This window comes from Lichenostomus cassidix, chromosome 5, assembly GCF_008360975.1.
Source record: "Lichenostomus cassidix isolate B80296 chromosome 5, HeHo_3.0, whole genome shotgun sequence".
In the NCBI taxonomy this organism is placed as follows: domain Eukaryota; kingdom Metazoa; phylum Chordata; class Aves; order Passeriformes; family Meliphagidae; genus Lichenostomus; species Lichenostomus cassidix.
Genome location: NC_139486.1, coordinates 19,726,316 through 19,853,320, shown reverse-complemented (window position 1 = coordinate 19,853,320; position 127,005 = coordinate 19,726,316). Strand labels below are relative to the sequence as shown.

At 40.5% G+C, this 127,005-nt stretch overlaps 1 protein-coding gene and 1 pseudogene across 1 annotated transcript; one reads left to right on the top strand and one right to left on the bottom strand.

Moving 5' to 3' along the window:
* Positions 1-6,453: 6,453 nt before the first annotated feature.
* Positions 6,454-43,835, bottom strand: SEL1L (SEL1L adaptor subunit of SYVN1 ubiquitin ligase). Its single transcript, XM_085061614.1, has 21 exons — positions 43,630-43,835; positions 36,426-36,463; positions 35,852-36,074; positions 32,176-32,343; positions 31,474-31,579; positions 29,495-29,657; positions 27,312-27,365; positions 27,172-27,231; positions 26,491-26,572; positions 26,029-26,183; positions 25,229-25,285; positions 24,167-24,235; positions 21,744-21,821; positions 20,526-20,588; positions 19,660-19,747; positions 19,277-19,425; positions 18,516-18,681; positions 16,983-17,057; positions 15,203-15,375; positions 11,667-11,795; positions 6,454-10,419 (listed from the first exon to the last, which is right to left on the bottom strand). The coding sequence occupies exons 1-21, from the start codon at positions 43,721-43,723 to the stop codon at positions 10,216-10,218; spliced, it is 2,394 nt and encodes a 797-aa protein (XP_084917740.1). The 5' UTR covers positions 43,724-43,835; the 3' UTR covers positions 6,454-10,215.
* Positions 43,836-103,749: 59,914 nt separating this feature from the next.
* On the top strand, positions 103,750-104,760 carry LOC146436080 (gap junction gamma-1 protein-like; annotated as a pseudogene).
* Positions 104,761-127,005: the final 22,245 nt, after the last annotated feature.

The following is a 127,005-nucleotide window of genomic DNA, read 5'->3' as shown; positions in this document are numbered from 1 at the left end:
TAAGCTCTTAAAATGTAACACTATTACAAACATAATAATATAAATGGTATAGTAATCTTATTTCTGCCTTTAAAGATTTCAGAGAGCAATTTGCATATGGAAATGTCTGTATGGAGGAATTAACTTCTAACCCCAGTACAATTCTGAGGCTCCAGCTGAAAGGAAGATTATGCAAAATGAACATGTGCATCATTAGCCCAAGCGTGAGCACAGATGTGTACATTTACATCCATTAGCAGATTCAGAGAATGACTCTGCAGAGCTGAGGGAGAACTAAGTCACCAAAGAGCTTCCTAGAAAATTGAACCTTGCAAACTGAGAGATGTTAATGACCTTAACATTTGCAATAAACACTGTAATAACAGCCTTAATTAGTAATGGGGACTGACCGTAAAAAACCAACCAAACAAAAACAACACAAGAAAAACAAAACAAACAACTTTGCAATTTAGTCCTTCTCTGGGTTAACTAGCAGTTTTTAAAAGTGTAAAACACTGGGAAAATCTCAAATGCAAAGTGCAAGATAACTATGCAATTACAACTAATGTCATGCTCAGCAGCTTAGCATGTCTGGTTCACCTGATTGTATCAAAGGAGCTATCAAAGAGGGTTGCAGGTTTGCTCCTGGTGCAGAGCAATGTGGGGACACGCATTACAAAGCACACTCGAACCACAGCCCGTGTGGCACAAGCGGGGGACATCGCGTGTCCCAAAGCACCGACACGAGTGCCAGCTAGAGGCTGGGAGAAAACAGCGCTGGCAGAAAATAGCGCACAACTCGCACATTCCCAAACGGGACTTGCAGATCCTGTCTTATCCAGCAGTAGATGTTGATTGCCCAGACAAAGCCAGTCACAGGGAAGACATTTACTTGCAGACGCTGCCCGTGGGCCCCAACAGGTTTAGGCTGGGAGTCAGACTCATTTACATGTGTACAGGGTAACTACAACAAGGACATGGATAGTTCTACTCAGGCACAACTGGCATCTTTGTTTCTTCTCAGCATTGTTTTATGAGCCAAAAAAATGACAGATTAGTTTTCCAATTTCCCTTTATCTTCCCCATCTTTAATAAATCCAGGAACCAGAACAACATTATTGACCTCTGATGTACTGTACTATGAAAGATCCTGCCCAGAAAAACACTTGAAGGCCATCAATCATTCCCTGGTTTTGATTAAGTCCTGAACCCTATTTCTTCTTTGGTTTTTCTCCTTCTTTGTTTTCTGAATAAAAGTAGAAGCCATTAGAGAGTAACTTTTCACAACAGTACATGAACTGGTAGTCACAAAGGCAGCTACAAATGCTATTGCAAAGTCCAACAGTGGCAGTGGTTGCTGTATCTTGCATTGCTAAAGCACACACCATGAAATGTCATCAGTCAGCTTGCAATTAAAACTCAGCGTCAGAAATATACTATCTATCTTTGCTTTCTTTTCACTCCAAAGCGTTTTTCCTGATAGCATTTAGATGCTTTAAAGGCTGAGGAAAGGGATGTTTCCTCATTTAAGAAATCATTAAAGGAAAAGGGCTTGCATATAATACATTATCTTTTCTTAGCACTTTTTCCTCTTTGATGCAGATTACCATTCTTCAATTTGCTCCAGCACCAAATACTTTTTCTGGTATTAGGTAAATTGAAGTCCCTGTATTAAACATCCTTTTAAAAAGGGCGAGGGGAAGAGAGGTGTTGGGAGAGCAAAAAACATGTTTTACAACATTTGATTCTCTTACATTATTTATTCCAACCAAGTTACTACATCATTACCACAATATCAGACAACTCTGTTTAGTACTATTATTCTGTTTGGACTTGCAAGAAATTTTTTCTTTATATTTCTGAAATTCTTTTACTAGTAAGATCTGGAATGGAAGGACTAGCAGGTAACATACCTGATACAGGTTCTTATATTTTTTTGATCAACACCCCAGAAAACACTTTTGGTCAGCCCTGCAGTGCTCAGGCACTGGAACTTAATGGTCATTATAGGTCCTTTCCACTGAAATATTCTATTACATCACAGAATCAAAACCAAAATTATACTATTTAAATAAGTATATTCAATTTCTGGTTGAACATTGCTGTTCCTACAATAGAAAGAGAAGTTAGAATATACTTGAATGTTTATTCCCCCACAAAGTATGGACATAGGGGGAAGAAAAAAAAAAAAGAAAAAAACACCAAACTCAAACATAGTCCAGGAGAGTTTGATTTGCCTGCTTCAAATAGTTTATGAAGAACAAAGATTATATTCTTCCATTTTCAAGAATATAAGATAATGTTACATATTAACCATAAAAATGCAGCATTCTGTTGTTGGTATTCTGACTGATGTTGAAAATGTATTTTTGATATGACTCTACAGGGTTAGAGCATGTGAAATCATAACTATAAACACGTGAACTGAATAACTAAAGGCTAGAATGATCCAAATTCTAATTTATTTTGAATATACACATCACCTGGCTTTTTGTTCTTTCAACTTGACAGCTAACTAGGGGTTTTAATGTTAATATTTCATTGTAAAGATATTAATAATTTATTATATCTTGGGAAATTATGCTCTTTTATTCCAATACAAAACAACAATTCTCATGCAAGCTTTACTGCAGATTTAATTAAATTTGTCAGTTAACAGAATTCAATATATTTCATCATATTAAATGAAATGAGGTGGTGTGACTTAACCCTTAGTGGTGTGCCAACAGAGGCTCAATTCAGAAGTGTACACAAGCACTTTGAGATTTTCTTTGCCTATCTGGACCTGCTTCCACAATTAAGTCTGTACTTCACGTATTTCTTTATACTGCATCACAAAGTACAGTCTCACAGGAATGAGACTCCTCAGCCAGTGAGCTGATATTGACTCGACACACAGAGCAGTAAGAAAAAATAAATGTGTAGTGCCAAGATTGTTTGCTTAGCTCCCTTACCTCGGACCATGTGCACACACCTGAGTGGTCTTTGCTCCAGCTGCCACTGCCCAGCCTGGAAGATCACATACTTCAGGAGAGATTTGTTTAGCTGCATGAAATCAGTAATGGCAAGTTTAGTTTAAAACTAATATTGCTGAGGAAAAGGCACTATTTCCAGCATGGCAGGGCATCACCTTCACTTCCTTGTCATTGACTGCGCATTTTCCCCAAGGAAAGACATTTCTCAGTGACTAGACACCCTTGTTTTGCCATGTAACTAAATTAACCAGTATCTGCAGAGCTTGTTCTTTTGAGCAAGTGAAGGGTTTATAGACAGCAGTGCCAGAAGTGTAATGGCTAGTGGAGAAATTTGGAAGCACCAAATGCTTAATATAAGCAGCACAGAGACAGCTAAAGACTTATCTCAAACATTAATTTTATGTAATTTAAAAGCTTCCTTTTCTGTAACTGCAAGGAGGTCTTTATGATTTTACATTTAGAAATTCGAAGGGGACAGTGGAAATGAGTATTTTATTTGTTGTGTTTAAATAAGGAACAGTACTTTAAACTGACACGGTCTATCATCTGTTCTAGCACCAAATGGGATTAATGAGACACTAGATCTGAAATCTTAAGAAGGGGATTTATTTTTACTTTTCTATTAATTTTCAGTATTTACCATAGTTTTTCACTTTTCAGCCAAAGGATTACTTGCAAACTATTTACTCTAAATATGAGAGCTGTGTCTTATGATACTGAACTAGTATCACCAGAAACATTTACATTAAGTATTTCATATCAATCTATCTTTTGGAACTGAACTAAGAATGACAAATGTAGTGAAGAGTAAACATTTGGGGCTTGTAAACCCAAACATAATAATTAGGCCAATTTTTTGCAATTACATGTGCAAAAAAACTTCAGTATTTTTTGTGTCCCTATGGAGCTATTCATTGAATAGGCAGAGTAGGCAAACAGTTAATATACAGTTTGTTAGAGAGATTACATCAATGAAGAAATCCTTCTTTCCTGCTCTGTTTTGAGAAGTTCCTACCTACTTGCACCCTTTGCCTCCCAAAAAGATCAGACTCCTAGTAGGGAACTCAGTAAGGCTGTTTGTTTGGCAAAGAGGCAGGAAAAGCCAACACAGCTGCGTGCAGTGAGATCACCACATTTATCTCACTGGGTCTGAATTCTCTTACTAAAGTCACCTCCCTTCTGTGCAATGTTTCCCAGATTTCAACAGCCAAGTCCAACACAAAATTATTTGTAAAAAATGTGAAATCCTTTAGTTTTTCAATTACAGCTGAACATCAACATAACACTGGATTCCACAATAAAATGTATACATAGTTTGGTTTGGCTATTCTTCCTTATGGACTGTCCAGTCCTATAATCAATGTGATGAAAGCCAGAGATTAAACTAAATACAACCTGAAAACAATTAACTCAAGTCCTCCTGATCTCACAGCCACAGTAATGAAGATAACAAAATCACTTTGGAAAACTCACCAACATATAGATTGTCAGACCTTCAGCCTTTGAATTCAAAACTGGATCATTGTTTGAGAAGTGTATTTTTTATAATGTGAAGTTACAATCCTTAAACTGGAACATTCCACATATTTCTTCAGTAATTTTAACATCAGCTATAATGACTTTAAGGTCTATGGACTGTATTTGACTTTTTATCACATATCCCTTTTTAATACTAGCAATGAAAATTGGCTTTTCCTTTAAAATTGCTGTTGACTAGATCTGGGAAGCTTTTCAAATAGCAGCAGTAATAATAATAATAAATTATTTAGAAGCACCTAAATTGCCATTAATCAGTGGAATTTCAGTATATAGCAAAGTCTAGAGTCTAACAAACATTAAAGTAAGATTGGACAGAAACAAATAATGTAAAATATTGTAAATTACCGTTTTCAAGCTATTTGGATAACTCAAATATTGCACCAGATGGTCTCAGTGAAAAAGTGATTAAAAACAATTATCTGTCACCTGTTGCTAAACATTTTCACTTACATTAGTGGGAAAGATTTTGTACTCTAAGGAAAAAAGGATTTAACTTTGCAAAAGAGGACATTGTCCTGGAAGCTGTGCCCAACTAGTTCACATTCTATCTGTGCATACAATACTCCAAAAGATGTTGGAAGACAGACTGACACAAGAGGTTAATGGATTTACATATTAAAAAAGCTTTAATAGCCTAGGGAAGGTAATTCTTTACCAGGTCTTTCCAGAAGCCACAGTGATTTTTAATTTTGAACTTTTGTTCTGCAAATATGAGAGAAATATGAGTACTGAATTATTTAATTTTCTTTAAGTAAGTTTCTGAAGCAATCAAAGACTTCGTAGATCTCTGTGTATGTGTGTATACACACACACACACTCTCATACATACACACACATTCTCCCCAGATATGACAGTGACTCAAAGTGTGGAAGTTACTCCTTTCCCAATCTTCGAGACCTCAAGTATTTAACAAATCCAGCTCACCATTATTGTCTAATATCCCACTGTGGCTGCAAACACACACCCAGGTAAAACGTTTTTTCCCCCCAGCAAAAGCAGTTAGAAGCAATAAAAAAAGTTGGTATGAATTTTGTACAGAAATAGTCACATTCATTAGAACAGATGGGAACAGGAACAACTAATTTTATAGAACAGTCTGTGTTTAGGAGGAAGGATGAAGAAAAACAAGCTTATGAAAAATAAGAAAATACAGAGAATTACTGACATTAGAAGTGAAGAGCTATAATTCCAGTATTTTGCAACAAAAAATTTATATTCTTCAAACCTATTTTCAAAAATCTGGAATCGCAACCCATGTTATATGGAAAGCTCAAAACACTGGATACCAAATAAATGAAATGTGAGCTATGGGCAGCAGCAGACAACATGGGATACCTCCAAATACTTCGGAAAACTACGTAATTTGGGCTGATCCCAGGATCATTTACCTATTGATGATTTTCCTAGCCATTATCGTTGTTCCCCCACTGCCCTTACTTTCCCTCTCCCCAGTGAACAAGCACACTGCAAAGCCAATCAACGTAATGTATTTACTCTGTCTCAACAGGTGGAGCCCAAAGGGATGAATAGGTCAAAAACAGCCTGAAAAGCAAACAAACTTGTCAGCCTGGAGTAGCCCCTCCCCCAGTATCTATTCCAACTCACTGAATTATTCCTCTATCATTATGGAAAATGCAGTAGTAAACCTAAAGTTACTTGTCACTACTCCTGAATCACACAGCAGTTGTGTCTACCAGACATGGTACAAATGCTATATACACGGTCTCACACACACACACAGACACAAACACACACACACATACAGGACAAGTTTCTAGCACAGCTGAAGATAAAATGTATAATGACCCATTCTCCCTTTCTATGCCCCTCCTAAGGAATGGAAGTGAAAGAACTATGAGAATCCTTAGAGGAAGGGATGCATTTAACAGTGGCATATACCAGTGCATATGACTAGTAATTCACATCCTCTGTTATCATAACCACTGTGAACACTGAGGGTAACCACACAGGTGGTATCTTTATTTCACAAGATTAAAGATACAGTACAAAATGAATCTGTACATCTTTCTATTAACAGAATTTGTTTACACAATTATATTACATTTGACCAGCCTTTATACTGATTTTAAATACAAAATAAATTTACAAAACTCCTACAAGACCCTTTAAAGAACTGTAGCTGATAAAAACAAAGGGTTCCCCCCAATAGTCCCTATTTGCCATATGCATTTGCAGTAGTTCAAATCAAACTAAATCTTTTCAGTTTAATATTCTCTGAAACAAAAATAGAATTTCAGTTCATTGTTGCCTATCTAAAAGGAAAGCAACTTGCAAAGGTGAGTGTAATCCCCTTTTATAGGCCAAAACTAGCATATAATAGGTGGAAATTAGATAATGCATAGTCTTAAAAAGTCCTTTTACAAGCCTTGTCTTAATGTTCTTCCCCCAAATTAACAACATTTGATAGTTTTTTTCTTTAGTTAGAGCAGCTGACTTATGGAAGATGAGTAAAAAGTGAGTAAAACTGTCTCGTAAGAGTCTCATGGGGATGTTTGTATCAAAGGCCTTACCTTCTATTACACTGTCCCAAGATGGACAGTATAAAGCAAGAAAATTATTTCAACAGATAGCTCTGGGATAAGTTTCACCAGTGATGAACTAGAATCCTGTTTTCTCAACAGTTCAGCATTTCTTTGAACTAGCAAGAACAGCTAATGTCTTTGATTAATAATCTGAGATGTGGAACAATGCTTCTCTCCATATTTTCTCACAGTTTTCCTACACATAGAAATCCAACTAGTAACACTGCTCTGTAGTTCGATTTTCTGTGCAGGGAAAGAAGAGCATGTGTCTGGGAAGGTCAAATAGGCAGGCTCTGGCCTATGTTACTACACACAAAGATTTCAACTTTTCCATTTAAACCATGTTGAACACACCCAGAAAGTTTTCTCTTAAATCAAGATTCCCTTCTAGAATACTCCTGCATAAAAACTATAAGATAACCTGTGTGCTACCAAAAGGGAAAAGTACTTCACTGCAGTAAACTGAGCCACTCAGCTTCTTTAGGAAAAAGATGCTTGATTAACTGAGTGCACAACAAGACATATATTGCTCGTAAGAGTTAAATATACTTTCCTCAAAATGCAAGTTTCAGAACAGAGTAGCAAGGGATTGTCACAAAAACTTAAGTCATGGTGTAGATAACTGATTTTTAGAAAACTTACTCATTTCTTTAATCCCTGAGTTAACTTGCCATTATTTATGGTAAGTACCTTTATTCTTCTACCACCACATTCAAATGAATGTCATCTGAAAAAGTTAGTGGTAGTAATTTGGTGGAAGGGAAAAAAGCAGGAGAAAGACTTTCTTATTGCTCCTTCAAAAAGCATTTTTTGAAATGAAATAACTTGCTGATCTTCAATTGTTTTCTTCTGCTGATTTCTTGGATGTAAAAATGCATCAGATTTACTGAAAGTCATCTATAAGACTGTCACACAGCAGCAATGATGAGAGATTCTTATGCAAGTAGCACAGAGCTTTTAGAATTTAGTTCTAATAGATCAAACAACCAAAACATTTTAATAATGCGGTAACAAAATTGTTAAACAGCCTAAGAGATCAATACCAATGAACCAATGGTATTTAACTGAAAAACATTTTCCATATAATCTTTAATTAATTTACGTCAAGCTAAAAAGAGTTATTAAGTGACAGCGGCAAAAATATTTCAGAGGAGTGTTCAGAAGTCACAGATATCTTAGAAATGCAGCTGGGAAATTCTGTACATATAAGACACTACATTTAAGTTCAATACTGTTTCATCTGCTAATGATGATTAAGACTGAACAAGACATTCCTCCACCACATGCTGCAACCCTCCACACTAAAGTTAAAGATTTGTCTTCACATGACCAGCATAAGCATTGTGAAGTACTGAGAAGTTCTACCTATAATACTAGTACATTTAATACTAGTCATCCATGACATTTCCATTTACAAAAGAATGGATTGCTTATCTTCTATCCCAAACTAGAGATCCATGGCGCAATGACCTCCTTGCAAACGTACCAAGTATGAAACCATACCAAAATCTCAATTCTAAATAAAGTGTATTGATATGTTGTTACCGATACACTGGAAAGACATTTGCATGAAAAGAAGCCCTTTACCCTTTAAACACAACAGCTTTCGTCAGAAAGAGGCTAAAGCCTCCTCATTTGTATTTCATTCAGACTTAAGACAGTATATCCAGAGGGTTTAACACTAGTACAGAAGCAAACATTTAACTACCATTGGTAAGTAAGAACACATGCTTCTGCGTTTCGTGCTTCTAAACTATTTCCCCCACTGCTTCCCACCCCCAGCCCTGGAAACTGTAGTTCAATGAAAATCATCACCAAGTGAAGATTCCTCTTGCAGTCTTAAATCATCAGTCCACAGGTCACCAGTCTTTACACTCATTAAAAGGCCTTTACACTGACCTGGTGGCATCATGAAGCCATAAACCACTAGTCTTCTTTCTCTTTGGATTTTTTTGTTACAAGGGGTCCTTGAGATGGCACAGCCAGAGACATTACTGTGACTTTCATCTGTGCCACGTACAAGAGAGGTTGGTGACACCCAGAGCACCCCTGTAGCTTTGGAGTAGCATCACTGGCATAAGCACATGCCCTTTTGTAGAGAGTATGCATTTTTGTGGCTCATTTTGTAGATGCATTAAGCAGATGCATGCATGAGATACACACATTTCTTTCTTGCAGTGCAAATCACCAGCAAGATTGTTGAAAATTAAGTACAGAACTTCCAACTATAAAAACAAGTCAGCTAACTCAGTGAGGTTTTTGGCTCTTTCTTCAGTGTGCGCAGTAATACTGGTGCTTTCTGCAGTCTAGCCTCAGCCTCTTTGTAAAGACACATTTTAATTTAGGAACATTATCAATATGGTTTTATCTCATGAAGTATTGCAAAGTACACAGGCTCCTGAAAAATTTTAGAAGTATGTGAGATCTGGGTGCTGTGCGGACAATTTTCAACTGATTAATTTTACAGATGCAATCTGTCCCACTCCACTGCATGGGCTACATACTGACTGCTGAGAACTGTCCAAGGGGAATGCAGGAAAATACCCAAAACAAAAAAGCACAAATGGAAAGTGGCATGTTTGCTGGCTTAGTTTTACAGGGTTTATCAATAATCTATGTTAAACCACCCAAGACAGCATAAAAGACCAAAGGGTAAGAAATACTAAAAAATAATGAAATAAGGACTACAGAAATACTGGGGATGCAGATCAGAATTTAAGTTCCTAACAGGTCTAATGTTTTCAGAGTTGGAATATAGTTCAGCTCCTTGGACTTAAATTGGCCATAAAATTATTTATTGTAATTACTTTTATAAAGGGCAACTGCTATCAAGCAGGCAAAAACCTTCCACTGCTAGCCTTCTGTCTCTCTAGGAGATGAAAAGGACTCTGAATAAAGAGGAACTAGATACAGCAGGCAACATTTTTGTAGTAGCACTCTTGTGTTTCCATGAAAAAAGCCATAGTGTTATTCCATTGGCACTGAAATAACATTCAAATCAGTTTCAAAATAATTTTCTTATCCCTGAAAAAAGGCATCATTCTAAGCAGCTTTCAAACATTTTTTTTAAACTTCTTTGCGCCTCTTTTGGGGGAGGGACTGTTGATCCAAAGTCCTAATTCACAATGAAAATTGTTCCTTTTGGAAAAATCCAGTTCTTTCACTGAGGCTCTTGTTGCTATTGTGGTGCTTGATGCTCTGGGGGTGGTTCTTGTTGAGGCACAGCTGGCCGCAGTCCTGCTGGTCTGGGAATTGCTTGGTGTTGCCTTTGTCTGTAAGCTATAATTGTTCCCAGGAGCAAGGCGATGATAGTCATAAGGTAGAGGTCCCACTCAGGCCCCAGCAGCTGGTCCATATCAATATGTGAGAATACCTCCCTTATCTAAGAAAGAAGAAGTCCACATCATCATGTCACAGAACACAAATGGGAAGTTATTTTAAGTTTGACTTGTAACACCTTTCATGTACAAGTTCCAGTTTTAAAACTTAGTGGCTCTTTTCCTCTCTGAAAAAATAGTGTCACATCAGTGACATTCTAAGTTTCCAGGAACTAAAATACCATTAAGACTAAGAGCCATGCTACATAGGATGAGCTATTCATTTTCTATTTTAGAGATGAAAGTTCTCAATATGGAGTTTTGTGGTTTTCCCATGAACGATAGAGCATTAAGCCCCAGGACACTCGTGTGGTACAGTGCTGAGATTTGTGCAGGTAATGGACAAGGAAATTAAAGTGTTAATTTTGATTTAAGTGCCTTTTTATAAGACTCTATTTGCATAAGCATTAGCTAAGACGCACTTCTATGCTTCACTACTGGATCTGATGGTACACAGTCACTGGCAAATTAAATCTGCACCAGGAGATTTAAAACTTGGAAAGGCTGTGTTCTACGTACTAGCTTCTGTGAGTGCTACATGGGTATTTGCCCAATTGACTTAGATAATTTTGACTGTCCACCCCTGAAAATCCTCAGTCTCAAGACTACTACATTTTGTCAAACTTTGCTGAATTGTCTGAAAGTGCATTTGCTCTAAGAGGAAGAAACTTCCACACCATTTAAATTTATGAAATAATCCAAAAAGGCAGTAAGATGCTAGAACACAGAGAAATATTGGAAAGACTTCACCTTAATTCCAGACAAATTTTTTTTTCCAGGGCCATCACCCAGTAGAAACTCTACAAAATACCTAAACTATTTGATACATTTTCCCCCCATAGGGATCAAACACAACTCTAATGGGGTTGTTACAGCTGAATTGAAAATAGCATGACAATTAGGGGTTCAATTTTTCTTTTCCCCTGAGCAATTATGCCAGTTAAATCTGCTTCATTTTGATAGCAGATGGTCATGGATAATAACAGTCAAACAGTTTTGAGAAACTCTCTTCAAGGGAAGAATAGCACAGAAGAGCACTGGCTGTACACATTTCAGTTTCACAGAGTTGCACAAAGAGAAAACAGGAATCAAAGCTTCAGTGACTTTCTGAATATGCAACAACAGAAAACAAATCTATCCTAAGTTCACAGAAGGCTCAAGCAATATTTCTGCTTAAGGAAGATTATAAATTTAGCTTCTTTTAAAAATGGAAAACACATTTGCTGTTTTCTTTTAATTCTGCATTACTTACATTGATTTCTCGTATATACTGCAAGGAATAAATCACTCCAAGCTTGCAAAGTGCTAGGAAGACTGGAACCTGAGCATCAGGGCTTGCTTCAGCTGCCATGTCATAGAATCGTTTTGCAAGATGAATATCCTAAAGTTAAGAAAATTCAAAACTCAGTTTTGAAAAACTTGAAAAATTAACCACAATGGTTTTTCCTGAGATAGGTTTGCCTTTGAATATACAAGTAAATGGAAGCTTCAATTTGAGGATGAAGCTATTTCAACTGAGGCTAGAATTGAAGTTCACAAAGAGGTTAGTAATAACATATTCAACCTATTCACTGTAAATCAAGATAAGTATTTAGGTAACTTTAGTATACCCTAACATCTCCAACACCACACTAAACATGAAAGACTAAGAAAGCCCAAGTTCCAGAGGAATATGCAGCAGCATTTCCTCTCAGTTACAGAACAGCATGCCTGCTGTATTTGTGTAGCTTCTAACTATCTCTGCACATATGCACGAATCAGATTTTACTCCTTGTCCAAAATGCACATAACTTGCATCATTGAGGGCAGCCTGGCAAAAGCATGAACACAAACAGAGAACAACTTTAGGAAGAGCTTAAATTAGTGCTCTCTTTGGTGGCAGTTGAAACAAGGTGGTGACTGTAGGAACAGAGAATACATGTACTGAATAGTTTAACTTTCCTTGTTTGTTCAGTGTTTTTTTGGCTCTGCCTCAGATACATACTGTGCAATGTTAGGCTATTTGGATACAAACTGGCTATGTTCACCCAATAATGTGAAGAACAGGCCCATGTAAGACTTGCCTCTGAAAGTGTTCCAAATTGGACACTTAAAATAAGAGAAATCTCCAGGACTTCATGCCACATACTCATTTTATAATTTCCTGATGGTGAAATACCATAAAGATTTTCTGCTGATATACAGCAAAGCTTAGTTCCATAAAGCTTTGGAAATAAAGCTTTGGAAATAATGGTATGAAAATCAGCAAATTAAATGAATGAGATGTAATAGCTCACATTTTAGTATTTTAATTCAATAGAACAACTATGAATACTCATTGAGGCTGGAAAGTCTATCTTTTGTATAACTATTTAAATGAGCTTCCTTACCTCCTTTGCACTGTGCTAGTATTGGTGTAAAAGGAGATTCTAAATAATGGCTTACTTTCATTTCTAATTAGCAAGCACTTCATTCTGCTTATGCATATTTCACTCTTACTTGACAGAAAAGTGTACGCCACAGGAGTCTGAGCTAAAACCCACAAATAGCACCAAAATATCACATCAAAACTTAAGATAAGACTGTAATAAAACAAATTCATTCTTAATTTTGAACAATATATGAAAACAGTCTTCATTCTGACATGTAGTCTTGGGGATTGGAAAACATTAAGTCTATGAAGGGTGTCTAAGTATACATGTGTGAGATTTCTGAAAGGGTTAAATATTTGTCATTGACCTGGTCTGAGTTTGTAAACCATCTTTGTCCAGGAATTGTAGTATCAAATTCTATATGTAAGAAAAAGACTATTCAATAAGTAAAGTAAGAATAAGGCAAAAGCTGTTTGGTGGGGAAAAAATTGCCTCATTAAGAAATGCCATGCTTATCCAGAACGAACAGTGACCTGAAGTTGTGCAGACCACCTTACTGGAACATTCGTCCTAACTCTGGACTGTTTGCAATCTTAATGACATGGATCTAGGCAAGGAGAGATTTAAAGTACACATCCCTTTCTTCAAAACACTGAACCCCCAGTTTTACTATGTACTACAGTGCTACTATGGTTTTTATGTCCCATCCAGAGGCCTCTAGTGGAAGAACAGATTTCAGTGGTAGATATTCTGCTACATCAGGAAATATGGTTTCAACTGTCAGTCATTTTTAGAGGTGCTCAAAATTCAATTTCCATTCTGTGAAAGGAAAGCCAAATATTCTTCTTCTTCATGCAAAACTGTCTTAGCCTTTTTCAGAATATACTGGCCCAGAGCTCCTAGCCTTACCTAGTTCATCCTAAATCTCCATCCTCTCATCTTACAATTGTAAAGTTTTAGAACACAGCAAGCAAAGACATTACATATCCAGAATTACTAAGACTGGAAACAGGTAGTTTCCTTGCTTAGACATTCTCAGTGCTCTCTTCTTACATCTATATTAACTATCTTTATTTCCCTTGCAGTTCAACTCCTCATTCCATAGTGGATCTGGAGGAGAGAAAGTATTATTCCTCTGCATAAAGCAAGGCTCATCATGAGCCTCTGTGCACTCATTTTGGCTTTCTGTGTGTAGCCATCTCTTTTTCAGGTTGGAGAATACTCTGTGTGAATGACAGCATTAGGAATAATTTTTCTTATAATGTTGAACACAATTCAGGAACATTTTCAGACTTTTTATTATTTGATCTAAATTATGCTATATTCAAGGTAGAAGCAAAAGTCCACGTCAGAAAGAATTTTTTTTAAGAAAACCTCCAACTTTAGCACTGTTGCTTTTAACTGCAGGCTTATTTTCAGAAGTTAGCTGCTTTTAAGGGCTCAGTTAAAAAAAGAAAAAAGCCCTAAGATAACATTTGAAAATAAACTTTAGAAAGAATGCACTTTGTGTATTGTATTGTCACAACTACATCTTGGTCATTAAGCAGTTTTCAAATGTTGACTGCCTGCTGCTGCCAAAGTAACAATACTGACCTAAGACTTGCTCTTCATTGTTCTGATATTTTGTTGAGAGTTTAGGGGAAAAGAAGCAAAAATTGGTCTTTTAATAGACCGAGAGAAAAATTAAAAGGTGCATATGTAGACCAAAAAAAAAAAGTTGAAGCTCACTGAAAATAGAGAAAATGAAGCAATTTCTTACAGTTTCAGGTCAAGTTATTACTCAATTCATACATTAATTGCATTAATTAATCATACATTATGGTAAGGTAGGCTGCTCAAAAGTAGTATGCAATTGCCAATTACATTATTTTGACACAGACAGAAGCATGCTGCTCTATATTCTGTAAGTTTTAATTAACTCATGGACATCAATACACCACAGGCTTTTTAGGAGAAGCAGATTCACTGTCTTTTTCAGGTAATACAGTTTGCCTAACTTGAAAATCCATAGCTAATAAATTGTTGGTCTGTTTCTCATTTGTTACCTTGTTTTCAAAATGTCCTAATACAGGAAACAATTTAACCACTGTTTCAGAGGACAAGAATAATCCTGTACTAAAATATCATAAGCCTGGACTTGATTTGCATTCATTACACTACACTTCAAAGTCTTGAAAACCTTACTGAAGCATACGCACTCCTTTTGCCAATATTCAGAGTTTTGGACAAATGTTTCTTCCCTGTCTGTGCATAATTTCTTCACATTGTTCAGTGTGACTTGGATATACTTGTCCATTTCCTACTGATGAATGTATTGGGAGACATGCTAATTCCCATTAAGTGGCTCCATAGTACCCAAAGCGCAGTGGTAGTTACCTAATCTAATACTAGCAAATGTACTTTAATGAAGCAAACTCTCAGTCTACAGCTTACTTACCTGCTTGATGCCCAATCCCTTCTCATGCATGTAGCCCAGATTAAACATTGCTTGAGCACTGTGCTGCTGTTCTGATGCCAGTCGGTAGTGAATAAATGCAGTTTCATAATCAACATCAGTACCAAACCCATAAAAATGGTAATCTCCAAGTTTAATTCTTGCAACAGTATAACCTATAAATCAAGAAACAACAAAAAAGGATAAAATAGCTAGGACAAGAAACTCTTTTGGATTCCTATGATGATGCAGTAGGAGCTTTAGTGTTACTTTACACAGTTTGCACAAACTGTTTATCTTTCCCCACCCCACCCCAAACAGCTTTTATTTTTTAGGTTTGGTTAAGCTAACCAAAACAATCAATTTCTATTAGCAGATAAGACCTTTTCCTAGTAATTCTACCAAAATTTTTATTGCTGTGAAGTGGAATCAGCTGAAAACCCTTAACATATTCATAATTAGTCACTTACTACAGAACAACTTTTCATTTGCTATATGGCCATTAAAGGATTCAACTTAGTTTTAAAAACAGTGACACTGGAAACTTGTAAAATAGTGTCTCATCATCTGTGCCACCATCTCAATTTCTTAACTTTCAACAAAAAGCCTCGAAAGTCTGAATTAGGCTCTATTTGCATCATACTCTTGCTCTAAAGAACTAGCAGACAGACACTGGTGTAGATGCACCCATTTTGAAGTTAAGACACCTCAAGATATTTAATCATTGTGTTCACTTTTACTTATTTTAGGATAGTATCACAAGCACCAGAGTTTAAATTTGTGTTTGGACCCAAGGCTACATTCTTCATGTTTGGACATCAAGGCTACATTCTTCATCACTGCACTCTGCTTACTTTGAATAGGAAACTGCATTTTTTATAAGTGATGACAACTAACAAATTACTTTTTAGGATTTTGGGTATATTTTTCCAAGCAGATATGTTTTCTAAAAAGTCAGTGTATACACTGCTTATGTTGTTTAACACTGCCCTGTAATTTGATACAGAACAGCAAAAGAAACACACAGTACATTTGTGTTTTAGTCCTTTTAGTCTTCAGAATCATAGGCTCAGACCTGCATGCATATTGCAATAACACTGTAGCTAACAATGGAACAAAGAACACCAACTACTCTACATGGGATACAACTTTTATTGGACAGAAAGAGGTAAACTTTCCCTCTGTATAGGTTTCATAACAAACCTGTTAAATGGGACACCAATGGCTCTACTAAATGTTAAGGAAACCTTCCTGTCTGACCATTTGAGAGGCACTCTAACCACCACACTCCCACAGCTAAAGATTGTGACTGCGGGGACTGAAGCACCTTCGCAGTGGGTGGCTCCAAGGGCTGATGGCACTTGACTCCCTCCTCTCACACAGACAAGCTTTCCTTACTAGCTCTACCCTGAGTTTCCAAGAGCAGAGTCTCATATGCCTGAATCTTTTAAACAATTCAGTAACACAAAAACCAGCTTGAGCTCATGCTTGTGAGGAGGAACCCTGAACAAAGGAATCCCTGGGCTTTTACACCCTCACAGTCTGTTCATACTTAAGTCTGGGGCTTTTGGCTCCTGCTGTGCCTCTGAGTGTCCGATCACCTGGCTGGGCCACAGGTCCCTGTGTCCTTTGCTATGCAAAAGGTCGGTGGTTCATGGCCCCTTGCCTCGGGCTCCTCCCATCCAGAGCTCAACCTGCAGTTCACACTGCAGCTGCAAACCTTCACTGAATGTATTCCTCAACATAAAAATAAACTGATTGGAATTGTGAGGTACAGACATACCTTGAGAAGCTGCTCTGTTCCAGTGAAGCAAAGCTCGAGGATAGGTTTCATTTTCTCCTACTATGCTAGCTTCTTCTAAAGAAGAAAATAATCCAGTTAAAGAGAACCATGATATATGCACATCCAACCACAACCCACCCCCTGCTTTATTCAGTCTGCTGAAATAAATTAAAAACCTGAAGCAATCTGTGTTATAGAACAAACAAGATTCAACCCACCTGAAACTTATAAAACCCCCTTTCATTTATATGCCCACACAAGATCTAGGAACAAACGATATAATTTCACCCTGAACTATGGCTTACCAAGCATCTCTCCCATTCCAGCTGTAGGAGATTCTGATGCATACTTGAGGAATGACAGAAGTTGCAATTCTTAAGAACACATAATTTGGACTTTGACAAATACAAGGTTGAAGTATAACCTGTTATAGTTTGGCCATCTGCAACCAAAGACCAGTCAAATAAAACAAAGGCTTAAACTCCTTAACCAGCCAGAGACCGCATGTTTTAAACAGCAGTGCTTCAGCTACTTCAGAAGTTGTCCATATCCATTGAGGGTTCCTGAACTGCCAGTGTTCAGACAATTCAAAGGGTTTATAACTTGAACTTCTAGAGTAATTATGGTTTCAGCTGTACTATCTCACAGTTGACACAAAGATTTTCTGTATAAAGTGTATAAAATAATTTTAAATCAATCTCCAGTTGAGATGCAGATATATCTGAGTAAAGACAATCAGAGTTTTAACCCAGGAAAAAACGCTATTTCTTTGCAAGCATGCACTTCCAGCCAAGACTGTCATTACTGTACCTCATCTAAAGATGATGCACTCAGACACCTTTGAAAAACATTAACTGGAGATTAAGATGTTAGATTAGCCCATCAGCCACTAATAGGTGTTTTCATCACTAAGATATAAAGCTGGCAATGAGACCCAGATTTGGAATAAAGTTTAAAATACTGGGTTTTGCAGCTTCTAGAAAGATTTGTCATTGTACTTCCATTGTCTCCCTATGACTTCAAAATCTAATAAATCCAAGTTCTAAGTTCTAGCCATCTAGTTTAAATAAGACACATGGGACAAGTTTTGGTTTTTTTTCAAATCTAACTGAATCACCTGCCCAGTTCCTTATCCCTGCTTTAAGAGTAGCATCAGTAAAGTCACACAAAGAAGGTGTTGAGAAAACGCATTACGAGAGAAAGAACAAAGGACGCTGAGACTTTTATGCATAGGACAGGCCAAAGGTAAATCTTATCAATTCGCACTTTTACAACTGTGCTTAGGAAATCCACAGAAGAGAACTTTTAGCACTGTGCAACTTCCTAAAGACTCTCTGCCTACACTGTTTTAAAATCCATAAGCCAGAAATTAAATGTGTTTTAACTTTTTGTCCAGAAAGTCATCCTTAGAAGTGAAAATGAAAATGGATTGCTTTCCAATGTGAAGAGCAGGAAAGAGGACAAGAGTTTAATTGAAGTTCTAACATGCCAACTCCAGAAAAACCCCTTTTCAGCACATATTCAGGTTCTTACTCTGATCAAGTATGAAAGCAGCATTGCTTTGTGCAACTTCATAGCCTTGTTCTGCCAGAAGAAGATACTGAACCACAGCAGAATTTGAATCACCATCTTTATAGCTGTTGTAGGCAGTCATCAATCTTTCAGACCAACGCCCCCGTTCACATACATTCTTAAACAACTGCAGAGGAAAAAGGAAGGGGGAGGATACTGGTTGTCAGGAACTTCAAAAATTTAGGCTTTGCAAGAAGTAAACCTTTAACATTCTGATGCTTGCTCAAAATATTTGTATTTCACATGAAAAACATGACAGGCAAACTCCACTGTTTAAGACAAGTTTACTTTAAGATACAAGTTGCTAAGCAGATAGATGCTTAGTAACTTGTAAGATTCTTAGTAAGTAAAGATAGCAACTTGTAAGATTCAGATGCTTACTCAGAATTATTCTTCAGTATGTTAGCTTACCACTAAATACCATCTATATGCCACTTAAATTGAGGTATAGATGAAGAATTTGGTACTTATACTGATGCTTGCTTTGTATTACATTCCTTTGATTTTCTTCAACATTAATAAAGCAAACACAAACCTGACGTATCAACATAAAAGCCAAAAACTTTTCCCATTAAATACAAACGAGATTGCTAATATATCACTTTCCCTTTAGATAGCCTTTACTCTGCAGTTGCTGCTGTAAATGTCTTAGATAGAGTGATGTGGTTATAGCAAATCTATTCAAGTCAGTATTACTGAATGTTATAAACAGATGACCTTACCTCAACAGCAGTATGACAGGATCGCATCACTCCAGTGCCAGTAGCATGCATCTGAGCCAGATTATAAAAAGCCAGAATGTGGCCACCTTGGGAGGCCAAGTTAAAATATTTCAAAGCCTGTTTATAGTCTTTCTTGACTCCAATGCCATCTAAAAGAAAGGTTAAATCATTGCTGTTCATTCCTCTTGAAAAGTAGTGCTGTATAAAATACAGTACTCTCAAGAAAAGCATTGTGAAAGTGTTGGGAAAAACCAGAATGCAATACAAGTTCAATGCAGTAAGCCCATTCTACGTGCAGTGTATGCACACTGCTAATGCCACCTAGTGAACAGTGACTGATAGGGCAGCTGCTTAGACCTGCAAATCGCTTTGATGCCACTTACTGTAATACATGGAACCTAGTTGAAGTTGTCCATCAACCCATCCCTGCTCTGCAGCCTTCTGGAAATACTTCAGTGCTAGCTCATAGTTCTGCAGGAAGATTTGGTCCAGTCATTAGAGCCTTGCAATACACCAGAGTTTAAGAGAGAAAATATGCATGTGCATATGTGTAAGGACAGATCTGTATTATAGAAAAAATACAGCACGATTTTCCAGTGAAAATATTCACCTGTTCAAAATTTGGAAGCGAAAAATGAAATAGACTACAATGCTATTATCCTGTTGTAAATCTGCAGCTACCTCTAAGCTTGCATCCAGATACAGCATTGCTATGAACAGTTTTGCTTAATAGAATGGCAGCTCTGTTCTGTTTCTAGAACATTTATTTATTTCCTCAATTTGGGGCTAATGCAACTTTTGAATATCTGTTTGCATAGCTAAATATAAAGCATTTGACAAGAAACCTTCCTGTGGGAAAAGCAATAAAGCAAATGAAATAATTAAAAGTTTCAAAATGTTCCTCCACTCCCACAAGAGACACAAAATGAGGATAGTTAGGATTTGTTTTATTTCACAAGAAAATTAAGACAAGCACAAATCTCCTGCTAAAATACACACTACTATGCATTTCTAATAGCTTAAGCAACATTTTCAAACTCATGAGAGGAAAATCAGGATGTTTCTTTCATAGCTGCTAACTTCATAGTGCTTGTTTTTTCACATTACAGATTTCCTCATGGAATTGTCAGTGTAACAGAAATGCTCACAATTAAGCCTTCTACAGTACTTCCCTCCAGAGAAAAAATCTGTTGACAACAAAAAGTCACACAATCACCTATGATTAGAAAGACGACTGTCAAAAGCTTACCACTGGAACACCTCTTCCGTAGAGGTAAGCCATTCCTAATCCACTCTGTCCAACTGGATTACCCTGAAAACACAGAAAAACACTTCTGCAAAGAAAGGCAAAACCTACACCTACATCTTTCAAATCTTGTATGTCTTTAACATCACTAAAACATACACTACTCAAGATAAATTCATTTTTTGCTCCTAGTAATAGTTATTTAGGGGGGGAAACAGCATCAGTGGTAACTTTTATTCGGTAACTATACAGATGATGAACAGGGAAAAAAACTTTCAATACTAGTTATGAAGGTCTACTGTGCACTTTTTACAGTGCCATACAAGTTGTAGAACCCATAACTCTAGAAAGATGGGGCATTAACAGCTTATTTATTTTTAGTTTTTCCAAGTTTGAAATGTTTTGGATGCTACAGAAGCTCCCAAAACAACTCCAGGGACTCTAAGAACCTTTTCCAAGGGCAGAATGGTGGCTGTCCTGTGGGCTAAATTACTAACCACTGCCCCTGCAAAAGTATGCACTATGCTTCAGCGCCAGGATGGGGCACATCAGAAACCTTCAGTGAATGTAGGGAATGAGCACATTGAGAGATCCTCACTTTAGCAGAGATGTGGAACAGCATTCTGAATGTGGAATGCAAGAACTGTGAAGGCAGTTACCTTACAACAGTCCTTTCAGAACTTAATTTACTGTGTTTCACATGCTAAAAATCCTTCCTGGAGGACTACTGTACAAATACCACCATAAGTGGTATGTCAAAGACAGATATGAGGGATTAATGTGATCAAAAAACATCATCCCAAAAACCAAACAGTCCAATGAGATGAGAGGTATGAAACTATTATATATTCATAAAACAGAAGCAAAAGACCATAGTATCAGGGCACTGTAAATTTCTGTAAGACAACTCCAGGTTAACAAAAACTAGCACTTCACAGAACTGCAGACTATTTACGTGGGCAATATTTCATACTTGTTAAACAGAGTTAGACTCTATTCATGAGAGTTAGATTCCTTATGCTGAACACAGCTTCATGAAGCACCATGGCCAGAGCAGTTTTTGACATCTTAGACATGCAAGGTTTAATTATGGGCTAGTCTGGGACAGAAGCTGGGAGCAGGCGTGTGCACATGGAAGGGCACATGAAGCATTCGCAGCATTTCAAAGCTAATTGACTTCTTAGGGCACATGCTGTATTTCCAGCTTACAGATAATCATACCATATCAGCAGCTTTCTTAAAATACTGGAGGGCTGTTTCATTGCTCTGAGGCACAACATCACTTCCTTCTGAGTACATCTGAAAGACAAAGCCATTACTGAAGAACAGCCAAAGAAGTCAGTTTAGCTTAAAGACCATGAAGCATCTTCACTTTACATACGAGAGTGAGCCTATTGTACTTAGACTGACTATTGCATTACTAAATAATCCTTAGAACTTGCCCAGAAGAAGAAAATACATCTCTCCGCTGTAAAATTCAGACAGTTTAACTTTCTAATGGAAAATGAAATGCCCATAAAATTAAAAAGTTTTTATGACAATAACCTTCATTTTTAATCTCTACCAATGTACAGTGAAGAACATGTAATCAGGCAAAAATCTTAAAACAAGTGGAAGTCAAACTGTATTGGCAGTCAAAACACTTTGAGAAAACAAACCAAAAATTGGTTACTAAACACAGTTAACTTCAGCATTTATCAGACACAAAACACTCAAGCAATAGATATAGCAGGAACTGCAATTTCTTCTGTCAGGTACCCTTAAGGACCTGAATTTTGCTTCCTCTACTGCAATGACAGCCTGAAAAAGATGAGATAGAGCTGGTGCTTACTGTAGCCTAACCTCAAGGGTACTCCAATCATCACCACCAGCAGCTTGCCAATCATGTTTTAGATTGAAAATCAGAACAGATGGGGTTAAAGATCATCTAGTTCCAACTACCATGCCATCAGAATAGTGTAAGAACCAGGGATGCTAGCCACTAGATCAGGTTGCTCAGGGCCCAATCCAGCCTGGCCTTGAACACTTCCAGGGATGGGACACCCACAACTTCTCTGGGCTACCTGTGCCAGTGCCTCACTACCCCCTGAAAAAAGAACTTCTGCCTAACATTTAACCTCTCTCCTCATCTAGTTTAAAAACATCCCCCCTTGTCCCATCACTATCTGTTGCGCAAAATGTTGCTCTCCCCCATTTTTGTAAGCCCCAGTTAGGTACTGGAAGGCTGCAATGAGGTCTCCCTGGAGCGTTCTCTTCTCCAGGCTGAAGAACTCAGTTGTCTCAGCCTGTCTGCATTGGAGAGGTGCTCCAATCCTCTGATCGTTTTGATGGCCCTCTTCTGACCTCATTCCAACAGGTCCATGTCTTTCCTGTGCTGAGAACTGCAGACCTGGACACAGCACTCCAGATGGGATCTCATGAGGGCAGAGCAGAGAGGCAGAATCACCTCCCTCAACCTGTTGGCCACTCCTCTTTCGAGGCAGGATGGTGTTTGCCTTTTGGGCTGCAAGTGCACATTGCTGGGTCATGTTCAGCTTTTCACCCGTGAGATCCCCTAAGTCCTTCTTTGCAGGGCTGCTCTCAATGAGTTCACCTCCCAGCCTGTACTCATATTCGTACAGACGCAGCCCTCCTACTTGCACCTGTTGAACTTCATTATGTTCTTGTGGGCCCATTTCTCAGGTTTGTCCAGGTCCCTTTGGATGGCATCCCATCCTTCTGTTGTGTCAACTGTGTGATCTGCAAACTTGCTGACGCTGTGCTCAATCTTACTGTCTGTGCCACTGGTAAAGATATTAAAGAGAACTGGTCCCAAGACAGAGCCCCAAGGGACCCCACTTATTACCAGCCTGGACATAGAGTCATTGATCACAACTCTCTGGCTATATCCATCCAGCTAATCCCTTATCCACCAAATATTCCACACATTGAATCCATGTCTCTCCAATCTGAAAATAAGGGCATTGTATGGGACCATGCCAAAGGCCTTACAGAAGTCTAGTAGCTGACATCAGTAACTTTTCTCTTGTTGACCACTGCTGCCACTCCATCATAGAAGGCAACCAGACTGCTCAGGTAAGATTTGCTCTCAAACTAAAAGGCTTTAAGTCTGAGAAAACTGAAACAATGGCTCACCCTGCAGATAGATTCAGTTTTAGTTCAGAGTAAGTGCAGACCTATTGGCAATTCTGACTCAGATGTCTCAGTTCTCTACACAGTGTAAGAATGTCCTTCCCATTTCCTTTCTCAGCTTATCATTTACTACTGGAAAAAAGTTTTGAGAAGCCTAACTTTTCCCCACACACTGTGTGGAAAAGAACAGTTGCCTATTTATAGTTTTGAATTCCACCATGGAAAAAGGACATTTGGGTATTTTATGTTTTAAAAAAACCCAACCCTCTAGTTCAAGCACTATTTAGAAAAAACCCCAAAATTCCTAAAGTTTTAGGAATTCCAAAAATTCCCCTAATGACAGACTAGAACAGTCAAATCTTGCACAAAAATTCAAAACAGTAGCAAAATAGAAATATTTAGATTCTAGCATTCAAGTTTTAGACTGCCTGATATCCGAGAGTAAGAAACATTTGCTATCTTTCATTGCAAGACAGTCAGTTTTCTTACTTCTGAGAGTACTCATATCTTACCTTTCCTAGAAAAGCCATAGCATGTGAATTGCCAGCATTAGCTGCTTGATTGAAGTATTCAAATGCTCGCTGTAGAGAAGAAAACAAGTGTTTTAACCACCATGGCTATGAATTGAGTAATTTTTCTTGCAAATGGAACAGAGGTGGTTTGCCAAGTTACCAGGTTCTTCTGGGAATAAAAGTTATCAGTCCCATCTAATTGAATATATGTAACAGGTTTCTTCACTTTAATAATTGCAGTATTAAGCAGCCATCCTTCTAATCAATGTATTCCAAAAAGCAAAAGAAAAAAACCCAACAAACTACAACTGCTACCATGCACAAACCACACAGGTATATCTAACTTTTTATGGTACCTTAAAACCCTGTTCAGAATAGGAGAGATTTGCCAGTTCTGTTCTACTTTTACACAGAATTTGGTTCTACTCCTTCTGACCATTCTCTATCATCTCTGAACTCTTCTGAAGCAGTTATTTTGAGGTATTTTAAATATGATGACCAGTAAATAATTTCTGTTAAATAATTACTGTATTGGACGAAACAATCCTCAGGACTGCATATCCTTAGCTCTCCATTTTTTTAATACATACTTCAAAATGAGGTCAGTTGTTTAAGCTCCATAAGAAGTAGCTAGGTTGGCTTATGTCAGCAGAAGCTCTATTTTCTATGCACACTTACTATCTTTAGTATTTCAAGTTGCAGTGTTTTGTCTACAGAAGCAAAATACTCTTGCAAGCCACACAGACTAGACTATCATCACTAATGTATGCCCACTGCATCATGAAGATGGTACCACATAAAAAAGCTCAGCCAGCTCAAGTACTACTTGATGAAAACAGTTTTTGTTCTTTACATTCTCCTACAATAGTCAGTCTTTAATTATGTAAAAAAATCAGTTCCATCTTCTAGTCACTTAAGGATTAAGTTTTATTTAACAAGGCTATTGAAATCATTACATACCATACAGTGGTACCTACACACTTTTGCAGCACTGTTGCCTCAGTTATGCTTTCTCCCCCTCAGCCAAATGTAATATGCATCACAGATATAGACGAAAGGTACCTGATGGTTTTGCTCTACTCCTCTTCCTCCATGCAAGTGCAACTGTCCAAGGCCAACCTAAAAATAAATTTTACATTGCAAGTAAGTCACTTTTCCCTAGGGACTTCCTTTTCCTAGCAATACAGATACTGGTGAGCTTATTACATGCACAAAGACAGACAATATTGGAGTTAAAGATGCCACGAAGTTCAAAGGCACAGATTTGCTTCAGTGACTGCAGTACAGTCCTATTTTTTCACACTAGCCTAAACAGAAATTTATCCTAGTGCCATACAGTCCTAGATGAAAAGCAACAACTGTTCCTTTGAAGCCTGCCTACCTAAGTCATACATGACCAAGTTGGATTGTGACAATTTGCCTCTATTAGCATCCTCCCCTCCTGCACCATGTGTAGAAGAGATCCAGCCTGCAGCACACAGAAGTCACACAAGAGCACGAGCAGTGAGAAATTGAAATCCCCTGTCAAGGCCAGTTTTGTTTAACAAGCCTTCCTCCACAACATCTAAAGCCATCCTTGAAACAGTCTGGCTGGTTTCCAATGAAAGCCAAGACCTCATTCCTAAGCTGCTGAAGTTATGTTTTGGACTTATTTTCAAAAAAAAAATTGCATTTTCCATCCAAGTTCTACCTTAAACATACTAAAATAGAAGTCTCTTCATATAAAAACTAATGGGGAAATAGCAATCAGGTTGATTCAGGATGAAGAGAACACTAAAGCTCCAGTGTCTTTCCATATTTCATTCAGCTGTTCCTGTAATTCTTGAAAATGTCTGCATGTCATCAGGTGAACTGAATCTTACCTGTGCTTGTACATCTCCTTTCTCTGCTAAAAACTGATAATACTGGATCAAGTCTTCTTCTAGCATCCCACTTGCCATTCCTGGATTTTCTACTTCATCTGCTAAGCGAATTCGCTGAACCACTGTGCCACCAGTCAAGGAAATGTCACTAGCAACTGGAAAACAAATGAGACATTTTCAGACAGGTTTTTTCAATACAGAAGTTACACTATAACTTAGTAAAACCAGATGTATACAGAGCTTCAAGCTGTTACTCTGAATTAATTACTTTGATTACCCTCTAAGACATTTCAATAGAGATAAAAATAATATATCATGATTCAGAGCTAAATGGATGACTTGTTTAATAGCAGGAATTCTCTGTTTCTACTACTAGTGTTGAGAGTACTTTAGTATCTTCTAGTTGAATGATATAAAAGTACATAGAAAGTTAACAACGTTACTCTAGTAAAAGGTTTTTACCGTGATTAGCTACAAGTCGGTAGTGAGTGAGAGCAGATTCACAACTCTGAAGGACGCCTATCCCAGCCCAGTACCGGTAACCCTGGAAAGGAAAATATATAAATATGGGACTACCAGTTACTTTAAAACACACTTTTTGCCATGTCACAGACCTTTTCCACATTACTTGAGCAAGATTTGACAAGACAATAGGCAGGACAAAGGCCACAAGTCCATTGTAGCTGAATTAAAAGCAAATGACTGACACTATTAAAAGTTAAACATGGCCAGTATAGTTTGGATATAATCCAAGAAAAAGCAAATAAGCACAATGATACTTAAGGATGAACATGTAAAGCCTTTTACTTACACTTTGCACTTTGTCTTAAATCTCACAATGCTGATTAAAACAGCATCTTCTGTCAAGATCCTTCATAGTTTTCATTAGATTTTAAGTCTGACAGTTCTGATTTCAGTCATGAGATGCAAATTCTAAATTCATAGTGGTATGAAGCGTAAAATGAGCAGACTCATCCTTATATTAAAAGCAAATAATGGGGAAGATACTATTGCCCACCCAATGCATGCAAAATCATCTAATATTTGGACAGCGTATTCACATGAAAGGTAATCTTAACACTGAAAGTGAAGGAGTAAAAAAACACTCTTGGCATGTTTAAAGTTATTAACCATCGTACTTACCAAGATCATATGAGCGATCAGATTTCCTCCTAAAGCTCCAAAAGTGTAATACACCAGGGCCTTAAAACAAAATCATTGGTTATTTAACATCTGCCCCCAAGAGAAAATACAAGACCACACACTGAAAATTTCTGTATTACCTTAGCTTGACTAGAATTGACTCCTAGGCCAGATGCATAGAGAAATCCAAGAGCCTAGAAATAAAATAAACTTTGTCAGCACACCCTTTGAAAAGATCAAGGATTGGTTTTCCTGGAATACAGAAGAATAAAGATTCAAAGCTGCAAAGAGTACGCCAAGCTCTGCCTTCAGTTTGGTACTTCCTACATCTATGCTCTTCCCTGCTCCTTTCAAAGTACGAAGTTTCTAAATTATTCAGTTGCTTAGGATGCTAACATAAATTAGTGTTTCACCAGAATTCAGATGAGTGAATCAAATGCAAGGAACAAACTTGACTTCCCTGAAACTCAAGTGTAGATCCAAAGGTTCTAAACAGTGAGTGTCTCAGTTTAAAGACCCTCGAGTGAAGCTAAGCAGTACCAGTCAGGCTATGCATGGTTTGTCTCACACACCAGTGCAAACATATATGAACCATGGCCTTCTCTAGAAGACTTGTACTATTTGATTCACTGTCTAACAGATCCTATGCATTTACAGTTTTGCATCTGTTCTGCCATGGGTTAGTTGCAACTGTGACTATAAATATAAATGGTTAGAATGCACAGAGCTGTTTGGCTGAGGCTCTTTCAGAAGTTATTTTTGTTCTTAAGATTTACACAGTTACTGCTCTACCTAGAACACCTGTTACAGCTGGTGGCTCAGAATAGAAACTAGTAGCACAGAAGATTGTGAAATACAGACATCTTTATATATACACCATGTTCTTACACCATTCTAGGCAATCTGAAAGCACACACAAAAATTGTCATGCAGACAGTATTGAATTCTAGACCAATAAAAGTCAAGGTCTTCATTGACAGATAAAGTCTCAAGAGAAAATGTGTTTCTGCTTTCTACGGTAAATCAGTACTCCACCATTAAACAGGGAACAGCTGGAGATTTGGTAGCCAAAGAGACAAGAGAAAATTAATAGCTGCTTAAGAAGCTGACACTTCCAAAACAAGAGAGAACAAAACAATAAGTATATGCAGATATACAGACATTAAAATCAATAACATCCATATTTTATGACATTTTGTAACAGTCAGTATGAACAAATCTGTTGCGGTGGCCCTTGCAGAGCTATCTGCCTCAGGTCTGCCAGTGAGCACTTGGGCACCAGAAGAGTCCTGGGAGTAGGAGAATGTCTAACTTACGGTTACTCTGCAAATCACTCCCAAGGGGCTCTGAGCCCCAGCTCATGAATATGCACCCTTCTAGCAGTTGGTTGGCCGCCCACGTCTCCCCCTCCCCATCTCCATAGAAGGATTTTTTCTAGAAAGTTCATCTTTGTTCTAAGGTTAAGTAAATAGTGATTGGTTCAGTGTAATGTCTCTCCCTCCCCTGTGTGAAGTTCATTGGTTGTTCCCCTTGTCAATCTTCCCTGTATACTACGAGCCTGGCTCCTCCCCTTCAACAGTCCCTTAAAGCCTCATGTACAACCACCTTCTCGGCTCTTCTGCGGACGCCTCCAACCCTTCTCTATCCTCCCGTTATCCTCCCTGATCCTTCAAATAAACCTCCTGGAGTTCTCCCACAAGAGCCTACATCTTGATTCGCCACACTCGTGCCTCTAGTTGCTGCGTCTTCTCCCGAGAAGCTCTGCGCTTCCAGCGGACTTCCCTGCAAGGTGCAGCGGGGCAGTGCTAGGCCTGATCTCCCTCGAACTGGGTTGCGGCCTTGCTCCCCGGGGCTGCAGCTACTGGAACTGTTACACAAATCTATGTTCAAAGGCGCAGGGACAAAGCAAGTCCCAATCCACTAAACAGCTGTCAAGATTCCTAGGAGTTTTTATTTCCCAGACTATAAACTGGTATGTATATCTACCTATCTCAGATAAAATTGCAAAAGAAAAGCCACAACATCCCACAAAACCTACAAAAAAAATACACAGTTTCACAAGGTTTGTTGGGTGGAGTCACGTGTATCTACCTGTTTTTCCCACTTACATATCCAATGTAGTCAGTCATGCAACAGGAAAAGAATTAAATTAAAAGACCACCATGATCCCATATGACCATTTTTTTAAAACTTAAAGAGAAGATCTGTTTGTGTTGACTCTGAGGCTATAGGTGCCACCTATAAAAGTACCTTAGAATAAGTACAATCTCTAAACAATTCATAAACCTATAGAAACATCTGTAGATTCTAAGGACATACATACCATTTGTCCTTTAGGAGAACCTTCTTCCGTTAGTTTTTCAAATAGCTCTTTTGATGACTGGATGTTCTGCTTCAGGTAATCCCCAAACAACAAAGCATAAGACACTTTCTCCATGGCCTTGGTATGATTCATGTCAGCTGCTTTCAGAAGATACTGATATGCTCTTAAGAGAAAACAATTTGTCAACTTGACAAAAAGAAGCAGATTCCTTTTATAAACCCAAAGATTCTGGAGAAGTGCTTTGTTTCTCTGTTTTAGCCACTATTTTCTACAAACACATCTACCTACAGTCATTTGTTCTAGCTACAAATCATCAATATAAACAACTACTCATTATTTAGCTAATGGAAAAACTGAATTTTAATGTTTGCTCTACCCCATAAGCAAAGCGTTATGCATTTCCTCCCCTCTAAGATATACAAGAAATTTAGGGTCAAATTATCACATTTTTGTAAGTTTTAATTTAAATAATATTAAGTTCTGTACTAGGTAGCCAGTAGAATCACTCCTGTCACCATCTCCTAGATCACAATAGAAAGAAGCAGCCTGAAAAAGACTATGGGGTCTCTTCCATTTGAGTACAAAACCATCCCAGTGAAAACACCAAGCCTTGGGCCTAAGACAACTGCATATGTGATCAGTTTTGTGATGAAACAGTTATGCTAACAATGAGAAGGATCTCTGGAAACTCCTCTTTCTATTTCAGTCTCAGAGCTTATGGTAGTCCTTCAACATAATTTCACTGCAGCTGGTTACACAGCAATCAAAAACACTGTAACCTTAAACATGGTAACACAATATTGTCAAGCCTGCTTCAGCTGGGTCTCAGAGACCTTTCACAGCACTCCAGTATTTTTATTTACCTCTCCTCCTTCTATTCTCAGACTTGTTCTCGTTCTTTAGGACAGACTGAGGCACACCTAGCTCCTCACAGAACCTCATCTTCTAAGGAAGTGTAAGGTGTACAAGAGAACTAACATCTAATATTGTTTTACAATTCTTACATTATTTTATGCAAGAATACTACTCAGATGTAGTAAAAATACCAATGTATGTATTTATATTTACATACTAATGTATGTAATTTATGTAAAAATACTACTCAGAATCCAACAGATATTGCTTCCCTTTGTCAAGGTGCAGACAACCTCTAGATGTGCCTCAGTTTCCCTGGATACCAAGTAGAAAAACACTTCCTTATTTCCACAAACAAATTTAAAATAGTAATAGTCCTCACATATTAATTAGCAGAAGTCACCACTTACTGAAGAATTTGTCAACATGAATAGGACAAAGATCTAAATTAGCATAGCCATTTTAAATTATAGGGGTAAGTCCACAGCTATTCAATCAATAATTGGATGTATACAGAAGAGAAAATAGAGACCAGAATGAACAGAACACTAATTTCTTCCATATTTTTTGTTCTGTCTACAAGCATTACCCTCTTCTTTCTAATAACATCCATTATTAGAATTTTAATGGTTTATTGAGCTTAAGTTTAATACTATTTTTACAGTGACCAAAACCATCAGAAAGCAGAAGAAAAAAATAGAGCAGGACAAGAAATGCCAATTTTTCCCACTTAGTCTTTGAAGTAGAATGAGAACCAGACTGTAAGAAACATCTGGAAAAGGACAATTGTCTCGTATCACGTTCTCAGTTTTTTTCCTGGGCAGTTACCACATATAAACTGGGGCCAGAGAACTGCAGGATCATCTTGCATTAAGTCAACGTTTTGGTGACACCTACCCTCCAGAAATTAATCTTACACAATTTTTACTGCATTCAAAGGAATACAGGCATAAATTTGTTTTTATACATACCGTTAATATACTATTTATTTTCTATCATTGCCTAGTTTGATGTTGAATCCTATAAAGCTCAAAATCTCAGGGCAACTCATTTCAAGCTCAAGTTAAGCAAGAGTGACCAGCTATGTCATCCTTCTCCTGTGGGGGTGGATGAAGTATACTTACACTTTCTTCTGAGCCTTTTTACTGCTTTCATTAAGGATCTTCATTCCAATCTGATAAACATCCTCAGCTTCTTGCATCTGCCTCCTCTTATTAGACTGCTCTTCAGCTTAAAAACAAAACAAAAAACATTAAGAGCTCCAATTATACTGCTCAAAACTATTCCCTCAACATTCCTATTGATTCTAAAGGGAAAATACAGCTAGAAACATGTTTTTGAAGACCAATAAACAAGCTAAGTGATAACAAAAAGCTGTTTAATGGAGGTGGTGGATATATTGATATATAATTTCTTCTTGTGTGATGTCTCTCATGTACAAGTTTGCTCATAAAATGTTCTATTCGTTCAATATTCAAAAGCAAGCTGTGCAGGTTCCTCCTTCAGAAGGATGTTTCCTAGAGAGGGTTGCCTTTATGCAACAAATCAGTAAGTATATAATGGGCAACACTGTCAAACCCCTGTCATCCTACAGCCTCAGAAACAGTTTTATAGATGCCTTCACTGCAAGATTTCCTAATAAACTCTGGGAAGTGGCACTTGCATTAAAACTTCTTCCATCATGAAAACTTTGCCTTTATAACTACTTGTTTATCACAGTATAGAGTGACCAGGGACTTCTACATCCCGAAATAAAGAGTGATAAGAGGACTGGAAACACTAGCTAAAAAAGCATTCATTGAACAAGAAGACATAAAGTTGCTTACATTCACAGAAGCCCCACTTTTGATCTTTCTTGTAATCATAGGTTGTTGCACACCAAAGCCTGCCATCTTCCCTCCCATCTGCAGTGCACTCTGCATATTCCTTCTCCATAAACAAAAAGGGGAAGTGGCAAGGTTCACCATCTGCAGTGCCTCCAATAGCTGTCAAAACTGAAAATACACACCAAGGAATTAGACTACTCTCCTTTATTCCCAAATTAAAACAATATATTACATACACAAAAGTGCTCCTATGTTGGTTTTAATTTCTATGTACTACAACTAATCAAGTTTTCAGTAAAATGTCTAATTTACAAAAGCTTGAAATACCATTTTTTTTCTAAATAGCACTTGAACAATATAATTCTTAGCTTTAATTATGAAATGAAGCAGTAGGTATGTGGTTTCCTATATTCTTAGTTCTAAGCAAAGAAAATATTGTTTAGATTGGAGAAGGCAAATGTAAGTTAAATTTTTATTGCCTACCAAAATAGCCTTTCCTTGCACTTTCTTGTCTCTGCAAAAGGCCTTGTAATGCACCCTTGAAGTGCATTCCAGAGCACATTCATTTTAGCCCCAGGGTTAGACACAATCCTGACAGAACACCACACATCACTAAATGCTATACTGAAAGTACTCAAGTATCAGCTGGGAGTACACTTGAACATTCAACTACATGAAAAGACTTTCGTGAAATCATTATGATGTGGATGGAATGATTCTCATCATACAGGTCCAGTAATTTCTATATACTCTTGAATATAGATTAAAAACATTATTTCATTTTGCCCATATATTTAATTGCATTCAAAATTACTTTGAACAGCACAATTCATCATTTCTCATGCACTAGAACTTGAAAGTTACTGATTCCAATATCACAATATTGTAAAATAGTATCAACCTTCTATGAAGACTGAGATTTCTCTGGTTTTTGAAGGTGGAATTATTTCATTTAGACTTTTATAAAAGTTCTCCTCTTTCACTAAGCTAAATCTAACAGTTGGGTTCAGCTTCATTTGAAAACATTTGTAAAATCATGCAATTGACAATGTCAATTATACCGTTTTTTATATTAACTTTGTAATTTTTGTTGTTATAGAGTAAGCTACTTCTTTTTTAAAGGGTCTATAATTGAAACACCTGAAGACTATACTAATTTAATTATTTCATGATGATTTTTTTAAATCAAAAGCAAGTCTTCAGGTATGGTTAGCCCTGTTCAAACTGTTCTTCATAATTGGATTCCTTGGCAGAGGTTCCACCACACCACTCCAAGTTAACTATATCACACATGGAAAAGTGTTATTTTTGGTAACTGCACTCAAAAATAATGTGTTAAGATGCAAGTAGCCTGGAATAATTTCAGACATCTGTTAACTACTAAGTAATGTACAAATTCCTGCTAAGGGTACCATGTAACTACAACTTCTGGGACCTCTTATCACTGTCATTTGAACAAGCTCCAGGTCCAGGATATTAACACCACTCGAGAACTCATGATTTTACTTGTATTGCTTCATACCTTGTCTCCTGTATTGAAAACAGTTTTACACAATGCCTCTGCATGCGGTTTAGCTGCACACTAAAGTTATGAAATTACTCTGCCCTAATGCTCCCATTTGCATTTTTTTAATTCTAAATTCAACCATAATGCTGGTTTTGCTCCCAGATAGTAACAAGTACTAACCCCAAGAGCAACACAGAAATGCAATCACAGGTTAAAATGCTCACCACAGTTATTTTATTATGTACTTAGAGAATGTTAAGTACAAAGCACAGCAAAAAATTTACCCAGAGCATGACTTAGCTTCTGTCAAACCAAGTGTTCAAGAAGCAATTTACCTCTACTATATCAGAATAAAATAGATGGTATTTAATTATATTTTATCTTCATTTACTTATATCTCATTTCATACTTTATGCTGCACGAAACCCAAATATAAATTACTTATAAATATTGGCAACATTACTGTCAGACTCTTCCAAATAGGAAAATAAATGCAACAGGAATTGCCAGCTCTGTATAAATATGTGAGCGGTTTTCTGCAAAAATTGTTAGCATAGAACTTTAGGGTTCCAAAACCCTGGAACACAAAATAGCAAGAACTAAAAAAGTATAATTTTCTTTGCACACAATCTCCTCACTCATCAGAAGAGAGCAGGACAACTTTCTTGGAAGGTTAAAAGCTTCACTAGCACTAGTTCTAAATTACTAATTTTTAATACTCCACCTCCTACAAAATATATGTGGAAATTTGCAGGTGTAATTTTTTCCATGTAATCTCATAACCATACTCAGTAGCTGAACTGTTTTTAGAAAAGCTTTAATGTCCCTTAATGCAGTCCTGTCACCAGTAGCTCATCTGGGGGTGTAAAATCTGTACCTCAAACAGATGCTCAGGTAAAGAGTTTGTCAAAAAAGCTGTCCTTTAGCAGTCATTTCTCCTGACAAAAAACAAGTACTTTTCTTTCAGAACTGCTTTTTTCAATGAAAAGTCCCTCCACTCAAATTGCTTGTTTAATTTGTAAGATGTTCCAAAAACTGCGCAAGACTCTAAAGTCACTTGCAGTACCTTGATGGGTATAGTCAAAAATCTTAGCTCCCAAGGGGCCAGTCAGCTGGATACATTTTTGTATGAGATTAAAAGTAGCTTAAAGTTTACTTTTGAAATAAGATTTCACTGACTAAATAAGGTACTTGGATCACAGTTTTGTGGCAGAAAGATATTTACTGGATTTTACACATCTTTTTTCTGTACAACACAGCATCAAAAGCAATGGTTATGCCTATTACTGAGTTTTCACAAACTGATACTAGTTCTGCCCTGACAAGGAGAGACCTTATTAGAAAACAGAATTATTACATTATGGAGCTCATTTACTCCTGCTTTCTTTTGACATTTCAATCTGAGTTGAGAAGACAGATTTGTATCATGTAACTATTTTTTCAGTAATATTGAAGATTTACTTTTTATGGCCAAGTGAAAAGGAAGAGTCTGCTGCATAGGTTAAGGTACTCAACCAAACCATCTAGTTATCATCTACTACTAACTGCAAATCAAAAAATCGTAACAAAATTATGTTGAAAAAAAACATATTAGAACTTCCTGGGGATTGTGGTCCAAGACATAATATTTTTCCTATATTTAAAAACTTCATGACGTTTATATGCAATTTAGATGCTGCCCTGAGGTTCTCAATATTCTAGGCTCAGGCTCTTCTAGGAAGCTTGTCTTTACCTTACTATTTGTTCCTTTCCTGTCAACTGACTTGCCAGGCAAACAGCCAGAGGGTTGAAAAATACTGATGCAATTTCCCTTTGTATTGCTGGTGTACACACACAGAGCACAGGATTTGCACTTGAGCCCTATTTGAAGAAATCAGGGCCTTCTCTACTTCATAGCTAAAGCTTTCCAGTGAGATGGAAACAACAAGAAAAATGGCAAATTCTTTCAAACACTTTCTGAAAATAACCACTGAGATTTCAATTACAATACATTTAAAAACATTTTAATGCTACTTTCTAATGAAAAAGGCAGCAATTACCGTTCCACTACAGAAATGCTAAGACACTAGTTATTTCATATGTTCAAAATTACTGTTGTGTTCACCCACATGCTGGAGTTACTCAGATGCATCTTTGTTGCCACTTGTTCAAAAGTCTGTGAGCAGTTACCTGGACTCTGTATTTCTGCTTCTTCCAAATCCTTATTTAATAGATTTGACATTTCTAGAGAGTTCAACTCTTCCAGTGAATTTTCTTTTTCCTCTTCTTGACTGTGAAAGTTCTCTTCATTCTCTGATTGAGAGTCCGATTTCCCAGATTCAAGGAAGATCTGACCTGCTACCACTCGAGTTCCTGTGGAATGATCCTTTACCTGGTCCTCTGCAGATAAAGTCTGAAGGAAAGCAGGCACATAATTTAGATGATTACAAACTGAGAAGCAGCAGCTGGCTAAAAACCCATTTAAAAAACTTCTTAAAAGACATAATTGACTTAAACAATAGCATCAAAAGTAAGTTGAGCTACTGCTATCAGCTCTCATTGGCTCTATCCCTTTCAGGTCTTTGAAAAAAGATGTTTCAAACTTGTAACACAATATTAATTCCTCTGATGCACAGTAGAAATTACTGAGACAGCAAGAGCTACAGAAAAGCTTAAAACCTAAAATAAAATTATTGTTCTGAATTTCAGACCTTTGCTGTCACTCCACAGGTAAAACAGAATGACTAGAAACTTATCTCCTCACCTTTGACTCCAGTGATTCATCTTGATTTCCCTCTTCATCTAGAAGAGACATTATAAATCAGTAAAATGTTTTTACATTAGTAACTATTTCAAAAATAAAACATTTAGTTATAATATTGTACCATGGTTCTGAAATGTTCTAGTGTACTAAGTTGACTAATGCACTTCAGAAAGACCTTATTAGTGTGGTGAGAAGGAATCAAATGTTTCACAGGTGATCCTTTTCCTTAAATTATGGCAACACAACTGTGTCTTTCACAGTAAAAAAAACTGTGACTTTTCTAAACCCAAATCACAGTCTGAATGGTTCCAATCCAATTAAACTACCTAAAAAAGTGTAAATCAAGTGAAAAAGGTCTATGGAACATAAGTTTTTAGTCACCAGATCAGCTTTAGTATGAACAGCTTCAGCAGCAACCAGAAAGTTATATTAATACTCCCATGCTTATAATTAAATGTTGTCCTTTATAGAATGCCAAATCATTTTGCCTGACCAGCATACTCAAACCTTTATATAAAGGTCTCTCTTCAAAACTGTGAGAAATCAATTTGTCTTTAAGATACTCTTCAAGAGATGCAAGTTTTATTTAACAGTCATCTTTCTTGTCTAAAAGCTGTGATATGATATTTGATTAGGAAGACTGGAAAGAGAAGAAATGGTAAAGAAGAAAGGGTATTAGGCAGATAGCTAAAGGAATACAGGTGAAAAGGTGAAGATAATCACAAAAAGCTTATTTATGACAGCTTTACCATTGTTTTTCAGAATTGTTTCTGCAACAATTGTTTTGTTCCTTTAACCAAAATGGGCTACCCACCATGCTTCAAACAACTTGGTCTGTGCTATCATTTTGATGGAAGCCTCTAAAATTAACATCACTGAGATGTGACTGTTCCCAGTCATCAGTATCTGATACCACCTCATTTAAGCAACCAAACCCCACTACATTTGAAAGAAGATGTTACAGGCCTCCCTCTCTCCAGTACACAATTCCCTTAAACTGAAATAAAAGCTCAAAACTTAAACAGACCACTTAGCAAAGCTGCCACTAACTCTTCCTTATATTTAGAAATTCCCCTTTCTGAGGCCCTGGGGTGCATAATGCCCTGTAGCAGTGGCAAGCAATGACAGGCTGGAGACATGCACTGTGACTAGAAAAGCTGTCTAAACTGATAGAAGTTAATGCCCCTTACAAGAGATACAACATGTAGTATGTTACCGCTGGCTATGAAAGGCTACCTCACAGATACTTCAACAATTTATGCAACTCTGCTGATGCCTGTAAGCATTTAGCAGCAAACAAAACTTGCACAATTTTCATTCTAATGCAAATAAAGTGATTTATCAGAGATAAACCATCCCTGAAGCAACAAATTACAAACATGACACTTGACTGCTTCATATTTTGAAGCCTTCTACCATAACCCTTGCAAAATGAAAGGGTTAATCTTGGAAATCACCTTCTGGGATCTAGATTCCATATTTTTATTTGAAGCATAACTTTTGACTGGAGCAAGTAAAAAGGTGAGGGAGAATTCAACTTTAAGCTGTAACAGCATAATAAAAATTAAGAAAAAATGCTAAGACTTTTATGTGAAGCTGCAAAACTACAGTGACGAGATGATTGAGAGCACAACTGAGACATATGAATGACAGCCTGTTGAAGATGGTGAAGAGGGTGTAAAGCTCAAAAAGTCTGACTGCCAACAGACATGGAATTTAGAAGGATCTAGAAGAGTTGATGTGGGTAAGCAGCTGTAATCTACAGGTCTGAAAATGAAAGTGTGTAGAGTACTTCAGAAAAACTTGTGGAGACAGCAAAGGGCACTCCAGATGAAACAGACCCTGCAAGGAGCAACCAAGACAGCATGAGAATGAACACCAATTTGGAAAAAAAACATTATGAGGCATAAGGAACAAACAAGGCTAGCTGCATATTTGGCAGAGACCACAGGGCTTAGTAGCTTGAAGAGTCCAACAGATAAGGGTGAGGGTGATTGTGGTAAGTTGTAAGAAGCTCTAGTACTGAACTTTGACACTCCAGATCATGATATGACCATTGATCTTTAAATTCAGTAAAAGTACACATACATTTAGGATACTTACTGGTGTTTCTATTGCAAAACTATGAAACAATTTTGAATTTACCATGTTTCCCACATATGATATTCTATTATCTTAAATAATTTTGACCAAGACCAAATGCCACCTTCAAACTGGAGCTTGTCAAGACATCCAGACATACTTCTGGAGAGTGAGGAAACTAAGAGAGGGTAACCTCCCCAGTAGCTTGTATGTTCCTTCTAATATATGCTAAACCTGTTATTGCAGTAGGAAACACCATGTTTGTTTTTTTGAGCAGCTACACTAGCTAGAGGGACTGTTTTTGTCTGCACAAACCCAGCCCATATTCCTGACAGCACGAGAGCTTTCTAACATTTCAGTAAAGGCTTCACTAACTGATTTCCATACGTGGTAGGTTGACTTTACATCAAAAGACCACAAAAGATCAAATATAAATAGGTTATACTGTCTGTGCACACACATTTTATTGTGACTTCATATACAAAGCAAAAGGTTTACTAAATTGAAAGGCAAGAGACACCTGAGCAACATAAGGTAGAGAAGAGCGTTTGCTCTCCTTCCTTGAAAGTAAATAAACCTACTTCCTTTCTATTGTATCATTTAAATTCTCTGTGAAGGAACCAGCTTTGTTACCGAGAAGTTGTACTTGAACAATTGTTTTCAAACAGTGGCTCCAAAATGCACTAAAGCAAAACCAAAATATTAATTTAATTTTTCTTAGCTCTAAGGCTTCTTTCTAAGGTAGGCAGATGAGGTTGCACTGAAAATGAACAGTGTGTCTAGAGGAGGAGTCACAGCCTTCTTGTTTCATTGTACTGCTGACTAATATGCACCTACTACTTATAGAAGTGTGTTTACTCCTATGAAACTGTAAAGAAAACTATTCTGAAAGTGTTAATGAAAGGTCTTTGGAAGGTCAAAGCTGGATCTAAGAACAGTTTATTAGTCAAGGCTCAGCTAGTGAACAGTCACAGATGTTATGTTTGTGCACCTGCTTCAGAGATTAAAGCTGATAGTTTAGCTTGTTTTTCCACACTTCAATTAAAAAAAGTAACTGACTTTTTATTTGGATCTGTTACCGAGGCTGTCTAATTCTATAAACCTCTTCTAAAAAGGCCAAGTGGAAATTAATCTCACCATTTGTTAAACAAGTTAGGGAGATGCAATCATCTATTTAAAGGAAAAGGTAGGCAAAAATACTTTTTGGCTCAACAGAGCAGTTGACAACCTTGTACAAAATGCTTCACTTACAGACAGTGCTGAGCTGTAGACATTGCTGGGTGCTCTCATGCCCTGCTAGGACTCTAAAGCACTTCACAGAGCTAAAATCTTGTTCCAACCATCCACCACTTCATGTATAATTAAAATCAGCTTTAAAAAGTATTAATTTTTCCTCAATTAGGAAGGCCAGTGTTCAAGCATGCTATATGAATATAGCAAAAGTACTCTGGCAGCCCATGCTAGAGAAAAAGATCCTACCATATGCTGAATAAAGATCCTACCATTTTGTGAAAATTACTGTTTTCAAGAGAGCACTAAGGAGAGAAGGGTAGATACCAGATGAGCTATGCAGTGTGAATCAGCAATAACAGCATTAGCTCGAGGGAGCTCAACATTTTCAAAGATTTGCTGTATTAGAAGAACAAATCAACTGACATCCCATAAAGCTGAAGGACTGCTACTACCAGACAAGAAATAACTACTAGTTTCAATGTTAAAATGGTCACTCACATTCAGGAAGTAGCCAAAATTCAGTAAGCAAAGCAGTTTCCCACAGCTCTGATGAATCCCTAACTGATTACTGTAGTCAGTTTCTTTCTAGTTTTTGCCAATCTCTTTAAGCTTTAAACACTATGACAACAAAGCAACTAGAGGGATTCTGCTGAGAGCAGGGATCTCGAAGTGGAGTGTGCACACCTCAGGCAGTATACCAGCCAACCCACCAGGGCTGCAGGAAGAAAATACCTTTCATAGTGTTAATACATAAAACTTTTCTTAATACACTGGTCATTCCACCTTCATTTCATTCTTTTTTCATTTGTGTTTTTGCCCATGTTTTATGATGTACATAATATGTTAGAACAAGTGTACATCAGTATTTAACTTACAAAAAACCCCATGTATAATGCATGCTCAAAAATCCTTCTGTGGAGAGGGGTGCATGAACAGAAGTGTTTTGGCAGTGACTGATTTAGAGCATCCATGAGAGATTTTCTGTGGTATTTTTAGCAATTTCTTTCAATGTTGTTTTTGTACAAGTGACTAGATAGACATTGAAAGGGAATGCAAACTTTGTTTATCCAATTCTTGCAGGGAAAAAGGAAATTTTAAGAAAAAAAAATTACCTCAGACTGCTTCTCATCAATTTTTTGACTGTTATATTCAGCACAGAAACAGACTTGATAGCATAGATTCTATTCCCATTACATGAAGCTTTGAAACATGCAGTGAGTTAAGTAAAATCCGTAAGTGGCACCTATTCAGCAAGAATAGTTCCAAAGTATCCTTGGCAGCAAGTAAATTGTTCCCAGCTACAATCTGTGCAGCATATTCATTTTAGTGCAACTAGAAGATTGAGATATAGGTCAACCCTCCCCCTGAATAAAAATCATTTTTCCAGTGTCCTTGCAATTGCTGGCTAACTAGTTACAGAACTTACTCTCCAGCAGTTCCTTGGAACTGAGATCCCAAATCACAAAAGGCAAAAAGTTTAGGGAATATTTTCCAGTTAGGTATGTAGAAACAGAAAGGTCAGGGAAAACAACTGAGCTCTGTCTTATGGACGAACAGGTACTGAAGTTCCCAACAGGTATGTGACTGTGGTCATTTGTCCCACCAATCAGTGGGACACTATGAAAACATCTGCCTGTTGTTGAAGCTAGCCATGGAATGTGTAAGAGAGTCAGAGGAAACATCGCTTCCTCTCTTCAGGCAGAATGAGAACATTTCTACCTCTTAGTCTGTGAACAAGAAGAAACAATCAAATAACACTGGCAATAACAAAAAAACATTGTTTTTTTCAATGTTCTTAATGAGTGATCAACAGGGGAAGGCCATCGCTGCTGCGATGAGCAGAAGACAGCCAGTTTTGTCTAGAGAACACATGCATGCTTAGCATTTTCTAGCTGCTTTTGCCAATTCCCCATGGACTTCTTAATATTCTTTCCCCAGTCCCAGTTTTAAATTCCTCCATAATCTGTAGTAACATCATGTTTAAAAAAATATAGTGATATTTTCTTTCGGCCTGAATTTTCTTGCATTCACCTCAAATTTTTTAATAAATTGATTTAAACAAAGTGTATGACTACAGAGTTAGGGTTTAAAGTTATAATTAAAATACTCACTACTTAAAAAAAATCCTCATTAAAAACTCTTCCTGAAGTCGGGAAATGTAATACTTGAACCATTGTTACTCATTCTTCTTAAAACCCCTCCCACTGTACTCACATCACGCATGAGTCTTTCCAGAACAGAGTCATTAGAAATAAATAATCATTCAAGGAAGCATTTAATATAGAGTCCCAAGGCTTATACCAGACTCTGCTACAGAAAGTCATACTGTTACTGTGGGAGATCAAAGCATGAAGTGAGGACAACTCTCTTTCAGAATGATTCTTGTAAAAAAAAAAAAAAAAAAAAGCAAAAAAAGTATTTCTCTCATCGTCTCTGCCAAAGGATGGACTTCAAACAGACTCTCTTAATTAATTGTGGATATTAGCTAACAGTTTGACATCACAGTAGCAATTTAAGTTCGTAAACTGCTCCTAAGCCTACATTCATGTAATGTGCTTTCTTCGTATCAGCCTATGCATCTTTTAATTGCATTAGTTCAACTGACTCTAAACATATTGTTTATATAGGCTGAATTAAACTACCAGTACTTCATACTCACAAACAACTTTGTGATAATGGACAAACAGTCAAGACAAAAGAGATGCATGGTAGTACAGCTGCTGATGCACACTTGATCAGCCCTTGTCACCTAACTTCCCTGCACACAACACATGGCTCATCTGACATTCACAACCTCATCACACCTTAGCTTTTTTTCCTTTATACACAGTATAAATGAGAATACCTAGTTCAAAAGTTTGAGCTACGTCTCTCTGGCTTCACAGAACTCATGCGTATCCTACCTATAACTTGGAAAGTGGCCTGCTAGCTTATAAAGTGACCTACAAAGCTCATATAAACTGAAGTCTAGTAATAGTACTTTAAATTTCAACTTCCTCCTGCGTACAGAAAAATGAACCCCACACTACTGAACTTACCTCTAGAGAATATGTTAAGCTACTTGCCTGAAATAGTATAAAAGCAAATTCCCAGTGGCACTGCATATGACTGTCAGTTAAGGTAGTGGCTTCTAACTTTATAAATAAATACATTGCACATCCCCCCTTCAACCCATACTGAAAAGAAGGGTGTAGGAGGTAGAAACCCCAGAAAAGGAAGTAGATGACAACATATGAGAAGCACACAAAACCCAAGCTGCATAACAACAAAATAGGGACGGGAAAAAAGTATTATGGGGACATAAAGCAGGATGCATGAATGCTCTCAATGTATCGAGGTGACAAAACTGTTCTGATAAGGCTGAAATCAGCATTATCAGCGTCTCGAGGAGAAAATACGTTCTATGGTGGAAAAAACGCCTCACTTCGGTTTTGAGCAGTGTAAGCACTACAAAGTGGGCTCCTAAGGAGCAGTTTAAAGGCAAGCACCGCACTGAGCAACGCATCCACCCTAGCAGGCCTGCGGAGCAGCCCCGGTGAGGCAAAGCTGAAGCTCAAGCCAGCCCGGGCCCGCCACCCGCGGCCACGCAGCTGACAGGAGCCCCGCTCCCCGCCTCCCCTCCCCTCCGCTCCGCAGCCTCAGCGCCCCGGCGAGCTCGGCGCTGCCCCCACGCACCCCAAAGCCCCGGCGAGAGCACCGGGGCGCGGGGGCGGTGACAGCGGAGGAGGCGCCCCGGTGCAGGCGCCGGGACCCGCACTGACACCTCGGCACCCGCCCCCAACTGCGGCAGCGGCCGGCGCCCCCCTCCCCCGCCGCAGGCCCCGGGGGGCGACGCCGCCGCAGCGCTCGGGCCCAAGGGAACGCAGGGAGGCGGAGCCGCGCAACTCACCGGCCGCGGGAAGCGCTCCCACCGCTGGCAGCGCTCCGGCCCAGAGCGCGGCCAGGCACAGCACCAGGGCCAGGCAGAACGCCCGCCGCCCCATCCCGCTGGGCTCTGAGGGGCTGCGCCGAGCGCCCCCGACTCCGGCTCTCGCGCCCCGCCCACCGCGCCGCCGCCACCAATCGGCTGCCGCGCTGACGGCCGACTACGGGCCGCTGGCAGCCGCACACGCAACCCCGGGGAACGGCTGGCTCTACATGGCCCGCTCCCATTGGCTCGGCCGAGGCTTCGATCTCTCGTCACGCCCTCCCGCTAGCAAATAGCGCCGCACGTCTCTCAGCGAGGGCCGCTGCCCTAGCGCTCCCTTCCGAAACGGCACCTCCCACTGGCTCCTGCGCCGTTCCTACAGCACCCACAGTGCCTTGCGAGGGCCGCGGCGCCGCCCGGGACCGGGTGCCCTCCGGGGCCCGCGGCGAGGCTGGGACTACGTCACCCACAACTCCCCGCGCCGAACGGCGCCGTGAAGGGGCGCGGCGTCGCCGCCCGCAGCTCCGGCTGTTCCGGACCGCAGAAGTGCTGGGAGCGGGGTACGCTTCGTTGGTTACGAGTATGGGAAGCAGCAGTAAATTAAGTGTATGTCTAAACCAGCACAGATGGAGTGTGTGAAACATAAAGAGTTTATTTAGTGGAACTTTTGTCTTCAGAAAGGCATCAATTCTGGAAAGGGGTTGAGCGCTGTGGGACGCAACTCTTCGGTTCTCATAGGAATTGCATCTTTCTGTAGGTCAATTAAAAAGCAAATGAGGAAGAGAACTAGCAACCCAGCCTTTAGCGGACTGAAACATGGCTGGGTGGTAAATGTCACTGCCTCACAGGACTGCGTTAGCGCTGTGCTGAATTATAAAGTGGGGTTTTCCCATACTGTCTCCATACTGTCGAGTCACTTCAGCCTTACAGCACTACCCTTAGGGTCTCTGCAGGGCGAGAGTGGCCAGCAGTGGCTGTGTTTGTCCCACGGGACACGGCGGCAGAAGCTGTGGGAAGTGCAGTCCCACGCAGGGCTGGGTGAGGATGTGCTGCCCGCGAGGCCAGGGTCTGCAGGCAGGGAATGCCTGCGCTGCTCCAGCCAGGAGGTGTCTAAAGAGCGTGTAAGCGCCTTGGGTAGAACTAATGAGCAGTTCTGCTTTAAGTAGGGGACTACTGAAGCACCAGCCAATCTTTTCTAGCTACAGTACAGCTAAAGAGTTTTACAGAACGAAGCTGCACGGGTGTGGGGGTGCCATTCCAGAACAGGTCTGAAGGGGTTTCTCCAGGGCGATTCTCTGCGCTGGGATCAGCCTTAAGCTCAACCTGTGTTTCGCAAAATGGAAAAGCACAAATCCTCCTGCCTGGGAATGTCACCCCCTGGAGCGGAGGAGGGGAGCCCGCCCCGTTTGGGGAGTGGCATGAGCCCTCTGCCTTGGGGCAGTGACGGTGCTCCGGGGAGCGGGACGGGCGAGCCCTGAGGGGCCGTGAGGTGACCTGGAACCTCGGCCATGCGGCAGGGGATGGCTCCGGCCTGCCCAGCAGAGCGTGAGGGCAGCGGAACGGGGGCTGGTTGGGGTAGTGATGCGGGGCTACAGGGGTGGCTTCTGTGAGAAGCTGCCAGAAGCTTCCCCCGTGTCGGACAGAGCCAGTGCCGGACAGCTCCAAGACAGAACCGGCGCTGGCCGAGGCCGAGCCCGCCATTGACCCTGGCGGCACCTCTGGGGGAGATGGAAAAGGTGCTGCACAGTGGCCATGGCTGCGGTACAGAATATATGAGAGAAACAGCTCTGCAGACGCCAAGGTCAGCAGAAGAGGGGAAGAGGTACTCCGGGTGCCGGAGCTGAGATTCCTCTGCAACCCATGCAGGGTGGTGAAGACTATGGTGATAGGAAAGATATGTGCTAATGTCTTTACAAACAATTCCATGGGCGAGGGTATGGGTGTTAACGTCTTTGAAATGGGTCTTAATGTCTCTACTAACTGCAAGCAGCAGGTTTGTTACAGAGCCCAGACACTGACTCCTGAAACAAATGGGTCTGGACAAGCCTGAGTTTCTGAACTTTGGGGTAAAATGACGAATTCAAGGGGGAATATGTGGTAGGAGGTTCGGGAAGGCTGTATCTTCCTAGTACCTCAGGCAACGGGGAAAGGAAGAGGGCAACATGCGGCCGGAAGTTCAGGATAAAAGGAGGCTGCGGCCTCAGAAACCTCGAGAGAAGAAGCTTCGCGGGCGTGTGCCCCAGTGGGCTCTCTCCCTTTATTCCAATAAAGTTGCAGGACTCCTCTGTCTCCTTTGTGTACACTGGCTTTTCATAGCGTGATTTTCCATACGATGATGAGGCAGTTGTGCCCCTGCAGCCCGTGGCGGTGCAGAGATCCACCTGCAGCCTGTGGAGGAGCCCCATGCCAGAGCAGGCAAATGCCTGAAGGAGTCTGTGACCCCATGGGAAGCCCATGCTGGAGCAGGCTACTGGCAGGACCTGTGGCCCCGTGGAGAAAGGAGCCCACATTGGAGCAGGTTTGCTGGCAGGACTCGTGACTCCGTGGAAGGGACTCACACCGGGGCAGTTTGTGAGGAGGTGGAGTTATGCAAAGGAGTCATGTTGGAGAAGTTTGCAGAGGACTGTCTCCCATGTGATGGAGTCCTTGCTGAGCAGTGGAAGAGTGCGAGGAGTCTTTCCTGTGAGGAGGAGGGAACAGTAGAAACAGCTAGTGAAGAACTCACTGCAATCCCCTTTCCCTGTCGCTGCTGCACCACTAGGAGAGAGAGGCACAGAATTTGTGAGTAAAGTCCAGGAAGAAGGGTGGGGTGGGGGAGGAAGGTGCCTTTAAGATTTGGTTTTATTTCTCATTACCCTAATTTGATTTGATTCATAATTAATTCTCCTGAATCAAATCTGTTTTGCCGTGACAGTCTGACAGCAATTAGTGAGTGATCTCTCTGTGTCCTCAACTTGACCCTCAGCCCTTTCCTGATATTTTCTCTCCTCTGCCCAGCTGAGGCGGGGAGTGATACAGTGGCTTTGGTAGTCGCCTGGTGATGAGCCAGGGTTAACCTATCACAGCTGCTTGGAGCCCTTATGGTACTCCCACCCCATGACTTGTTCAAGACTTCATTGAGCAAATCTCTCCTCAACTTGACTCAATCAGCCTTACTGTAAGCAGGGGTTGAGCTAGATGACCTCTGGAGGTCACTTCTAGCCAAACTTATTCTACATCTAAAGCTTTGTATATGGAGTTAAGTGAACTGGAGAATCGAGGAAAGATATAATGGGGAAACAGATTTTTTTTTCTGAATTTATTAATAACCTTCCAAACAAAATAATTAGATAATATTGCAGACGGAGTTAGTTCTGATTAATTTAGTATATGCTGTACTCTAAGAATGTGATAAATTTATTGCTGCCTTTCCATTTATATGTCCAGCAGCCATAAAATTCACATTACTTTTCTTAATCAGTTTTGCATTTTTGTCTCTGAAACCTTGAATGGAAGCTTAGATATTTTTGCTGTGTTTTTCCTCTTTATTCTATGCCAAAATGTTGTGTTTTTTTATGCAGCAGTCCAAGTGAACAGACAAATGGTAAGGGCACAAATTGCATCTCAAGTACTCTTAGGTATGTTTTCTCAGAGTATTATCTGATCTAAATTTTTGAGAGATTTTTTAATTTGACCTGTTTAAATACACTTAGCTTGTCTGGAATGATGGAATACTAGATGTTTCTAGCTAGGAGATTGGAAGCGGGGGAGTTAAGTTTTGGGTAGTTTAGTGGTATGCATTCTTTATTATTCTCGTACTTTCTTTCTTGTCTTCTGTCTCTGTAGTTTGATCGTACTACTATCTATTCTACCAACATTACTTTTGACTTTGATTGTAGAAACTTTCTTGTATTTTTTTTAAATTAAAAACTGCACAAGTGGGAGAGATATGAAGCTTGGTAGATTTTGAAGAGCAATTTCCAGAGACTCATCTTTGCAGAATGTTCTCATATAATTTTTTCAGCTTGCTTTAGAAAAATTAAAAGGAGAAGGCTTCAGATATCTCTCAGGGAAGATTGCTGTCCTAAAATACATTGGCTTTGTGACAGATCTTTCTGGATAAAAGGATGCATCATTCCTTAATTTTTTTAAAATTAGTGTAAAAATAAATAGTTTTAGGCAGACTAATTTTCATAGCTTTTAATGATTTTTTAAACTTAATTTTACCATGTGTTTTTTAAGCTTTTGGACACTTCTGAGAAGACAATTGCAAGGAGAATAATACTCCTATATCTCTAGTGTTCATGGCTGCTGGAGGGCTATGATTCTAGCAAGGCCTATATGCCGAATAAGAGACACAGTTCAGATGTTATTTAAGTAACCTAAAACCTAAGGGAGAAAAGGTGAAAATTACCATGGTTAATAGCACCTGGTCTGTAAAATAAGTTCCCAGTCACAGGACATGAAGGGGAGAGAGAAGCAGTGATGGAGAGAGGAAAGAATACTCTTCCAGTTTGTATTAGGAAGTTGTTGGCAAGGCTTTTGTGAAGACTCCCAGTCAAGAAGAGCAAGGATATACCTTGAAGAGCTGTCAGCCAGTCTAGACCTGTAAGAAATTGTAGAGGTTAGGCAACACTGTGAATTACCAGCATTTGCATAAACAGAAATACAGATAGCCAAGGCCTGTTTCTGCTCTCCAGCTGGTAAGGGTTGAAGCTCCTTAGTGAAAACATGAGCCCTTGCTTTCTAGCTTCCCAAATCAGCATTCACAGATCTCTGTAATATCAATGTGGGCTCTAATATCCATGCCTAGACTCATGTCCCTCACCCATTATGTGGGCCTCCCCTACTTATCAGGGAGTCTGGCTTGATCTTCGGTAGCTGAACAGATGCACATGCTCATGCACTGATCTCACAAACATGCTTGTGCATCCCTCGGATCCCATACCTACCACCGAGTGGTGATCCAATGTCCATGCACTCACACTGTGACCCTTACTTGGCTGCTGACTCCGAACTGGAGTTTTTCCAGGTACAGATCTTCTACTTCGTGGCTAGTCCAGCTTAAGGTTGGCTAGCGAAGTATGTGTATATGTACACATGAATGTGCATACACACATGTGTGTACACAGTTAAATTCCTGTCATATATGGAAATATAAACAGTCTGGTGTCTCCAGCTGCTGGCACTTAAACATATGAGCCCTGTGAGCCACAGTCCCTGCTCCAGCTGCTGGCATTTAGACCCGAGCAACACACCCCCTGTTCCTAATGGTGTGTTGTGTGGGGTTTGTTTGGGGGTTGGGGGTTTGTGGTTTTGTGGGTTTTTGTGAAATAGAGTGGGGGTGAGAGGCCTGCTGAGTGCAAGACGCGACTCCAAGCAGGCCAGCAGAGAGAGGAGAGAGAGAGAGAGAGCAGGAAGAGAAGAGCTAAAAGAGAGCGATTTGCCGTTTACAATACAATAAATTGTCTTCTCTGTTGAATATTCAACTCTTCTTTAACCAATCTAAGACAAACTACAAGTCCTACAGCATTTACATACAGCCTATAAGAGTCATCACATTAGCATATAGGGTCTTGTTTCAAACCTTAGAAAAACTGCCTTTTTTGGATTTCTATCAGGCAGGTAAGGTCAGCCCTGGCCCTTGGACTTGCCTGGGCAGAGGGCATTGTTCAATCAGGAAGGAGGATTACCTGCCTTGGCCATACCATTGTTCTCTAGTTACTCTACAACTCGAATCTTGTTTTCATTTTAATCTCGCTCATATTTCCCATATTCTCATCATCTTTTGCAAGGCTATCATATCTGTAAGGCCTTCCTATTTCATCTCCCCCAACACAATGGGGCATGATCCCCAGTTGCTGGCACTCAGATCTCAATTGTATTCTGGTTTCTCCATGAAGTCTTGATTTCTTCTTTGTTCCTCCTTCACCCCCTGCCTCCCCCTTGCCCCTGCCTATGTCTATGTAGCTCCTTCTAACAGCCCATCAATCAGTGACTGAAAAGTTCTGGTCTTTGTCTACCTTATTATCTGTTCGTGAATGTATGTGTGTCTGTTTGCTTTGTTGCTTTTCTTGTTACTTCTATTACACTGAATAGTCTTTAACTGGATAGGTTAATGAACCAGATGTTCTTACAGTCTGTGTACTCCTACAGTGGCATAGAGAAAATACTCTTGTTTGTTTAAGTTCCTAGAATCGTGCTGCTTTTTGTATTGGTTTTGGTTTTACTTCTGTTATTGAATTACTGCTATCCCTTGCGTTTTTTCTGTTCATTTTCTCAAGGGAAAAGCTCCAGTTATCTTCAATGAGATTTCCTATAGGATTTAATGAAACCTGAGTATTACATGCTTACCACAATTGTAATATTAGAGTCCCAGAGGCATGAGTGAGTTTCTTGTATAAATTTCCTATGTCTATGAATTGTGCTGAGAGCTTCAGCTCACTGCCTAGTGTGGGATCCTTCCAGCAAGTACAGTTGGTGTGCTTGCACTAAAAAGAATGTAATCCAGTTGTTCATGTGCTCAAGGTCCTGTCTTTAGATGACAATGAATAGCAAACACAAATGAGTTTGCAGGTTACAGCATAACAAATGCTAGCCCACTCTGGAGAGTGGAGATAAAGTATAGGGACATCAGGCTGACCTGTGTACCAGTCTGGTGAAAACATAGTATTTATAATTTTAAAAACATTTAAATTATTGTTTAATGCTGTGTAAAATCAGGAGAATTGTATTCTAGCCTCTAATTTTCAGAAACTGGACAAAATGAAGAAAAGAAGAAACAGTTTAACTGTTAAGTGTTTATAATTGGAAACCACAAATGATGGTCTGTTCCTTTTCTGTACTGCTACACAGAATCACAGAATTGTTAGGGTTGGAAGGAACCTCTGGAGATCATCTATCCCAACTCACCTGCCAAGGGAGGGTCACCTGGAGCAGGTAACACAGGAACTTGTCCAGGTGGATTTTGAATGTCTCCAGAGAGGGACTTGACAACGTCCCTGGGAAGCCTGTGCCAGTGCTCTGTCACATTCATTGTAAAGATGTAGTAAATATGTAAACATCTTCCTGATGTTGAGGTGAAACTTCCTGTGTTTTAGTTTATGGCCAGTGTTCCTTGTCTTGCCACTGGTCACCACTGAGAAGTCTACCACCATCCTTTTTTCACCCATGTTTGAGATACTTATGTGCATTAATGAGATCCCCCCTCAGTCTTCTCCTCTCCAGACTAAGCAGGCCCAGCTCCCACAGTCTCTCCTCATAAGAGAGATGCTCCAGACCCCTCATCATCTTTGTGGCCCCTGCTGGACCCTCTCCAGTAGCTCCTTGTCTTGTACTGAGGAGCTCAGAAGTGGACATGGCACTCCAGATGGGGCCTCACCAGGGCTGAGTAGATGGGCAGGATCACCATCCTTGACCTGCTGACCACACTGCTCCTAGTGCACTCCCAGGATATCATTGGCCCTCCTGGCCGCAAGGGCACTGCCAGCTCACGGTCAGCTTGTCATCCACCAGACTCCCAGGTTCTTCCTGGCAGAGCTGCTTTCTAGTAGGACTGCCCCCAGATAGTGTTGGTGCTTGGGGTTATTCCTCCTCAGGTGCAGAACCCTGCACTTGCCCTCACTGAACCTCACTAGGTTTCTTTTCTCCCCAAATCTCCAGCCTGTCAGGGTCCCACTGAATGGCAGCACAGCCTTCAGGTGGATCAGCCACTCCCCCCAGACCTGAATCATCAGCTGATGATGAAAGAGCATTCTATTGCTTTGTCCAGGCTATTGATAAACAAGTTGAACACACATACATGTGAATTTAGGTGTATTAGAATGTTTTCACACGATTTCCAGGGATGTGTCTAATGGGTTGCAATGCAGATGGAAATTAAAACTAATGCTGCCTGCAAGCTAAAATTTCCATATACGTTGCACTTCAGTTGCAGTTATGGATTTAGCAGTGTCAGTTATTTTAGTGGCAATTTCTAGAGTAGCCTGAATCACTTAAAAGTAAGAAAACCTCAGTGGGGCTGAAAGCTTTCAAGGGAAAATAGGACAAGATACCAAATACAGCATGGAAATGGGTTCAAGGGTAAGTGGGACCTGGTTTTGATGTTTTTCTTTCCAGCTTGTGAACCCTTTTCTTGAAACTTTTTGTGCTGACTGCAGGCTCAGGACCAAAGCCAGAGCTCTGCTCGGTGATGAGGCAAGGAGCAGGATATTTATTATGGGAATAGGGCTGGGTATTAACTGGGAAACATCTCCAGAGCTGTAATTCTGGGAGGTACACCATGCCAGATGAAGAAAAGTGCATCTCTGGAAACATAATGTTCCGTTATATTGTCTGTCCCCTAGCTTTCTATGAACTCTCAGGTATCTAATTTGTGTTTACATTGTGCCAACACTGTTATTTCTTGGGCGTTTTCAGTTAGCTCTTAAATATGGGTAGTTACTATTTGTAATGGTTTGCTTAGAAAATTTGAGTCATTCAGGTGGAAAAACAGAAAACAATCATGAGGTTTAAACTACCAATTGTAAACATTCTTGGCTTTCACGCAGACTGTAATTTATTCAGAAAAATGGTTCAACAAACACTTGCAAATAACGAACATCCTTGGGGGAATAATTTTTTTTTGGGTAATTTTGGGAGTAGAGAATGATAAAACTTATTAACTGCACATATTTAGAAACATGAATGTAGAAATAATTTACAGGTAAAAGAGCCTAAGATTTGATATTAGAATATTCAGAATAGATGTTAGCCCACACAAAATTATTTGAAGCACATCAGCAGAGAACTAACTTGGATTATAAAAAATGGGACTAGTAGAAAGCCAGGACTGAAGTGTGTGAGTTGGGCTCTGCTTCTCAGGAATGGAACAGCACCTTGCCACCAAATGATGTTGTCACATTGACTCTCACGAAGTTTCCACTGCTATCAGTTTCCTTGTGTTTCTCATGTCAGGCCCCTGATGCACTAACAATGCATCCAGTGATCAGATGTCTAGAGAGAGAATAATGGAAGAGTATCAAACATATTTTACTTTGAAAATACTTGCTTTGGTGAAAAAGGTGTTTCCTCTAATGGTTTAGCTGCTTCTGTTTATGGTTTAACTAGTTAAAAGTGAAGGTGCAAAGTGAGATGGTCTTGCGTTCAGTGTGTGAATGAATGGTAGTTGAGTTTATACTGAATTTGACATTCATGAACTCATAATCTAGTACAGGTTGAAGCAGCTTCATTTTCACTGTGTGCTGTTCATATGCTTGAGAGTCAATTTTACGCACTTCTTAACCAAAAAAGTCTCATGGGATAGAAATAGAAGGCTCAAGGACAAAAAAAGGAATCAGTAATTGAACAAGGAGACAAGTAAAGGAAGCAGCAAGGAAAATGGGAACAACAGTAACATTTTTTTTGAAGAAAATGTGCTTGAGGAATTACTGCAAGAGTTGGAACAACGTGGAAGGAGATCACTGTGAAAAGCTTTTAGGGGAGAGACTGCCCAGATGTTCCCATGTGCAGATTTGTGGTCTCGGCGGGGAAGATAGAATCCCCTCCCTTGCCCTGCTGACCATGCTGCTTTTGATGCAACCCAGGATACAACTGGATTTCTGTTGCTGGGAGTGCACATGGCCAGATCATTTCCAGCTTCTCACCAGGCATCCCCCAGTCCTTCTTGCAGGGCTGCTCTCAATCTGTTCATCCCCAGTCTGTGTTGATAATAGGGGTTGTCCTGACCCAAGCGCAACACTTTGCACTTGGTCTTGCTAAACTTCATGAGATTCCCATTTCTCAAGCTTGTCCAGGTCCCTCTGGATGCCACCCCATCCTTCAGGTGTGTTGCCATACCACTCAACTCAGTATCCTATTGTTTGCATGTATTGGACTTGCACTGGTGTCCGAATAGGGTAAATAATACACAGATGCTTTTTCCTGTTGAAGAGTCACAGCTGCATCACCTGCTAAGCAAATGGTTGACAACATTAATGACTATGTGTTTCTAGTCCATTTTAAGGGGCTGTAATTTCTGTAAAAATCATTGCTTTGGACCAAGACACACAATCAGACTCATTTTGTGTATTCAGTGTGTTCTGAGGAGACAAACTCAAGCCAACTGACATCTAGATGACATATAACTGTACCATTAAAACACTGTGTTCAGCTACTAACCATGGCCTTTAGTAAAGTCATTCTACTGTGGTAACATAGCTCTTTGCTCCTAAGTAGCTCATATTCTGTTCTTCAGAAAACAGAGTTAGATGCTATTTCTGTAAGAATGGCTGGGAAATAAACTGGAGTTCATTTTACTTGTTGCTATGTGTCTCATAAATTTTGTACCTTGTTAAAGGACACGTAGGTGTCACAGCTTCGGAGTTATGGCGCTCGGGTTAAGGCATTGCCAGTCAGACATAAGGCAGGGTATTCATCTACTGCTCCAGGAGTCTGAGCTTTCCATTGGATTGATCAGGGCAGGCCATGGAAGTCAGTTCATGCCATGGAAGGGCAGATGTTTCTCATATTGGGAAGGAGTACAAACTGTGCTTCCGATTTTTCTCTCTGGTGTGATTGTGAGTTTTAAATATTTGGTGTATTTTGTCTCTGTAACATTCCCTCAGGACAGTTGCATTGGTGACCAACTTACTTCCATTGTGATCTTGGGTTTTGTCTGCTTAGCTGATCTGTAAGCCACAGCACACAATCAGTTTTGATGCAGCTCAGTGTTCATGTTACAAATTTCAGTACCTTCAGCTATAAACTGACTAGAGATCCAACTATCCATTTGTTGTGCAGGAGGAGTTTAAGAATAATTTTGACTTCAGCAGAAAGCTGTCTGTACTACTGCTGCTGCCATACATGTCGCATTCAGATTAGCAATTGGGTGTCGTTCCTCAGCAGTGCCTGTTCTAAACACTCAAGTAAAATCTTAACAATTTAAAGAAACGCACTTGCGACGTAAATTGGATTTGTCCTGAATTGTATGGGGGTCCTACTCTCTGCTGTAGTTTCTTGCTGGGTACTAACTCAGATAACTCAAAGCTTCTGAGAGCTCTGACAGTTGGAGGCTGCGAACAGGATTTTAAGGTTGTTGTTACATTATACAGGTGTAGTAGATGTGTAGATACCTGTATGTTACATGGATACGCGAGCCTATAATGTGTGTTTGACCTTTAGCTGTGGCGCAGGCTCCCCGCTCCCGCCGCCCGTGGTGCCTGCGGGAGCCGCCAGGTGTCGCTGCGGCGCCAGCGCGGGGCTGGCTGAGGCTGCCCGGGGCGCGGCGCGGAGTGCGCGGCACGGGGGGTGCTGGGCAGAGGGAAACAAAGGCTCCTGCAGTTAATCTGAGGGGTCTCCGCTGCCGCTTACTCTTATCAAGCGGGTCTCCTTTTGAGTGTCTGGAAACACCCGGAACGCCTCTGCTGCTGCTGCTGCAAGTGGCGGAGCGCTGTGCGCTGCAGCCGGGGCACTGCCCCAAGGAACGTGGTGCCCAGCGACAGGGCGGGGGCAGCAAGCACCAGCTAAACACAGGGAGCTCTCCTAACAGGAGGAGAAGGTCCTTTGCCGTGAGGGTGACTGAGCATTGAAACAGGCTACCCGGTGAGGCCGGGTAGCCTGTTTCAAAGACCAGGGATCTCCTATTTACAAGCCGCCTGGATGTGATCCTGGCAGCCTACTCTGGGTGAATTTGCTTTAGCAAGGGGCTTGGAGGACATGGTCTCCAAAGATCCCTTTCAACCCCATTCTGTCATTCTGTAAAAATAACAGACAAAGCTTTTCTGGTTCAGAGTCCACTTTTTGAGAAGTCTTGCCTTAATCTCTCAAGACTTACATAGCTCAACTGTGAAATGGCATTAGTAATGCATCCCTTCTCTACTGAGCAAGAATTTGCTTATGGAATGATATTCTGGTATTTTAATAATAGAGCTATTTAAATCTCTAGGTAAACACCACAGAGAAAGCAAATGCAAGGCATAATTGAATTCAGTACAGTAAATAGCACGTAGCATCATTGCGCATAATCTGCCTCACCAAGTTGCAGAATAATAGCTAATTTCTTCATTATGAAAACTAGTGTCATTTAGAGACTTAGACATTTTAATCTCTAATCATGTTTGAAGTATCTATATCCAAAAACATGAGGAACAGTTTTGTGGGTTTTTTATTGGTTGTTTTTGTCGTTTTTCTTTGATTTTTTAAAGTTTTTAGGTTTTTAGGTTTTTTGTTTGTTTTATCTAAATGGGTCTGACGTCTTCAGGTAACTTTGTTTTCACTTTTGAATTCTGAGCAGTTTGTAACTCACAACAGTTTTGTTTGAAAAAGCACAGTTTCTGATTTGAGACTGAAAGATGAATGGTGTAATTTTTATTTAACACATTCCAGATTAACTAAGCCTTGCTCTCTAGTCTAAAACTAGTCTTTCAGTATTGCTGGAGATATAACTGAAGCTTGATGTTACAAGTACATCCAATTCCAGTTTTGTAATGATTAGTGTTTGTTTTTATTTTATGTCTTTGTTTCTTTTTGTTTATAGACTGCTGAAGTGAACCAGCATATTGTGAGGGCAGAAATAGATCAGCATTTAACATATCTTGTACTTGCTGATGAAAACTTGCTAGTAGAGAGGACTGGCAAAAGATATCAAGACTTTAGAGATAATAAATAAAATTATTATCAAGACAGCACTGTTATTTTATATGTATTTTCTAGGATATTTTATTCTGTGGAACAATAGGGTAGAGATACTTAATGACTCAGGAGGCAGAGCAGTTCAAAGATCAGAGTTTCTTTGTGCATGAGTATTACAGTCATATATTTCAAATAAAGCAAAATGGGATTGGAGATAGCCCTAGATATTAAAGGATGTATTGTTAAATGGCTGCAACTGCTGTTCTGCAAGCATGTCCCACATCTTTGTGGATGTAATGGACTAGAGCCACTTGAGTTTGTTTCCTCTACCATGATGAAAGTTTGTGACTGAAAAGTAGTGTAGTCTGCTGATGCCTTGCTTTAAACTCAAATTTCCCCAAAGGTCACGGAGAAACAATTAGGCTCCAGGATTTGTTAATGAACTGAGCCTTGAGTTCATGCTTGAATTGAGAGTGGCTTTTCCTCTGTGGTGTGACTGCCTCCCTCTATGCACAACAACTATGCTCCAGGGCTCGGTATTACGAGCTAATGGGTAACTTCTTTAGATCAGAAGCCTCTAGCCCTCCTTTCAGTCTGACCTGCAGACCGCAAGGCTATTAGCTTTATAATCAGACACTAGTCAAACTACTGAACAGATACCCATTTCTTCCTAGTGATATCCATGGTCTCATCACATAGACCACAATTCCCAAAAATGAACTCCAGTAATTTGTGGCTTAGCCAATGCATAGGTTCCTAAAAAAATTATCTTGACATTCAAAGATCCTGCATTCCTTCAGTTCTCAATGTGAATTTAGTAATTTGAATATAGGATACCTAATTCAAAAATGTCAGTTATGTCAATTACCCCATCTGTAAAATTAGAAATATTAATTAGGTTAAGATTAACTCATTTGAAAGAGACTTGTAATCCTTGAGTAATCTCTTGGAAATATAATTGTTCTAAGACCTCTCATGCATTAAAAATCTCTTTATAGCTTTAGAACAGTAGGTGTTGCTGTCAAACAATTTTCTGCCTTCTTGCTAATGTGCTTATTTGTACTTTTGACTAAGAAAGAAATAACATTTGACATTTTTACTCTGTTTGTGTGAATTACAAGTAATTGTCTAATTTCTATGAGGACTGCTAAAATCTTAGTTTAAGATGAAATTAGTGAGACAGGTTTTCCAGGACAGAAAGCATGATGTTAGAAAGCACTGTGATGATTAGCATTGTGCCAATGAAATCATATGCCTTAGAGGTTTAGTAATGGGTTTAATCCTACAAGAACTTAATTATTTTGATTTTCTGAAGCAGACTTTGAACTCTGTGAATTCTTATGTCATGTGAATAGTCTCCTAGAAATTCATGGCATCACTTGTACCTAAAAACAAAGTTTGGTGAATGCTTTACTGGGTCAGATTTTATGAAAAGAAGCCCATTCTGAGGAAAAGTTTTATTAGATCATAAGGCAGTACAGAGTACAGCGCTCTCTGATTTTTTTCCTAGGTCAGGGGATACAGGGTGTCTGTCTGATGACTGATAACCTTCTAATTCTGAGATAGCACAATCCTTCTTGAACTCTTCCATATCTTGTTTTAATCCTCTACTACTTGATGTACCTTTCATTTAATCTATTCTCAGTGCCAAATTACAGGAAATGTTTTTTTCTGTGTTAGCGCCCAGGATTTGAACAGTGTTTAAACCTTGTTTTTTATTTCGTACCTTTAGTTTTACCTGTCTTACAGAAAGTAGAGAAGTATCACAATATGAAGCAGTCTGAGTTGAACAAAAGACCCAGTTTTATAAAGGAACATCAGTGTTTAGCACTGATTTTTAATATATGCAGAATTGTATTATCCCAAAGAATCACAGTCTTCATGGAAAATGGATGTATTACCATTGAGATTCATTCTGGGGAAAAAAACCATTTCTTTTCCATGAGTTTCGTAAAATCCCAGATCTTAACCCCAAATTGTTTTATTTTATGAAACATATGTACTTCAACAGTTGCAGCTTAATATGAATTAAGAGAGTTTGCGAGTGAACTACAGTGAATGTATATAAAATTACCTGCCTGATACATGATATCACTATGCTGTATTCTGGGAGCTGTATGAAGTCTGTAGTCAAGTTATATTTAGAAAAGTAGCTGTATGATTCTCTTGCACTTACACCTGCCTTCTGAAAAGATAAATCTCAGATTTACAGAAGAAATGTTTTATGTGCATTCTGGTTAAACTTTTATGAGATGCTATATCAGCAAACAAGAAATTGAATTTCAAAGGATAGAGGAAAGGGACACAGCAGATATAACAAAAAGGACTAATTCTACCTGTCTTGTCTCTCAGACTGTCTACTAAATTCTCTTTTTCTCTGTGTGCTTTAAAGCAGAGCTGCAGAAATAAGTAAAAAAATGGCTATCCTTGCAATAAAATCCTATGGTGACATGTTCTTCATATCCATTGTGAAGTGTACAGAAGGAGCAGGGGTTTTTGTGCTAAGTTTTGGGACAAATAAGCCATGACATGTAGATGCTGAGATGGAACTTTCAGAAGTTTTAGTTCTGTATAAAGGAATTTAGTATATATAGCTAAGTTGGAGCAATAGAAATGCCAGCTGACTTGCCTGAGTAGTCACAGTGCTCTCATTTTGAGTGCTGAATCCTTAAGCCAGCGTTTGCACTGGTGTGGGCTAGAAGGAAATACTTGTCTGGATGAGTACAAACAGGAAATATCTATAAAAATGGCTTGGACTTTGTGGACAGTTTGAATAGTAAAAGAGCTACATTTGGCGACTAAGTTGTTTATTGTGAGTTGCTCTCCCAGCTTCTCTAGTAAATGATCTCATACATCAGTGAATCAGTTCAGGGCTTTCTCAAATAAAACAAACCAGTCTGGCACTGTGCCCCTGCCTCACTTCCATTCACATGCTATTATGTTTACCACCAGCATGCGTCTTTCTCTCCACAGAAAATAGACAAATGGGCAATGCTTGACATTCTTTCACTTTCCTTTTCTTTCTCTTAGTTTGAGTCTAGCTACCCATGCATCACAGAGATCATACTTTTTTTTTTAAAGTATAATTTAAAATGTTTTTTGCAGCCTTTCTTGGAAGAGTTGCATCAAGAAAATCACTTTTTCTATCCTCTTTTTTTTTTTTTTCCTTTTTAGTAATCCCAGTCGTGGCAGTAGTTTATTTTGTTCTTGCTTTTTATCCAGAAAAGCAATTTAACAGGCTAATCGTGTGACTGTGGGTAGAAATGTTTGAAGTAGCTTCTAATTTCCGAAAATGTAAGTGTGGCTTTGCTGAGGTCACCTGAAACAATCACTCTGCACTACCAGTGTAGTACCCACTCAAACCATGGAGTTACTACAGTTTTGCAGAGATGAACAGCTGAACAGTCAGAAGACAAAACTGTTCACAGATTGAGATCATCTGATAGATCTAATATCCAAGCAAAGACTGTGCTGGTGTCATAGATCAAATAGACCCGTAGTGCTCATGGGCTGCAGGGGAGTAAGGGTTTATGTAGATAGCAAAGACTACATCGAGACTTGCACTCCTCAATTTGAACAGGTGATTACAAACATGTAAAATCTGTATCAATTCATGTAATCTGCTCCGTCTAGTCATCAGCAGATGCTTGAGTGGTTTGGGCAGGTAGGTTGGGCTCACACTAGATTGAAATAGTTCAGTTATCTGTGATATCTCCTGTCTATGTTTTGACAAGAATGGAAGACATGAAGCATGCTTTATTTCACTGGGACTTTGGGACATATAGTTGGAGAAGAATGTGCTTGTAAGTGCTTTGCTAGGTAGGGGCCAATGAAAAATGTTTCTAAGGATTAAGCAGTGATTGACAATAAAAATAGCTCTATTAATTTAAATATTTTCATATATACTTCTTATGCTGTGTTGCAAAATGGTAAGACACTAGTGAAAATCTCAAGTTAAGTGGTTAACTTCTCAGAGAAGGATACAGGAAAATTCATTAAGGTTACATGGACTATAATTTGTCAGGAGAATTACACACTTTTCCCTTAATCTGTTCAAAATTTGTGATCTGTGGAGTACTGAATCCCAAGTGGCTGCTGAAATGTATTAGACTAGGGAATAACCTCCCAAAGAAGGGAGGAGAAGCTTTGTCCATTGGGGTATTTACAACTGTGTAGCGAAAACACTGGGGAGCTAAGCTTATTATTGTTCTTAAAGGATGGTTTATTCCGTGATTCAGACACAAGGAATCTGGCCCAAGGGGGTCACAGAAGGGGGTGGAGGAGAAATAATACAGATTTTGTTTAATTTGATTGAAAAGATAGTATTTATTTTGTTGAGTCATTTAAAAAAGCCTTCTCGTTCTTCTTTTAAAGGCAGACCCTTGCTCACTGAATACTGGACTTCTTTGAGGCAATCTAATTTCATTTTTAGTCAGGGTGTTTGACCACCTGGGTGATAAGGAAATCAGTAAAGAGATCTCTTGTGTGAGTTGTTTGCATGATTATCAGAAGCATTACCTGGGAGAAGCCTGGCACGTTCATAACGACAGCTAGGGAACAGGAATGCTCTACCACTGGCTGGGAGGAAGAAAATGCTCACTGTGGAACACTGTTGGAAAACACAGTTTTCCAGCAAAAATTGTGTTAGTTGAGCAGGCCTGAACAAAACCTCAGCATACGCAGGCCTCAGTAAAAATCCTAACAAGCTGTCATGAGAAACTAACACCTGAGAACCACAGCTGTGCTTCTGAGCTGTGAGAAGAATGTCATGGGAAAGAATTGGGAGTCAAAAGTATTATGAGAAAGAATAAGGGAGTCACCAGGAGGATCCCTAAATATGTGAGAACAAACTGCAGATACGTGTGTAACTATAATTAGTAACATCTGTAACAGTATATAAGTTTCTCGTTTGGTGAAATAAAATGGAGCTTACTCTATATCTCACATTGAGACTGCCATGAGTTCCCTCTTGCCGTTCGTCAGAACACCAGTTTCCAAGTTTGAGACACTTGAAGGGCAGTTCTCCTGGGTCCTCTTGGGTCCCATTCTGTAAAGTGTTTTCATGAGGGATCACGAAGTATGCTACTCCTTCCCTTCTAATTTGTAAGTGAGGATAGAGAAGCTTTAGGGTGGTACAGATGCTGATCTCAACTAAACCAGATCATGATACTTTGTGAAAATGTCCAGCCTTTATAACAAGAAAGAAACAAAAATAGAAATTAAGTCAGTTTTGGGTGTTCTTCTGCCGTTGAGCTCACTGACTAGGAGCTAATTGCCTTTGATGCTTTGATTTTCCGGTTTTGTCATGTAATTTGGTATAGGGCATTGATATTGTGCAACAGCATTTTCTTCTCCTATTCAACCATTACTCCACTGTCTAGTGTGTCCTCTACAAAGGCAAAAAGGAGTTATGTCTATCAGGATTATTTTGTCCATCATCTTGATGGATGTGCCCGAACACTGGAAGCCCTGTGGGGAAGGGATTGTCAAATGTACTAACTCAAAGTAGGAATTAACTGTCCATAAAACAATTCAGGCAGAGTTTGTAAACAGCCCACAGGATTAAGTATTGTTCATCATTTAAATAACTTGGTAAATCCTCACAATGCCAACATACAAGATTAATTTACACTGGATTTCCAAATAGCTACTTGCTCTCTTCTTTTTTTTGTAAGCTGTGTGAGTATTCCTTTTTGCCTGCTGGCATGCCAGGCTTGCACAAATTACCTGGTGTATTCATCCTTGGCTGCTTTGGAATAATGCCACAAGGGGAAGAGTGCTTGCCTTTAAGATTGATTCCTGTCTCTGACTCCTTGGTTCAAAAAACCAAACCAGCATAACTACTTGAGGAAGATTTATGTCTTTCTGTGGCACCTAGTAGTCAGTTTGCAGTCAATCTATCTGCTAGGTGCAGACTTAATTTGAGAAAGTAGTGAAGTCTTATTTTCTAGTTGGATATGAAAAGCTGCACGATTTCTTTTAAAGTGCTTAGTGGGATTTCTGTTAAGGTGAATAACTCTCTATCAACCAGAGAGAGAGAACTGTCTGATAAAAAGCAGTTAACCAGTCCCCCAAAAGATTTTTTATGGCAGAATGTATTGAAGACATCTGCTAAACGGGACAGTGCCAGCCCCCGGGCCATATGCTTCATGTCCCTGGCATATGCACAGCTAAGCACAACAGCACTGAACATATTGGGAGAGGTATGGATGCCTCTCCGCCATTTCCTCCCACTCCTCAGAGAAACAGAATGGAATCCACTTTTGCTGCATAAAAAGCTGTATTCGAATTCACCAACCTTTAGGTAATGATCTAATCAAGAGAAGGAGTCAGAGCACCTCTATGTCTGTGCAGCTCTGATGGTCACTTTTTAACAAACTACAGCTCAGAATCTACCTTTGTTTTCTGTTTGTGTTGGGAAAGGTTAGGGTTGCAGAGTTTTCTGTCTCTCAACTCCCTGTACAACTTCCCTGGCTTCAAAACCAGGAAATGGAGAGTGTGTATCAGGGGTGTTGGTATCTAAGATGAAGTATTTTCTGGTTCTCTTAAAAGTGATTTCTTTCAGCTGTGTTTCTCGCAGGCAACAGTTCTATTTTTACATTGTACAACAATTAAGAGTCTTCTAGGTTTATGTATTTCCCCATATCTTGTAAAAATAATAAAAAGTAACTGCCAACATTCAAAGTCAAGTGAAAAACATTGAAGTAGCAGTTCTCTAAATTTTGCTTGCTGTTTCATTTGATTTTTTCAATGAAGTGTGTTTTCTTCCATGCACATTGTTATTTTTAGACCATTTTATTGTACTGTTTTTTTTTCCCAGTTCTTTCAGCATAAAACAGATACGACGATATTTTTGTCTAACTTGATTTATATGTTGTCCCTATGTTAAAGCAAGCCACGGGGAGTAAAGTGAATGCCAAAATCTATTAAAATTAACTTGTAGTTAAGTAATAAGATGGCATTTTAAAGGTATATTATGAACAATACCCCTCTGTTTGATTGATGTAAATTGGGTCGAGTTATCTGTTGCTAAACTGAAAGTAAAATTATAAATAGTGATGCAGAATAGCTAGAAATATTCAGCAGTTGTTTCTGCTCTGTTTTTTAACCCTCCTATGATATTATAGAGTATACATATATTCATTATAGTCAAAGTGGAATATGGGGAGCACTGGATAAAAGTAAGTATGTTATGACCAGCAGTTCTGAAATATTAAAAGATAAATAAATCTAGCATTTGAATTCTGAGCCATTAATTAAATATTAAAGAGTGTTGGAGAGTGGAGAAGCTCTGTAACAATGCAGGAGTGCCATCGTAATACAAATGCTTAGGAGAATTATAAGGGACTATCCACCACTCAACAGAATAGCAACTTTTGCAGAAGTCTTGGCAACACAACAGAGCAGTTTGGATGCCATCAATGAAAGGTTAGAGACGAAGAGCGTATTATTGCCAGTCAAGATGGTTTTATGGAAATGTGTTCTGTCAAACAAAACTGTCATCACTTGACAAGATCATAGATCTGGCTGATAAAGAGAGCAGAATGAATATAGTGTACTTGAATTTCTCAAAGGCATTTGTCTTATCACTCTAACATCTTGATGGGGGGAACCAAAGAAACTTGGCTCTAAGAGGCTATATATTAGATGGATTAAAATCTGGCTTCATGGCAGATTTAAAAAGTTGCTGTTGGGAAAAAAACAAGGTGTCTGTTTCCTGACAAGGTACCTCAGGAATCTGTTTGCTTTATGTTTATTCAGCATTTTAGCAGTGTTCTGAAATGTTATTTCAATCATTTATTAGCAAATAATATTGTAATTATACTGCATTAGTACAGTGTAATCTAAATTAAACTAATCACATTTTTTACAGATAAATAAAACATAGTATGTGCAGGAGCAGAGAATACTGGCTATACCTATTCCAAGAAATTCCTAGAAAGGAATAACTTAGAGCAGTAATTATGAAAGTGAGTACCTATCATGAGACAGGTTTTTATTAGAGTGATGTGCAAAAAGTTTCTGCTATGAACACTGGGACTCTGCTGAAAATTGGAAGAGCAGGTAAACAAACAGATATAGTTTTACCTCTGCATGAAATACTGGTAAGAGTGCTGCGTTCCTATGTCCTGTTTAGGACTTTTTATCCAAAACCAACATGGCAATGTTGGCTGGCAGAACTTCAGAGAAGGGCATAAAAATGATCCTTAGCGGAGATGGATTTGAATACATAGGTATATTTCACTGCTTTCTCTAGAGTCTCAAAGTTGACTTCACATATACAAATAACTCCAGATGAGAACACAATGCCGTAGTAGGGGAAATTTTCAGTCTTTGCAATACTACAATGAAATAGATGAGTTTACTCTAAAAGAGGTGCAGTATTTAAGTGAAGATTGTTTCAAGCAGTTCACTAGAAAATGTGGTGGACTTGCCCTCACTTCTGATGTTTTAACATTTTAAGATTACCTTGCTAAAAAGCATGCTTAAGTATAATTCCTAGACATCTGTGTTAAAATTGAAAGAAATCATGCCGGATGAAGCCTGCAGGCATTAAAACGTGTGAATACATGTGGTTTTCTGGGGCATGCTGGTTTGGCTGAGTTTGTCAAGACTGTCTAATGAACATCCTAAATATCTCTAAGGAAGTGTGAGGCTAAATGTAAAACCATTTGGGAGGAGAAAGATGAAACTGAAGTAACAAGAAGAGAAGTTAGGTAGAGAAGTGAGGTAGGAGAAAAAAAACCAAAAAAAAATCTTCAAACTGGAGAAGAGACTAAGAAAAGAGGTGTTAGAGAATGAACCACTCCAAACAGATGCCCCAGTCTTAGCATGTAAATATTTAATGCCTGTTAGTTATACCTTACTTATTAGTTTCATCTAGCACTTTTCTGTATGGAAAAGGCAAAATGCTTCATTTGGGAGCAAGACCTCACTTTGATTGCCACATATGATCTATTCGTCATTTCAATAACTTCCCTTTTAATTTGGTTCACGTGGGCTAAAGGGAGTTCTTTTCATTTTTGCAGCAGATCATAAGAATTCAGGACTCACATTTTTAACCCTCTCCCTTTCTGGACTAGAATGCATCTTCTGGAGATTTATGAATTTCTGAGTGCTATTTTTACAGTATTTGACAGCTAGGTTGATGCAAACGTTTCCCACTGTAGTCACAGCAAGAGTTGTATTTATTATCAGTTCTTTCTTCTACTACTGAAATGAGAAGAATGTCTGGTGTTAAAAATCGAGCAAAAATTTTGCAGTCAGAGGCAACCCCATGGGTACCACCTTCAGCTTTTTTTTTCCTTTTTCTTTTCCTTTTTATTTTTCCCGCAAGATTCTGTGTAAGGTCCTGTGGCCACAACTTAAAAAAAAAAACTAAAAAAACACTGTCTTGGGAACTGCACCAGCTAATTAAAAGTATGCTTATCCTGCAGAGCAAATCATACCGGTGACTGCATGAAAGCTTGAGATGCAAGTGTGTTTAATGGCATATGCAGAAGTGTCCATGCACACAATTTTCAAGTTATGTGAAAAATGATGTCTTGTATCAGTGAGGGTGAAGGGTGCAACCAGACACAAGAAAGGTTTGTCAGTTTGTATATTTCATTTACCCTCGAGTCCTTCCACTTACTATTTTTTCCTAACAAGTCTTTGTAACAGTGAAGTTGAGAGACAAGCTGAAAATCACATTCATATGCATGAAAGGCTTTTGAAGCAGAGAATTTTTTTCAAAGTTAAACCATGAAGACTGTAACGGAAAAAGAAGATAACATTTTTTGTCTACTGAGCTCCCCTTTCTATGCTAAGGTTCTTTGTGCATTTGTAGCCGGCTACATGCCAACACCAGCTGTTCTGGAGGGAAGTGGTGTGCCAGACTTTCCCTCTAACTTGAACATGTGGAACATCTTCGTGTTTCAGCATAGGCATGTTTGATAGGCAAAACAGTGTGTCTCTGAGAAAAGACTAAAGGAGGATGTGGCTGGTGTGCTTCAGTCATTCACCTAAAATATTTTCTGATAGGTGGAAGGCTATAATCAGCCTCTTGAAAAAAACCCCAGTTGCAGTTGAAAGCAACTGCACAAGATCTGTGAGCCTTTACCTGAGGGTTATCCAGGTGTATGGCCTTACTGCAATACTCGGGGCTCTTGCAAACATTTCCTGCTGCAATTAGTTTTTTGCTTTGTTTGCATCTGCCCACAAGACCACAGAATCCTGGAGAAGTTGGTTGGAAGGGGTCTCTAAGGATATTCTCACCCAACATCCCTCTGAGAGCAGGACTGTTGGTATTGATAGACCAGGTCAGCTGTGGTTTTGTCTAGGTGCAGCTTGGAGATTCCACCATCTTTCTGGATTATGTCTTCCAGTGGTACATTACCCTCCTGGTGAAGAGACTTTTCTTCATGTTCAGTGTGATCTTCTCAACCTGCTAAAAGCTGTGGGTTTTGTTCCTTGCTAAGTTTCTAAAGTGAGTAAAATGTGCTAATTCCTGTCTTTTCTGCAGCAAAATTTCCTTCCAGTGCAATGTCAAGGCTTCACCTTCTAAGATGACTCTTTATGAGCATTAATGGGCAGTTTAAGTCTCTGTGGTCCATTCCTTATGCTGGCAAGGCTTTTGAGAATGCAGCAGTGCGGCCACTTTTCATTGTTAAACAATTCTGTAATATGTATGAGCATCAATTTGACAGGAGAAAATGACTGAGAGAAACCACTGTAATACTCTTGCCATAATCAGAGCCCTTGCACTTCCACTGTAAATTTAGCTCACTTTGCATTAGATATTCACTGAACTGGTTAAGGTAACTTTAGACACTTAATCACTGTAGTGTTATTAAATAGTTGCATACTAATGTGTTCAGATGACTTGTAACCTTCATGTAATCAGTGGGCAGTTGAGCCATCACAGCAGGTTAAAAGGAAAAGACAATTCTGTCTTGCTGGCTTTAGCTATTTTATATTAGAGTAAATGAAGCATGTTTTAATCATGGTGGGGTATTACTAGATTATCAGCTCTGGGACTGAAGCCCTTTGTTTTGGCCACAATACAGAATGTGTGGCCCAATATAGAGCCCAAGTATGATCTGGTTTGTTTTTTTGGGTTTTTTTTTTGTGTGTGTCTATTTTTTTTTAAATCTATTTTTGGTGGGGGTTGTTTAGCCCTAAAATCTAGTTACATCCAAGATGACAGGAGTTTCAGTGAGACAGCTTATGTAGGATTTCCAAACTAGTGTTTCTGATCTGGTTGAGAACATAAGGATAATTTTAGAAGAAAAACAGGACTAAATTTCTGTTTTAATTCTGTTTACCTCCAGTTATAATTTTTTATTTACTTTACGATACTTTCTGAGTGTAGCACTTGATCTGTACTTGAGAAATACCACACGCTTGGTGGCTTTCAGTGACAAGAATGAATGACGGGTGATGGAAAAGCTGAGCAGAAGGAATTAGAAGTGTTTGTATGTGGTACATCACAGGAGATCCATGTGTTACTTTGGGATAGGGCTAACAGTTTTCCATCTTGGTTTGTACAAAGGAAGCTTTGACTTACTGTGCATATTAATAAAAAGGGAAGAAAGTTAAATGCTGAGTCTCCTTCTTCACTGCTGCTAAGTAATAAGTAGGATTCCTGTAGGACAGATATTTATTTTTGGGTTGCACACTCTTCTCAAATCAGACTAATTTCCTTCAGAAATCTGTTTTATTGCTACAGTTTTGTTCATCATACTGCACCTTTGTCTTTAATACTGTGCTAAGACAAATCAGACTAATATGACATTATCAGTCAGATGTATGGTCCATATGTCAGCCTGTGCTTGCATACAGGCAATGTGGAACAGAACTTGCAGGCTGCTTCATGCTCCCAATAAATTTATTTCCAGGGCAAGTAGTGCTTGTGCATTTTTCCAGCCTTCTTAAGAGCTACTCTTAAGAGCACTTCCATACCGTGCTTCTCCCTTTCAATCACTGAACTGCCTCCCCAGCTTGTTTCAGTGCAGTACTGGCAGAGGTAAGGGGATGAAGTGTGGTCTAATTTTTCCTTTTGATGTGCAAGAAATCTTGACCATTTCAGTTTGTTAAATATTCAATGGCACTTTTCCCGCGAGTGGTTTGTAGCCCTGGTTTTTTTCCCCAAATGTCTTGTGAAACTTCTCTTGTGATTTCAAATTAATATAGCTTTTTTTTTTTTAATTGACATAATAAAATGTAATTTAATGTTGTCTTTTGCAGTTCTGTTCAGAGATGGCTGGATTTCAATATTAAGTGAACTGCACACTGTTGTTTATATAAATTATAAAATGCGCTGAGATCTCTAGGGCAAGAGAATCATTAAAAATAGGGCCTAACACTGCTATTACTGTTGTTATTAGAAGTAATTATTACTTTTTTCCCTGGAAATTCTATACAGCATTTTTTCTGTAGGAGCTCTCCTTGTCTTGAGGCTTTTCTTATGGTCTTTAAGCTTTAATCTGCAGTCTTAGGAAACCTTTTGCATACAGGCTGAGACAGATTTTTGTTACCAAAGAAAGCCCTCCTGCTGATGGAGCTCAGTGTTTAATTCTTGGCAGAGCTGGGGAAGCACTTGGCTTGGTTTGCCTCCTGTTGATCTTTTGCATGTAGCCTTATGTGGGATCTTAGTAATTCTGAATTGCAGCTCAAAGGAAAGAGGACCACAGTGTATTTCAAGAATACTGCAAAGAAATTACTCTTTTTAATTTGAAAACTTGGTTTGATAAGCTTCTTAGACAATAAATGACACATTTCCTTTTAGCAGCAGGACTAAAATGGTGATCATGTGGTTGGGAATTCAGTGAGGTCGGTGAGGTGCACATGTACACTGTTAAAGATGCATTTTGAAAGAAGTTAAGGAAACATTATACCAACAAATGTAGCGCCGATTTATCTTTGGGTTTTTTTCCTTCATGTTAAAGTTTTTAATTACTTACTGAATATACCCTTACTGTGGTAGTGCCTTTCTGTTTGTAACAGGGAGTGAATGCAACAGCAAACTCGTTTTGCCGTGGTTCTTTGACAGTTTGAATAGTGAAGCCCTATTGATATAATTGGATTCATATTAACTTTTAAGGGTTTGCTCAGTACTTCTGTTTCTTTGAGTTGTGTGTGTCCTCCTGTGCCATGTGCATTATAATCTTGCAAATGATTATTTAAATCAAGCCAGTCTGTGTTGAACACTGGACATCTAAATGTGGATATTTATCTTAGACTAGTTTCCCCATGGTTCCCTAGTGGTAGCAATGGGTTCTTTCAGGAGGCAGCTAAGGACAATATCATTTAAGCTTTAGCTATAAATTGTATTTTGAATGCTTGTATTTCTGTCTCTGGATGGTATGAGATTATTAACCTTCTGATTTAGGCACCCAAAATCAGATGATATGAAACCTGCTTGCTTTTGGCATCTCTCTCCATACTCTGCAGAATCTGGATACATCCTCAATGTTAATAATCCCATGTGCTGCACCCCAGAGACAATTTGCCTGTATGACAGAAATGTGCTGTTATCAGGCAATGATGACTCAGGAATGTCCCTTTAAGATGTCACAGTGTTGCGTGGCATCGGTTGTAGTCTTCTGGCACAGTCTCCAAGCAGGTTCTTGTGACATGATACAACCACACTATCAGATGCTCTTTTATAACAGTCTCATGATAGGAAAATGGAGCTGTGCAGCCACTGGCCAATAACAATATAGTTTGACACTAATGGGTGAGGCTTTTTATATTGTGGGGCTTGCTCATAATGTTCCACTGCTTTGAATCCTTATTTATTCATCTTGTTTGCCTTGTGCAACAAGGCCGTGATCCCAAATTAAATCTGTGTTACAAGGAGTAAGAATGAAATACAGTACCCGTTATTTATACCTTCCTTTCATTTGAAGTAATTTCTGCAGAGAAGCATTTAATAGACTGCTAAAATAGCTCTGAATTTGTGAGATGACAACACAAGATTAAAATATAACTATAGCAAGCTCCCTGGAAATTAATTTGGTTCTGTTTCAAAAGCATTGCTGATGCCCAGGTGGGTGAGGGAGAAACCTGGTATGTACAAACATGATGGATTTGTGATAGGGAACAGCTTGTAATGTCCAAAAGATGCATCCTGTATCAACTGGTGGGAAGAGAAGTGCTTTCTGCTATGTATGTATTATTAAGGATAATAACCATCTGGTGGGTGGAAAACTGGAAGAAACTTTACTTAGCGACTCTTTGCCTTTAATACCTTCTCTTTATAACAAATCTTAAAGTTGAAATATTTGAAGTTAAATGAGTAGCATAAAATAGCTGGAAATTGTTTCAACTTGGTTGTAAGTGCCCAGTTAATTTCACAGTAGAATTACAGATGGGTTTTCAGTGCTTTTTATCACTAGCGTACATTTGTATATTACAAGCGAGGAACAGAAGACTTTACCTTTGCTATTACCTTTGGTCCCTGACTGAAGGATCTCAGAGAATGATTGTCTGTCTAGAGGGCTAAGGGGGATGCCCTGCTCAAAGAATCACAGACACCAAAGACTGCACTTAGGGACAGGGACACTGAAATCCGGAGAACCTGAAAGTTCATCCATGTCTTAGTTCATCAATTTTGCTGCAGAAACAGAAGCAGCTTTCATTGTACTTGTACAGGCTGGGGCTGCGCTGCAGGAAAGAAGCTCTGCAGAGAGGGATTGGGTGGGCAACAAGCTGTCCATGAGCCAGCAGTGTGCCCTGGTGGCCAGGAAGGTCAGTGGTATCCTGGGGGTCATTAGGAAGAGCATTGCCACCAGGTCAAGGGAGATGATCCTTCCTCTCTACTCAGCCCTGGTGAGGCACATCTGAGTGCTGTGTCCAGTCCTGGGCTCCTCAGTACAAGAGAGACTTGGAGCTGTTGGAGCAGGTCCAGCAGAGGGCAACAAAGATAATCCAGGGACTGGAGCATCTCTCTTGTGAGGGAAGACTGAGGGACCTGGGCCTATTCAGTGTTGAGAACAGATGACTGAGAGGGGGCCTTACCAACGTCTATTAGTATCTGACAGGAGTGTGCCAAGAGGAAGGATCAAGGCTCTTCTCAGTGGTGCCCACCAATAGGACAAGAGGCAGTGGGCAGAAATGGATGCATATAAAGTTTCACCTGAACATAAGGAAGAATTTTTTTACTGTGCGGGTGACTGAGCACTGGAACAGATTTGGCTGTGGAGTCTCCCTCACTGGAGATGCTCAAGAACTGTCTGGATGCAATCCTGTCCCATGTGCACTAGGATGACCCTGCTTGAGCAGGGAGGTTGGACCAGATGAAGGGACCCCACTGTGGTCCCTTCCAACCTAACCTATTCTGTGATTCTGTGATTCTATGATTCTGTGATTCTGTGAATTCTATTCAGTTGGAAATTCTTGGAAGAAGGGGTAATATTTCCAAGATTATTTCTCCATTCTTTAGATCCAGATCTGGATTTTGGATTTTTCTCTGCTCTCTGAACACAAAGTTTAAGATTACTTGGATTTAAGTTAAACATAGAACCTCGGTGAGCAATTCAGAAGCGGGCTAATTTGGTACAAGTCTGAATAGTAATACAAGGTCTGGATCTTGGTTAACACCTGGCATTTTTAATCTGGCCATTTTCTGTTTCCAAAGCTATGAAGTTCCCAAGCAATGGACTTTCTGTTTTGAGAGGGTTTATTCCATTGCCATCATTTCATTCCCATTGAGTAATGGTGTCTACCCTTTCCAAACTTCCCAAACATTTGCACTTAAGAGGCAAGACTCTTCCTCTCTTTTTTTCTGGCATTGTGACTGGAAATACTTAAACATCTATCACACCCCCGTGGAACTGCAGGGTAAAGTTATCTGTTGATTCATCTGCCTACCCTCCTGTCTATGGGGGACTTTTTTATATAAGCTGTTATGGAGAAAATATGATTACCAAGAAATGTAGATTTGCTGATTTTCTTTTTCTTTTGGGACCAGCAATCTCCCACAGTAGGAGATATGACATGTTTGACTTCAGTAAACTCATTCTTTCTGTCTCCCGCTAGTTTCTGAAGTACAGTTTCATCATACTTTGGTATTTTCTGTCCCAGTGGTGCACTTGCTTCCATTTTTCCTTCAAATGTTTTTATGATTCTTCCTGAAGTGCCAGTTCATGTGACATTTGCTCAGTAAGTTTTTTCACTGTCCTAGATGTAGGCATTTTAGCTGTTTCTAATTAAAGACATAGGCAAGCAGCAAAAGATACTAACAATAACAGCTCTGCTATCTCCTCATTGCTGGTCTGTCCTTACACCTCCCTCTTACTCAGGTAGTTCTTACTGGCCTTTTCCTTGGCTTATGCATTGTTAACTGGTTCAAGCAGATAGACTGTATGGTGTTCCTGAGGGGTTAATTGCCATTTTCTGAAAATTCCCCATTTCCCTTACCTACTGTAGTGTTAGTTTTTGCCTGTCAGCCACCTCTCCTGGTAAATGAAAAGATGCTCTTCTGGGAGAGTCTATGGATTTCAGTGACCACAGAATCACATTCTTGGGGAAAAAAAAAAAAAATTAGTCTCTGAGGTACCTAGGACCAAACTCACACAGAATTAACCTGGACTGTAAACTGGCATAATTTATGGAAAAAATAATGATAGGGACATATCCTGACTATGCATATCAGTTCACTGACTAATTTAATAGAAATTAGCCAAGTTGTGTTGGGTCCTACTATTTTAAGTACTTGATACTCTGTCAAAGCAAGGATGTTACTCAAGATCTGTGGCATATCCTTGGTTTTCTGTGTAGTTTTCTTTGTATTATCTTAAGTACTGAGCCAGAGAAGGTCACAACTTTGTCCTCCAAATAGCAAAAGAGACATACACACTCTGGTGTGTCACATGTTAGTTTCCTAGAATCATAAAAAATGTTTCAGGGTAAGATCTGACAGTAACTCAGTGTATTCTTGTACTCAAAGCAGGGTCATGGAGAGTGAATCAGTCCCTTCCTCTTTCAAGTCTGTGGTCAAGCACTGCCCATAACGTACCCAGAGAACTATGTATGTCTGGGTATTACCATGGAGGTAGATCCTGAGATACCTGTATCTATACTTTGACATGGCCCAGAGAGGAAAAATGCTTTGATTCCTACTGGCAGCTCCCTATGTGTAAACTGGATCATGCCATTTTACAATAATAGATTTGTATTTATGAAAGCACTGACCTTGTAAACTCTACTGTGCTACCCTAGGATGTAGGCAGGGATTTGCTATCCAGTTAGTACCTGTTGCTGAGAATGGCAGCCCTCAGCTGCACTTCTCCCAGTCTCTGGTTTCACACACTGTCTACAACCTGCTGCCAAATGCAAATGTTCCTTTGGGCCTGAGAGTTAATGGAAGCACACTCAGCAACATACAGAACACATTTAGACTCATAAAACATAAATGATACCATTTGATGGTGACATGCTGTATTAATGGATAGATCAGTCATATTTCCATGCCATTATCTAAAGTCTCTGCCTGAAACTCATTGGGTAAAGGCAACTGATAGAATAGATTTTATCTTAAAACACCCTCAAAACCTCAAAAGGCTTTATTATCATCTTTGAAAGCTGGCTCTCAGTGAAGTAGGAGGACATCTTTGTCTACCCAAGAATATGCCTTCTCCTACCTCTTCAGAGCCAGATACGGAGAACTGTTTGCACCATCCATATTAGGGTTGGACATTGCAGAGAAAAGAACTCAGCAACTTCCAGCTGACCCTGTGATCCTTTTAAAGAGAGACAGATGGTCCTTTCTAGACCCTACTGGAGCAACCCTACATAGGGGATATAGGGTAAATAGGACCCTTTTACAGGGTCTACGTTAGAATGGGCACTGCAGTCCCAAGGTAATTAAAGCCAGTGGCACAAGGTAAGGCACTAATTTGCTTAGTTGACTAAAACAGGTCAGAGTTTGCCTTTTATTTAAGTACCTTTGACTGTAAAACTAGACCAACCCAAAGAAGGGATATATCCATAAAGTTACACATGCCTTTTGAGCATTGTGCACTTCTGAGCAATTTTAATAATAGTTGCCAGTTAGTGACTTATTTGCTGAATGTCAATTTCTCTTTCCCCTAGAAAATTTTTCTGTTCATGGGGACCTTCAGGTAATTCAGATTACAATGTCAGTATCTATTCATGTGGCTTAATTTGTGGTCTGGTCACAGTCTTTGGTGCCTGTGGCTTCTTGTCTTAGTGATACTCAGCCCAAGTCTCCTGGTCTTGTTTCTTTATTATGTAGAAACTATCTGGCAGTTATCTGTGTATCTCCTTGTTACTTTGAAATTGGGTCCTAAAATATGACTATTGGAATTGGGAATTCAGAATTCTGTTACTCTTGCTCGCTGCAGTGCCTCTGTTCATATATCTTCATGGCTATCTTTCTTCTATGAGTCTTCCCCACTTGATGGCAGTACAACAACACTTATAGAGAGTGCAGAAAACCTTGGAGACGTACCTCAGCAGTGGTGAAAATGCATCATTTATGGTAACTGCTTACTTAAACTACCATGTGCCTTGTTTAAACTGGCTACATCTGTGTAGGTTCTCCATACAAGGGCCCAGCTGTGAGGTTTTGGTAATGTGTATGTCCTGCTTAACTTGGTCTTCCAGAAACTAACATTTTAGCTGCTTGTTTACAGTAATATTGCCTTTATACAACAGGCAAGAATTTTTAACAATTAAGATGATGTCCCAGTGTTCTCTAATTTGTGAAAGCAGCGCATGTAAAACAACGCTCATAGTTCAGGAAAAGCTGGATTCTAATCTCCAAGAGTCAGAGAAAATGTAGTGATTAAGAGACTAGAGCCATATCAAGGAACACAGTGGTTCACTTCTGGCTCTGTCTGGCAAACCTCCCTGGTACATACCCAGTTGTCAACTCAGTACAGTGGGATCTGAGACACCTTGAAAACAATCTTGTTCTGCTTCTGATGCTTTGATCTTTTGTGCTTAATTGATGCTGACAAGTGGTGGAGAATATCTGAGTGCAGTGACCTCTTTTTTACATTTAATTTTCTCATTTTAGGTCGAAACTGGCCCTATATAGGATATAAATAGAGAGGTTGTTTACATACTGTGTTCTGCTCCAGAGGATCACCAGGCAATTTTCAACTTCATACACTTGGCATTACTAAAATAAAACTACTTCTGGCATAGATGTTAGGGCTGCTTTGGCTGTGGTTATAAACAGAAATCTGGACTCTGTGAAAAAGTGCCAGGGGGATTTTTAATGTTTCAAGAAAAAAGACAAAACCTTTATTCTAAAGCTTTTTTTTCAGAAATGGCTGTTGCTGCAAACCATATTGTATATTACTGCCTACAGCTGCCTTAGAAGGACGAAAGGTTGGGGCAGCCCTGTGAGCATTTGACACTGGGTCTGGGAGTCTAATTATGCCAAGCGTGATGATGAGACTCTTAAATCATCCCTCCTAGCATTTTAATTAAAGCAATCAGGCGTAAGACTGGCAGTAGAACCACTTATGGAGATCATTTCTGTCTAAGGATGAAAATCAAAGGAAAAAAATGGTGCTGAGCATAGGTGAAAGAACCTTATCTTGGTTGAGCTCTTGTGATTGTAAGGAGGTGGATTGAGTGAGAAGTGCTATTAAAGTGAGGATTCCTAAGAATTGTTAAATTCTAAGAGTAATCTGCAATAATAAGAGAGGTTGCCCTGCTTTTACTTCTTTTATTTAATGAAATCATGCAAACCATATTTTGTAGTACCTATTCTGTGGATAACTGCTCAAAGTTCTGTCCTTCTGTATTTTTTTTTTTTTAGTTATCCTACTGCCATGGAAAGGTGGAGTTAAATGCATGAGGTGCACTCATAAAAACAAGAAAAGCTGATTCATTCTAGGGTGTAGTACCTTAGACTGGGTTTATACCCTGCCATGGTATGTATATTTGTACTGGTCCTGGCTGGGATGAACTTGTGAAGTTGACTTTGTATCAACTCACAAGGTGCTTTTGCTTTGTGTTTGTGGCAAACAGTGTTGGTAACACTGGTGTTTTGACTACTGCTGCATGTTGCTTGCACAGAGTAATGGCTTCCCCTTATGACTAGTGTAGCAGTGGGCAAGAGATTGGGTGGGGATGTGGTTGGGACAGTGACCTGAATTAACTAAAGGGATATTCCATGCTGTATGATGTGCTCAACAATAAAAGCTCAGGGAAAAATGGCATTTTTCTTTCCAAGCAACTGTTACATGTGGGGAGGGGATGTTTCCCAGAAAGTGGCTCAACATCTGCCTGAAGTAGCTGAGCCTTGCTCAGCTGCATACTTGAACATTCCGAGGTTATTAGGGGCATTGTCACAGGGAAATTTCTTCTGGGGAATTGTGTTTGAATTTCTAGTTTTACTAATTTCACATGATGTTTCATCCCACTAGATAGAAGAAACTGTCCAACCACAAATAATGAATACATTTCTTCTTTATTATTAGTTTTCTTCTCACTGTAGTGAGATTAATAATACACTTGCATGTGGTTTATGCATCATTTTGGCTACTAAAAAAAGAAACATCATGCCTTGCAATTTTCATTTCCCCTGCTCTTCCCTTTGTTCTCTAACAGGGACTGTTTTGAATGTCTTCAGTTCATTAATAGCTGAGTATCTTAGCATCACACTAATGAGACAAGAGGTTTTTCCCTCCTTGATATTCACAGAATCACTTGCTTACCTCCTTATTCCCAGTATGGGGGTCATCACTGGTCTGGGAAGGTCATGCAGAAAGTGCTCTCGAGGCTCAAAAGAGCAAGCAGCACAAAGTTTTCATAGTGTGGATTAGGTTGGAAGTGACCTTACAGATCATTTAGTTCCAAGCACCTTCCTCAAGCAGAGTACCTTCCTCTAGACCAGGTTACCCAGAGCCTCATCCAGCTTGTTCCTGAATACCTCCCTATAGTAGCCCTTTTGGTATCAATATAAGTAAGCCCTCCTGGTGGTATCTGGTTCCTTTCTGTTGGCACACAGGCTTCTGCCGGCTCAAAATATTACTGAGCTCAATGAGAACAGAATAAGGGTGGTAGAAGAACTGTGTATTTCTTAGTCCTTATAACTGTATCCTGTACATAGAAGAGGTTCTTTTAAGTTATAAGGAATTTGCCTTGATAGCAGGATTTGTGAAGCTTAGTTTCTCTTCAAAACTCAGGCAAGTATCTGTTGGTTGCTGTGAATTTTGTAGTTTCAGGATTAAGTGGTCTCAGATTACCCAAGCAAAAGATGTTCCAAATCAAAATTGTTTTGTTCTCTCAGAAAAGGAGAGTGAAGTCACTACCTTTGCATCATAAACAAGCTGCAGTTCTCTGGAAACTAGTTCCAGGCTTGTGGCCCTCTTGATAAATGTGATCAGTCTTGAGTTTGAATAAAAAAACTCAAGACATCAGTAAATTCTATGTAATTTAGTGTTTCGGAATATATTACACATGGCATCCATGAAGCACAAGATAATTACTTCCAAGGAGCTATCTGAAGCAGATCTGCCAGTGCCTGTAAATTATAACAGGTATTTCCCAGTCAACTGTGAATAGAGCTTTAGGCAAAATCTATCTTGGCTGTTAGACCTGAAAGCTGATTAATCCACAAAGCTAATCAGGATTTGGTAATGTTAAAACTTTGGGATCAGGGAAAATGGCAGCTCATCTGGTTGAAGTTCATTGGCTGTAAAACATCACAAAAATTGTCCACCTCAGGCAATACTGAATTCTTAAAACGTGGTATGAGTAGTGTGGGATGCCAGGATAATGAGAGGTTTATACAGGTGTTTTCCCACTTGCCTGGTTAATTTTAATTGCCATATATAGAAGCCAACTTGTATTAAAAGGAAAAAGCACCATGAGCCAAATTCAGAGGTGACATAAATGGTGTGTAATTTGCACACAGCTACAGCAGTGTATGTACACAGCTCTCTTATGTGAGCCATGTGCTGGGGGGCACAATGGCCAGTCTGTAGGCTGGGGATTGTGGTGATAGCTTCTGCAGCCCAGTCCTGCCTTGTTCAGAGTTTGAAATAATCCAGTGTGCAGCAATACACCTGACTAATGCATTTTCACTGACAGTTTGTCTTTAGCACTGAGTTCTCTCTTTCTACTTCCTCCTTTCAGCTAAATTTTTGCCACCTGTACAGTGTAGTCCAAGAGCTGAAGGACAGTGCTGGAATCCCTTCCTGATGGCTGTGGTATAGCTGCATCTAGCGATCTGTTTCATGGAAGGGACCTCTTTTTTTTCCTCTCTGCTGACTATCCTTTGTGATGGAGTAGGCAGAGTATTCTTTCTCCCTTTGAAAAACAGCCTCCAATTTTTAGCTTTCACTTCAAAGCTTAATTTTTCAAAATAGTGAAAGTACTGCAAGAGAAAGGGAAATTGCCCCTTGTGAGATAACTGGCAAACACATCAACATGAAAAAGAGCTTGTTTATGTTGAGGGTGGCAGAGCACTGGAACAGGCTACCCAGGGAGGTTGTGGAGTCTCCCTGTCTGGAGACATTCAAAACCCACCTGGACAAGTTCCTCTGTCACCTGTTCTAGGTGACCCTGCTATGGGCAGGTTGGACTAAGTGATCTCCAGGTGTTCCTTCCAATCCCTTCTGTGATTCTGAATTCTTCTGTGTTGTTTAACAGAGGGTCCTATATTCCCAGCTTGGTGGGAGTTTTGATCTTTCCCAGTGTCTTTCTAAAAGACACTGGGAAGTCTCACTTCTTTATAAGGTGATTGGTAAACCATTTTGCCCCTGGATAATTTCAAGGAGGCCCAGAAAAACCTTAACACTAGCAAATGAATGCTTTCTGCCAAAACAGAAATAACTCCTGCAGGCTTGAAAGCCACAAGGAAAAGGCCACACTTCTTTTGTTGACACTTTCTGACAAGTTTAAATATAGGCAAACCTGCAGTTAGTGATGTAATGTCAATACAGTATTTGTGAGCAGTTACTAGTTAATAACCACATAAAACAATCCTGCATGGAAACATACAGCATGCCAAATGTTGCCAAGTATCAAAGCTGTAATAGATAACTTCCTATCTTTAACTGTGTCTCCTGTTGAAAACACATCATTAAATTTGCACATTTTTATTCAACAGGCAGTGAGATTGTTTATACCCTACTGTCCAGTTTTGTACTATCACTTACAAATGTTGAAAGTCATGGTAGTACAACATCAGAACAAAATGTTTCGCTGATACTTTTCATAGATTTTGCTGTTTTTATTTTCCCCAGTTTAAATCTTGACTTAAGTAGAGTTAGGTCTCAACAGCAGCTCCCTAAGATCTTAGTACATCATCTTTCTTGTAGTAAAACAGTGAAATAATAGTTCAGTGATTCCCCTGCTAGCCCTGTAGAGTTAATACAACCACATGACAGTGAGGTAGATGATTTTATATCATGTATACAAAAGCTGATCTTAGCTGACCATTTTGTTGGAAACCTCTTTATTACTAGTGAGAAGATATGAAAACAGCAGCTTGAATGGTCAAAATTGAGTCAGTAGAAGTTGAGTGACTTTTAATATTGAAATATTTGGTCTTGAAATATTTAGAAGCCCCAAAGTATCTTGACTGTTGCTTTGCTGAGATGGGCCATATTGAGTGCTGGCCTTGAATATATTCTAAGTGCTGGCAGCAGAGACCTGAGGGGGAAAAATGGAAGGAGGATTCACTGAGGATCCGTTTCCTGTATTAATTAATTTTTAATTAATTTAACCACTTTTTTAACCATAAGGGGGAAAGGGCACTGAGTGTATGCATATATAATGTGCCCTAAAATTTAAGGCTGGGAATCTTTCTGTAACTGATGCTGGCATCTATTGGTGACCCCTTTGTTTTATACTTCCTCATCTAAAGCTATCTAAGCAGAAAATTGCCGGAAAAGCAGCAGCTCGCTCCTTGCTCCAGGCACAAGAGGAAATGGAGAAGGAGACAAGTTGATACTGGGTCAAAACTGATAGCTGGCAAGTCACTGTAAAAGTCACCTTTCCTATGTTCTCTCTCTGTGCTTGTTTTAGATTACTGACTCTTGGGTTCTCACAATGTCTGTTAATATCTGGTTATAAGAAATGCCAAGGAAGAATTAGCAAATGTGTTGCTGAGGAAAAATGAGATGAAGAATTCACTGTGTATCAGCAAGAGAAGTGGTAGTACAGCCAGTTTTTGTGAGATCTACTGAGATTTGAGGGTGGACAGGAGAAGGAGGATGAAATTTTAGGAATAGGAGAACACATTCCACAAGCTCTAAGCAGGTGTTAGTGCCAGAAATATGAGCAGAATGCCAAGAAGCTTAACAAATATGTGGTGGCAACTTGTGCCAAAGATTAAAAAACTTATCATAAAGAAAATTATCCCACTTCCTGAGCAACAAAAGGAGATTTTATCCTCCTTCCCTGACGACTTACAGAATGGCAGGTATGGGCGCCGTTTCACAAAATAACAGAGAAGCCCTTTATGCTCACATAATTTGAAAAGCTGAATTATTTGTAGTAGGAAAACCTCATTTGGGTCGTCCTCAGCAAGTACTGCTACATGGGGTTATTCCTTCCTGCGTGCATGACGCTGTACTTGCCCTTGCTGAGCTTCATGGGTTGTCAGTCCATCCTTGATTAACCCACCAGCCTGTCAGTCTGCCTTCTGTCCCAGCAAGTGCTGATCACCTACAGCACTGTAGGAAGCAGTGCCCACATCTTACTTTCTAAAGTTTTATTGCTAAACTTACCTAATTTCCTCCTGCCTGTATTAAAATAGCAGTAAGCCCTATCCACAGTGAGAAAATCTTGTGATCAGGATGATGGTTAAACAGTAGAGAATATAAACTTTTTCTGGCTGGGGAGGGGAATGTGATTGGGAATTCTGGGATATGGTGTTACCAGAGGTATTTTTTAAGTGCTGGAGCAATAAACAAGTCCATATTTTCATTATCCAAAAAAGCACTTAGAAGTTTGTCTCCTGACTTTGCCTTTAGTTTCAAGGACAGGCTGCCTGGATTCAATTGTGCACCTGAGCAGGCACCAGAGATACACCAGATACCTGCAGGCGTCCCTGGCACAGGAGTGCTGCCAGAGCTGCTGTCCCTGCTGCCAGCAGCACTTCACATCAGTACAGGGCACTGTGGCTTCTCTGGCTGTCACGGCTGCAGTGCCAGTTTAGATTTCTTTGCATTTCAGCAGGAATTTTGATGAGCACTTCTTTCTAACTTCCATTTAGCCTGATTCTACTCTGCTCACATGAGTGAGTTAATTTACTCATATTTGCAGTGGGAAAGGAATGCAATTTGAAACTGGAACATTTTGAGTTGTGAGTATTTGTATATGGTACAAGCAGTACTACACTTCCCTAATAGGACAAGGCAATGAAATTGGGCCAAGGTGATCCAATTTTGTCAGAAAAATGGTAGATGGTGGAAATATGCACTTGTCTCATAACAACAATTCCAGAGTTCTTCCAGAAATCTGAGTAGGAGTAAAGCTTATCTTTGTATGCAGAATTTTCTGAGCTTCTTAGACAGTAATGCCTGGTCAGTCCTGAATAATTTCTTTGGTTTTAGGGATTGATTCTTGTTCTTCGTGCTGTTGTGTGTATCATAGGCTTGTGAATGTCTTGGGAAATGAAAAAGCAAATGAAAAGCAAATGAAAAGCAAATGAAAAAGCATAAAGCTTTGGAAAACATACTGTTTGGTCCCACATTAAAGAAACATCTTTCTGCATCATTTGCGGTATCAGGACAAGAAACTTGTTTTCATGCATGTGGAATTGATCAGGAGAGGTGACTGAACCTATTTGCATTGATAAGTATCTACAGTATGAAAAAAAATTACACATTTGACTAGTGTAGGCTTTTTTAAACTCACATTTTAAATAATTAGAGATTTACTAAAGCAAGTAGAGAATATTTTATTTTAACCTTCAGAGTAATAATTGCTCCTAAAAGAAAATGGGAATACTTTTCTGTATATAAATACTTTTCTCTTTCAATCACCTTCTAAATCAATCAATTCTAAGGAGCAGATGCGTTAAATTGTGTGGTTTTGCCTGAATTTCACAGTGCTTTCCTGTTTTCCAGACATATCCTCCTCTGCAAGTTGTCAGCTTCATTATTAGGTTTTTGAAGACCTTGTAACCTTGAGGCAAAGCCATCCTATGCCTAACAAGTAGATCTGCCTTGTTTTGAAAAATATAAATACAGAAGAAACAAAAACCACCTAAAACGTGCTGGAACCCCATTTCCCTCCCCCTTTTCCTCTCATGGGTCTCGATGGCTGCAGATACTTCTGGTTACAATTCACACAGTCATTTATCATAAAACAAGATGTAGGGATCTCTCCTATCTTTACTAGGAGTATGAAATATTTGCTGATAAATGCATGGGATTTTCTATGATAAAGTCTACCTACAGCGGGTTTTTCCTCTGATAATTTCCTTTATGTGTTTGCATCATGTTCTTCTATCTGTCTCTACATGTCAGTACAAGCTGAAAGGATGAAGTAAAATTAATGGTTGCTGGGATTATATTTTCCTCATTGTCAGTACTGGTGTTCTGTGGAGATGAGCAACCCATTTTTTATCCTTAGTGTGGTGTTTCTTACCTGTCAAGAACACAGCTAGATCTGATGTTGCCTTGAAGGATTTGATCTATGGCCTTTCCCTAGTGGTGAGAGGAGATCAAATAATATATGTCTGCCAGTTAGGAGGGAAAGGTACTCACATGCATTGTTCTTTCTCACTTTGCTTGAGAGGTTTCTGGCTTTACCTCTGCTGTTACAAAGGTGTAAGGAAGGATTAAAAATCAAAGAAATTACTCCTGGTGAACTTAAGGTAGAATTGTTTCTATGTTGACTTTCTGTGATTGAGCTGCCACATCAGAAATACTGGGAGATCTACATATGTAAGAGATACTGTCCTGGCGGCTTCTTCCAGTTAGGAGACATGTTACATAATGTGGTTGTGTTTATGACAACAGCTAACTGCTGTGCTTTCCTTGTCTTTTAAATTGAAAACTTATGCTTCCAACAATATCTGTAAAAATAAGAATGCATGAGAGATCATACAAAAGCCTCCTTGTTTGTTGGAGACCCATTGTAATTCCTTGCTCTTGTTCCCTTGACTTGGAGTGAATGCATGGAGAGACACCAACTTTACAGTCAAACCGGGGGGAATGTGTTGAACCACTCAATCCCAAAAGCCAGCAGTGCCATGCTGGCATGAAGTGGGTATCTACACAAAAGCTCCATATGATCTGTAAACTAGTCATGCCTCTTCTCTGCTCAATTCCATATTTTCCATGATAGTCCTTGGTTCCCAAGTGGTTTTTCAGCGCCTACTCAGATTTGTGATTTTGTTCCAAACCTCACCCTGGCTTTCCTGTGTTCCGTCTGGTTTGCAGTCTGGTTTCTGTGTCCTTGCTTTGTCCTTTTGGACTGATCCATGCAGATTAGCTGGAATCCAGATTGTATTTTTGTAGTGTTTTCAAATGGTGTCTTCCTGTCTTTGTCTGTTTCCAGTCCATGGCTCTGTAGTCCTGTCCTCCAGACAACTTGCTTTTCCTAGAGCTGGTAACAGACCTCAAGTTTCCTAATAATGAATAACCATACCAGTCTATAAAAGTTTTCAGGCCTTGCCTGGGTTTATTTGGGTTTTGTAGCTTAACTTTAATTTTACATATAAAATTACTTAAACTGTAGGTAGTTCTGGAATGACATGACTACTGACTGGCCTGTCCCAACTCTAATAGCATCATTTTTCAGTGGTAAGGTAGCTTTTGCCTGTTCTGTTGTTTTGAGCTTGTTTTTTAGCTATATTATTACCTGATTTACTTCAGCTTTTACACCACTTTTATGTCACTAATTTACTTGTTTGGTTCTTTCTCAAAAATACATGCCACATTTTATTGTATCCTACCTTGTATAGAGAAGGAATTGTAGCCAGACTAATGCTGAGAACCATTAATAGAGGAAAAAATGTAACCTGTTTAAAAAGTGGAGTGTAAACACACAAAAGTACTTACAGAATGCATACAAAACCTGGGAAGAAAGAAGTCAGCATCAACATCATTCTTTTGGCTGACACTGCACTGAAAGGATGAGATCTTGATATTGGAATACATAGTTTTAGTAATTTCTTACATTAGTGATGATCCACAGTAGGAACGGGATCATTTGAATTGGTGTTTCTTTTATTTACATTAGTTTGTTAGAGCATTAATGAAACTAATAATAAGATTTTTTTTCTTTGATTTTCACACAAATTATGTCCTTTGGGTTGACCATAAAGAAATTTTGTATGTAAAAGCTGTCACTTGTCTGTTGGAGTCTTATCTGATTTACCTGGAATCCAACTTGATCTTACTGGTGTAAGTGGACTATAAATATCCTTGAGTAGAGCCAGCATTAAGTGTGAATAACCTGGTGGTTGTCTGGGGCAACAGTGGGAATGGTGGTAAAAGCATGCAGATAACCAAGCAAGGAAACTCAGTCTCCTAATACTGGCCATGTCTGTATTTGGCCTTCACTGGCTTGGGGATGTTAACTAAACAGATGGAGGAACTTAGGAACCACTCTGTGAGTGGTCCTAAACGATGGGAAGGGGTATGTGCTGCCTAGTCCCTGAAATAAATGACAGCAGCTGTGCTGCCTGCGTCTTGGTTTGGTTGAGCGTCTGACCCCATCACTGCTGGGAAGAGAGACCCTGCAAGAGCCCAGTGTGAAGAGAGGTGATGCCGGGAGAGGGAAGCATGAAGACTTTCCGTGTTCCCTGATTTCGACTTCTTCCTTTCGACTTGGCAGCTCTGTATTTTCTGTGTGTCACAAAGCAGGTGTTTTGAGGGTTAGCAGGAACACTTTGGGGGCAGAAGCAGATGGCATCCTGCTAGGAGTGGAGAACTTGACATTTGTCTTTGGGAAAGAAGCTGTAATTTTGCTGCATAGCATCCTTATTGCTGTGTGTATAGAATACAGCGAGGCATTGCCTTGGAATGGAGTAGAGACCTTGAAGCAGAATATAGCTGACATTATCCTATCCAGCAAATTTCCATGAAGAATAAGAGAACCCTATTAAAAATGAAAGAAACTCTTAGTTTCTAATATTCTGTCTCAGTTTTTAGACAGAATTGGAATGCAACCAAAACATCTGAAAAAGGCTTACTGCCTGCATCAGTGGCCTCAGTAGTGTTGCATGTGAGAGCAGGAATAGAGAGTCCCTAGAGGGAAACGGTTACTGGAATCCCTACTAGAGTTTAGAGTCTCTAATTCAACACTTCAGAAGTCTAAAGCTGGTACATGGAATCTTTTGACTTATATCGAGTCTTCTGTCTCTTAAACTAAAAAAGCTCTTCTATGCTTAAAGAGATGGAGCAGTTTCCTTCACCTCCTCCTTTGGCTGCTACGTGCTGTTGCTGTATCTTCTTAGCAGCTAATGCATCCTTTAAAAACAGTGGGTGCACTGAAGTTCTCAGAGAAGAAAATTTCTGTTGTGGAAGAATATAGTAAGATTAATGAAACTATATGTGAAAAATTTCAACACAATCATGATAGTCACTGCAAGTATGATTATTTTAGCCCTTTGAATTTTGGGCCAAAAACACATTTCTTGTTGTTTTCTTTTGTTGTTGTTGTTGTTTTGTTTGGTTTTTATTTCTGTTTGTGTTTCTGCTTGGGTTTTGGGATTTCATTTTTTGGGTTTTTTCCAATGGTGTTCTATTTGGCATGTGGCTGCAAGAAGTCTGTATTAAAGGAAGAATATCATAGCACAGCCCTTGAGCTTGTATGCTGTCTCCTTTCTGTGTATATTCTCTTAAAGTCACAAAAAGGAACTAGAGCTATATTTGGTAGGATCATATTTCTGATGGGATATTTTTAACAAGCCTGTTTCGCCACCCGCATCACAAAACAGCTGGGAGCCTAAGATGCGGTTCAGTGTCTTTTCATTAATGCTTTCTTTCTCTGCAAGATCTTGGAACTAAATAACTATGACTAAAATGAATCTGCCCTCCAGCAAGGAATGCTGGACACAGAGCCATTCATTCTCACGTAATTCCTTGTGGGAAGGTTGAGACTTAAATAACTTGCTGCTACAAAAGGATAAATTTGCTGAGACTGTGAAACAGTAATTGGTTGACCCCGAACTGTGCCGAGTGGCTGGGTCATGGGCCAGGTTCCAGGTGCAGTTCAGCCCCATGACACTGTGGTTGAGTTAGCAGTAATAAAAGGGCTATAGAGAAACAAATTTCTGCTCTGGTTGTCATGGTGGAATGCAGGGTGAGGTAACACAGCACACAGTGACGTCATATCTGAAATGTATTTGCTATGTGGGTGAGTAGCATTTTCTATTCAAACATGTTCTGATGCTTGCTCATTCACTCTCTAATTCTGACATACCAGTCAGAATTACAGTCAGGGTTACAGCCACAGTCTGTGCCCGGTATCATGGAGGTGGCAGAATAGGATGCTTGTTCCAGCTGGCCAAGAGTCTGAGTTCTCACTGAGATGCAGCTGAAGGATTAAGGCTGGCAGAGAGCTCAGCTGTAGAAAGCTGTCCTACCTTGTGCCAGAGAGATGCTGGAGAAAGATCAGGTGAGACAAACATAATCAAAAAGCTGGATAATTAATGATGAAAAATGTTGAGAGCTGTCATTCTGAAGATGCTCATGGAAGTGGGTAGTGAGATCCATTTTTTTGTCCCATTGAAATGAGACATTTCCTGGTTTCTGGAGCTTGTGACCTAGCTTGAATTTCACACCCTTAAAGTTTAGTGCGACTGAATTCTGAGAACCTGAGCAGCTGAAGAGTACATTGTATCTTTATGATTGCACATGAACAGCACAAAATGAAAAGGTAGCGGGATCCGAATACTTAAGGAAACAGGCCTGTCAGAAGTGCTTGCAAAGAATTAAAGGTCTTCTGTACAGTGCTTGAATTGAAGGGTTGAGTGTCCAATGCTGTTTGTGATATGACAGAATTCAGAGTCTGAGGCACATGGATGTGAAACAAGAAGTGACTGTCGGCTGTCCGGCTAACAGTGCCATCATAAGCAAGTAACTTCTCTGTTCTAGACCTTGGTTTTCCACATTTGTGCATTCCACATCTGTTTCATTACAATTGCAAGGGTCTGAACCTTTTTATTTCCTTTGATATCCTGTGGGTTGCAGGATATTAATGCTGCTTCCAATTACTCATCTTTTCATTCACAGCTTTGGTAGAGTGGTAACAACTGAGGGAATAATTTTGCTTTATGTCATCTGGAGACTTGGTCTGTACTCTTTTACTTTTCTAACATAATGTCTCAGAGTGGTCCACAGGTTAAAAAATGTTACCCTGTTTTTCAGGGGAGCAAAACAAGGCGTCAAGAAAGCAGTAGTTGGCAAGGCACATGCTACCATTTTACAGCAGACCTTGGAGCAGAGTTCCCTCCTGCACAAGCACTTCTAATTAATGCTTTCTGAATGATGTAATATACTAGTGGGCAGGAGCAAGTTTCTGAATCAAGCACTGCTTACTTTGGGCAAAGTTTGGGTTTGGATAAGAGTCCTGGTCTGACAGTCTTACCAGACAGGATGTGTTTTTGAAACAACCAAAGCATCTTCTGCTAAGCCTGTCACATCCAATTGTGATCTTGTCAGACCTTGTGTCATGACTGGTAGAAGAGCCAGAATCTCATCTTGTCATCGAGGACTCTCTGTAAAATATTGCTGCACAGATATTCCTTCCCAGATATAATTTGCAATATAGTTGAGGATTTGGAGAGGAAAGAGGGATGCAGCTTGCATCAGTCATGAGGTGTCTTCCAGGTTTCTGATGGTACTGGGCAAAATCTAATTTACACAGCTGTTCCTGCAGCTAAACAAATCTCTCACTTCAGTACACACATCACAACATTCCCATCTCTCTGCTTTCTAACTAGGACCTATATATAGTAAAATATGAGATTAAGCAACTTTCATAAGGGATTTTATGAATTTTGATATGGGACCTACCTTGACTCAACTGAAAGTCAGTGGGAACTGAACCGACTTGAATTCAGCTCTGTAATCCATTTACTACTGTAGCAGTAGTCTTTGAGGTGAACAATAATGATTCACATTTAGCGGATAAAACCTCGGAAGCCACAGATGTAATGTCACTTTTGGTGTAGTTTTATGTATTTTTAAAGCTTTTCATTACTCAATGTACTGGATGTTACCCAAGAAAACAGTGTGGTGGTTTTGATTGGCCCAAAACATCAGTATTTTTAACATCTAGGACAAATTTGGACCCCTCAGAAGCTGTTGTGGTAGGCCTGGGGAGGTGTCTGAGGAGTGGGGTGTGGCACAAAGATGGCTGCTGTGTGTCCTGAGTGAAAGTTCTGGAAGTTTTTACATCAAGCCCAGCAGAGCCAATCTCTGATGGCTCTGAAGGTGATGGACATGCTGCCGGCCAAGTTTGGGCCAATTAGAGGTGCTGGTTATGCCTCTGTGAAAACATATTTAAGAAGAAGTCAAGGTAGGCATGCACTTCTTTGTAGTTGGAGGAGGAGGAGGAGGAGGTAAAAATATGTGGAGGGAGAACAACATGGAGACGCCAAGGTCAGTGAAGAAGGTGGGGGAGGAGGTGCTCCAGTGCTCCAGGTGTCGGAGCTGAAAACCCTCTGCTAGCCGTGGTGAAGGCCATGGGGGGAGCAGGAAGTCCCCCTGCAGCCCACGGAGTCCACAGGAGTGCAGAAATTCACCCACAGCCCATGATAGAGGAGCACGTGGATGCCTGGAAAAAACTGTGAACCAGTGGGAGTTTCATCTAAAGAGTTAAAACTGAAAAAGCCTTGCAAGGGAGAGAAAGGTCTTGCTGCTGGGATGGAAGCAGCCTGGCCTCAGCTCAGGAGAGTCTGCACAGCACCCTATGGACAAAAAGACTCATGTTGCAGCAGAATTCGGGCAGGATGCTGCTCATGAGATTGGACTCACGCCAAAGAAGTTCCCAGAGGACTGTCTCTGGTGGGAGGGACCCCATGGCTAAGTAGAGAACCCCCTCTCCCTGACTGGGCTGACCAGAACACCTCTCACCCTGCCCCCTGTCTGTGTTGCTGGTTTGGAAAGGGAAGGGGGGTGAGCGGAGAGACTGCTTCTTAAGGGGGGGGCGGGGGTGAGAGCAGAGAAACTGCCTGGAGAGAGAGATAAGTAGAGATAAAGAGTATTTGTAGTAGAAGAATTGTGGTGATGAATAGATTTATGGACCTGCTCTGTGGACTGAGAAAATACCCCACACCCTGCCCCCCCACCCAAGCTGTTGGTTGGAAGGAGGAAAGGGGGTGAATAAAAATGGGTTCGTTAGAGGGAGGGGGTGAGTTAACAAAATAGTGTATGAAAAGTTTATTTTTGCCTTGCATTTATCCTCCAACTCTGTTAGGTAATTAAATCACTTTTGGAACTTTAAGTTTGGAGCCTGTCTGCCCTTTTCTTCTGTGTGTCATCCTACCAGTGTCCTATCTCATTTAACTCATGAGACTGGTGTGTGTTTTTTACAGTTTTTTTTTGCAGCAAGAGAGAGTCGAGGTGCCTGACGTTTAGTCAGGGTCAAGCCCCGACAACAGAGAAACCTAAATAGCATATGTCTAATAGTATGTGGTGTGTAGTTTGATGCTTCCCATCATAAATAGGCCTTGGGACCCACTCCTCTAGTTACTGTTCATTGTGGACTGTGTCTGCTGGATCCAGAGTTGGGGGATTCCTTCCCTATGTTCCCTAGTACACGGATTTCAAGTATGGCTCATCAGTCTCATCACAGAGTGATGCTGGTACATGACAGCTTGGGCTCAAGAACACAGTTCCTGGAGACCAGGAGTGGAGAGTGGCTGAAATGTCTTTGTGGAGTCAAGTCAGGTTAAAACAAGGAAGTGCAGCTGAGCTTTGGCTGGCTACATAGGAGAGCATCCAAATCCTACAGCTAGCATAATTCCAGATTAGTCCTAGCAAGCTTTTATTAGTTCCAGCTCTGGGCTGTTCTTCAATGCCACTAGTGGAACCAAGATGATACTAAAAACAGTCTGAGCATGTTTGTGGTGCTGTGAAATTTATTATGCATCTGGACTTGAACTTTCTTTGTCTATGACACAGCTGGATAATTCACACAAGGAATAGATGGTGACTGTCACTTAGCAGGTCAGGTGGAAGACCCTGCTCTGTCTTCTGCTGTCGACAGGGAATTTCTGCCTACAAGAGGACAGTTAGGGGTTTTTTAAGTCTGTCACCACTGCCACAGGACCATTCAGAACCGCTCAGTTTGGGTCTGTTCCAGCGAGTGCTCTACACTCCTGAAAAGCAAGACTGTTGCAGATGTCCTTCAGCTTAGATAAGCAAGTAACTTAACTTGTTTCTCCTGTTGGGTTCTCCTGAGGGCATAGGAGTCACAGATCAAATCAAGGTCTAGGTCCATTTCATTCTCTCTTCTATCTTGAAGTCCCCCAGTAGCTCGGGGGTAGTTACTACACTCTGTTGCAAAAACAAGAGGTAATGTGCTCTTCCTATGCCTCCCCTTCAGACTGACACTGATCTTTAGCTACTGGCTTTTCAGTCATCTTCATCAAGTACTAAGACTGTTCCTGCAGTGTACATCACAACCCTATTGAAATGGGACCACAGTCCATTGGGTGCCAGACCTCTGATATGCTTAGTACACTGTTCCCTGCCTGCAATATACGGAGAAAATTTGCTTAAGTGGGTATGGAGTAAACTGGGAAGGAAAGGGAAAAAAAAAAAAAGGAAAAGGGAGAAAAAAATTGCAATCCACAGCTTACAAAAATCTGATTCTCTCAAGTTGTATTGAAGACTGCAGAGCAGTTGTATTTCTGTGTGACTCATGGCAACCAGCAATGTATCCTCTAATAGCCTTGGGTGAGATTGAAGTTTTGGTGATTCTGTTCACAAAAAGAAAATCTTCTTTTCCCAGAACCTTTCAGCACTTCCCCAGATCTGAGCTTTGCTGTCACTAGATGGGGAAGTGAGTAGCCTAACAGCTTTGAAGGAAATGCTTAATAAAAATTGATGGATACAGCCCGGGAAGCTCCCCTTCCATTATTCTTGCTGAGAGTAAAGTTTGAGGCATTGAAGAAGTCCTGCTGTCTGCTGAAGTATTTTGTTCCTGAGGTGCTCATGTTTGCCAGGTTTGATGGGCAACAGAGTGGAGGGATATAGAGGGAGGTTGTTTTGTGAAGGGAATTCAGAAATGAAATGAATTTCATTTGTAATAGGAGTTCAGGAAATACTAGCAAAGAGAAGTGCTAGCAAACTTCAAGGTTGGGGGTCTTTCCCCATAGATACAGCAGATAAATGTCTGTCCTATCACTTAAGTATTGAGGCACCTATCTTGCATGCGTTGTGTTTTCTGTCTAGGAGAGCAGAAAATATTTGTCTGAGTGAGAGGGAAATAGCTCAGGCAAGAGATTGTTTTTACTCTTTTATTCTGGTATCCTCTCTGATGTACAGATACCCCTTTTTGAGTAGTTGAGAGGTTACAAGGTGCAGTAGAGGAAGCAGGAGTCCTTTCCATGGGGACATGTGTATCTTAGAGAAACAGATCTGGGGACAGATTCTGAGATGGACGTTAAACATGGCTCAGGTAGTCTGGCTCTGCAACAGATGTCCTCTCCTTGGAGCATGTCAGCCTCCCAACTGGTCATTCACATCTATCTTCACAGTTTTCCTGCCACAATGAATGCAGGATTTAATACAATTCTTCAGCAAGCAGCCTACTCAGAAACACTTCTGTTGTTCCCAGAATGGCAACAGAGTCTGGTTGGTGTTAGCAAGACTTCATAAGAAGTATGTAAATATCAAAGTGAAGGGTCCCAGTGTGTGCTTAATATGTGAAAAAGGTTCATCTTCAGGTTTGAACATCACCTGGGCAGGCATAAAAGTACACATTTGCCTTACAGAAAGTGAATGATTTGTAATAGTTGTTAATAGTGCTGAGGTAGTCAGTAATTTTAGGAAAAAGAAAAAGATCTCTCCAAAGGAAATCTGTTAGCTGCATGAGTAAGTAGGAGTTCAGACTTGCTTGACAGCTGGGTAGTACTTCGTGAAAAACAACACTTATATATAGGTGGGTAGAAACAAATGTTTCTCTTACTTTTTCCACTGTAACTTTTGTATTTTAAAATAGTGTGTTTGTATTTTGCAAGTAGATTCATTTTTGTTTTTAGCTTGGCTTTGGTTCAGTTTGGTTTCAGAGCTGTCTTCTGGTTATTGTGTTTAGGTTAACTGGGACAGGAGTTTGCTCTTGCAATGTCAGACTCGTGAATACAAAGTAACACCCAAGGATTACCTGCTGTTTCTCTTTTGTCGAGGCAGGTTTAGGTTGACAACATGAATGTTAATGAGGAAGAAATGTCTTCTGATGAGTGCATTCAACTCAGTGGTTACAGAATATGGTACTGTGTCCTGTAAACACACAGTTCCTTCAACATTTTGTTAAGTTCTTGGCATCTTCAGCCTCCAATTAAAAGAAATTCTGCCATGTGTTTACATGTTGTATGAAAAATGATTTCCTGTTGGTAGTTTTCAATTCCCACTTTTCACAGTTTCATCGCACAACTTCCTGTTACAACATTATGCAACAGAAAACAGAAACTCCCCATCTCCCTTTACTGGTATGGTTCCTTGTTTGACATACTTTTCTCTTGTCTCATCCTTTGTAGCCTCTTTCTAAAGCAAGCAGTTGAAGCCATTTAAGTGTCTCTTCGTGTGATCTTTTCAAATCTCTTGACCATTTTTATTACCCTTCCCCGAACATTTACTTCTGTGATCTTGTTTTTTGAGGTGGGAATAACAGGGAAACCCTTCCTCCTCTATAGATCACAGAATTTTCGGAGTTGGAAGGGACCCACAAGGATCATCAAGTCCAGCTCTTAAATGAATGGCCTGTACAGGGATCAGATCTGTGACCTTGGCATTATTAGCACTATGCTCTAACCAGCTGGGCTAATCTCAGGGTTAGTAATCTCAGGGTTAATAGTCAGAAGACCTGCATAGCAACTACATCATATTTGAGATCATAGTGACATTTTTACTTGCCTGTTTGTTGTTAATATTTATCTGAAACCTCCCAAAATCATGTCTGGATCTTTAATGTTCATGTTGCATCCGTAACTCATAGTTATGCTGAGATTAAACAGGCATAGATACTCCTTCCTCCTTATTGGGCCTAAATTACTAATGTTACTAAAAAAGTTCAGCTCTGAGGCTGATCTTTAAATAAATTTGATTTTTACTTCCATGGGACTTCCACTACTCTTTTGAGGAAGACACATTTCCCGTTAGACATCTGCCTGCATTGCAAAAGCTAATTTTTGCTTTCTTCAGTTCATCTTCTATTTTCTCTTGTCTCTGCATGTGGTCCAGAAATCATAATGAATATTGCATTTAGGGAATTTGAGTGTCAGCAAACTACAAGACTCTCCAAATATCCTTGCAAACTTTCTGCCTGCTTCCTTTTTTAATACAACATAATTTACAAAGTACACCACAAGCCTCTTGCTGAAGTGACAGAAGTTGCCATTCTGTTAACAAACAGACTGAATGTTAGAAAGCTGTGGTGATATCAGTCTGTTTAAGGAAACCTTAGAGCATGACAACCACTTACTGAGTCTTTCAGATTAATAAAGCTGTACACAAGTTCTGGGCAGGGACAAACATTATCAATAGAATAAGAACTTACTGAATCTCATGGGTGTTACAGTGGTAATAACTTGTGGAAATTTCTCTTGGGCCCAAATAACCTATGCATTTTGAATCAGGCAGGATTAGGCTTCTGCCCCTTCTGACACCAGATACATTGGGGTGTCTATAATATCTTGCACACTAGCAACTGGGAAACTGGCTTTTCTCTCTTTTCTCCGGGTCTCTTAGAAAGGCAAGCAACAAACTTATCTTTTCTCACTTCTCCCTTCCCCTGCCCCCTTTCTTTCTTTCTTTTTAGTTAAGTTGGGGGAAACTCTTTTGAAATTGCTCTTATTATTTGTGCACAGAGGATGATATATCAGGATTCCAATATATATTAAATATCCTGCAGGGAGAGTTCTTCTTGTAACTGATAAAAGTGAATGGTTTTGTGATTTTTTTTCTTCCATTTTCATGAGCTAATAAAGAGGAATTTGACTGTAAAACACTCCCCATCCCTTAAAGAAACAAATACTCAAAGTTTCTGAAACAGTTTTTAAATGTCAGGTTCTGGAAGAAAACATAAACAAACCACTTATCTTTACGTCTTTGCTATAAATTTACTGGCTTGATTTACTGTATTTGTTTCACTGTGGAAAATTCCCTGGGCATATATATGCTCCCATGGCCTGATTTGGGAATTATTTAAACACAGTTTTGATGTGTACAGAGGGAGCAGATGTCAAGGAAGGCTTTGGTTGATACGCTGAACTAGAGCAAGTGATCATAATCAGCCCTCAGTGACACCATTTACTCAATAGTAGGACTGCATTTGTTTAAACAAATTAAGATGAAATGAGTCTGTCTGGTATCGCAGTACATGTAAATTGCTAATTGGAGCTATGTCACAGGAACTGCCTCTTTGGTGAAGATTTGGATTAGGTCTTGTTTTGTCTGTATGTCATATTAAATGCCTCTGGTGTTGATGGATATGATACTTTCTGCATTACAGCAGAGTTGCCAGCTTGATTGGAGTACATTGATTAGCCAAAAGTTGAAGTGTGACCATGGCTGAATTTGGTTATTTCCAGCGAGAGCTGTGTATGTAATTACTGGTTGGTATGTGACCAAGCTTAAAAATTGACTTCCAGCATTCCCTATCTTTCTGATTCCAGTGATAAGATTCCAGCTTGCAGGGTTACTAATCCAACAGAAAGCAGATTATATTGTGCCTTTATTTCCAGTCCTGTAAAACACTCACACTCCAAAAAACCCAAAACAGTAGGAACTAGGAGCCATAATAGCTAGTCAGGAAATCATTGCTTTGGTATTATTCTCAGGGAATTCTGTTGAAGTTTTGTCTGTATCACAATCGTAGGCTTTGGCTTCACTTCTATTTCAGTTTAGTTTATTAAGGAGCTTGAAATGGCTCTGCTAACATGGATCTTTTATCTGCAGAAACCAGTTTAGGTATGGACATGAATAATGGGAGAAGGGCCTGGCACAAGCTGAGCTGTGTGCAATAGATATTCAGTACTGGTGTAGTGCTCCTGCCCGAGGCAGGGGTGTTGGAACTAGATGATGTTTAAGGTCCCTTGCAACCTAGGCCATTCTATGATTTTATGATTCGATGATTCTATGATGATTCTATGTTGATTCTATGACGATTCTATGATGATTCTATGTTGATTCTATGACGATTCTATGACGATTCTGTGATGATTCTATGTTGATTCTATGACGATTCTATGATGATTCTATGTTGATTCTATGATGATTCTATGTTGATTCTATGATGGTTCCATGAGGATTCTATGATCTATGATACCATAACAACAATCTGGATGCAGATGTGAGGTGTGACTAAAGTGGGAGGCTGAGGAAGAACTGGACTGGAGCAGCTTGGGTGCTGCAGGTCACTGTCGGGCACTCCAAAAATCAGTGCATGAAAAGCTCATGTAACACTCACCTGGATTCGTCTTGTGCCCACAAATGGTTCCTTGTTTTCTGAAGAACTGCAGTATTTAATGCATTTCAAACAGGAAAGAGGTTGTGGTATAGTAACTTCTTTAGTGGAAGTGTATTCCTCCAATACTGAAGCATTTTTTAAAACCCTTTGGTTATTACCCTGAAATTTGACTTTGTCACAATATAGCAGGCAGGTGAAAGAAATATTCTGGAAATTTGTTTATTCTCTTGCCATTGGTGGTGTTTGTATTCTCCATTAGGAGAAACTGGTTGGTGCGTCCGTGCTCTCCACTGTTGCCAGCATGCTGCCTGATACTCAAAACATGGCACAGAGCATTCAGAAAGAGAAAAGCCTTCACTTGAAAATGCTCATTCATAACACAAACAGAAAGGCAAAACACTGAAAGTCTTTAAAGAAAAGTCTCTTTAAAGAAAAGAGTGGAAGATACCAGAAGGAAGGAAAACATCAGCATTGTCTGTTTAACATGGAAATTATTGCTGTGCATTAGCCTATAGTGCAAGAAAGCTTGCTTCATTAGTCCTCAACAAAGTCCACCACTCAGTTGAATTTATATAGATATGTTGCTTGAGAACTGTTGTTCCAGATAATTCAGACATGGACCCTCTTTTTTGATGGAGTATTAATCCTCTGTGGTAGTAAATTTTTTCATTAGTTTGGTAGATAAAGTGTAGAGGGTTAAATTTAGCTTTAGTGTATGTACAGCATAACCAGGGAATTTTGCTGGATTCAATCTGATTCTGTGCAGAGGGGGCTGCCTCACCTTCAGAGCTTCCTGCTTGTGCTCTTTCTGCCTAACACTCCTGCTCACAGGATTTTCCTCTAGGGGAGTAGGAGCACATAACCAGTGGTATTTCCTGTGCAGGTTTGACTGTGCACGTCTAGGACAGGGAGAGGCATCACTGGTGTAGCTCCTTAGTGACATACCACAAGAAAGCAAGAGTTGGGTTTGCAGCCACTGTTGCTGCTGTGGCTAAAATTCATGATCTGTAGCTGAAATCAGATGTCTTTTGGTATCTTCATTAAGCAGTATTTCTGACTTCAATATCTTCTTCATATTTCCATATATAACCTTGCAAGGATGTACCAAGGAGGATGTGATTATCAATTTATGTAGGATGTTTGAGAAACAAAGGAGGGAGTTATAGAGCATGGGAAAAATATGGACAGACACTTGCAATAAAAACACACAAGAATGTTTACCAAGTCCAAGCAGCTATCTGGGACTTATCCATGTCCATGCACTACTTGCAAGCATGAGATATCATTTTTCACAGGGAGTTCTGGAGTGTAATCCATCATCATTCAAACCAAACCAGCCATTCTCTGAAAGCTATTAAGGTCATGAGATGTCACCATACCTGTCTGTAAAATCCATCATGTTGGGGAAACCAGTGGCCAGTGCATGGCATTGTGAAACACTGTGAGGCAGAAGCTGTATTTATCTTTGTTAGAATTGACAGATCGTCCCTGTAGCTTCAGATTAGCCCACACTGACATACCAGCTCTATATATTACCATCCATCAGGGTGTTCTCCCTTGGAACAAGCCAGCTACTACTCCAGCTTGAGGATTTCTGGATTTGTTGATGGATTTGGAACACTGTGAACATATATAAGAAGATAGACGCCTTTTGAAATGCTAAACAGTGCTTTTCTTTACTCCTAGCAATTATCTTTGGTGTTGGATTGTTCCCTCCTCCCATCCTTCATATTTATTTATTTTCTTGAGCCTGCAAGAGTATTTTTCACTGAATGTTTTCAGCCAGATAGCCTTGCTTCTGCAGCAATTCAGCACAACATACAGCAGTGCACTTTACATCATATCTTCAAGATTCCCAAAAGACTAAATACCAAGTTCAGTCTCTGTACCTCACTGACTCATCCGAGAGTCTTTTGGGCTCATCAGACTTCAAGTTAAAGCCATTGCGTCTGTGCAGGGGACACTTATCCATCTGCACCATGGTAACTTCACAGCTATTGAAGTGCATGTTAGACCAGAGCTGATTTAATGTAGCAGGCTGATAAGGACACCTTTCTTTACTACAAAAAGGAAATAAAGAAATATTTCTTTTATGTGCTGAGAATTGGCTCTCACTTATGGGTGTTTCTGAGTGTCTGACATTTTATCAGTCAAAAGGTAGAATTTTCTTTCTCTTTAACTGGCTTTGTGCTTCTCATACTATTACATAATTATGAAAGAATGCCCAGTAGTGGCCAACAGTGAATGCCAGAGCACTGTTTGAGCAGGTCAAACTTACAATGATACTTCCTCAGAGGATACTCCCAAGTATTCCTGGGCTTGAAGTCTTTATATTTCATAGCTTCTGACAGAAATTTCTTCCATTAATCCTTCCAATTGCTTTTTAAATCTAGGCAAACTTTTATGAGTTGTAGAACCTTTGGAATAAGTTGCATTAGTAAACTATTTTCTTCATATTTAAGTGGAATGCCACTTCTAGAATGACATCTGAAGAGATTTAAGGGGAAAGAACATTTACACTAAATTACATAGCTGCTAATACATATACAGATTATTGTAAAAATATGCATACATTTTATAAAACATGTTAGTTAGAATGCCCAGGCCTGGATGGTATTCAGCCAGAACTTTTGAAGTTGTTCAGGGACAAATAGATGATTATAAACAATACATGTAATCTCTCCCTGTTGGGCAGTGCATGTAACCAAGCCCACATGTCCCTGCTGCTTTCTCTGGTCCCCTAGGGTGCATTTTTGAGTGCCTCTTTTTGCAGGGTCCCAAGGGGTTGAGCAGAATCCACACAGAGAATAACATTGGGCACTTTGTGCCCTCTCCTACAGCACTGCCAGAAGTACAAGGGTATGTTGCTGGGGTAGAGAATCAGAGGAGAAAAAACAGAAAACTTGTGGCTTGAGATAAAAGCCAGGGATGTCCAGGATCAGGCGCGCATGTCCAGTGGCCTGTTACTCTGATCCAAAAACATCCCATGCATTGTACCACCCACAGATGTTGGGCATGGACATGGACACGCTGACCCATGGGCCACCCACACCCCAGGACACAGGTGGACACCAAGCAATGCAGTGCTGGTGCACAGTGCACCAGGGACACACACAGACTCATTGTGCAAGCTTGCTATGCTTTATTGCCGGAGCCAGGCCCATGTGGTGGCTGGTCTTCTCCAGGGCTCGGGCTCTAAAATTCTACTGAGTCTGCCGGCCCCGTGTGTTCTTCCGGCTCTTCCGGCTCCTCTTCTTCATGACGTCTGCGTCTCTTTAAGGCGGGCCGGTGGTTGGGGACTGGGAGTTCGCGTGTTGCCCCTTGGCCCCTAGCCCGCATGGTTCGGCGGCGAGGGCGGCCTGGGCCAGCGCGCCGGGTCTTCCGCAGGGGCTGCTGGCTTCGTCTCCGGCTTGGGCTCCTGGGCCTTCTACCACGCCGACGGTAACCAGCCATGGTGGTGCTCGCTGAGAGCTGTGAGCAGCTGTCCTGCTTTTATAGGGGTACCGGGCTGGAGGCCTTTGTGATGCAAGCGCCTTACAGTGCCAGTCTCACCAGTGGTGTCACAATGGCTGCAGGGCAATGTTCCATGGCTACTGGCCAACCCCATGGCCACCTGGAGTGAGCAGCTGTCCTGTGGCTTCAGGGATATTGCTTCACTGCCACCATAGTCTGGAGGGCTGTCCAGGCTGTCTAGCAGTGCAGATGATGTGGTGGGAGGAGGCAGCACAGAGACAGATGAGCCCATTGTGGCGTTGGTGCTGGTAGCAGTGATGGTGTTGCCAGCTTTGCTTGCATGTATGGCTTTTGATTTCCCTAGTAAATTGGCTTTTATCTTGAACCACAAGTTTTCTCATCTTTATTCCTCCAGTTCCCTCCACCAGCAAGCTGGTGTGGGGAGTGAGCCACTGCATGTCACTTAGTTTGTGGGTGAGGTTGAAGTGCTGCCCAAATGCACCATGGTTGTCCAAGGGCGGCAGGCGCACATCTGCTCACCAATGGCACAAAATGGTCTGCAGAGTAAGAGCCTGGAAATGATAGTCTTCCCCAGTGTCTGCAGAGGAACCTCTGCTGCGTTATTTGGAGCACCTCCTCCTTCTCCCCAGCCTTGGCCTCTGCAGGACTGTTTCTTGCATGTATTCCCAAAGACATTATCCCTGAGGCACTGTCACTTTTGTGAATGGGCTCAGCCTTGGCCAGCAGCAAGAGGTGGCACTAGCCCTGGCCGACATGAGACAACTGGTGGCATCTTCTCCCAGATGCTTTCCACTCCATCTCCTTGCTCTGAAGCCCTCACCAACCCACGTCCAGTACAGGCACAGGTCACCAGAGGGAGGGAGGGGGAAGCTCAGCAGCACTGGGAAGCATGTTGTGGGGTCAGGGAGTCTCTACAGGGACACATCTATGAAGGACAGTGTGACAAGCCTGCCACAGGTGGGGGGACGGCCAGGGTGAGAGTCAGGAGTGGGGTGGGCAGAGCAACTTGCACTGTTTTGTCTGCCCTTTACCCTTAAAGGCTCAGCAGTGCCACTGGAGAGGGCATGAGGTCCTGAGGGATCTCTTCTCTGTGAGCTCTGCTCAGCCGCTAGGGACCCTTCAATAAGAGGGACTGAAAAAGGGAGCCCAGGGGACCAGTGGCAGTAGCAGAGGTTATCCATGTGTCCTTGATCCCGTGCACTCCCCGCAGGCCAGGCAGAGCCATGAGCTGCAGACACAATCACACCTCATCCTGGACAAGGGCAACCCTGGACATGCGCATGGCACACATGAACATCCTTGGACATATAGATTGCACACAAGAACATCATGCCTGGACACACACATCCTGCTGTTGGGCATGGACGTGGACACACTGACCTGGGCCACCCACACCCCGGGACACAGGCGGACACCAAGCAATCCAGTGCTGGTGCGCAGTGCACCAGGAACACACACAGACTCATTGTGCGAGCTTGCTATGCTTTATTGTCGGAGCCAGGCCCATGTGGTGGCTGGTCTTCTCCGGAACTCTGGCTCTAAAAGTCAAAGTCTACTGGCTCATAGAACACGTCCGGAACATCAAAGTCGTCCGGCTCATCTGACTCCTCTTCCTCATGGCGACTGCGTCTCCTGGGGGGTTGGCGCTTGGTGATTGCATGGCCACGTGATGCGCGTTGACCCCTTGGTCGCCTTCTGCGGCGGCGAGAGCGGCTGCGGCCAGTGCGCCGTGTCCTCCGCAGGGGCTGCCTGCTGCGGGTCCTGCTCCTGCGCCCTCTGCCCCGCCGACGGTAACCAGCCATGGTGGTGCTCGCTGAGAGCTGTGAGCAGCTGTCCTGCTTTTATAGGGGTGCTGGGCTGGAAGCCTTTGTGATGCAAGCGCCTTACAGCACCAACCTCACCAGTGGTGTCACAATGGCTGCAGGGCAATGTTTCATGGCTACTGGCCAACCCCATGGCCACATGGAGAGAGCAGCTGTCCTGTGGCTGCAGAAACATTGCTTCACTGCCACCATGGTCTGGAGGGCTGTCCAGGCTGTCTGGCAGTGCAGACGATATGGTGGGAGGAGGCAGCACAGAGACAGATGAGCCCATTGTGGCGTTGTTGCTGGTAGCAGTGATGGTGTTGCCAGCTTTGCTTGCATGTATGGCTTTTGATTTCCCTAGTAAATTGGCTTTTATCTTGAATCACAAGTTTTCTCATCTTTATTCCTCCAATTCTCTCCACCAGCAAGCTGGTGTGGGGAGTGAGCCACTGCATGTCACTTAGTTTGTGGGTGAGGTTGAAGTGCTGCCCAAATGCACCATGGTTGTCCAAGGGCGGCAGGCGCACATCTGCTCACCAATGGCACAAAATGGTCTGCAGAGTAAGAGCCTGGAAATCATGGTCTTCCCCAGTGTCTGCAGAGGAACCTCTGCTGCGTTATTTGGAGCACCTCCTCTCCTCATTCTCCCCATGTATTCTGGGCATTGACTTCCTCTGGAGCAGGTATTTCAAAGACCTGAAAGGATTCAGGTGGGCCTTTGGAATAGGTGCTGTGGAGGCAGAGGGCATTAGGCAATTGAACACATTGCCTTCTGTAGTTGGGCTCCTGAAGGAAGAAGAGCTGCGAGTGCCAATTGCCACCTTGACAGTGCATCGCCAGCAGTACCCGACAAATAGAGAGGCTATGATTCCCCTCCACAAGCTGATTAATGAGCTGGAGAATAAAGGGGTGGTCAGCAAGACCCACTCACCCTTCAACATCCCCATTGGCCTGTGTGCTAGTCTGAAGGGGAATGGAGATTAACAGTGGACTGTTGTGGCTTGAATGAAGTGACTCCACTGCTGAGTGCTGCCATGACAGACATGTTGGAGCTCCAGTACGAGCTGGAGTCCAAGGCAGCAAAGTGGTATGCCACTGTTGACATCGCGGATGCATTTTTTTCCATTCTTCTGGCAGGAGAGTGCAGGCCCCAGTTTGCCTTCACCTGGAGGGGCGTGCAGTACATGTGGAACTGACTGCCCCAGGGCTGGAAACACAGTCCCACCATTTGTCATGGACTGATCCAGGCTGCACTGGAAAAGGGTGAGGCTCTGGAACATCTTCAGTACATTGATGACATCATTGTGTGTGGGAACACAGCATCAGAGGTATTTGCAAAGGGAAAGAAGATCATTGAGATTCTCTTGGAAGCTGGCTTTGCCATCAAGAACAAAGTCAAGGGACCTGCCAGAGAGATCCAGTTCCTGGGGGTGAAGTGGCAAGACGGACGACATCAGATTCCCGTTGAGGTCATCAATAAGATCACTGCGATGTCTTCTCCAACCAACAAGCTTTCCTAGGTGCCACAGGCTTTTGGAGGATGCATATTCTTGAGTATATTCGAATTGTGAGTCCTCTCTACCTGGTCACCTGCAAGAAGAACGATTTCCACTGGGGCCCTGAACATCAGCAAGCCTTCGCCCAGATAAAACAGGAGATTGCTCATGTGGTAGCCCTTAGCCCAGTCAGGACAGGATCAGAGGTGAAAAACGTGCTCTACTCTGCAGCTGGGAACAATGGTCTGTCCTGGAGCCTTTGGCAGAAGGTGCCTGGTGAGAATCAGGGTTGACCACTGGGATTCTGGAGCCGAAGTTATAGAGGGTACGAAGACAACTACACCCCAACAGAAAAGGAAATTTTGGCAGCTTATGAAGGAATCCAAGCCGCCTCAGAGGTCATTGGCACTGAAACACAGCTCTTCCTGGCACCCCGAGTACCAGTGCTCGGGTGGATGTTCAAAGCAAACGTTTCTTCCACCCACCATGACACTGATGCCACATGGAGCAAGTGGATTGCCCTCATAACACAATGCACTCATATTGGAAACTTGATTAGCCCTGGGATCTTAGAAATAATCACAAATTGGCCTGAATGTGAAAGCTTTGGTCTCACTGAGGAAGAAGAATAAGTGACATGTGCTGAGGAAGCTCCACCATACAACCAACTACCATCAGAGAAAACATGCTACGCTCTTTTCACTGATGGTTCCTGTTGCATTGTAGGGATGAACTGGAAGTGGAAAGCAGCTGTATGGAGCCCCACACGACAGGTTGCAGAAGCTGCTGAGGGAGACGGTGGATTGAGCCAACTAGCTGAACTCAATGCCATCCAGTTGGCCTTAGACATAGCTGAAAGAGAGAAGTGTCCAAAGCTATACCTTTACACTGATTTGCTGATAGTAGCCAATGCTCTGTGGGGTTGGCTGGAGAGGTGGACGAAGGCCAGTTGGCAGTGTAAGGGGAAACCAACCTGGGCTGCTCAGGAGTGGAAGGACATTGTCACTTGTGTAGAGAATCTACCCATGGAAGTCCATCGTGTAGATGCCCATGTCCCCAAGAGCCGAGTTAATGAGGAACACCAAAACAATGAACAGGTAGAGCAGGCTGCGAAGATAGTGGTGTCAGAGGTAGATTTGGATTGGCAGCACAAGGGAGAGTTGTTCCTAGCTCGATGGGCCCATGATGCCTCAGGCCATCAAGGCAGAGATGCCACCTATAACTGGGCACGAGACTGAGGGGTGGACCTAACCATGGACAGTATCTCCCTGGTGATCCATGAGTTGGAGTTTTCTGACCCATCTGTTAAAAGAGATCCAGAACCACTCAAACTTTGTTAGCAAAATCTGGCTGACAGTGTTGATTGTGTTTCGGATTGTTCTAATTGCTGTGGGAGGAGAATCCATTTATTATGATGAACAAAGCAAGTTTGTGTGCAACACGGAGCAGCCTGGCTGCGAGACCATCTGCTATGACACCTTTGCCCCTCTCTCGCACGTCAGGTTCTGGGTGTAACAGATCATTCTCGTGGCCACTCCGTCGGTTCTGTATTTAGGCTACGCCATCCATAAAATTGTCTGGATGGTGGAGCACAACGAAGCCAGTAGGAGGAGCTTGCTCATCTGCTGGAAACAGCACTGGGCCTTGGAGGAAGCTGAGGATGACCATGGGGAAGACCTGATGATGTACCCAGAGACAGAGGTGGAGAGCATCTGGCAGAGTGAAGAGAAGCAGAGCCCTGCCAAAACCAAGCACGACAGCTGGCAGCATATCTGGGAGGACGGGTTCATGACGATTTACATCCTGCAGCTCCTGGCCAAGGCCCTGTTTGAGGTTGGCTTCCTGGTGGGCATTATTTCCTGTAGGGCTTCCAGGTGAGCCCCGTGTTCGTGTGCAGCAGGAAGCCCTGCCCATAAACATCGATTGTTTCATTTCCAGGCCAGCTTTTGTGAGGGGAATTATCATCCCCTGCTTTTCCCCTAACAAACTGGGTGTAATTGCTAATACATCCCAAAAGAAAACTACCAAGGCCAGACTGGAAAACTGACATAGCATACGCATTCTCGATGGTTTCCATTACTTTCATCCAACTCCGATAAATTACTAACCCCAGGCATATTAAAATGGTGGTCCTGATTCTTTTTCCTGACTTATAAAAAGTATAAGCCAGGGATCTGAGTGCCCATAGCTGTGGACCTATGCCTAAGGCTAGGCTAGGTTCCAGAATAAAATTACTGAATCAAACAGCATGGTGTTTTTCTAATGCTGTTCCAAATCAGAATGTTTTTTTCCCCTTTTTGTTTTTGTTTTTTTTTCCACTTTCACATGCTGCATGTTGGGTGGCAAATTCTTTTTCTCAGTTTGGGAGACAAAGTTTCAGGTGGAACCGCTCTGGGAGGAGAGCCTCCTCCCAAGGGGAAGGGCTTCCCCCTTCCCTCTGCCAATGAAACAAATTAACCGCAGCAACTGAAATTGAAAAAAACGGAACTATTTATTAACACAAATTGAAATTGGGAAAAAACAAAGAAGGGAAAAAAAAAAAGGGGAGAGGTGCACCTGCAGGAGCTGACAACAGGGCAGGCGAAGCTGCTGGATTGCAGTGACTCTGCCCTTTCACTCACATGCGTGGCCATCCACTGAGTTCCGACCGGCCGGGGCAACCCGCAGGCTCCCCGGGATGGACAGAAGGGAAGGAAGGTAGGGAGGCCAGCGGGAGGAACAGAAAAAAAACCCCAAACAAACGAAACCTTTTTCCTAAGCTAGCAGGGAAAACAGAATCAGGGCAGCGCAGCGGCGCTGGTGCAGACCCTCACGAAGTCCGGTGGAGAGCCGTGTCCCACGAAGCCCAGCCTCTCCCCAGTCTCTCTGAGAGCCGCCTCCCTCACGATTCCCAGAGAGCTGTCTCTCCACCGCTTCTCCGAGAGCCGCCACCTCTGTCTCTCCAAGAGCTGTCTCTCCCCGCCGTCTCGCCCTCAGCCCTCCAAGAGCCGTTGACTCCGTCCGTTGGACGGAGCCGCTTTTACAGCCGGGCCGTTGGGCTGGGCCGTGTAACCGATCTAAACGTGCTGATTGAGTTGAACTGACCATAGCTCCGGCCCTGCCCAGGTCTGTCTTAAAGGCACAGAAGCCCTCGGCATTAAGCAGATGGTTAAGGAATAAATTAGCTTCATCATGTCACCCAGGACACCTGCCCTGGCCTCTACAGGACTGTTTCTTGCATGTATTCCCAAAGACATTATCCCTGAGGCACTGTCACTTTTGTGAATGGGCTCAGCCTTGGCCAGCAGCAAGAGGTGGCACTAGCCCTGGCTGACATGAGACAACTGGTGGCATCCTCTCCCAGATGCTTTCCACTCCATCTCCTTGCTCTGAAGCCCTCACCAACCCACGTCCAGTACAGGCACAGGTCACCAGAGGGAGGGAGGGGGAAGCTCAGCAGCACTGGGAAGCATGTTGTGGGGTCAGGGAGTCTCTCTACAGGGACACATCTATGAAGGACAGTGTGACAAGCCTGCCACAGGTGGGGGGAGGGCCAGGGTGAGAGTCAGGAGTGGGGTGGGCAGAGCAACTTGCACTGTTTTGTCTGCCCTTTACCCTTAAAGGCTCAGCAGTGCCACCGGAGAGGGCATGAGGTCCTGAGGGATCTCTTCTCTGTGAGCTCTGCTCAGCCGCTAGGGACCCTTCAATAAGAGGGACTGAAAAAGGGAGCCCAGGGGACCAGTGGCAGTAGCAGAGGTTATCCATGTGTCCTTGATCCCGTGCACTCCCCGCAGGCCAGGCAGAGCCATGAGCTGCAGACACAATCACACCTCATCCTGGACAAGGGCAACCCTGGACATGCGCATGGCACACATGAACATCCTTGGACATATAGATTGCACACAAGAACATCATGCCTGAACACACACATCCTGCTGTTGGGCATGGACGTGGACACACTGACCTGGGCCACCCACACCCCGGGACACAGGCGGACACCAAGCAATCCAGTGCTGGTGCGCAGTGCACCAGGAACACACACAGACTCATTGTGCGAGCTTGCTATGCTTTATTGTCGGAGCCAGGCCCATGTGGTGGCTGGTCTTCTCCGGAACTCTGGCTCTAAAATTCCACTAAGTCTGCTGGCTCCGCATGCTCTTCCGGCTCTTCCGGCTCTTCTTCCTCATGACGTCTGCGTCTCTTTAAGGCGGGCCGGCGCTTGGGAACTGGGAGTTCGCGTGTTGCCCCTTGGCCCCTTGGCCGCATGGGACGGCGGCGAGGGCGGCCTGGGCCGGTGCTCCGTATCTTCCGCAGGGGCTGCTGGCTTCGTCTCCGGCTTGGGCTCTCGGACCTTCTGCCACGCCGACGGTAACCAGCCATGGTGGTGCTCGCTGAGAGCTGTGAGCAGCTGTCCTGCTTTTATAGGGGTACTGGGCTGGAGGCCTTTGTGATGCAAGCACCTTACAGTGCCAACCTCACCAGTGGTGTCACAATGGCTGCAGGGCAATGTTCCATGGCTACTGGCCAACCCCATGGCCACATGGAGAGAGCAGCTGTCCTGTGGCTGCAGAAACATTGCTTCACTACCACCATGGTCTGGCAGGCCTGCTGGACACTATCTTGACATGGGAGACACAGGAGGGCTGTCCAGGCTGTCTGGCAGTGCAGACGATATGGTGGGAGGAGGCAGCACAGAGACAGATGAGCCCATTGTGGTGTTGTTGCTGGTAGCAGTGATGGTGTTGCCAGCTTTGCTTGCATGTATGGCTTTTGATTTCCCTAGTAAATTGGCTTTTATCTTGAATCACAAGTTTTCTCATCTTTATTCCTCCAATTCTCTCCACCAGCAAGCTGGTGTGGGGAGTGAGCCACTGCATGTCACTTTGTTTCTGGGTGAGGTTGAAGCATGGCCCAAAATGGATGGTGAGAACCAATGGCACAAAATGACACAAAATGGATAAACTGTTTTTTTCCTCATTGTCTGCAGAGGAACCTCTGCAGCATTGTCTGGAGCATCTCCTCGCTTTCTTCTCGTCTGCCCGGGGCTCAGCAGGACCATTTCTCACATGTACTCTCAAAGATGTCACCCCGTGCTGCACTGGCTTTTATCACTATAACCATCTGCCCAGCAGTTTAATCTTCTGCCTTATTTTATATTTTTATATCATTTTATTCGAACAAGAAGCTGTTACTGTCATGATAGGAGAAACTTAAAAGATTCTAACAGTCCTTAAATGATGCTCAGTAAATAAATACAAGCTAGTCATGTGCTGTGTTTGCTAATGGAAACTGCTCCATGGAAGTGAAATAGCCTGGTATGCTTAAAACTTCATAGCATGATGGCTTATAATCAACTGCTAGCCATGCTTATAAGTGCAGACAGAAACACTGCTTCAGCACAAGTGTATTATCATTTATAGAGGAAAAATTATGTGGAAAACCTCAAGGGTGCTTCTGAAAACTCTGTTCAGGATATTTGGAATTTGCAGTTGAGGAGAGCCTTCTGAGAAGTGAATGAGGTCTACTTTTAATGCTGGTGTTGTTTATTATTTCTTCTTATCATAGACATGAGAGGCACAAAGTAGTTATAGTACTTTAAAGCACTTCAACTACAGTGCCTTCCATGGCATTAAGTGTGACTTTGGCCTCATGGTTCAAGAGCAAAACAGGCTGCTGCATTGCAAGGTCTGCCACCAACTCCCCGTGTATGTGGTGAAGTAGGTTCATTTCTTTTGGCTTTATTTTAATTTTTTTCAGCTGTAGGAAATGACTGACACAATGAAAATGCTGTGAATTAGCTCTTATGGATTTTAAAGAGATTGAGGTCTCTCTTGACAATCATTTAAAGGGTCTTGGGAATTTGGGGAGGTTCCAGTTGACTGGAAGATGGCTAACATTGTCACAATTTTCAAAAAGGGCTAGAATGATGACCCTGAAATGACAAGCCTGTTAGTCTGACTTCACTGCCTGATAAGGTTATGGAGAAGATTATTCTGGAAGTTATTGAAAAACATCGGAAAGACAACATAGTCATCGGTCATGGCCAGCATGGTTTCGTAAGGGTAAAGTCTTCTTATCAGGACTTCTATGTTCTTTTATGGCAAGGTAACATACCTAGGTGATCAAGTGAAGCCAGTTGATGCTATCTTTTGGGATTTCAGTAAAGCTTTTGATACTGTCTCTTACAGGATCATTCTGGATAAAATATCCAGCATGCAGCTGGATAAACACATCATGTGATTTGTGAGCAACTGGCTCACAGGTTGGACACAAAGGGTTGTAGTGAATGGGGTGACATCTGACCTGTCACTAGTGGGGTTCCAAAGAGCTCCATCCTCGGCCCTGTGCTCTTCAACATTTTCATAAATGTCTTGAACTCAAGACTTGAAGGAATACTAAGCAAGTTTGCAGATGATACAAAATTGAGCTGTTGACTCCCTTGAAGGCAGAGAGGCCCTGCAGAGAGACCTTGACAAATTAGAGGGCTGGGCAATCACCAGCTGTATGGAGTTCAGCAAGGGAAAGTGATGGATTCTGCACCTGGGATGGGGCAACCCTGGATGTATGGACAGACTGGGGAATAAGAGGCTAGAGAGCAGCACCATGGATCCTGGTCGATGATAACTTTCGTATGAATCAGCAGTGCCCTGGCAGCCAGGAGAGCCAACTCTGTCCTGGGGGGCATCAGGCACAGCATCGCCAGCTGGGCAAGGGAGGAGATTGTTCTGCTCTGCTCTGAGCTGGGGCAGCCTCACCTTGAGTGCTGTGTGTAGCTTTGGTTGCCACAATATAAGAAGGATATAAAGCTGTTAGAGAATGTCCAAATGAGAGCAATAAAGATGGTGAAGGGCATTGAGGGGAAGCCATATGAGGAGTGGTTGAAGTCACTTGGTCTGTTCAGGCTGGAAAAGAGGAGGCTGAGGGAAGACCTCATTGCAGTCTGGAACTTCCTCACAAGGGCAAGAGGAGGGGCAGGCACTGGTCTCTTCTCTCAGGTGCTCAGTGACAGAACACAAGGGAATGGGCTGAAGTTGTGTCAGGGGATGTTTAGGTTGGATACTAGGAAAAGGTTCTTCACCCATAGGGTGGTTGGGCACTGGAACAGCTCACCAGAGAAGTGGTCACAGCACCCACCTGACAGAGTCCAAGAAATGTTTGGATAATACTTTTGGGCGCATGGTCTGACTCTTGGGGATGGTGCTGTGCAGGATCAGGAGCTGGACTTCAGTGATCTTAGTGTGTTCCTTCCAACTCAGAATATTCTGTGATTCTGTATGGTTAAATTAAAAGCCTAGCAAATCTGACTCCTCATTTTTTTAGTAGATGGCTTCATGTATGATTGAACTAAAGTTTTTGCCAGAGCTTAGGCTCTTTAAATTTTGATCAATTTGGCCTCTTTTTTATAACTGCAAAGTGTTTACTCTTCTCTTTCTGTTGCACTGAACTGAACACATAGTAAAAGTTCAGTGGGGATGGAATCATCAAAAGGATGATGGAAAGAGTTCTTTTATTAAGAGCATTTTTTTATTTTCCTTCTGACTGTATCCTTACTTTTTATTTCACAAATATTCATGAACAATCAGCTAATTCTTGATATGCTTACTGAAGTTTTTTCAATTCTCTTTCTCAAAACTGGGGCTATCACATTATCAATAGATATATATAAGTTTCTGTTCTTTCAAATAGAGTAAGAACAGAAATGCTGATCAGAAGTTTTGAAAATATATCTGGTTTGGTGGTCAGAGATGGCAATTTCTTAATGCTTGGAAACTGGTCTCAATCCCAATCAATTAGAAAATAACTGCAAGTGAAAGCATCCAACATGGTTTTTTCATGGTTAGTGTGAAATGGGTCATTGGTTTTGTTTTTTTTTTTTTAAATATCTTGTAACATTAGATATACTGCCTGTATTACTGTAAATAAGCAGTATAGTTTTTCTTTTATGTTACAGTAAGATTGAAAATTTTAGTGTAGTTAGTGGTACAAAAGGCTTTTACTCCAAGAGCAGTAAGTGATAACAACAACTGTGTGATTGTCCCAGTAGCCTTTGGTAATTTTCCCAAGGTAATTGTACTGTCTAGTGTTAATGTAGCCTTAGTGGGACATACACCCTGTAGTAGAAAATGTTGTTTTAATGTGCAGACCATCTAGTGTTCTGAGCAGAGAAACAGTGGCCAAATGGCTCCTAGGAGCTAAACTTTCCTTTTCTCACAGAGCTGTAAATTCTGTCAACTGGGAAGAAGAACTGAGAGAATTCTGGCTCCTCATTCTTGGAGATAGCTCTCAATTTGCCAAAGTCAGCATACTAAACCAGACCTGTACCTAACATTAGTTCATTTAGCTTTTATATATTTCATATATTTGCTGCATAAACCCTTTCATTATTTGTACTGGTTTTACTTGAATTCTTTTATAGGAGGGTCTGTGAATCCATTCAGGGCTAAGGCAGACTCCTTAGAAATGCTCTCAATCAATTTAATGGGATCACAATGGAAAAAGACATATTTTTTGAAGTGTATTAGATGTGCTAGTAAATACCTGAAATAAAACACTGCTTTATGATTAATAATGAATAATGCAGGTATACTTAATTAATACTGTGACCTAGACAATCTCTCTGGAGACTCAAACTTGAAGAGAGCAAAGGATTAAATTGAAAGGGTGTTCTTGTATGTCTGGTATTGGTTTCTATTGCTACTTTCCATGTTTTCATAGTACTCATATTAATGTAGATGTTATTCAATCTTGATGTAATTATATTCATATCTAGATGTAATTGCAGGGCTTTTTTCTGTACTTCAGACAACTGTAGTGAAAATATTGATTTATGATTTCTTACTTTTTGGAGTAAAGTTGCTCTTAAGAATGACTATTGAAATAATTTGCTGCAGCCATAACTTTTGTGTGGTGCAGCTAATGAGAAATATGTTAAATAATTTACTACAGCTAATACTAATAAATACAGAGAAATTACTAATATCTCTCTCATCTTCAGTTGTGTAAACCTTCCTTGTCACTGCAGGACTTAGGCAGTTGCAGCTAGTCTGTTACTTTCATGCATACATTCTTACCTGCATCATATCTTTCTCGTGTAGATATTTCAGCATTTTCCAAGTAATTTATTGCCTTCTTCCTTCTTTTTCAGTTACAGGTTGGTTAGGATGTGTTTGTTGCACTAATGCTTCATTACAAGCATATATTAATTTCTGTAAAATACTTTCCAAGTAAAGGCTACTTTAAAAATATCTCAGTATAAATAATGTATCTCTTAGGATACCTTAAGAGTGCAATATCCAATAGTTAATGATTCTCAACTCTGCAATGAGGTGAAGGTCTGTCTGCCTGTGACTTATTAATACCTTCTGTTCATTCTGTCTCAGTTCTACTATAAGCAATTTACGTCTTTCAGATACTATTTCTCATTATGGCATTTTAAAGCTTATTTATCTCTGCTCAACTTTGCTTATTTTGCAAGTAATAGTGAGCAGATTAATAAAATGCGTCACTGTTGTAGGAATCTGATTCCTTGAATCATTATTCTTGGTGGTTGGTGATTTATATACTTAAAACATCACACTAGGAGACTAGCTAGAGTCATCTGTGAACTGTTTCCTGTGTGCTATAAGCTGGCAGTTTTTATGGCAAGACCTGGCAAAGGTTGACTACCAGGCCATTCAGAGTGATGACTTAAAGTACAATAGTGCAACCTGCACATAATAATGCATCTGAATCAGCTGCTGCATATAAGATTATTCAGCTGTTATTTAACAATTTCCAAATACAGGGGAACATAGTACAGGCAAAAAGATACATTTCAGAAAGACTATTAATAATTGGGCATAAGATATTTATCCAAAGTGCCAGCAAAATTATCAACTAGGTAATGGTGTTTGACACTTTTTCCTATGAAACAACACAGAAATCAGTGAAATGTGAAAGGAAATAAGAGGGGATTGCAACAACTTTTCTAATAAGTAGTGGAGAATTTTGCATCTTCTTTCAAAATACCTCAAAATGTTCATTAACGTTACCAGAGTTTAGTACTAAGTGTGTTTTCAAGCAGTATGTGTCACTTGCAGTGTTGCAAAGAAGACAAGAACACTGGAATCTCTAATCATCTCACAGAGGATTTTAAATGAGGGTTTGAAGTGAAAACTGAGGAGGTCTTTCATAGAATCACAGGATCATTAAGGTTGGGAAAGACCCTCGTGATCATTGAGTCCAACTGTTAACCTAGCATCACTGTGTTGATCGCTAACTCGTCCCCAAGAGCCACATGCACACACCTTTTTAATACTTCCAAGGATGGTGAATCCACTGCTTCCCTGGGCAGCCTATTTCAGTGCCTGACCAGCCTTTCACTGAAGATTTTTTTCCCAATATCCAGTCTAAATCTCACCTGGCACAACTTGAGGCCATTTCCTCCTGTCCCAAGCACTTGTTACTTGGCAGAAGAGGCTGACCCTCCCCTGGCTACAACTTCAAGTTGTAGAGAATGGAAAGGTCCCCCATGAGCCTCCTTTTCTCCATGCTAAACACCTCCAGCTCCCTCAGCTGCTCCTCACAGGACTTGTGCTCCAGACAGTTCAGCAGCTTTGTTGCTCTGTTTTGGACATGCTCAAGAACCTCCAAGCCCTTGTGGGCAGCCCCAGTCTCACCAGTGCCAAGTACAGGGGAACTCTAGTACTTTCTAGATGTTTGAGTTAAGATTTAAACTGTAGCCTATAAAGAAAAAAATAAACTTGTTCAGTGAAAAGAAGGACCTAAACGAGGCTTCATAATTTTCCTTAATTATTTTTTATGCTACTGTGTGCTTGGTCAGTGCCCTCATTGTTCCTTTTTGACTGCAGTTAATATCCTGACGAGGGTGAGAAATTTCTTTATCTAAACTTTAGCATTGTAACCTTCAAGAAAGTGCTTCACAATGATACTTCTAGTAGTAATGTAATGTATTATACTTGTAACTAATATCCAGTATGACTCAAATGGGTGATGTTACAGGCTTATGAAATATTACTTAGTTTATAAAGTATGTCAGATATCAACAAAATTGTTTTGCAAGAAGCTTAATCTTAGCTTCTATAAAGAAACATAAAAGAGCAAACAGAGAATGGAGGTATTGTACAGACAGTGCATAAGAACAACCCTTCTATAGCTCAGATCAAAGGATTATTTGTGTCAGCAGTCTGATTTAACAGAATTCATTATCACTGGTTTAGAAACAAAGCATAAAGACAAAATAAACTTCCCCAAAATACTGTCCTGGGTACTGAACCTTTCAGTGAATTCAATTTCTATAAATCTGTCATATATTTTTCTGAATCTACATACATTTATTTTTATATTTTTTGGGGTTTTTTTTGTGGGCTTACAGAGGAGCATTGAGGACTTGGTTAGCATTTAGGTATCAGGCAAACAAAATGGTGGATGGAAAAGAGAGTGAAAATGGAGATCTCAATCAAATGAGAAACAGGGAATTCTTCACACTGAATTTTGGAGTTTGAAGTAGGAGGCAATGTAGAGAAGGCAGCCTGGATTCAGAGGCAGTGGGACTTCTGAGGGGCTGAGGTGGACTAGTAGGAAGTGAGGAGGGTGTTTCAAAGCTTGAAATTACAGGAAAAACCTGACTTATATCTTTGTACTGTATCCTCAGCTGTACTGTATCCTGTAAACAGACTGGCAGACGCCAATTTAAAGCAAAAAACCTCAATTTTTTTTTCAAGCATGTTCTTTATGATCTTAAATGCCAAAAAAATCTGCTTGTAAAACCTAGTACTTTTGTCTCAGCTGAGCCAGTGCTTTAAAGTTGTTCAGGTCTGGAACATGCTTTTCTAAACTCATCATTAATTGCTGTGGGCAATCAGTAAATTCTGGATGCCATCTCTTTGGGTCAGAGACTTTGCTTTCTGGATCACGGTAATGTTTGTTGGGTGCTTATTGTCCTCCCTTAAGCAGCATGCAACAAACCCCACCAGAAAAACTCACTCTCAAAAATGGGGCATATTGATTTTGGTGGAGTAGAGCACAGTTCAGAAATAAAGATTATGTTTTTGTATTAATATCCTTGATTTAAATAAGGGAACAAGAAAAACCAAACAGAAAAGGAAATGTAAGAATTATAGGTTATGTAAAACATTTTTTTCCTAGGGAAAATATATTTAATGGGACCCTGAGGCACTTCCAGCTCATCAAATTATGTTTAACCAGGAAGACCCATTTATTTTCATATTCAGAGGGAAAGACCTGTGCATTATATTTTTATTTTTAAACAAAGCAACCTAGGGAAGTGAAAATTTGCTGCCTTCCTTTTAGACACCAATGGTTGTTTTCTGTTTAGGCCACACTAGAGATTGAGAGTAAAACAAAAAGGAATTTTTAATAGTGCTGATTTTACTATTTTAATTAATTCTTCAGTATCTTGCTTTCCTGACATGTTTACTTTACAAATGTTTCAGCTCATGGCCATGGCTTATTTTGAATGGTAAAGTACATAATTAACAAAAAGGTGAAAGGCGATTATGTTTGTGAATACTGCTCTATGCCCTCCAGAAAGCACTTATGTAGCCAATTTAGGTCACACATGGTTCAGTCTCTCAGAAATCTTACTTAATAAAGCCCCAAGGCACTCCCTTTTACTGAGCAATTAACAGAAAGTGAGTTCTTTGTGTTATTGTGGGGAAAAGATAATTTTTGGAAAAAAGGGAAGAACCATATGAGACACACATATTTCTCCTCAAAGTTCTGCTGAAAGCTGCAAATGCAATTTAAATGGGCATTTAAAGGGGGAGAATAATTTAGTCCAAAATGCTGCAATGAAAATGCTTATGTATAAAGCGCAGTAGTTTATGTTTGAGATGTTCCATCATCTTCTGTCCATTTTTTCCTGACTATTTGAATAGGTGTTTACCAAAAACTCTCCCTATAAAGACATGCTGAAGAGGAATGATTCTCAACATCTGGCATATTTGTTGCACCATGAAACCTCTTGGAAGTCTTTGCTTATGCAGGCACATAATGACAATTTGAGAGTAAGTGGTAAGCATTAGACTATGATTTGCAGTCATTATTTTCAAAAATCTAGCCCTGGAAAAACAAGGTCTTATTCATGTTAGTAATATGGTAGTCACTTATTACAATTAGAATTTTGGCAATGTAGACAGAAACAAGCTATGTATGAAAATGTTGTACAATAAAAATATGTTATGACCATGTGTTATTGTGTGGTATTAGAAGAGTTGTTATCAGCTTGATACAGCTGTATTACAGCTTGAATTTCTGAAGCTGGAAAGACTATGAGCTTTTACGGGAAACATCTTTATAGTGTTTCTGCCAATACATGACTTTGTGTCATTAGGTACTGATTTCTCTGGACCAAGAAAATTGCCTCTAGTATCCTTGTTAGTCAGAAAATCAATCATATTAGTCTCATAATCAGACATAATTGAGTTATTACTCCATTTTTAAAACGGACGCAATGTAGAGAAGTGCTATTACCAATTCAAGATACAGTGATGGTTGAAATGTAATAGTTAGTCTTGTAGTCAGCACTTAGGAAGAGAGAAACAGATCTGCTATAGTTGTGTGGTCAGTTGTATTTCCGCTGTTTATTTTGACATCTATTCTTGTGGTATCTTGGTTTGCATATATATAAAATTTGTAGACATCCACACAAGATGACCAAATTTTGGAGCTGTTAGTTTAAAGGTCTGCAGTTACTCATGTGTTATACTGAGTTTAATTCAGTGAACCTGATGGATAGCATTTCCCCAGGTTAAGTATAAGGCAAAGACATTGCAATGCTGCTTAGTGTCAAAAGGGACTTCACTGTGCAGTAGGGATGTAGCCATAAGCTATTTTTTAAAATTAAAAATATATGAATCCACTGCCCTTGTAAAACAAAGGACAGAGATAAATGGTCTTCTACTAAAAGGCATAGGACCAGAGTTGGTTAGCGTGAGTGGATCCCATTTGGTCATTGACAGGTTCTCTCTCCCCAGCTCTCCTGTGAGCACACAGCAGCAATGGGGGTTGGTTGGGGCTTTCGGCAGGAGCTGAGCATTAAACTCTGAAGTCCTCTCACCCTGCAGCTGACTTGCTGCCAGTTCTCTTCTGAAAAGGGAAGGGGGACAGCACTGGCCTTCTTTCCAGCATGGTGGGGGGTGCTTTAAGGGATTACTGTGACTATCAGTAGAGGCAGGCAGGTGTTATGGCTTTAGGCTGCCTTTTTACATGCAGAAGCTGCTCTGAAATTCAGATGATCAGACTGTCTCACAGCCTGTAGCATGAAAAAGGCAGGAAAATAAGGACCTATTCACTGCATGCCAAGTGGGTAGTTTTCAGTGCTGCTTTCAATGACATAATACTGCCTGTGAGGCTTTCTTCTGCTAGTGGCACAGAGATCTCTAGATGTGATAATACTGGGTTGGAGGGTATGCATTAGTATAGTCTCCTTCCACTGTTGAGAATTGGCTTGTTAGGGACCTTTTTACACTCAGAGGGTGCAGGGAACATGGAATTTGTCTTTCCTTGGTACATAATGTCCCCTTTAACCTAAACTACTTAAATAGCTACCTGCACTCTTAACACCTTCCAAGCCTCATTTTCCCAGGTGTAGTTTACTTTTCTGCTGTTTGATCCTGTACCTCAGTACTGAACAGCCCACTGATGTGCCTGCCCTGCACTCATCTCTCTGCTGCCTATATGCTCTCCCTTTGCCATGTAAAAACGTCCCCTTTCCATTGTGAGCTCTCTGCTTATGGAATAATCCTTCTCCTAACTATTTTTGTGGTGCTGACAGGAAAGGAATGAACAGCAATGAGGCAGTTACATGGAGCTGACAGTTCAAGTATTTAATTTTGCATATATTATATGCATATATTATAGAATTCAAATTGGATGGGCCAGATCCTTATCTGATACTGCACTTTTATATTAAGAGAGTAGCTCTCCATTGTGCCAGAGAAATCTCTCTCTTTATGTGTACCCTTTTCCCCCCTTTTTTAAAATGATTATTGATTTTTCTGGGATTCTTGCTTTGGAGGATGAATTATGTTATAGGTGCTATTTCAATACATATAAATAAATGAATATAAAGAAATCTTTTTGGCATTGTATCCAACTATTGCTAGACAGGTGGTTGTGTTGTTGGAGTGCCTTGAGCCCCAAAAACACCTGGCAGCTGTCTCAGTTGGTGCCTGCCTGCTGCAATACGGTGCTCCTGGGGCACTTTGCAGCATAGCAAGGGGATTATACACTTCACTTGGGAGATCACACCAGTAATTCATCATTCAAAAGTTTTAAAAACAACAGATTGTAATAATTTAGGAAGTATATTTGTCACTGTTCAAAATAACACATTCACCTATTATTTAGCCAGGCTAGAACATATTGTCTGTAAGAGCACATATTTTATTGAGTATTCTTTCTTGTTTCGGCAGCAGGGCAAGCAATTCTGGGGTAAAACTGCAAAAACATCTTTGGCATCCTCTTGTTCTGTAATTCTGTATTTTCTGGGTAAGGCTTAAGTTGTACCTGTTCAGACCTTGGAATACCTTTCAAAATTGGAGCTATTTTTTAGTTCTTCCTTTGAATTTCTTTGTAATTTTGTTTTCAACCACTTCCTGTGAACTACAGGATGGTGAACGAAGAAATGGCAAAATTTTTATGAGAATAGGAAGGCTGGTCAGCATCTTTCTGAATTGACATCCTCTCACACATCTGATTTGAAGGCAGCTGAGGAGCCAAAGCAATTTCTCATATAAACTGCTTGACAAACCCATGCTGGTTTATTTTCCTTTTTTTTTTTCCTTTACAAAGGTCAGATTATTTGTTAGTGAGAGGATACTTCTATAGTAGGTTAAGGTAATGCCATACTTCCACCTGTATAATATGCTTTGAACCTGTGTTTCTGTGTTTGTAAAAGTTTTCATTCATCTGTTTTTGTTGTCAGTGTGTGAGGAAAAATCAGGACAATGTACAGCTCAAGTAAACTTTCAAATTTATGTGCAGGATAGATTGGTTTTTAGCTGTTAGTAGGACAAGGAACTGCTTGCAGCTGTGGAGAATTCTAGTTCAAATGTGGTCCAGGTCACTAGTGCTCATTGTTCAATTGTTTTTGACCTACTAGAAGGCAGGAGAAGATATCACTGCTGGTACCCTGGCTGGTTGTCACCTGAGAGACAAGACAGAATGAACTAAATATTATGAACTCCTCTGTCACCTACAGAATTGGTCCCATCTCACTGGAGAGACAGAATCATTTGGTCTCATCTCATCAGAGTGACAGCATTGCTACTGTCTTTTTAAAAATATTTTACTTAACCAGTGGATGGAAGTATTTAATCTCCAGCTGGAACTGTCAACCAAGCTTGAAAGTGACTTTTTAGAATTTAAGCCAATTTATGGCTGTCTGGGGTTTTAATTTGATTTGAAGACAATTATCAATAGAAAGGTCATCTGCCTGCTTGGCTGTCACCAAGTACTGAGTACCGGGCTGCATATACAGTACAGCTATGTATCAGCATTTCTAGAAAATTGGATGTTCTCTGCGTCAAGGGTTTATTCTTGGAGCATAAAACCATTCTTGGAGCTGGTTCAAGACACTAGGCAGAACAGGTGCTGACCAAAGGACATGAGTTGTTGATCATAGCTGACGATCTGTTTTGCCTTTGTTGGATATGGCATCAACTGCACTAGCCTGAGCAATTAAGATGCTTACAATTACTAAGCTGCTACTTCTGCCACATCCCATGGCTATGATGCACCCTGGAGAGAGATGCTGTGAGTGGTAAGGAGAGCCAAAATTAGTAGTTGAATGGGTTGCTGTCAGGCTGCACTTAAGAGCTTGAATCTCTGATACTTTAGTAAGGAGTTAGGCTTTGCCAGGGAGGGCAGAGAACAAAGATGACAGCTGTGCTGGTTGGACACTGTACAGCTGGTGACACAGCCTCACCTATAAATGTTCCCAAATGAGGTCATGGCAGGAGGAGGAGAACACTGCCAGTCAGGCTGAACGTTACTGGTATGGGTCAGTGAAGTAAAATCTCCATGTGTGCTCATTTGAGTGGCCTGTTGTTTCTCTTCAAGATATTGCACCCAGTTGCTATATGCTATTAAATAGCACTGCAGCAGCTGGCTAAAGACAGCTTTACATTTGGTTCATTGATCAGTTTGTACAGTCTTTTTGAGATTATTGCTACATGTAAGTGAAATAAATACATAGGTCAGTGAAGCTGTTATCCACACAAGGATTTACAGGCTGACAACTTGACTAGTTTTTTGTTCTACTTACAGTTTAAATACAACTACTGATAATCATTATTGGAAGAGATTGTAAAAAGGCTAACATGGACAGAGAAGGCAGAAAAGCAGTTTATCTGTGAAAATTACCTGGATGTAAAATTTAGAAAGTTGACCTAATAGTATATTCTAATGTCTCACACCCCTCAGTCTGCAGGGCAAGTGTTGTGTCCCACAGCTCTGCTTGGGAAATTTTGACAGAATCTAGGGCTGCTGCGATAATTCTGCCCATGTAGTCATGTGTGATGAGCCTCTCAGAAGGCATCAGCATTTGAACTTCTTGTGTTATGTAGGACCACCTCAAAGAACTGGAGTTTCACATGGTTGTGTTCAAGCAAATAGAAATATCTGAGAAAGATCTTCTTCAGGCAAATAGGAGATGCTGGGATTACTCAGGGTCCACTAGTCAGACATCCTTTATTCACTTGATATACATCTTTAAATTACAAATTTATGAATACTTGAGATTCACAAACATTGTCGTGTATTCAATCAGAAGCCAATTATTAAAGAGCATATAGAAGAAAATGGCCCTAGTTGTTCCCTGGAACTGAAGGCAAACTGAGATTATTAGAAAATCCTACTCTAAGGAAGTACGTTGAATGAGGAAATACCAAATGATTTTGAGCAAACTCATATCAAGATAAATATCCAAAGTCCAATTTGTTTGGATTTTTTTTTTGGTTCAACTGAGTTTTCTGTGAAGTTTTTGCACTGTGAGAGATTTCTTTTCTTGCAATTTCAGTTGAAGTCTGTGAGATGGATAAAGGTGAAATGTTACCGGGAAAAAATATCACATGGAAGGCTCAGAGAACTGTAGTTGTTCAGCCTGTAAAAGAAGGCTTCTGGGTGAGGGAATTGCAACCTTCCATTACTTGAAGAAAGCCTACAAGAAGGATGGAGAGATACTATTTACCTGAGCATGTAGTGAACAGAGCAAGGTGGAATGTCTTCAAACTGAAAGAGAGTAGATTTAGATTAGATATTAGGAATAAATACTTTACTGTGAGGATGGTGAGGCACTGGAACAGGCTGCCCCCAAAGGAGATGGATGTCCCATCCCTGGAAGTGTTCAAGGCCAGATGGGATGGGGCTCTGAGCACCCTGGTCTAGTGAAAGATGTCCCTGCCCTCAGTGGGAAGTTGGATCTAGGTGATGTTTAAGGTCCCTTCCAACTGAGGCAATTCTACAATTATATGATTCTATGATAGAAAACACAATGCTTAAATACAATAGAAAATACTCCAAAAATATCCTGTTGTATATTCTTCATCCTTTTGTGGAGTTTTTCTCAGTAAAAAATGAGGTTGGCTAAGCTGCTGAGGACCATTTTGCTCTTTATGTAGACACCATTAATGGTGTAACCACAATTTTCACAGAATTACAGAGTATTCTGAGTTGGAAGGGACCCACAAGGATCACTGAGTCCAACTCTTAAATGAAAGACCCATACGAAGATTGAACCCATGACTTTACCATGCTCTAGCGTCAATACACATGCAATACTTTACAGAAAAATGTCAGAGAGTGTATAGTCCAGAGAAAGAAGAGGAGTTACATCGGAGAGTAAGATCCTATATGAGGTGGAGACATCTAAAAGTCATTGTCAGAGCAGGTGGTATATCAGAAGTATGTAGGCAGTGGCTTTTACAAGTTTGTCTTCTTAACTTCATTATTTATTTTCTACCAATGGGAAGCAGATATTCTACTTTTGCTTTATTTTTTCAGTAACTCTCATATGCTCTTATGATTTTACTTTTGTATTATCATAAGCTGTGAACTTACGAAGGGAACATGTGCTAATGCTATTTCTGAGAGTCACAAGTCAGAACTATTCAGATACATTTCAAGAAACTATGTCATTTTTCATGATGTCTTTAGACTAATTTAGTAGGCAAAAGCAACAAAATGAAATGGAGAAAGAGATTGAAGTTCAGTTGCCATTGTATTTACTGTCACCTGCTCTTGAATACAGAATATTATTTATTGTACTAATTTGATAATTTTCTTGACTGAAGCAACAGCACTGTGGGATTGTTAGCATGACATGTAGTGAGGAATCTAGCTATACCTCCAGGATAAAATTTTGTGTGTTTGAAACCATAGCAGAGAAGCACTTAAAAATGCACCTTACTGCTAAGTATTTGTTATTCTTATGTACTTTGGGTAAAGTCCCATGAAAAATAAAGGGCAATTTGTTATATATGAACTTCAATAGAGCTTTCACTCTATTACAGACACGTGGAATAGCCTTCTGGCCTAATGATAGGTAGCACCTTCTTCTACCTTTTGCAGAACCTGCTTGACTTTGCCTGTACAAAATATTGACTTACTTCTGATGTGAGATCTGACTCATGGCAGGAGGCAGGAAATTGTAATTTATTTTAAAGATGTAAGTATTTCCTGTTTCATTGTTATGTTATAAAAGCTGCTTGAGGGCTCCACCGATGAAAATAAGCATCTGAGACTCTTTTTTGTCATCACAATCGCAGTTCTTCCCCAAATCTAGGCTGTGAGAAGCTGACAGAGATGGGGATGATTCTGGGTAAAGAATGGTCATGAAAAGACTTTTTTTGTCAGCTCAGTAGTCCTGCAGCTGCAGGAATGGTACTTGATCCTTCCTCTTTGATCTCCTCATTTATGGGTATACCAGGAGCACAGAGCAGGTCAGAACTGAAGTGGAAAAAAAACCAAACCAAGTTGACTTTCAGGTCACCAGTTTTACTGTGTCAGAATAAAACTAGATCAGGCAACATTGTTTTCAGTTTTAACACGGAAAATTCAAAATGCGCTTGGCTGAGTCTGTGGTATGGGGCTTTTCTGCATATGTTGTTTGTCATAAAATATTTACTGCTAAGAATGACTCAAATATATTTCTTCAACCTGAAAAAATATTCCACCTGTGTGATAGACTGCTGGCTCCCTGCAGGGCATGAAAAATTAACATTGTATCACATCAAGAGTTAAAAGGGTAATTGGACAAAGGAATTTTCCAGCTAATCATCATTACATTTTTTAATCTATTTGAAATATACATGGCAGATTCAGAAGCGAAAAGAATGAGAACCCTCAGTAGGCACAAGCAGGTGTCAGCCCTATTGCCCAGCTCAGAACTGCTGATCCATAGGTAGAGCTCCCTTGATATTTGTTAAGCCTAATGATTTGCTTCAAGCTTTCAGCTTTAGATGTCAGCATGACAATATATGGCATTTCCTGGAGTTTTTTCATCTTTGGAATAGATGGTAATAAATAAATGTGCACCATGTGCATATGTGTGAGAAAAAGAGAAGGATACAGTTGTACTTGCTATTTTTCAAAATCTTCCGAGAAAGTTCTCTCCTCTGTGCTGGTTTTGGCTGGGGTAGAATTAATTGTCTTCATAGTGGCTGGTATGGGTCTATGTTTTGGATTATTCTGAACACAGGGTTGATAAAAGACATGCTTTTGTTATTGCTGAGCAGTGCTTACACAGAGCCAAGGCCTTTTCTGCTTTTCATACTGCCATGCTGGTGAGGAAGCTGGGGAGGCAAGAGAGATTGGGAGTACACACAGCCAGGACAGGTGAACAAACTGACCAAAGGGATAGTCCAGACCATGTGAAATCGTGCTCAGTATATAGAGTGGAGAGAAAGAGGAGGAGGGGAGGGATGTTTGGAGTGATGGTGTTTGCCTTCTCCAGTCACTGCTAGGTGTGATGGGGCCCTGCTCTCCTGGAGATGGCTGAACACCTGCCTGCCCATGGGAAGCCCTGAATCAATCCTTGTCTTGCTTTACTTGTGGGCGTGGCATTTGCTTTTCATGTTAAACTGTTTTTATCTCAACCCATGAGTTCTCCTTGCTTTTATCCTTCTGATTTTCTCCCCAGTCACACTGGTGAGGGAGTGAGTGAGTGGACACATAGGGCTTGGCTGCTGGCTGTGGGTAAACCATGAGAACCTCCCTCCACAACCATCTAGTAATTCCAGTAACTCATAAAGTTTAATGTACTTGGTAAACCACCTTAACCTGCCCTAGACTCTGGGAAGACTCAAAAACATCTTTGTCCAACCCATGGTTCATAAAGATAAAAATGAGAGAATGACATGACCTCTTGTACACAGAAGTGCTTCTTAGGCAGTAAGTTATTTTCTGTGAGGTTTAGTTACTCCTAAGTAACTAAATGTTAACAAGACAGTGTACAGAATCCAGTATATGGGAGTAAACACATAGCAAAAAGTCAGCCTTCTCAGGCTACAGCTCAATGCTGTCCCTATGAAGACTGCAAGTGTTAAAACAGCTAATGAGAGCATCTCCTTATCATAAAAAGAAACAAACCAAGGAATAAAAATTTAGGGGAAAAATGAAAAGATAATTGCAATTATATAAAGACAATTTTTTCCCCAACACTATTATTACTGAAAGTACTTTTAACCTGATCAAAATATCTTTCCTATCAAGTGAAAAAGTTGGTCCTGTAACTGTTAAACTCATGTTTTTTAGATGCTACATGGTGTCCCTAGATACAACAGTCTGCAAATTTACAACCATGCAAAGGCAGATCAGCGGAGCTGAATGCAGGTTATACATCTCCTTTATTTTTCATTTAGTTTATATTTTTGATGCTGGAATTCTTTTTTTTTGTGTGTGTGACTCACTTTGCCTCTGCAGCAGTAAAAAGAAAATTGTCAGCTTAATGGCTGACACTTGTTTTGCTTAAGATTTCTCAGTCTTGTACATGACTAATACTGGGTTTCAAAGGCTGTAGAGAAATTTTTGATGCAAATAAATTGATGTCCTTCAGGGAAAGTTTTAGGGCTCTTTAGCAGTGAGCTATTACTCGTGCTTGGTAATCACAGGTGCACTTTAAGGTTTATAGAAATGCATTTTGATTTTGTAAAGCCTATGCTTTTTACTAGCATACCCTTTTCATTTTTGATTTAAAGAAAATAAGTGCTTACTACCACACTCTTGTGCTATAGAAATCTGAACAGTATAAATGCCCTCTGCTTCTCCATCCGACTGGATAGATCTGCTGTGCCCCAACTGCGTTGGAAACCCTCCCTACGGGCTTAGAGAAGAGAGGGATTTGGTGTCTTTGTTATGCAAATAAAGGGAAGAAACAATTGTTTTGTGTTGCCAAAATTCAAGGCTCTACAGGGATTTGCATTTTTTCATTTAAGCATGTTTTGATGACTCCAGTCCCCAAATGCCTCTCCTTCAAACTGTGAAGTCAACATAAATATTACTGAGATAAAGAAAAGCCCTTAATGCTGGAGGCTTACAAGGCGAGGCTGTCTGCATGGTTATCAGTGTTATCAGTCAATAGCCACAGACCTGCTTTGCCTAGGACTCAGTTCATGCCAATCTTTTCTTTGCAAAAGCCCTTTGTGTTGCAAAAGTCTTGAGACTTGTAACTGCCCTGGAAAAAACTCCACCAGTGGCCTGGCAGCACACTCTCAGGTTGGACTACAAGCTTTTGGCGTTTTGCTCCAAGCCCTTCCTAGACATTTTCTGGATCCAGCTGTGGAAGAAGGTACTGACCTCATCTGTGCCCCATTGCTCTAGTATTTCTGCTGATGTTTCTAAGGTCAAGTAATGTTGCAAAGAATGCACTCTAGGGCCTTCTTAACCTTACTGGAAAAAGAGCCCAGTGTACGATTTGGACAGGAGGCAGCACTGGTGCACACAACTGATTCCCCATAGCCACATCAGTTGTAAATCAAGATTATTTCTCTCCAAATGCTCTTAGCATAAGGAGACATGATCCATTTCGGAGCTTAACTTCATTCTATCAACTACTCTAGCAGCTTTCTTTAGAGGAAGTGCTGAAAGTGCTCTCTAATCCAGGATCATGCAGGTCAACTTAGTCCATGCAAGTCAATTCAAACCCGGCCCAAAATGACGTATGTATTAGACTGAAAACAAACCAGTGGGAGATCACAAGTCAGGATTATAAGTGCAATAATACAAGGAAAAAACACTGACCAAGTCAGATACAACCTGACACCCTGTTAGGGTGGTGGTAGCAGTCCAAATGAAGTAGTTCAGTTGAAGCAGTGATCCTGTGAAGGTCTGGTCTCCACCTGACGATGCAGTGGTAGCTCTTGTCCTCTGGGAACCCAGTAGACAGGGCTGACTTTGGCAGTTCCAAGGCCAGGTTATATCCAGGTGGGAATGCTTGGCTCCTCCCTCCTGGGTGGAGCATCTCACAATAGGATGAGATAATTCCATGAGTCGTGGGTTGGTTCTTGATGGCTCATTGTCTGTTATCAGGGGTGAGTCATTAGCAGGAGGTAACAGCTAATGGCCCACAGCTGGTGGTAATAGAATACTGAATACATCTATACTGTAACCTAGGACACGTAAGTAATTTTGTCTGAACAAATGAAGTTTTGAAGGGCTCAGCTGACATAGTTGTAGATGTTTTTGACTCTCAGTAAAAGGTGGAGCAGAACATGGTAACCATTCCCTTCTACAGTGGCATAGCTGGATCTAGCAGAAAGCAGCTGTGACCTTCAGTTTCTTCTTTTCTAGAGAATAGATTTATTTTCTTTCTAATTCTGTGGTTTAGAGGCAAATATAATTGTTCTAGATTCAGTAAAGTACTTTATTTACAGCAATCAGATAATAACTTTTAAGTTCCTAAGCAATGCTGCGCAAAGACCCTCTTTGCTGTCTTCTTTTCAGCTGAAGTGGAGCAAACACTGGGAGTGTTTATGAGAGCCTTTTTGATTCAGATCTCTTCTCAGTAATCCTGAGACTTAACAGAGAGATCCTGCTTATTAATTCTGCTGTGAAGCACAAACAGGTAAGCAGTAATGTCAGATCTCATTTTACCCTCTACAGTTTGTCACTGAACAACTCAGCATTCCTGAATTATTCACAACAGAGTACCAGCAAGTGTCAAGATCGGTAACCATCAGCCAAGCAAGAAATCTGGGCTGCTAGTGGTGGTTTTGCACTGTCAGGAAAGCCTGAATTTGAGAAATTAGATATTCTTGCTATTTAATGTTCAGCACAATTCAATAAAAACATAAAACACATGACTGGTCATCTATGTGTTTTCAAATTCACCTATTTATCCCACTTTTAAAATCAAAAGGGTTTTCTTATCCTAGCTAAGATTGCTTTTATTTCAATTCTACCCTTGTAAATGCAAAATAATC

Excerpts from the sequence above, each read along its gene's own strand:
- SEL1L (XM_085061614.1), bottom strand. The coding sequence starts at position 43,723 with ATGGGGCGGCGGGCGTTCTGCCTGGCCCTGGTGCTGTGCCTGGCCGCG. Across the intron at positions 36,075-36,425 it reads ATGAATCACTGGAGTCAAAG|ACTTTATCTGCAGAGGACCA; the intron begins GTGAGGAGATAA and ends GCTTTCCTTCAG. Across the intron at positions 20,589-21,743 it reads TTAAGAAAGCTGCTGATATG|GGTAATCCAGTTGGACAGAG; the intron begins GTATGATTATCT and ends CTGTGTTTTCAG.